We start from the raw sequence: 142,309 nt of genomic DNA, 5'->3' as shown, positions 1-142,309 counted from the left end.
TTTCGGGACTGTTTCGATTTTCGTTTGTATCATTCACTTTGTTATTTTGTATTTTTTAGTGTTCAGTTTTAATAAATTAAAATGGACACTTACCACACTGCGATCCTTCTTACTCCTCGTCTGAAGAGGAGGAAAGCCGTTACAACCATTTTCTTGTTTTTTAAATTGACGGATAGTCAGCGGCATACTAAAACACTGACATAATAACAAATTAAGCATTTGTGTTTAGTGAGTCCACCAAATCAGAGGCAGGGGATGAGCGGGGATGTTCTCTTGATAAGTGCTTGAATTGCAACAATTTCATGCCATGCTATGCAGTCAAAATGTAACGAGTATTTGTGAGTAGCGCTCCTGTATCTCTCACAGAACTAGAATGAGATTCACTATGACCTCTCTCCCTCTGTCTGCTCTGATAGACATGACCCTGCAACTCTCATCACTCCAGGGTTGCACTTCTTTATAGAGGTGCATTTATTTCTTTATAGAATCATCTCCGCGCGAAGGGTTCTGGAGGAGCTGCAGCACCCCTGATAAATTGAAATACATTTGCCAAAGTTATAGAATAACTGCTGTCTGTTCAGAAAGAAATGAAATAATTCAGAGTAGCCTACTACACCGCGAGAAGGCCTATAATTTAGCCACAGAGGATCAATAGCTTATTTTTTTTAAATTAGCTTAGCTCTCGATTGTGTGTAGCCCAATAACAAGGCATAGCCTACTGTCGGGACCTCGCGCAAATCTGTCAGGGAACAGCATGCAGACAAAACAGGCCTTTCGCAATATTTCAAATACAATCGCGGGAAAACACAGGTTGGAAACCAAATGGCTCCTGCTGGAAAGAGAAGACTCTAATCTGTCTGCTGTGGGCTAACAAAATATTTGATCAACTCCGAAATATTGTTTTACAAAGTACAGGTACAACTCTCCTTCCGTGGCCTCCAACTGCTCTTAAATGCAAGTAAAACTAAATGCACGCTCTTCAACCGGTCGCTGCCCTACCTGCCTGCCCGTCCAGCATCACTACTCTGGAAGGTTCTGACTTAGAATATGTGGACAACTACAAATACCTAGGTGTCTGGTTAGACTGTAAACTCTCCTTCCAGACTCACATTAAGCATCTCCAATCCAAAATGAAATCTTGAATCGGTATCCTATTTTGCAACAAAGCATCCTTCACTCATGCTGCCAAACATACCCTCGTAAAACTGACCATCCTAACGATCCTCGACTTCGGCGATGTCATTTACAAAATAGCCTCCAACACTCTACTCAACAAATTGGATGCAGTCTATCACAGTGCCATCTGTTTTGTCACCAAAGCCCCATATACTACCCACCACTGCGACCTGTACGCTCTCGTTGGCTGGCCCTCGCTTCATACTTGTCGCCAAACCCACTGGCTCCAGGTCATCTACAAGTCTTTGCTAGGTAAAGCTCTGCCTTATCTCAGCTCCCTGGTCACCATAGCAGCACCCACCTGTAGCACGCACTCCAGCAGGTATATCTCACTGGTCACCCCCAAAGCCAATTCCTCCTTTGGCAGCCTTTCCTTACAGTTCTCTGCTGCCAATGACTGGAACGAACTGCAAAAATCACTGAAGCTGGAGACTCATATCTCCCTTACTAGCTTTAAGCACCAGCTGTCAGAGCAGCTCACAGATCACTGCACCTGTACATAGCCCATCTGTAAGTAGCCCATCCAACTACCTCATCCCCATACTGTATTTATTTATTTATCTTGCTCCTTTGCACCCCAGTATCTCTACTTGCACATTCATCTTCTGCACATCTATCACTCCAGTGTTTAGTTACTATATTGTAATTACTTTGCCACCATGGCCTATTTATTGCCTTACCTCCCTTATCTTTCCATCTTTTTGAGAACTTGTTCTCAACTAGCCTACCTGGGTAAATAAAGGTGAAATACATTTTTTTTTTTTAAACCAATGTAAAACAATAGCGAGATATAGGCTCTTCATCGCCATTATCTGCGAGTGAGCTGCACATCATTGGGTGAGTCAGTGAAACTGGCAAGTATGTTTAGGACTTTAATTTCCTCCTCATATTGTAGCCTACAATATGTCTCCACACACCTAGGCCTACTAATGATGGATTCAAGAATCTCAGTTTGATCTGAGATTCTCAGTTTGTCTGTGTCAAAGGAGCATGTCATTTCGATCATTTGTGCGGTATTAAAAAATATTCTGCCAAAGTCTCGTCATGTAAAACAATGATGAATTGGATTAAATGCGTTTATAATATGGCAGCATTTACCTTAGGCTACTAAAATGTTCCCCATGTGTGCAACTTCTGTAAGTGCCTCTAGTTTACTGCTCAATGCCACTACTCAAATGCGATGATAGGCATGCAACATTTTATTATAAAGGTGGTTTTTTCCCTCATGCGTTCCGGTACCTCAGAGCTTCCGAGGTCACCACCCTCTCTTGCTCACTTTTTGTTCCGGCACCTCCCAATTGACAAATTAAGCACTGGGCCTGTCACACATGAAACACATGCAGCCTGGGGGCCACTTTGTACCCTGCCATCTGGTTGAATGTGAGCCAAGACTTGTACTCCCAACAAGGGTATGTGTAACAGAAGTGAATTCACATGTAATGCTGTTGAGGCAGTCACTATACTGTGACAATCAGCTACTGTAAATAGAGGCATATAACTAAACAAAGCCTAAACAAACACTATATCCTGTTTAAACCCCCACCAGACAAGACATGATTACATTAAATCTGTTGAGGTCATGAGAGGCTGAAACTAGCAACATCCAGAGGACAGAACTTCACTCCCTACTCTCACCGATCGTTAAATTAGTTGCCTAAAGGAAGGCTGGCAACACTCATAATCAATGGTGATAGCAGCAGGCTACCCAGGCCTGCTCTTGAAAAAGAAAAACACAATGACTGATAGTGTTTTTGCCTGGAGCGACTGATAAGGACAGATTGTGCCATTCAAAATGTACATGTTCAGACACCACCCAAATGAATGCCTGTTCTATTGTATTGTGTGTATGATCTAATTCAAAGAACCTTGCAGAGAAACAGCAGTTCTTCCAGGACCTTTGGACTTGTTGTTTTGCATTTTTGTGTAGTATATGTCAGGCCTATTTCTGCTTATATCTTCTCTATTATATAGGCCCAGGCCATAATATTTCCTATTTAGTCTACTCTCCTTCATCAACCTCCTACATTAATCTGGGCTTGTCCCTTGATGTCATTGTGATGATGACGTCAGTGTGATGGAGACTGAATTCTACTCAGAACCAAATATAGGCTCTGCGCCATCTGGGCCTACTGTTCGCTTTTAGAGGTGATCTTCCTATTCCTTTCCTAGTTTGATCTTCATTATGATATGTCTGACTATCGAGTGACGCATGAGGTTTTGTGAATTAGCTTTGCGCCATCTGGTGGTGAATGCAAACTCATTCCTCTGCCTTCCAGATCCAGGCAGTAGTTTTCCACTAAGACACAAATTGAGCCTTTTGTTAGATTCTCAAGATTCAAGCTTATCTTCTAGATTGAAGACACAAAATGTCCTTGGCTAGCAAATATTGATCACTGGGTGTCTAAATAGACAGATAGACCCAGATAATTTTTTTCTTCTCCCTTTTATTTAATCGGATTGTTGTGCCAAGATATCACATTAAAAAAGCTGATTATAAGACACAAATAAACCTGCTGATGGATGTGGTTTGGCTGCTGCCAATGTTGGCCTCATGAATAATCATCACTTTTCCAGCATATAACCCACACAGGTTTGTTCCGGGCTACTGCAGCCATCTTGAGTTTTGTTCTGATGTAATATTTTGAATGCCACTGATGAGTCATGTTACAGCTCGTCAGCCTATTTTTGTTCAAGGAAAATTAAACTGGTTTGCTCTCCCACACAGTTGTCATCTAGCTCTTCTGCAAATGTGTAGTTGTTATATTGTTTCAAAGATGGGTGAGAGTCCTTGGTTGGTAGGCTACACAATCAAAGACGTGTGACACAATGTCCGAAATTAGTCAAATCCAACTTCAGCAATGCAGTATAAGAGAAGTAGACCCGGTAGAATGAACTAGTGAATTCCAGTTTCATCCGGTTTGTAAGGACTGTTCACATCTAGCTCTGTATTCATCCGAGCACCAAATGCTTTGACGTCAACTGTTGTTATTTGAAAATGTCGAATGACTGACTCTCTTCCAACTGCAGCGTCTGTGACCAACGAAATGAGTAGACTTTATAATAAAGAATGGCAACATTTACAGTACTGTATTATGGTTGGCAAGTTTGAAACTGAATATATAGATAGGTTGGTTCATGGATGAGGTGAAAGCAAAGTGCACATTTTGATGGGCTCCCATAGTTACTTTTTCCCGAACCCCTTTTTTCATGACCATAAATCAAAATGAGTAGGTTTGTAAGCTTATGTTTCACGGTGAAGTAACAAAGTGTAAGTAGAAGTACGTAGTAATTTCATAAAGGCTCGACAAAGTTGGACCTATTTCGTAGAATCACTAGGTCGGAGGTATTCGCATTGTGACGTTGGCCGCATCACAACTAGACTATAAATTCAGTCAGCAAACTCCTTCTTAACACGCGTTGATGCGATCTCGTCGTGTTTGTTTTGCGGTCAGGTCGTTGTGATTTTATTTAAATTTTCTGAATCGCTTATTGGGCTTCTTTTATTTGAGAAGTGCCTAATGATAGCGTTAATTGAGTAGTACAGGTTTAATAGCAGCAGTGTAGTGTGAAAATAGGTGAAGTTGACCAGATAATGTAGGTATGTTACTGTAGCTAACCGTAGCTGTTTGGTTGTCATTCGACGCCTAGATTTGTTGCTATCTATATCTATCGCATTCTAGCGACAGATCGTACATAGTTGTGTATTTAATTAAAAACAAGGTGACGTTAAGTCATAGCAACTCGCTAGCTAAGGACATTTTTGAATTCTGACGTGTCAGTTGACAAAAGTCAAGACGATGGCCACGAGATTAACGTTACGCGGCAGGGTCTTGTTTTTAGCAGCGGCGGTTACGTAATATACCTCAGAAGTATGCTTATTTCAGCTGAACTGGCATCTCGGTATTAATTCTAAGCTAAGTAACATCGAAAATGTCAACAAAAAAATGTTTGCCAAACAAAAGAAGCGTCTTGTGGCGCACTTGTAGGCCCGATTCAAAATGGCGATTAGGGAGAAATGGATGTCCTGGGGATTCAGTGCTGAAAACAGCTGGTGCAGTTATCTGAAGTCCAAGTTACTGTTTTTTTCGAAGATCAGAAAATAATCAGGTTGTATAAGAAGCGTTATCGAAAGAACCAAGTTACAATTCAATAACCGTATGAAAGATGAACGACGTTCCTATTTATGAGGCAGTATAGTTACGTCAATGCGTCTATTTTATCTTTTTCCTAAAATGAACAATACGTTACAAGAAAATAACCATATGAAGCCTTCTGAATACGAAGCTAAATATTCAAGTTACTAGACAATCTTGTGAAGAATTGAGACGTCATAAGAATAGCCAGCGAAATATTTGAATACTTGGAAGTAGGGCGGTGGTCTCAGGCAGTTAGCTAACTAAGTGGTGTTGCAAGTTGATCACGTCGGCAATATTTTTTTTTTATACCGAATAAGAATCAGCAATAGAAGTTGGGTGAATATCAGATGCATTTCCACGGTTTTGTTATTTTAAGCCTAAAATTAATAAGTGTAGCTGCTGATAGTTGATTACATAGAAGGACAATCGTGTTTTTTTTTTTATTATTAATGAGGGAAGCAAGTTTCAAGACTAATACCTTGTGAAAAGTTAGGATGCCTTTGAGAATAGCCAACAACAAATTGAAGAATGGAAGTTGGGTGATGGTCCCATTTATCAGACGTGTTTTAGCAACTTCAAGACGTTTTTGTTTTTACTTGACCTGAAGAACAAGTTCTGATAATTGTCTATTGTCAGAAAAAAAATCTGTGTAGGTAACATGTGAAAGAAAAAAGCTACTAAACTTGAATGATATGAAACGTGAAGCCTTATTCATTTGAATAGCAAGCGAAGTATTGGAAGAGAATTTGGCCTGACGGTGCCTGTATCAGTCATTTGACTGACTTCAAGAATTTAAAATATTTTAATCCTAAAACGACGAAAAGATGTTCTGCTGATTAAGGATCCAAGTGAAGTGGTCGCCTTAAGTGCACGTGCTGTAATTCATGGAATCGCAGGCTCAAATGTGACCTTGCGTTGTCACGCCTCAGATTTTAATAACTTTTTCAAAACACAATTGGCTCTAGTGAAGAAAAGAAGGCTATTTTTTCCTGAGGAGAATGGACTGAGTTTGAGTTGTGGGGGGAAGGACTTAGCTAGTAAGCAGTTTGTGAGGAAGGACTATTTCAGGATCAGAGGGAGGAACCAGGCCATGGGCAAACTGGGAGGACCAGCGGGGGAGCCAGGCAAGACCCAGGGGGATCGAGGGAGGAGCAGATGGGAGCCATTCGTGGGACTCAGCCGGGTGTTCATCGGAGGGAGGGAGCGAGCCAGATGGCAGGGTAGCGAGCCTTGCAGTGAGCCAAGAGCGGAGCAGTCCTGGGTCGACTGTTCCCAGCAGCAATGAGGCAGACGCGTTAAAGAGCAAACGCGTAAAAGGGTCAACTAGCTTCGCCAGTCACAGGAAAAGTGTTTGGTTTGTATGATGGGCAGTGGTAACATTTAACTAGGCCAATAGTATTTATTTAAAAGTCACTTTAAATCTGTCAAGAACAGTTGCTCGCGAAGTTTTGTTTCTTCCTCTTTCAGGTAATGGTGTGGTAAAGCGTTTATTTTCCTGGTCACAGCCCTTTCCTGTGTGCAGAGTGTCTGCTGTGATGAGTCCCCCTTGGCCTTCTTGGTAGAGTGGGCTGGTGAGAGGAGGACCGTCTTAAAAGGATTTCACCCTCCTGCAGCACAGATGTAGTGCCCCCCGGGGCGGAGGAGTTTCTCCTGTCATTGAGTTCAATAGGTCTACCCCCCAAGATGTGGTCTACATGGGAGTGTGTTGAGTGGGAGGTCTTCTGTACGTCCGTACCACAACGCCCCTTTGGTGCTGAGCAGCTACATCTGCTGGTTAAAGTGAGCAGTGAGTTTAAATGCATGATCTGATCACGTGCGGAGTAACTATTCCCCTAGCTAAATATTGATATCAAATTTACATTTGCCTTCGTATTGGTAACTAAGGGATTATCCCTGAATTTGTATTTAGTCTGGTGTTATTGGTCCAACTGTAGTGCCTTTGTGGATGGGGGGGGGGACGTTTTCCGAGTTCTTCTTTTCACAGGCTCGGCCCTTAAAGCAAAGCTGACCGTCCAAGGGAGTCCCTCTTTAGTACTACCCACCACATTAATCAAAGAGTTGGGGACGTCACGTAAATGATAGTTCTAAGGATGGATCAAGTGACACCGGCATTAAAGTGATGTAGGAAGGTATTTTGTGCTAGTTTTCTGTAGTGAGTTGCTCACATTTGAATATGTACTACCATACTTATGTTAAGTGTTTTTCTTCCAATGCATTTTAACTGGGCAGACATCATTTGGGTTGTGGGGGGTGTTAATCCAAATTTCTTCCTAGAATTCTTTCACACAGCTTCGTGTAAAGCAGCATTTAAAGATCCAAATGGCTAGCATTGAGGTTTGGGGAGCAAGGAATCAACCGGGTGGTCCACATCTTTCGGGTGTCCGTTTTGCCTTGTGGTGTAGAGATTCCTCGGTGTCTACAAGGGTGTAGCAAGTGGCGGGCCACGTTTTGGGAAGTCGACTCGTATTCTCCCAGGGAGTGTGGTAATGGTCACCTTTAGATTGACACATTTTATGTCATGGAGTATAAAGTTGCATTTGGGGTTTCTGGGGTCAGGGGACTGCTTAATTGTGACTTTTCCAGATTATTATGTGACCCAACCTTTCAATGAAAGAACAACTAGAGCTCCACGTCTACCCCCGTGTGTCTAAAGGAGAAACGGTGACGCAGAGGCCAGTGGTATTTTAAAGTTTTTTTTGTGTGGAAAGTTAATGATTTGGTATTTCTCCAAATTTTGATATTTTCTTTGTATATTAGCAACTGTTAATACAATTTGATACTGTAATTGTGGTGTCTTGGTTGGTTACTGTTTGGGTTTGTCTGTGGGTGGGAATGGTGGAAGGCTTGTTTTCCCTTCTGCATTTTTCAGTGTGCTGTGTCCTGCGTTTTCAATACTCAAGACCAACAGGAACACCCCTAACTCATTGTATGTAAAGGTTTTCTATCGCTTCAAAACGCCTCGCAAGGTCTCAAGTAAGGTCACTTACAAATGTGTTCACATTTCCCTTTTTAATATTTCATTAATAACATTTGGCAACGCATAAATTGCACTCCCTTTGCAAATTAGTTAATGTTTTGTATTGCAACAGAGCTATCTGTAAAGGATTCATAATTGGTAATAAATGCATAGCTTATTGTGATTGAAGACATTTTTGTTATGCATTTGTTCTTTGGGGGTATCTTGTCTGGGGGGCTTTTCTTGTGCTTTTTCAGGTATGTCTTAGCTTGGTGCTTTTAGAGCACGGAAGTAACCTGGGCTTGATGGCAGCTCTTACATGGTGGAAAGTGAAGGTTTCAGATAAGTTCAATCCAGCTCATATCTGTGTCTGAACATGGGTAAAGTCAAGATATGGAACATGGCTGTCTGAATGGGCCTTATTCTGGCCTCAGTTGATTATTCTTGAATAGAGAAGCATCTACCTAGCAATGCAACAGCTCAGCACTACTTGTGGTATGTAGAAGTTGCACTGCTGTGCTTTCCCTATGGGTGCAAATCTCTTCTGTTCCAACAGGAAGATTTGGTGGAAACCCTTAATTTTATGTAAACTATAAAGCATACTTTGGGTATGGGTAACATGTGGGCTCTGGTGAGGGTGGGTATAGGGGTGTTGGTTGTTTGCTTTTGATCTTGCAGAATTGCAAAAACCCTACCGGAGAATGCCATCTACCAGTGACGTGACCACAGGAATCGCACCGTCCTTTGACCTCGTCTCAACACAGGCAGGACAGTTTGAGCACGTTTGTTACATTCAAGACAATTTCTAGCTTTACCTATTAGATCACCTCAGCTACCAGCTCTTGTGCAACTGTTCAAGGACACAGGCAGTCTTGTATCACAGTAGATTTTCAACTGTATAGCATTTGGTTTAATGATTTTGCAGCAGTCTCGCAACTGTGTGACAGCTTTCCCAAATGAAGGTAGCTGAGGAACACTGCGCAACTGTGCAGCTGTAATTTGGACTGAGTGCAGCGCAAATGTGTTGCTTTTGGATTGGTATTTGTTGGGCTTGGGAGGGGAATTATGCGATTTTTCTCTACAGAAATCAGTGAGCCTGGCGCAAGCACATGTGATGTCTTCTAACCTGGAACATGTAGGAAGGTGTTTACCTCTTTCACTATTCATTTAATAAGACCCTTGTCATATTTTAGTTTGATTCAATGGACATCTTGAACTGGATTTCTGTTAATTTCCATTAATGACCATATTCAAGCAATGCTTTTAGCTGCATATACCTCACTCCCTTTGGCCCAGAGCCCTACAGCTTTGCATCTTTAACTAAGTTAAGAAACGTCATGTAGGTGTTGTGAGTACTGTGGTGGGAGAATGTTTGTGTCGACACCTCTTCGTTTCAGATCATTCTCTCGTTTCACTGTCCACTACGATTGTGCCTCCTGCATCTATCAGCCGCCGGGAACTGTCAGCAAATGAGTGTGCCCCCTGAATGAAGTACCTACCATCTCTCCCTCTATTGGCTTGAGCTTAAAGTCCTCCCCGCCCGACGTTCTTCATCGTCTCCTCTCCCTCTCTGCTCTGTTTGTTCCTTTCCTTTCCCCCTTTTGGTTTCTCAGGTGACTAATTTCTCAATCTGAAGTAAATGGTCTTGAATTGGCATCTGTGATCCGCCCCGTAATGGAACACTGAGAACCAAGTCACTTTCAGATGAAGAGCCACAAGCTTGTCTTGCTGCTAATTGAGCATCTCTTCAGTTTCTTGTTTACTAAGTTAAGTCATTTTGGTTCCCATTTGACTTTGAACACACCATGGCTATGTGTAATTCAACCCTTTGTCTGCATGCACAACAGCTCTACATAACATTACGATCATTAAAAAATGCATAACCTAAATGTTCCATGTAGCTATTGCGTAAAATGGGCACATTCCAGTAGTTTGGGTGGACGCAAGGAGGGTGGGGGGCAACACTGTTTCTGTCTTCCTTTCAGATATCTCTTGAGTCAACTTCTGTTTCTACGGCGCACTGGGACAGCTGCAGAGTCACAGGAAGTCGGTCTGTCTTGGTTTGATCCCGTTCTAGGAAGTTGAGTGTCAGTGTGGAAAAACTGTCTGGGTGCGGTTTGTACTGTTTCGGTCAGTCACAGTAAATGACTAAGGATTTCAATTTCAGAGAAAATCTGGTTCTGCGTTGAGGGGGGGGGGGGGTTGTGGTAATTGTCTCTTTTCTTATTACAGCTTCAAATTTAAGCGCTTGATCCTCGCAAGTTTGACTAACTTCTGAATCCGGACCAGTGTCAGTAATCTAGTTTAATGTATCATGGCTGAAACGTAATGTTGTGGAATATTTATGGCATTTAGTGTACCGATGCAGTGTCTTTTTGGGATGGGGGGGGGCGACCTTTTATTTTCCTCTAGTTTCAGGCAGGCAACGAAGCTAAAGTCCTCTGGTTCGTGTAGAGCAGCAGGTAGTAAGGGTTTTTCTTTTCCTGGGAGAACAAACCATTTGGTTTTTGTTCCTCCAGGTTTTGCTTTTTGTCCTTACACAACAAAAAAAGCAAAAGACTCCGGTGGTGGCACTCCTGATATTCCTCAGGATGGGGTTCAATTCCCTGCGAAGTCTTTGCTTTTTCAACCTGCTGAGTCAGGGAATAGTTAATAAACAGGGGAACCTAGGAACTTTTATACGTTTTAGCGAGATTACGATTTAAATTAAAATATTGAATGAAGTCTGTTATAGATGGGCTAGCTGACGTCACAATGTGCATGCTTCAATGGGGCCGAAGTTGTGATTCTGGATGGCCAGGTGCTACTAACAATGACAAACTGCCATGTCTGAATCATAAGTGACTTGTTCTTGATACCACATCTTGTTTTGACTGATGTAATGTCAATGCTAATATGAACAATTTGCTTGTTAACCCTCTAACAAATGTATTGTTTTCAATTAACATTGGAGACTAAATATATCTGACATGTCAACAATCTAAGCCAACCTAGTCTGGTTTGTTATGTTGCTGAACAACCAACCTGTCTTGAGGCTGTTAATAGGGTCTGAAAATCCTGTCAGTCATGGAATTTAAAAAATTATGTTTTCCAGTCCTGGGAAAGGATCAAATCCCTGAAGTTGTGGAAATTCATTCATAATTCATAACTTAGTGTAATTTAGGCTTTTGTTTTTAAATAATCAACTTATCGGCCAGGATCAGAATGCCACTGACTTGTCAGTGTTTGCGCGCATTACCTGCACGTGTGCAAGACGAGTGGGCTGTTGCTCAAGGAGAGGAAGACTGTCGGACATTGCAGTAACAGGTAGGCCTAGCCTGAAATATGATAGGGGTCAGGTTAATGACTAATTACGTAGCCAATTCAGAACATATATTGTAGTTAACTGTTTAGCTATTATCATGTATTAATGTTTGCGTCATGTCTGAAACTGTTCCATTGACACTCAAATAAGGCCATATGAAGTTAAAGAACTTTTTAAATGAATCACTTAAACAATTTGAATTAATGATTCACTTTGCCATTGTATTAGTTGAGGTTTGGTTCAATTGCAGTGATGTGAATAAAAAATATTAACTTTGTAGATACTTCAGTTTATTTGGTCATTTTGTGTATGGGACTCAATAGCCTGCAAAGTAAGCACTTCTAAGATAACTATGACTGGACTAGGAAAGGTACATTTCCTGACTTTGCTTTAGCTGCATAGTTAAGGCCAAAGGGTGTGGTATATGGCCAAAATACCACAGCACTATGTAATGCAACACCGTTAGCTGTGGTATATTGGCCATATACCACAACCCCTGTGCCTTATTGCTATTATAAACTGTAATAAGAAATAGAATTGAATGTTATAACTGGGTGACAGCAATTCTATTTTAAACTATACCAATCAGTGTTCAGGGCTTGAACCACCCAGTCCATAAATATTTATCTTTGAATTACATTTTTTCGAAAGGCAACTTTTGGTTGCAATGTTATACATCAAGGGTGGTCAACTAGGGCTGTGGCGGTAATGATATTTTGTCAGCCGGTTAATGTCATGCAAAAGACTACCGGTCTGATGGTAACTGACCGTTAACACGTTTAGCATCTCCAGGCCTCCACACATGCGAGCTTTTGGAACATCTACATTTTATAAAAGTCGATTTAAATCAATTTAATATGCACATCACAATAAATCCATTTCTTTTATGCAGGTCTAAAGAAACCTGAACAAAATATGAGTTGGCCTACTGTATGTTATCTGGCCATGCCACAGGCTGTAATTTTAACTAGGCGAGTCGGATAAGAACAAATTCTTATTTACTTTGGGTAGGCTTGTTCATTTAACAGACAATATATTCTGATGTCCTATACTATTTTATTATAATGACCAAAAATATACATGCAAAAATGTAAAAGATTTATTGAGTTAGAGTTCATAACAAAATCAGTCAATTGAAATAAGTTAATTAGGCCCTAATCTATGGATTTCACATGACTGGGAATACAGATATGCATCTGTTAGTCACAGATACCTTAAAGGTAGGGGCATGGATCAGAATCAGGCAGGGTCTGTTGTGACCTCCATTTGCCTCAGGCACAGGTCCTTCGCATCGAGTTGATCAGACTGATTGTGGAATGTTGTCTTTTAAAGGCAGTGCGAAGTTTCTGGATATTAGCGGGAACTGGTACACGCTGTCGTACACGTCAAACCAGATCATCCCAAACATGCTCAATGAGTGACATGTCTGAGTATGCAGGCCATGAAGAACTGGTACATTTTCAGCTTCCAGCAATTGTGACACGGGCCTGTATTATCATGTGATGGCGGTGGATGAGTGGCATGACAGTGGGCCTCATCACGGTATCATTGTTCATTCAACTTACCATCGCTAAAATGCAATTTTTGTCTGAAGCTTATGCTTGCCCATACCATAACCACACTGCCACCATGGGGCACTTTGTTCACAACGTTGGCATTAGCAAACCGCTCGCCCAAATGACACCATACACACTTTTTTTTCACCTTTATTTAACCAGGTAGGCTAAAGTTCTCATTTGCAACTGCGACCGTGCCAAGATAAAGCAAAGCAGTTCGACACACAACACAGTTACACATGGAATAAACAAACATACAGTAGAAAAAGTATATAGCATGTGCCAGGGAGGTAAGGCAATAAATAGGCCATGGTGGCGAAGTAATTACAATTTTGCAATTAAACACTGGAATGGAAATGTGCAAGTAGAGATACTGGGGTGCAAAGGAGCAAGATAAATACAGTATGGGGATGAGGTAGTTGGATGGGCTATGTACGGGTGCAGTGATCTGTGAGCTGCTCTGACAGCTTGTGCTTAAAGCTAGTGAGGGAGATATGAGTCTCCAGCTTCAGAGATTTTTGCAGTTCGTTCCAGTCATTGGCAGCAGAGAACTGGAAGGAAAGGCGGCCAAAGGAAGAATTGGCTTTGGGGGTGACCAGTGAAATAAACCTGCTGGAGCGCATGCTACGGGTAGGTGTTGCTATGGTGACCAGTGAGCTGAGATAAGGCGGGGCTTTACCTAGCAAAGACTTATAGATGACCTAGAGCCAGTGGGTTTGGCGACGAATATGAAGCGAGCGTACAGGTCGCAGTGGTGTGTAGTATATGGGGCTTTGGTGACAAAACGGATGGCACGGGTGGCACGGATGGCACTGTGGATGGCACTGATGGCACGGATGGCACTGTGGATGCACTCACTCTGGATGAGAGCATCTGTTTAATTTACTAAAATGCCAAATGTAAACCGACAGGGCAATAGGTTCCATGACCATGTAGAAGAGGCAGAGGATTTATTTACCAGCATTTTACTCCCTCTATGTTTAATATAAAACACATACATTAATTATTAATTTCGGTTGCGTATCCTGACATGAAGTTTGTTCTATAGAAAGTATTTTACTCTAGCCACAAAATGAAGGCCTGCCGAAACCCCCCGCCCACCTCCCCCCTTCTATCTTGGGACTGCAAGGCCTGGCACACTTCAGAATCATTTTGGCAGCTCATGTTGACCAGTAGTGTGTGCCACAGAAAGCAAAATTAGAGTATAAAGAAACATAATTTATTTTAGAAACATTTTGTAATGTTTAAGAAAAGAATGATAATACATAAATATTATCACACAATAACAAAAAAACATCACAGAAAGTTAAGTTTGTTAACAAACATTAAATAAGAAATACACATTTTGATCTTTGCATAATAAGATATAAAATGACAAATGAAATATAAAAAGACAAATAACAAACAAATATTGGAAAGCTGCAACAGCTCCACTGAACATTTAGTCCACTTTTTATGGAAAGTTTTCCAGGTGATACTGTCGCCTGGAACTCAAGCCTAACCTAGTCCTGACAGGCAGCTCAGACATAATCCTCCAATGGTGGGATGGTTTTCATACAGGTGGAACCATTGTGGGCAGCGGTCACAACCAATCTGAAATTTATGATGAAAAAGGTTAATATATTTAAAACAAATACATTTTTTTGAATTACAATTATTTAATTATCAGACAACAGATGATACTACCTCAAATATTACTGCTTATACCAATTCGTACTCCTAAAAATGTGCCTTTAGAAGTGAACAGGCAATTACCCAGTTAGTGTCTTCCTCTTTGTTGTCCACCTCCCCACAGAAGTGGCACAGTTGGCTCAGGTCATCTAGCAAAACATAATGTCAAGTAGTCTATACATCTTTACATGTATTTTTCTGAACAAACAGGGAACAAAGGAATAGTATACGTTTCTTGTAACATAATTATTTAAATACATGTGTTAAGCAGCCATCTAGTCAGACGTTGGATCAGAGATAACTTTGAAAGATCCATAAAAAAATTTTTTTTATCTACAATACTACGTGAATACTAGTGAATACTACGGGATCCCAGGTGATGCCGCGCCAGTATATGCTGGTTGGTGAACATGTCCCCAGCCTCATCTGATACGTCCTATTATTGGGGTGAAATGTCTGGCTTTTAGAGCAGAATCAAGGGAAGTCTATGTGCCTCAGTTGTGGACTAATGGACCATAAGAGAAAGCAGACACCAAATCCTAGCCATGGTTTACCGAATGTCCATTTGACTATTTTTGACAACTCACCAGCTTTCCTGCGATTTATATCTTCAAGATGTATTTTTAACAAGCAGAAGTGTTTTTCATCTGTATTCTGTGCTTTAGTGATTGTGGATCCCGTTACATTTGTTCAAAATAAGGAAAAATGTCAATTGAATTTACCTTTGCATTCCTTTAGATTAATTAGGTAAATGGTTTAAAGAGGCACACACTGGATGGTTTAGGAGGGTTGAAAATGGAGCTTGCGGGCCTCTATAAGGACTTGGTGGAGACCTTGTGTTATGAAAATCACTTTTGTTGATGTTTGTAAATGCACTCAGTCATGGTACATCGATGGGTGTTTAACTTATGCTTTGAAGATTGTTTTAAGTAAATGTTCCCCTCTGTCACAGAAATAATCTATTTGCTGATTATACATATTAATACTTTTGGTGATCTGAGGTATTATGTGTTATCTTTTTTATTTTCTGTTTGAAAGGCATCACATCTATGTTCATCAATAGAAATGTTTTTGACCAATGCTATTTAAAAGAAAATTATATTTGTATGTTTTAAAGAAAAACACTGACTCTGACTGCAATAAAGCATAGCCATGCACTACTCTCAAGTGAAATTCTGTTATGATATAATTACTAGCCTATAAAACAGGATACAGACCGAAGTTATTTCCATAATGCAAGTTTATTAACCAAATGTATCTGTTCAAACTCAGAGGTTATGAATCAGATGTATCAGCATTCACCATCATATGGGGCATTAATGTTTTTATTTTTTATTTTTTTCACCTTTATTCAATTTAACCAATTAGGCCAGTTGAGAACAAGTTCTCATTTACAACTGGGACCTGGCCGAAATAAAGCAAAGCAGTGCGACAAAAACAACAAAAAACAACAAAAATAAGTTAATAACCAGGAGAGAAATTTAAATTGGCCCTTTCTTTCTGATCTTTGCTAACTTTAATACCAAGATATGTGATAACATCTTTTACAGGGATATTACATATTGAGTTTGTCACATCTTTTAAACTCAAATAATTCACATTTCCTAATTTAAGAGATAAACCATGTGAGATACATGTGAGATGGCATTAAGACACTCAATAGCTTTCCTGACTTCAATAATCTTTTTTAAAAATGGTGGTGTCATCAGCCAATTGTGAAATTTGATCACTTTATCTTGTATCTGAATAGCCCTAAAGCTATCCTTATTGATATGAAGTGTGACCAATAAAAATAAGAAAGGAGAAATTGGGCATCCTTGTTTAATTATGCGTCTAATATTTATTCTCTGTGAGGTTCCATGGGATAATTGAACAGAGCTATTACTATTATTATAAAGTGTCTTAATTACACTTTACACTACAAATTACACTACAAATAAAATAAAGCGATCTTCTAATAATGTGCTCACTGTAGTCTATCAAGTCCAATACTAGTCGGATATTATTACATGTCTGCCCTTCATAAAACCAGACTGGGTCCTCTGGGTGTAAACTCTGTGGATTTGTTATGTAGAAGTGCTCCTGAGTAGAATGTACCCCCGCTTTACTTTGAATTGTTTTTAAATAAACAAATAAATCACATATCTCATAGAAATACTTTACATTATTATTTTATAACTAGTATCAAATATATCAATAATTGTGCACATTTTCCATCATTTTCACCCTAATTATTCATGATTGGCTGAGAGAAATGTATGATATAACGATTGTGGGGGCTGTTTTGTTAGACTTTATACATCATAGCCTGCTGCTGGATAAACGTATGTGTTATTATGGCTTTACACCCCCTGCTATATTGTGGATAAAGACTTACTTGTCTAACAGAACACAGAGGGTGTTCTTTAATGGAAGCCTCTTCAACATAATCCAGGTAGAATCAGGAATTCCCCAGGGCAGCTGTCTAGGCCCCCCTTTTCAATCTTTACTAATGACATGCCACTGGCTTTGAGTAAACCGAGTGTGTCAATGTATTGGGATAACTCAACACTATACACATCAGCTACTACAGCGTGTGAAATAACTGCACCACTTAACAGTTGAGTTGCGGTTAGTTTCAGAATGGTTGGCAAGGAATACTTTTGTTTTGTCGCACCTGGACTACTGTTCAGTTGTGTGGTCAGGTGCCACAAAGAGGGACTTAGGAAAATTACAATTGGCTCAGAACAGGGCAGCACGGCTGGCCCTTAAATGTACACGGAGAGCTAACATTAATAATATGCATATCAATCTCTCATGCCTCAAAGTGGAGGAGAGATTGACTTCATCACTACTTGTTTTTGTAAGTGTTGACAAGCTGAATGAACCGAGCTGTCTGGTGGCATGTCTTGTGCATACCCCACAAGACATGCCACTAGAGGTCTCTTCACAGTCCCAAAGTCCAGAACAGACCATGGGAGGCGCACAGTACTACATAGAGCCATGACTACATGGAACTCTATTCCACATCAGATAACTGATGCAAGCAGTAGAATCAGATTGGGGAAAAAAGGATAAAATACACCTTATAGAACAGCGGGGACTGTGAAGAGACACACACGCATACGCACACACGCTAGCACACGCACTCTACACACACGTACATTGTAATATTGTTGTATGGTTGTATTATACATTTTGTATTGTAGATACTCCGCTCTCTCCACTGGCTTCCAGTTGAAGCTCGCATCCGCTACAAGACCATGGTGCTTGCCTACGGAGCTGTGAGGGGAACGGCACCTCCGTACCTTCAGGCTCTGATCAGGCCCTACACCCAAACAAGGGCACTGCGTTCATCCACCTCTGGCCTGCTCGCCTCCCTACCTCTGAGGAAGTACAGCTCCCGCTCAGCCCAGTCAAAACTGTTCGCTGCTCTGGCACCCCAATGGTGGAACAAACTCCCCCACGACGCCAGGTCAGCGGAATCAATCACCACCTTCCGGAGACACCTGAAACCCCACTTTAAGGAATACCTAGGATAGGATAAAGTAATCCTTCTAACCCCCCCCCCCCCCCCCCCACCCTTAGAGTTAGATGCACTATTGTAAAGTGGTTGTTCCACTGGACATCATAAGGTGAATGCACCAACTTGTAAGTCGCTCTGGATAAGAGCGTCTGCTAAATGACTTAAATGTAAATGTAAATGTACAATTATATTCAATTAGAAATTGAACATACCAGTGTTTTGGAGGAGCGTGACTGCTATTTCTTCTCTCACGATGTTAACATCTTTGTCCGTATTTGAAAAGACAATCGACTCCTTCAGGACACATTCAGCTAACTGGGGGAAAAATTTGATGGGCATTTCAGTTTCCCCCAACAAAATTGTGTTACACTTAAGATTCTAATTCGCAAGTATACAACGACACAGCTATAATATAATTTGACAGTTCTGTTTTGCCTTTTAGTATGTGTTCTTTCAGTAGGTTAATTGTACATTACTTGTGCTCTCATACTTACTTTCAAGGCAAAGACCCCACAAGAAGTAACATCTTGTTGGCATGGGTGAGGAAGGGTACCACACGCCCATCTGGAGATATTACACCTCTTCTTTCTCAGGAATGAACATATATGTTAATAAAAGTACAGCATTTTGAAACATTTTATTGATTACAATATAGAGATTAATAACAGAGGGGATTCTGAGAATGCAGGGATTCCAGCAGGATGTGAGTTGAAGTAGTCAAATCTGGAGCTGCCAAGGGCTGGAATGTAAATGACGATCATCTCGGATTATCTATTATCTGCGAAAAGGCAGGCCTTCCCTCGGGATGAAGAGCATCTCCGTTTATGTGCTGTCATCCAGATGGAAATGTCACCTGTGTATCTGATGTAGGAAAAGAGATAAGTTGAGTGTCCTGTGAATATGTTTATGTACTGTACGTATATTTATTTATTTATTTACATTTATATTATTATTATCATTATTGTGGTCAAGGGATGGGGGAGGCTGATGGTGGAGGTGTCCCATTGAGGGCGAAGGGACCTATTGGGGAGGGGATTCTTCATGGAGGTGTAACAGTATAGTATAGTATTCCGTCCCTCTCCTCACCCCTACCTGGGCTTGAACCAGGGACCCTCTGCACACATCAACAACAGTCACCCATCCGCCACAAAAGCCTCCGGTTCTTGCAGAGCAAGGGGAACAACTACTTCAGGTCTCAGAGCGAGTGACGTCACCGATTGAAACGCTATTAGCGCGCACCACCGCTAACTAGCTAGCCATTTCACATCGGTTACAGAGGCACATTCAGTCATATTATTATACATTTTTCCCCCCTATTATTATAACAGTTCACTGTGATTATGGATATGCACTCATGTTGACTTATATATTTGAACTTTCTTTTTTCACATAGAGTACACATTTTTTATTTATTATCCTTATTATTGTAATGCCTCGAACCCTCGACCTTCTAGCCCGAAGTCCAGCGCGCTATCGACTGTGCCCCAAAATCGTGCTTGAGCGGCAGAGTCGATATCAGCGCTTATAAACCCAGTGTCGGTACATTATTATTTTATCATTACTACTGTGCTTCCAAGCGCATACTTCACCATTTTCGACACCTCAAATGGGTTTGCCACATTTTTTTATTTTTTTGTAACTAGGCAAGTCAGTTAAAAACCTGTCTAGGACTGGGGTTCCGCTAGCGGAACTCCCCCCCACATTCCACTGAAAAGGCAGCGCGGGAAATTCAAAGATATTTTTTTGAAATATTTAACTTTCACACATTAACAAGTCCAATACAGCAAATGAAAGATAAACATCTTGTGAATCCAGCCAACATGTCTGATTTTTTAAATGTTTTACAGCGAAAACACCACGTATATTTATATTAGCTCACCACCAAATCCAAAAAAGCACAGACATTTCTTTCACAGCACAGGTAGCTTTCACAAAACCCACAAATATAGATAAAATTAATCACTAACCTTTGAACATCTTCATCAGATGAGTCATATAACATCATGTTACACAATACATTTATGTTTTGTTCGATAATGTGCATATATATATATTTAAAAAATCTCAGTTTACATTGGCGCGTTACGTGCAGTAATGTTTTGATTCCAAAACATCTGGTGATTTTGCAGAAATACTCATAATAAACATTGATAAAAGATGCAAGTGTTATTCACATAATTAAAGATAAACTTATCCTCTATGCAACCGCTGTGTCAGATTTCAAAATAAACTTTACGGAAAAAGATTAATCTGAGAACGGCGCTCAGAGCACAATCCAGCCAAAGAAATAGTCGCCATTTTGGCGTCAACAAAAGCTACAAAAACACTATAAATATGGACTTACCTTCGAATAACTTCATCAAAAGGCACTCCCAGGATTCCCAGATCGACAATAAATGACTGAAAAGTTCCATAAAGCCCATCATTTAGCCACTTGTTGTTAGCATGTTCAGCCCAGGAATCCATTTTCATGACGCATGAGCAATCCCTCCAGACAAAAACTCAAAACGTTCCGTTACAGGTCGTAGAAACAGGTCAAATGATGTTTGCAATCCATATTTAGTATGTGTTTTACATTAATCATCAATAAGGATCCAACCGGAGAATTTCATTGTCTGATGAAAGAGCATTGGAACGAGAGCACTCTCTCTCGTGAGCGCGCGAAAAGAGACTGAAATATTCTGACGACCACTCAGTAAAACAGCTCCTATGAGCCCCTCCTTTATAGTAGAATCATATAACTAAAATCTAAAGACGGTGACATCTAGTGGAAGCCCTGGGAAGTGTTTGGTCATTCATATCTAGAAGGGGTATCATTTGACACTGTTTTGAAAATCGAGTTCTCATTTCCTGTTTTGACCTCTTCTCAGGTTTTTGTCTGCCAAATGAGTTATGTTATACTTACAGAAATAATTCAAACAGTTTTAGAAACTTCAGAGTGTTTTCTATACAATAGTAATAATAATATGCATGTAGTACCTTCTGGGGCAGAGTAGGAGGAAATTTCGTTTGGGCACGCAATTTGTTCAAAGTGGAAACACCGCCCCCTATCCCGATGAAGTTTTTAAGAACAAATTCTTATTTAGAATGACGGCCTAACCCGAATGACGCTGGGACCATTGTTCACCGCCCAGTGGGCCTCAAAAGAACCCGGACAACAGAAGTGTTGTGTTTTGAGTTTCGGAGCAGAACAACCTTCAAAGGGATAATCTCAGGGGTGAAGACGGATGTTCAGGTTGAATACCTGAAGAGAATTCCTGGTGTGATTGGTGACTGGCGTATGACCCGCTGGGTGAATGGAGAAAAATAAGAAAGTCTGGCGGTCCTGTTGTTTTATGATAAAGAGCAAATACCTGTGAAGCTTGTTTATGTAACATACGCCGTAAGAGCTTTCGTCCCCAAACCACTGTAGTGTAAGAATTGTGTGTGCAGATGAACAGAGTATACTGGAGACAGGTGTGTAGAAGGACGACGGCTTCACAATTGTAATGGGGATCATGATCCTGAGTTCCTGGAGTGCCCTGTAAGGGTAAATTGAAGTGACACAAATTGGAGCGGTCAATCGAATCCCCTATGCGGGGGCGATTAAAATAATTGGTTAAACAAGTAATCTTAGTGAAGAGATGGTAGTGGATACACCACAGCCTGTGGTAAATGTTAGCTGCCAAACAAAAGATACCCTGTGTTTTAAATTTTTTGATTTTGTTGAATTCATTTCCACAGTTAGAAACTGTACAGCACAAGTCTCAAATAAGTCGAAAAAACTAGACATTATTGTGGCTGCAGTTGAAAGGTTTCTGGGACTGAAGGATTTTACATCGAAATACTTCCAAGGGGTACTGACGCCGGAAGACACGCCATCCCAGGTTTCCCTTGAGACTGTAGGGATCAGATCTGTTTATTTACACATTAAATTGTGTGATCGCCAAAATACCATAGAAGAAGAAGTCAACATTTGAATCACCCACTGCCTACACTCGCCAGTCTGGCACTCTGCTCCCCCCCCCCCCCCCAAGTGGTGGAATCAACGACAGGGAAGGATCTGATCTATCCGGAGTAGCTAGCCTGCTAGCAGGCTGCGGTTCGCCATAGCTACGTAGTTGTTTGCTTGATGTAGGAGCGATGTGGTCCTTTTTCGCTCGGGATCCAGTCAAAGACTTTAATTATGAAATTTTACCGGACACTCAAGACACGTCCGGAATATGGACACTGCATCGAGGCAAGCGAAAGGTAAATACAATAGTGGGGGCAGACATATATTTGACAGATGTCTTGTTAGCTTGCTAGCTAGCTGATACAAGGCAAGGCCTCGCTAGCTAGCTATGACTGAGTTCAAGGCAGGACACCATTCCTTTTTATGGGATGAAATTGAATGTTAAATTGCCATACATGATTATCACGATGTATGTCTAATATATAGATGGTGTTGTCCGGATATTTATCGCCTAGTTAAAACAGCACAGTTAGCGAACGTTACTTGTAGGCTAGCATAGTTAATGTTAGCTATGTTTTGTTTATGCAGGGACACGTATTATCGCCACGTCAATCTCTGCTACAGTTATTAGCTAGCTAACGTTAGCTATCTAGCCACTGGTGTCACCTATAACGAGCTAGTTAACGTTACATGCTCATGCAAAATGTATTTCGACAAACTGTCATGACAAATAACGATGTCGTTAGCACACTGTCATTCTTGTTCTGCCTGGTAACTTAGCTAGTTAGCTAACTACTAACGTTATCGGCTAATTTGTCAAAGGTTCCGCTTAGCATTGTTTTTTCCTTTTACTTATTGTTCAATGCCATGCAGATGCAATGGTGGAACCTTTGACGTACTTGTGTAGCTAGTTGACTGAGACAAATTGTATGGTGACATGACAACAACCCTTATTGCAAGGTTCAGGATCGAACAACACCACTCCTGTGATTGAGGTCTGGCCTCACCAGGGAGACTGTAACTTAATCTCCCTTAAATCACAATAACATCACCGCTAAACCTCGATAACATCTCTTCTCATACTAATGATGGATCATGACATTGTCACATTTTGACATCTCCTTAGACGGGTGGGGAACCACTATCGGTGTTTGTGTACGAGGTGTCAACAGGGACAGAGGAACAGACCCAGCTAGCCAAGGCAGCGTTCAAACGTATGAAGACCCTCCGACATCCCAACATCCTGGCCTATGTAGATGGATTGGAGGTGTGTGTCTGTGTGTTTCACACCAAATGCAAATAACATCACAATTTAGTTGATATTTAAAAGACCAACAACAGTATTGTACAACAATCATTCTGTCACCATTTTCTCAGTCTTCTGTATTTGTTTTTCTTGTAATTGTTTTTCATGCAGAGTGTGGTGAGTATCAAGGACTGAATCAGTTAGTTCCCCTGTCTCTCTTCTAGAGAGAAACAGTAGCTAGTGTGCTAGTCGTTAGTGTACTAACTGTATAATAGAACCATACTTAAAAGACTAATGCACATTTTAACAATGTCATTGTGAATGCATTAATGTTGTCTCTTTCTGGTGCCTTGCAGACAGAGAAGAGCCTGTACCTGGTCACAGAGCAGGTCACCCCCCTGGCAGCCCACCTGAAGGCCCAGTCAGAGAGGGGGGGCTCTGGGGAGCTGGAGGTGTCCTGGGGCCTGCATCAGACTGTGGTCAGTACACTGGAGGGGAGATGAGTGCTCTGATTTCCTGATGTGTTTTTTTATGTTGAGTGCTGCTTGTCCTTTATCAATCCTCTTCCACCTCTACTCCATTATCCTCCTTCCTTCCTCTCTATCAATCTCTTACTCAATGGAAAGATGACTCCATCTTGTCTAAGAAGGCACTTGTATATTAATCACACAGTACTGAATGTTCTCTAAACACCAGCCCGAAAGGCTCGTAGGAAGTCACATTAACTGCTACAGAGTTAAACAGGTTCACAGATACACCAGAATGGCGTCTAACTTTAACCATACAACACGGTCAGACATTTGATGCTGGCAGTTAAACAGGTCAAAGGTAGAGCATCAGTACTCAGTTACAACAGATGATTCTGGACTAACTTTCCTCAAACGAATGTATCTGTCTGAGTCTTCCCACACTTAAAATCATGTTTATTACATATCAATCTATACCAAATCAAATTCAGGCAAATAATTAGTCCATTGTTATGGGGAATTATTTGATTATCTCTCACACACTCTATTTCCCCCCTGTAGAAAGCCCTTAGTTTCCTGGTGAATGACTGCCACCTCCTCCACAACAACCTGGGTATCTGGGCTGTGTTTGTGGACCGAGCTGGAGAATGGAAGCTTGGCGGTCTGGACCACATGACCCCAGAGAACGGGGACGCCTCCACATCACTACCCTCCGCCAAAGCTGTTCACCCTGACATGGACAAATACGACGCCCCTGAATCACCAAACAGTGGAGAGAAATGGTGAGGCGGACAGAGAATAAGTTAAGAATGAAAGACTGATTTCATGAAAAATTGTCTTCCTGGGATCTCACATACAAAGGTTTTAGTTCAATGCTTGATGTAGTCTGAAGATACTTCATATTTGTATTGTCTGAGTCCATCTCTCTGTCCTCAAGGGCTGGGGATGTGTGGCGGCTGGGCTGTCTGATCTGGGAAGTGTTCAATGGTCCACTTCCCCGAGCCTCCTCTCTACGCTCCCTCGGAAAGGTACCCTCCTCCCCCACCCTTTACCTTCTAACATTTTACCAGAGCATCACACATTTTAAGAAAATCCTAGTGATTCTAATGTCCTCCTGTCAAAAAAAATCAAAGGTCATGAATTAATTGGAAGTGATGTGAAATGTTGTCCCTCAGATCCCTAAAGCATTGGTGCCACACTACTGTGAGCTGGTGGGGGCCAATGCCAGGGCCCGGCCTAACCCAGCCCGCTTCCTGCAAAACTGCAGAGCTCCTGGAGGATTCCTTAGCAACAGCTTCGTTGAGAGCAACCTTTTCCTAGAGGAGATCCAGGTGTGATTCCTGACCCCCATCCCAATATTCTTTATTTCTTTTATTTTTTCTTTTACCTTTTATTTAACTAAGCAAGTCAGTTAATTAATAAATTCTTATTTTCAATGACGGCCTAGGAACAGTGGGTTAACTGCCTGTTCAGGGGCAGAATGACAGATTTGTACCTTGTCAGTACGGGGATTTGAACTTGCAACCTTTCGGTTACTAGTCCAACTAGTCCAATATAGAAAAAGCTTTACACATTAAAGATGACACAGCTCTCATTGAAATGTGTTGACTTACCAATAAGATAGATTTCACTGAATAAAATGTTTTATCTATTCAATCTGATCCAGATCAAAGACCCAGCAGAGAAGCAGCAGTTCTTTCAGGACCTGAGTGAGAACCTGGACTCATTCCCAGAGGACTTCTGTAAGCACAAAGTGCTGCCACAGCTACTCACTGCCTTTGAGTTTGGCAATGCCGGTGCTGTCGTCCTCACACCTCTGTTTAAGGTATGTGTGCTGTGGAGGCAGAGAGGAGGGATTCAGATAGGAGAATAGATCACCGGCCTGGCATTTAATTGCTCCTCTCTTTTATGCAGAAGTGGGAAAACTATGTCATATCTATATAAAGCATAATCATTAAACGGCTTTTAAAGGCATTTCTTCATGAGGAAACATGCTTTTGGCAACTAATCATCTCCCACCCTCAAATCAATCAAATGTATTTTGTAAAGCCTTTTTTTACATCAGTAGTTGACACAACAGATACCCATCCAACCAGGCAGAATATAACCCCACCCACTTATCCAAAGCGCAGACCCCCACACCACCAAGGGGATATCAACAGACCACTAACCCACTTCAGGATCCCGAGAGGGCAGAAAGTCATTCCTTTTTCCATGTCTCTTTCTTTCTGTCTCTGTCAGGTGGGGAAGTTCCTGTCTGCAGAGGAGTACCAGCAGAAGATCATTCCTGTCATTGTGAAGATGTTCTCTTCTACAGACCGGGCCATGAGGATACGACTGCTTCAGCAGGTACAGTGTACCACACATCAGAGTACAGAGGCAGCCATTACACCAGAATGAGTGTTTGCTGCAGAACCCTTGTTTTATTCCTCTTTCCAACCCCGTCCTCATCTCTCTTTCCTTCAGATGGAGCAGTTTGTTCAGTATCTAAACGATGCAGCGGTGAACTCACAGATCTTCCCTCATGTCGTTCACGGTTTCACAGACACAAACCCAGCCATCAGAGAACAAACTGTCAAGGTATAACTGGCTCACCAACTCTGTCAGACTTATCCTCACAAGACCAGGTGGCTTCACTTCTTTATTCAAGTGTAACTGAAAGTGTACCTTCCCTGTGGATAATGGTGTTCTCAAAGGTCTGTTCTTGTTGTTAAATGGTTTTGATGCCTCTTTCTTTTCTCTCCTCCCAGTCCATGCTGCTGCTGGCCCCCAAGCTGAATGAGAGTAATCTGAATCAGGAGCTGATGAGGCACTTTGCACGGCTGCAGGCGAGAGATGAGCAGGGACCAATCCGCTGCAACACCACCGTGTGCCTGGGAAAGATCGCCCCCTACCTCAACGCTGGGGTAACTCACCTGCTTTCTCTCTCTCTCTCTCTCTCTCTCCATAGATCTATAGATAGAATGGGTTGTATTTACAATGGTGTTTGTTCTTCACTGGTTGTCCTTTTCTTGTGGCAACAAATCTTGCTGCTGTGATGGCACACTATGGTATTTCACCCAATAGATATGATTTATCGAAATTTGATTTGTTTTAAAATGTGTGGGTCTGTGTAATCTGAGGGAAATATGTATCTAATATGGTCATACATTTGGCAGGAGGTTAGGAAGTGCAGCTCAGTTTCCACATAGCCTGTCTTCTCTTGAGAGCCAGGTCTGCCTACAAGGCTATGCTCACGGAATCTAGTCTGTACATAGTCAAAGCTGTCCTTCATTAAGTTCCGGTCAGTCACAGTGGTCAGGTATTCTGCCACTGTGTACTATCTGTTTAGGGCCAAATAGGATTCTAGTTTGCTCTGATTTTTGTGTCAAGGAATAATTTCTTTGTTATGATTTGGTTGGTTCTAATTGTGTTGCTGTCCTGGGGCTCTGTGGGGTCTGTTTGTGAACAGAGCCCCAGGACTAGGGCTGTTGCGGTGACCGTATTACCGCCACACAGGCAGTCACGAGTCATGAAGGCAGTCAAATTCCACGTGACCGTTTAGTCACGGTAATTAGACTTCTCCAAGCTCTGATGCTGCTGATGGTCATTGGTAGCCTACCAAACTTGCTAACTGCCTGGTATTCAGCACTCTATTGTCCCTCTAGATTTTCGACTACATTTGCATTGATGTCAGAGTGATTAATCAAACACTTCATGAGAGCTCATGTTGTTTTGATCACGCGGGCTGGGATATGTTCCGGTCAGCCTCAGAGAACAACATCGATCTATTCGCAGACTCGGTGAGTGAGTTTATAAAGAAGTGCATTGGAGATTGTGACTATTAAAACCTACCCTAACCAGAAACCGTGGATGGATGGCAGCATTCGCACAAAACTGAAAGTGCGAACCATCGCATTTAACCATGGAAAGAGGACTGGGAATATGGCTGAATATAAACAGTGTAGTTATTCCCTCCACAAGGCAATCAAACAAGCTAAATGCCGGTACAGGGACAAAGTGGAGTCGCATTTCAACGGCTCAGACACGAGACGTATGTGGCAGGGTCTACAGGAAATCACAGACTACAAAAAGAAAACCAGCCACGTCATGGACACCGACGTCACGCTTCCAGACAAACTTAACACCTTCTTTGGCCACTTTGATGATAACACAGTGCCACTGTCGCGGCCCGCTAATAAGGACTGCGCTCCTTCTCCGTGGCCGACGTGAGTAAAACCTTTAAACGTGTTAACCCTCGCAAGGCTGCTGGCCCAGGTGGCATCCCTAGCCACGTCCTCAGAGCATGCGCAGACCAGATGGCTGGTGTGTATACGGACATATTCAATCGCTCCCTATCCCAGTCTGCTGTCCTCACATGCTTCAAGATGTCCACCATTGTTCCTGTACCCAAGAAGGCAAAGATAACTGAACTAAATGACTACCGCCCTGTAGCACTCACTTCTGTCATCATGAAGTGCTTTGAGACTAGTCAAGGATCATATCACCTCCACCTTACCGGCCACCCTAGACCCACTTCAGTTTGCATACCGCCCCAACAGGTCCACAGACAATGCAATCGCCATCACACTGCACACTGCCCTATCCCATCTGGATGAGGAATACCTATGTAAGAATGCTGTTCATTGACTACAGCTCAGCATTCAACACCATAGTGCCCTCCAAGCTTATCATCAAGCTGGAGGCCCTGGGTCTCAACCCCACCCTGTGCAATTGGGTCCTGGACTTTCTGACGGGCCTCCCCCAGGTGGTGAAGGTAGGAAACAACATCTCCACTTCGCTGACCCTCAACACTGGGCCCCCACAAGGGTGCATGCTCAGCCCCCTCTTGTACTCCCAGTTCACTCATGACTACTTGGCCACGCACGCCTCCAACTCAATCATCAAGTTTGCAGATGACACAACAGTAGTGGGCTTGATTACCAACAACGACAAGACGGCCTACAGGGAGGAGGTGAGGGCACTCGGAGTGTGGTGTCAGGAAAACAACCTCCACTCAACGTCAACAAAACAAAGGAGATGATCATGGACTTCAGGAAACAGCAGAGCGAGAACCCTCCTATCCACATCGATGAGACAGCAGTGGAGAAGGTGGAAAGTTTTAAGTTCCTCGGCGTACACATCACAGTTAAACTGAAATGGTCCACCTACACAGACAGTGTGGTGAAGAAGGCGCAACAGAGCCTCTTCAACCTCAGGAGGCTGAATACATTTGCCTTGTCACCCAAAACCCTGACTAACTTTTACAGATGCACAATCGAGAGCATCCTGTCAGGCTGTATCACCGCCTGGTTTGGCAACTGCACCGCCCTCAACCGCAAGGCTCTCCAGAGGGTGGTGCGGTCTGCACAATGCATCACCGGACGCAAACTACCTGCTCTCCATGACACCTACATCACCCGATGTCACAGGAATGCTAAAAAGATCAAGGACAACAACCACCCGAGCCACTGCCTGTTCACACCACTACCATCCATAAGGCGAGGTCAGTACAGGTGCATCAAAGCTGGGGCCGAGAGACTGAAAAACAGCTTCTATCTCAAGGCCATCAGACTGTTAAATAGCCATCACTAGCACAGAGAGGCTGCTGCCTGCATTGAGACCCAATCACTGGCCACTTTAATAAATGGATCACTAGTCACTTTAAACAATGCCACTTTAATAATGTTTACATATCTTAGATTACTCATATCATATGTATATACTGTATTTTATACCATCTATTGCACTTTGCCTATGCCGTTCGGCCATCGCTCATCCATATAATTATATGTACATATTCTCATTCACCACTTTTTAGATTTGTGTGTATTAGGTAGTTGTTGGGAAATTGTTAGATTACTTGTTAGATATTACTGCACTGTCGGAACTAGAAGCACAATCATTTCGCTACACTCGCATTAACATCTGCTAATATATATGTGGCCAACAAAATGTGATTTGATTTGTTGCGCAACATTTCAATAGGCTATGCAATTGCGTGAGAAAACGAGAGTGATGGCCTCTAGTAACAAGAGGATCAGCTTTCTATAGGCTAGGCCTACTATATTTATTCATCAGCTTTCCTAATATTAAGCACATAGGCTATACTCCTGTTGTAAATATAACCAACCAGGCTGGCATGAAAATAAACCACGGGAAAAGCGTCCTCCATTCGCTATTTAAATGCATAAATGACATGTATTTTTTCAGCTGCCCCTGTTGTGCAGGATAATGATCCATTCAAATCCAAGTTAATTTCACACACATATTATTTAGTGTATGTAAAGACAAGATTAAATCAAGAATATATAGCCTATCACTTGTGAATTATATATCACTTGTGAATGATGCCCAGCATAAGAAACCAAGCCTTTTTTTGCGACTTTTTCGAAACGTAGTCGCACACCTCGTGTAGCCTAGCCCATAGGCCAATATGTTTGTATCACAACTAAAGTGGCCAAATAACTTCTTAAAATTAAGAACATTAATCCGCTTTACAAGGGGTGTAGAGCCTAACATAAGCAGCTCGTGAGTTTCAAGTTTGGGGAAGATGGATTTTCACCATAAAAATGCACCTTTATAATAAAAGCATTACATGCATAATCACATTTGAAAGTCACTGTTGATCATGGTGTTTTCCGCTAATTGAACATTTGCACTTATAGACTACTACCATATGTGCATTGCTGCTCTTATAATGTGAAGAAATATTAGAATAGTTTCAACATTTTAAGATTAACATTCAGATCTGTTGCGTCAGCCACATTGCGTAAACATAATTTTTTTATGCTAGTGGTTGTAATAATTTTGGATCTATCGCATCCCACAACTGTCCCAGACTGTTTGGAATATTTATTTATCGCTCAGAATAGAATAGGTCGACCTTTGTACTATGGAGGATAGTAGATTGACATAGGCTAGTGCTTTTGCTGTTAAACTGTTCGTTAGGTCTACTCATCTGTTGGCTGACGAAAAGTAAATGTGGACAGTTCTTCCAAAATCTTCAATATGCACCTTGTAATTCGATAAGGACATGCACAGTTGTGTTCCTGATGTGTCTGTCTTCACTTGTAGCCTGTGAGAAAGACCCAACCACGTGATGGAGCGCTCAGGGAGAAGGGCACTACGGCCACTGGCCACAAAAGGCCAGGATTTTTATTTAGGGTGCATTGTTTTAGAGTGCATGTCAGAGCAAAAACCAAGCCATGAGGTCGTAGGAATTGTCCGTAGAGCTCCGAGACAGGATTGTGTCGAGGCACAGATCTGGGGAAGGATACCAAAACATTTCTGTAGCATTGAAGGTCCCCGAGAACACAGTGGCCTCCATCATTCTTAAATGGAAGAAGTTTAGAACCACCAAGACTCTTCCTAGATCAGTCTCAAAGTGAGAAATCAGGGGAGAAGGGCCTTGGTCAGGGAGGTGACTGAGAACCCAATGGTCACTCTGACAGAGCTCTAGAGTTCCTCTGTGGAGATGGTTGCCCTTCTGGAAGGTTCTCCCATCTCAGCAGCACTCCACCAATCAGGCCTTTATGGTAGAGTGGCCAGACTGAAGCCACTCTTCAGTAAAAGGCACATGACATCCCACTTGGAGTTTGCCAGATTCTCTGGTCTGATGAAACCCAGATTGAACTCTTTGGCCTGAATGCCAAGCGTCACGTCTGGAGGAATCCAGGCACCGCTCACCACTTGGCCAATACCTTCTCTACGGTGAAGGCAGCATCATGCTGTGGGGATGTCTTTCAGCAGAAGGGACTGGGCAGCTAGTCAGGATCAAGGGAAAGATGTATGGAGCAAAGTACAGAGATACTTTATAAAAACGTGCACAGGACCTCAGACTGGGGCAAAGGTTCACCTTCCAACAGGACAATGACCGTAAGCACACAGCCAAGACAATGCAGGAGTGGCTTTGGGACAAGTCTCGGAATGTCCTTGAGTGGCCCAGCCAGAGCCCGGACTTGAACTTGATTGAACATTTCTGGAGAGAACTGAAAATAGCTCTGCAGGAAGAGGAAGAGTCACTCCCTATCCAGCCTGACAGAGCTTTAGAGGATCTGCATAGAAGAATAGGAGAAACTCCCCAAACACAGGTATCCCAAGATTGTAGCATCATACCCAAGAAGACGCGAGGCTGTAATCGGTGCTAAAGGTGCCTCAACAAAGTACTGAGTAAAGGGTCAGAATACTTATGTAAATGTATTTTTTAATACATTTGCAAACATTTCTAAAAACCTGTTTTTGCTTTGTCATTATGGAGTATTGTGTGTAGATTGAGGGGGAAAAAATATTTAATCAATTTTAGAATAAATCTGTAAAGTAACAATGCGGTAAAAGTCAAGGTGTCTGAATACTTTCCAAATGCACTGTGTGGAAGGTTTGGGAATCGCTTCCTTTTAGATGGTTGTAGAATTTCTGGATTTGGATAATTAGTGGGTATCTGCCTAGTTCTGTTCTGCGTGCATTATTTGGTGTTTTACGTTGTACACAGATGTTTTTGCAGAGTTCTGCATGCAGAGTCTCAATTGGTGTTTGTCCCCGTTTTGTGGTTGGTGAGCAGACCCCAGACCTCACAACCATAAATGGCAATGGTAACTAATTCATGTATTTTTAGCCAGATCTTAATTGGGATGTTGAATTTGATGTTCCTTTTGATGGCGGAGAAGGCCCCTCATGCCTTGTCTCTCAGATTGTTCACAGCTTAGTGGAAGTTATCTGTGGTGCTGATATTAAGGCCGAGGTAGATAGTGTTTTGTGTGCTCTAGCGCAACTGTGTCTAGATGGAATTTGACCTTTTTTGGAACACCATTATTTTTGTCTTACTGAGATTTACTGTCAGGGCCTAGGTCTGACACAATCTGTGCAGAAGATCTAGGTGCTGCTGTAGGCCCTCCTTGGTTGGGGACAGAAGCACCAGATCATCAGCAAATAAGACATTTGACATTAAATAAATAAAAATATCAAACTTTATTTGTCACATGCGCCAAATACAAGTGTAGACCTTACTGTGAAATGCTTACAAGCCCTTAACCAACAGTGCAGTTCAAGAACGAGTTAAGAAAATATTTACCAAATAAACTAAAGTAACACAATATCAAGGCTATATACAAGGTGTACCGAGTCAATGAGCGGGGGTACAGGTTAGAGGTCATTTGTACATGTAGGTAGGGGTGAAGTGACTATGCATAGATAGTAATAAATAGTGAGTAGCAGCAGTGTACAAAACAAATGGAGGGGGAGGGTGGTGGTGTCAATGTAAATAGTCCGGTGGCCATTTGAGTCATTGTTCAGCAGTCTTATGGCTTGGGGGTAGAAGCTGTTAAAACTTCTTATGGCTGCATCCCGCTAACGGGATCGATATGACAACAGCCAGTGAAAGTGCAGGGCGCCAAATTCAAACAACAGAAATGTCATAATTAAAATTCCTCAAACATACATGTGTTTTATATCATTTTAAAGGTAATCTTGTTGTTAATCCCACAAGTGTCTGATTTCAAATATGCTTTTCAGCGGAAGCACCACAAACGATTATGTTAGGTCACCACCAAACCACAATAAGCACAGCCATTTTTCCAGCGAAATATAGCAGTCACAAAAAGCAGAAATAGAGATAAAATGAATCACTAACCTTTGATGATCTTCATCAAATGACACTCATAGGACTTCATGTTCCACAATACATGCATGTTTTGTTTGATAAAGTTCATATTTATATAAAAAAATCTGAGTTTACATTGGCGCGTTACATTCACTAGTTCCAAAAACATCAAGTGATTTTGCATAGCCACATCGTTTCAACAGAAATACTCATCATAAATGTAGATGATAATACAAGTTATACACATGGAATTATAGATATACCTCTCCTTAATGCAACCGCTGTGTCAGATTTCAAAAACACTTTACGGAAAAAGCAAATCATGCAATAATCTGAGACGGCGCTCAGAACAATAGCCAAATTAGCCGCCATGTTGGAGTCAACAGAAACCAGAAAATACATGATAAATGTTTCCTTACCTTTGAGGAACTTCATCAGAATGCAGTCCTAGGAATCCCAGGTCCACAATAAATGCTTGATTTGTTCAATAATGTCCGTTATTTATGTCCAATTAGCTCCTTTGGTTAGCGCGTTTGGTAAACAATTCCAAAGTCACAAAGCGCGTCCACTATAACGTGACGAAATGTCCAAAAGTTCCATAACAGTCAGTAGAAACATGTCAAACGATGTACTGAATCAATCTTTAGAATGTTGTTAACATACATCTTGAATAACGTTCCAACCGGAGAATTAGATTGACTTCAGTTGAGCGATGGAACGGAGCTGCCTATCACGTGAACGCGCATGGTCAAAGCATGGTCAGCTGTGGTGACTAATTCCTGTCTCCTTCGGCCCCCCTTCACATTAGAGTCATCAGACAAAGTTCTATTGACTGTTGACATCTAGTGGAAGCCGTAGGAAGTGAAAACTCATCAATATCTCGCTGTAATTTCAATGAGAGTTTGGTTGAAAATCTGTCACCTCAGAAAAAATCCAAACAGGAAGTGGAACTTCTCAGGTTATTGCCTGCCATATGAGTTCTGTTATACTCACAGACATAATTCAAACAGTTTTAGAAATTTCAGAGTTTTCTATCCAATACTACTAATAATATGCAAATATTAGCAACTATGACTGAGGAGCAGGCCGTTTACTCTGGGCACCTCTGTGCACCTTTCATCCAAGCTACTCAATACTGCTCTGCAGCCATAAGAAGTTAAGGAGCCTTTTGGTCCTAAATTTGGCGCTCCAGCACCCCTTGCCGTGCAGTAGGAGAGAAAACAATCTGACTTGGGTGACTGGAGTCTCTGGACAATTTTTTGGGCTTTCCTCTGACCACCTAGTATATAGGTCCTGGATGGCATGAAGCTTGGCCCCAGTGATGTACTGGGCCGTATGCACTACCTTTTGTAGCGCCTTTCGGTTAGATGCCGAGCAATTGCCATACCAGGCAGAGATGCAACCGGTCAGGATGCTCTCGATGTTGCAGTTGTAGAACCGTTTGAGGATCTGGGGACCCATGCCAAATCTTTTCAGTCTCTTGAGGGGGTAAAGGTGGTGTCGTGCCCTCTTCTCGACTGTCTTGGTGTGTTTGGACCATGATAGTTCGTTGGTGATGTGGATTCAGATTCTAGAAGTGTGAGGGTGGGGGCTGTAGACTGTTCTAGTGCCCCCGCCAATTAGTTGATATATACAGTTGAAGTCGGAAGTTTACATACATTTATGTTGGAGTCATTAAAACTCGTTTTTCAACCACTCCACAAATGTCATGTTAACAAACTATAGTTTTGGCAGGTCGTTTAGGACATCTACTTTGTGCATGACAAGTCATTTTTACAACAATTGTTTACAGACGGATTATTTCACTTATAATTCACTGTATCACAATTCCAGTGCGTCAGAACTTTATATACACTAAGTTGACTGTGCCTTTAAACAGCTTGGAAAATTCCAGAAAATTATGACATGGCTTTAGAAGCTTCTGATAGGCTAATTGACATAATTTGAATCAATTGGAGGTGTACCTGTGGATGTATTTCAAGGCCTACCTTCAAACTCAGCCGAGACCTCAGAAAAGAAAATTGTAGACCTCCACAAGTCTGGTTCATCCTTGGGAGCAATTTCCAAATGCCTGAAGGTGCCACATTCATCTGTACAAACAATAGTATGCAAGTATAAACACCATGGGACCACGTAGCCGTCATACCGCTCAGGAAGGAGATGCGTTCTGTCTCCTAGAGATGAACGTACTTTGATGCGAAAAGTGCAAATCAATCCCAGAATAACAGCGAAGGACTTTGTGAAGATGCTGGAGGAAACCAGTACAAAAGTATTTATATCCACAGTAAAACGTGTCCTATATTGACATAACCTGAAAGGCCGCTCAGCAAGGAAGAAGCCACTGCTCCAAAACCGCCATTAAAAAAGCCAGCCTACGGTTTGCAACTACACATAGGGACAAAGATCGTACTTTTTGGAGAAATGTCCTCTGGTCTGATGAAACAAAAATAGACCTGTTTGGCCATAATGACCATCGTTATGTTTGGAGGAAAAAAGGGGAGGCTTGCAAGCCAAAGACCACCATCCCAACCGTGAAGCACGGGGGTGGCAGCATCATGTTGTGGGGGTGCTGGTGCACTTCACAAAATAGATGGCATCATGAAGTAGGAAAATTATGTGGATATATTGAAGCAACATCTCAGACATCAGTCAGGAAGTTAAAGCTTGGTCGCAAATGGGTCTTCTAAATGGACATTGACCCCAAGCATACTTCCAAAGTTGTGGCGGTGAATGCACCAACTTGTAAGTCGCTCTGGATAAGAGCGTCTGCTAAATGACTTAAATGTAATGTAAATGTGGCAAAACGGCTTAAGGACAACAAAGTCAAGGTAATGGAGTGGGCATCACAACGTCCTGACTTCAATCCTATAGAACATTTGTGGGCAGAACTTAAAAAGCGTGTGCGAGCAAGGAGGCCTACAAACCTGACTCAGTTACACCAGCTCTGTCAGGAGGATTGGGACAAAATTCACCCAACTTATTGTGGGAAGCTTGTGGAAGGCTACCAGGAACGTTTGACCCAAGTTAAACAATTTAAAGGCAATGCTACCAAATACTAATTGAGTGTATGTTAACCTCTGACCCACTGGGAATGTGATGAAAGAAATAAAAGCTGAAATAAAACATTCTCTCTACTATTTGTCTGACATTTCACATTCTTAAAATAGTGATGATCCTAACTGACCTAAGACAGGGAATTTTTACTAGGATTAAATGTCAGGAATTGTGAAACTGAGTTTAAATGTATTTGGCTAAGGTGTATGTAAACGTACGACTTCAACTGTACAGTATGTTGAAGACAGTGGGGTTCAAGCTCACTCCCTGTCTCAACCCACGGCCCTGTGGAAATAAATGTTAGTTTTTTTGCCAATTTTAACTGCACACTTGTTATGTACATGTTTTTTATAAAGTCTTTTGTTTTTCCCCCAACACTGCTTTCCATCAATTTGTATAGCAGACCCTCATGCCAGAGTCAAGCTTTTTTTATATTCAAAAAAGCATGAGAAGGGGTGTCAGTGGGCTGACTGTGAACACTCTGAGAGACTCTGTGTTGAGGTCAGTGATAAAGTCATCTACACTACTACTTCCAAGAGATGAGCTATAGGTGTACCTACCATAGAAGTCCCCTTGAAGCCTACCATTGACTATGTACAGACCCAGCGTGCGACAGAGCTCCAGGAGTTGTGACCCATATTTGTCATAGTTGTGTCTAGGGGGGCATATCAGGGAGGGAATGCTGTCACCTCCAGGTAGGTGTTTGTCCCCCTGTGTGCTGAGAGTGTTGTGTTCTGGCATGTAGTTCGCCACAGACCAGTACATGTCCCTGAGCCTGGAAATTGTTGATCTCCCCTCTAGGATGGCGAAGCTGTCATCGTTAAAGTACATGGATACTGTAGGGGGGATATAGGTAGCACACACGAGGACATTTTTCTCTGTTGAGATCATTTCCTTATTAATTTGTTCCTGTTTTGAATAATTGAATAGAGTGGGATAGGTCTGCTCTACCAAATTAGCATACCCCTTGAGTCTCTTCCCTGTTTCACACCTGGTAGTTTGGTGGATGGGACTACCAGCTCTCTATAACCTAGAGGGCAACGCGTGAGTCCGTCTCCTCTATACCATGTTTCTTGTGGGATGACAATGTCTGTATTTCCAATTTACTTGAAGTCTAGGTTCTTGCTCTTTAGTCCAAAGGCAGATGACCTCAGGCCTTGTATATTCCAGCATGAGATAGTAAAAGCTTGCTCTCTCTCTCCCTCTCCCCCTTTCTCTTCCCGTCTCCACCTTTCTCGCTCTCACTCTCCCCCCTCGTTCGTGCTCTTATTCATACCTCTCTCCTTTCCTCCACAGACACGGCAACGAGTGTTGATCTCGGCGTTCTCTCGGGCCACTAAGGACCCCTTTCCCGCCTCTCGGGCGGCCGGGGTTCTGGGCTTTGCAGCGACCCACAACTACTACAGTGTGACAGAGAGTGCAGCACGGGTACTACCAACACTCTGTACCCTCACTGTTGACCCTGACAAGAACGTTAGAGATCAGGTGAGAAGCACTACAAACACCTTACACATTGAAATAACTGCACTAGTACATTTAGCTTGCATTAGGTTTAGAAATATTTCACCCTGGAGCTTCCGGTGACGCAACTTAGGAAATGGCTGCCTAGTTTTTCGTACTGCACATCGGTTGGGTAATTCCCCCCCCCAAATTCAAGTATTTACTCTGAGCATTATAATAACTTACGCAAAATGGAAAAGGGGAAAATAGGAAAAGGTCGCGGAGCTACAACAACAAGACAGCAGAAGATATAATCGTTGATGAACCCGAAATGGCTAATGCTAGCGCAAATAAGATAGCAGCAGCAAAAGAACCCTCATTTCGTGAGGTGATGAAGGAGAAATTGCGCGAGGCGCTCACAGGCTTACGAGACGACCTTCGAGAAGATGTAAGAAAATAACTAAATGAGTTCAGGAAGGACATTAACCAGAAACTGGAAGAAAACAAATTAGAACTTCACAGCATATCTACAAGAATGGGGGACGCAGAACAGCGCATTGGAGAAACGGACACATGGAACTTCGCAGTCAAGGAAATACTTGAACAGTCACTGAAAAGCCAACACGCACTACAGGCAAAAGTGACAGAACTCGAAGGTTTCTCACGTCGAAACAACATTAGACTTTATAACGTAGTAGAGGGCGCAGAAAAAGACTCTGTGCCCAACTTGGTGGAGGGTCTATTCAAGGACATACTTGAAGACAGCACTGACCTGGTAATGGAGAGAGCACACCGAGCTCTGGCCTCAAACCCCCCAGCGGCGCCCCACCAAGATCCATAGTAGTACGGTTCCTAAAATTCTCAGTCAAAGAGAAAGTCTTACATGCTACCTGGAAAAAGCCTGTTAACTTCCAAGGCCAACGAGTGTTCTTTGATCATGACTACGCGGGAGAGATACTGAAAAGAAGGAAAGAATACACCCCCATTAAGAAAGCACTTAAAGAGAAGGGTATTTGCTTCCAAACACCATACCCGGCAAAAATGCAGGTATTTCTGAAAAATGGCCCGGTTACATACGAGCATGCAGACGAGGCGGCTGAGGACCTGAAGTCAAGGGGCTTCCCAGTGGAGTATACCGCCAGGAGAAAGGCGACATCACTAGCGGAAAGACTCGAGCAGGCTCTCCCATGGATCGTTGTCGACAAGCAGGGTCATGGAGAAAGAGGGAAAGCATCTCGGCGAGAGGACGTTCACATCCGAGAGAGACTCAGGCATTTCCAACGGGAAGATGTAAGACACTGAATCGGATTGAACATAATTAATAGTTACCGCAGCTGTTAAGACTTTGGGTTGTTACGGTTGACATTGCAATAGATAAAATATCTCCCCTATTTTCCCCCAATGCTGAACAAGGGTGAGTAGCCAAAAGCATGTCTTCTTTATGAATACATTAAGTAGCGTCACGTTAATAACATATATATATTAGCTAAGGATTAATGACACATTGACAACGGGGCGACAGAAGGGCATATCAAGGGGAGGTCATGCGTGATATGCACGCATGACCGATTATAGTTTTAACTTGTAATTAACCAATGTGTATAAGCGACGAAATAGGCGGCCTTATTATTTTCGGTTCCACCAGGTCTTGTTTGTGACTACGTCACGCATTTTCATATCTGAGCGAGGGGCCCATCCTGCGGACAGGCTCATCCCCTCAAACCCCAGAGGCAAGAGACAGTCCTCTGACATGGGAGTCCAAATACCAAAGTATTTTCCCACTTTGGTTTACTTTATTATCGTTCTTGATTTTTCATTCATTTTTAGGTTCATGATAAGCAGGCAGATATGGTGCACAGGTTTTTATTTATATCGATGCATCATCGGGAATTGAAGGTCATAAGTCTCAATGTAAACGGACTGGGGAGTGCCATCAAGAGAAGTAAGGTAATAGCAAAGATGAAACGGGAGAGAGGTGACATACTATTCTGGCAGGAAACTCACTTATCCACACCTGAACACGAGAAACTCAAGAAAATGGGATATAGGAACACTTTTTTTTTTTCTTACAAAATGGGTAGAAGGGGAGTTGCAATCTTGATCCCAAATTCAGTTAATTTTGAGTTTGTCAGAAATAAAAGACAAGGAGGGTAGATTTATACTTGTTAAATGTAAACTGGATAACAAGGAAGTTACATTAAATAATGTATACGCACCCCCAGGGATTGAGATGGTCTTCTACGGGAAGGTGTTTGATTTAATTGCCACAGAAACCACTGGCACTCTTATCTGTGGAGGGGATTTTAACACAATTCTAAACTCAAAACTGGACAGCACAAATCAAAATAGGAAAATGAGCCTAGTTGCCAAAAAGATCAATAGGATACTGCAGGGTCTAGGACTGCTCGATGTATGGCGTGACACCCACAAGACCGATAAGGAATATACTTTTTACTCAGCCCGCCACACTGAATACTCCAGGTTAGACTACTTTTTTATGTACAGTGCAGATAGACACAGGCTTAAGGATTGTAGGATCGGGCAGAGCGACTTATCAGATCATAATGGAGTTTACCTCACTCTACACCTTGATAGCAAACCAAGAAATACTATATGGAGACTTAATACAAGCATGCTGAATGATCCAGCATTCAAGGAATCAATAAAGACAGAATTGAACATCTATCTGGAGAATAATGATAATGGGGAAGTATCTCCTGTTATATTGTGGGATGCAGCTAAGGTGGTTATTAGAGGAAAGATCATAGCCACATCATCTCTCAAGAAAAAGATTAAAGCACAGAAACTGCTGAAATTACAGGAAACCCTAAGACACTTAGAACGATCTCATAGTCAATACAAAGACCCTCTTATATTACGAGAGATTCAAAAGGTAAAACAGGAAATTGACCAGATTTATAGAGAAGAAGTAGAGAAAAAGCTTAGGTTCCTGAAACAACAACGATATTATGAAGCAGGCTCAAAAGCAACCAAATTACTAGCATGGAGACTCAGGAAACAACAAGCACAGAATACCATTTTCAAAATAACATGCAAATTAGATGAAATACAGAATGCATTTGAATCATATTACACAAATCTGTACAAGCAACCAGAGAAGGCAGATGCACAGACAATAGAGCACTTTTTGAACTCACTTGATCTCCCCTCAATTGGGACAGAGCAAAACGATAGACTAACTTTAGAAATATCCACCGAAGAAATTAATAAAGCAATATCTCAACAAAAAGTCAAGTCTCCAGGCACTGATGGCTTCCCTTCAGAATGGTTCAAGACCTTCAGAGAACAATTAGCACTTCTACTTAAGGCCTGTTTTAACTGGACTCTGAGGGAGGGGGGTCTCCCACCGTCATGGAGAGAGGCCATCATATCTGTAATCCCAAAAGAAGGTAAAGATAAGAAAGAATGCAGTTCATATAGACCTATCGCAATTCTTAACACCGATTATAAACTATATGCATCAATAATAGCCAAAAGAATGGAGAACATAATCCCAGAATTGATTGATGGAGATCAAACTGGTTTCATACAAAATAGGCAGACACAGGACAATATAAGGAGAACACTACATGTCATGGACCACATTACTCAGAATAAGACAAGTGCAATATTAATCAGTCTAGATGCAGAAAAAGCATTTGATTCAGTCGGATGGGATTACCTATTCCAAGTTATGGAAAGATTTGGTTTCAACAAAGAAGTGATACAGTGCATCAAAACACTGTATTCATGTCCGACCGCTAGAATAAAGATAAATGGACATTTGACACGAACGATAAAATTAGAGCGAGGGGCAAGACAAGGCTGTAATCTTTCACCCACGCTATTCTTGTACCTCGAACCATTAGCACAGGCAATAAGACAGGACTCAACCTTAGAGGGAATAACAATAAGACAGTGAACATAAGATATGCATGTATGCTGATGACGTTCTGTTATTCCTTAAAGACCCAGGCTCAAGTGTACCTAGATTGATGGATGTTCTACAAACATTTGGAACATATTCAGGGTATGTGCTTAACGTACACAAGACCCAAGCCCTAGTATATAATGATACCCCACAGGAAGAGCTGAAGAGTAGGTATAACTTCACCTGGACCTCTTCATCCATTAAATATCTTGGAGTATATCTACCAAAAGATACACCCAAACTTTATTGCATGAATCACGATCACATCAACAGGTGATAGACAGGTGGAATTCACTTCCCTTAGATCTTAGTAGTAGAATTGAAACAATCAAAATGAACATCCTGCCGAGGTTACTGTATTTGTTCCAATCACTGCCCATAGAAATCCCACCTAAACAGTTTAGGGAATGGGATAAACGGATATCAAGGTTTATCTGGAACAGTAAGAGACCAGATATACAACATTACAATTACCAAAAAACTGTGGGGGTATGGCCTTACCAAACCTAAACGATTATTATGTGTCAGCCCAATTGAGACCTCTGGTTTGTTGGTGCAATTCAGAATACGAATCCAAATGGAAAGACATCGAGACTACTTTGACAGAGATACCCATACAGTCAGTTTTGGGAAAAAAGGACATGGTAAAAGAAATATACAATAGACAAAATCAGTGGATTAATTTCTCTCTGAAGACATGGTTTAGGGTAGTTAAGCAAAATAATTTAGACAGAGAGATCAAACTGCTGAGTTGGCCCGCATACGACCCCAGCTTCATCCCTGCAACTCAGGACAGCAGATTTAAACAATGGACGCAGAAAGGCATCACATCATTCAGTACAATTATAAGGAATGGGAACCTAGATAACTTCCAAGACTTAAGTAAAAAACATGGCTTGGATAAACAAGATTTTTACAGAAACCTACAAGTCCGACACTATTTCTTAAGGGAGATAAAAGTGACTGACCCTCGAGCACCTCCAAAATTAATCCAAGTATTCACTAACGCACACAACTTGGGGAGTAACAAAAAAACGATATAAAATCTCTACTTGGGTATTCAATCCTCAAAGAAACATTCTACAAACTATATTAAAAATAAATGGGAGGAGGAACTTAACATTGAAATAACTGATGAAACATGGTTGAACATATTAGAGACTCAACAAAGCTCCACCAACTCAAGATCATGGAGAGAATCCTGTTGGAAGAATGTTATACGTTTCCTCATAACACCTAAACTGAAATCAAAACAGACTGGCTCACTACACCCTTGTTGGAGAGAATGCGGTCTATTGAGGGCGGACCACTCTCATATCTTTTGGTCCTGCCCCGCAATCAACTTACTGGGGAGAAATAAGATCTAACATTGGAAAAATAATGGGATTTGACATAGAACAAACATTCATTTCTTTGTACTTGGGTGAAATACCAAAAGACCCTCCCACAGTGACACAATGGATAGACATTGTAGAAGAAATACACCACATGGAGCGTATGACCTTTGCTTTAAGAACTCAACAGGAGAGAGGTCAAGAAAGACCTCAAGAAAATGGTTTTCGTACTTGGAAAAGGTCTAATTCAAAGATGCCAATGTAACTGATATGATGATGAAGGTATGAAGTTCACTGTAACTGCCAGATCTTTTTTGTTGTTCTTTTATTTTACTTTATTTGTACTTTCTTTGTGTTCCTACAATAAAAACAAAGTATAAAAAATATATATATATTTCACCCTGAACACTCCATCTGCATATGAAAATCTATGTTTACCTACTCTCTCATTTCACATTGCAACATTCCATCTGTAAGAAGGTTCCATCCAACCTTTTTATGCGCGTGAAGTATAAAAAATGCCACGACGGGCAGTAAACTTTCCAAATGTCGAAAAAACAAAATACGCTAGACAAGGTGGGATCTTTTTGTGTCTGTAAAATGTATTATGCGAGAAATGGCGGTGGAAACGCTTTTATGCGCAAATATTGATATAATAACCAACATATGGAAGTAAACTTTGAGTCATGTGATGACCTGTGGTGTGGTTCTCCCACTACAACTGGAGAAAGCATGCAGTTTGTTAGGCTACAGATGAAATAAATAATGATGAACTTCACAGGGTGGTGACAGTACAAGGTGATGAGCTTGATGTTCCTTTCCAATAAATATCCAGGGTCTTATTCTGGTGACATGATCGATGCTTGGCTTCCATTTGACAAGCCAAAAATTATTTTGCTCCTTTGTCCATAATAATGTCATCATGTAGGCTATACATGCACTGTGTCTGCAAGCTGTTTGCTAGAGCGCAGTGCCAACACCAGAGTGGGTATATTTAGCTATATAGCGCAACATTTCTGGTGACGAAACCATCAGTGGAGTTGATTGCGATGGAAATCCATTTTAACTTTGTATTTTTATGTGAATTAAACGCAAAAGTTATTTTTATGTGCGCTACGTCATCACACAGACTTTTGATCACAAGTAAATTTGATGGTGAGAAAATGCGCATAATTGTATTTAATGCCTTTATTTATTTTTAAATTTATTGATTTAATTAAAATGTTTTGTTATTTTTGTATTTATATATATATATATATTCGCATGAAAATTTGTTGCCAATTGGATAGAAACCTAGCTTGTGAAACACATGTTTTTTTTCTGTCCCTCAGGCATTTAAAGCCATAAAGAGTTTCTTGACGAAGCTGGAGACTGTTTCTGAAGATCCAACCAAGCTGGCTGAAATAGGTCTGTACACAATCGCAAACCTCCAGGTCGCCAAAGACAACAAAGCCTCAAGCACTGATCTCACATTAAAGGGATAGTACGGGATTTTGGCAATGAAGTCCTTTATCTGCTTCCCCAGAGTCCGATGATCTCGTGGATAAAAATGTTTCTGTGTCCAGTATGAAGGAAGTTAGAGGTAGTTTTGTGAGCCCAATGCTAACTAGCGTTAGCTGTACCCAAAGACTTCCAGTCATTGCGCTAAACTCGGTATCATTTGCTCGCAAAACTACACTATATAAATATATAACACACACACACACACACACACAAAAGTATGTGGACACCCCTTCAAATTAGTGGATTTGACTATTTCAGCTACACCTGTTGCTGACAGGTGTTTTAAAATCGAGCACACAGCCATGCGATCTCCATAGACAAACATTGGCAGTAGAATGGCCTTATTGAAGAGCTCAGTGACTTCAACGTGGCACCATCATAGGATGCCACCTTTCCTACAAGTCAGTTCGTCAAATTTCTGCCCTGCTAGAGCTGCCCGATCAACTGTAAGTGCTGTTATTGTGAAGTGGAAACGTCTAGGAGCTTCATGAAATTGGTTTCAAATGGCTGAGCAGCCGCACACAAGCTTAAGATCACCATGCGCAATGCCAAGCGGCGACTGGAGTGGTGTAAAGCTCGCCGTCATTGGACTCTGGAGCAGTGGAAGCGCATTCTCTGGAGTGATGAATCACGCTTCACCATCTGGCAGTCCGATGGATGAGTCTGGGTTTGGCGGATGCCAGGAGAACGCTACCTAGTGCCAACTGTAAAGTTTGGTGGAGGAGGAATAATGGTCTGGGGCTGTTTTTCATGGTTCGGGCTAGAACCCTTAGTTCCAGTGAAGTGAATTCTTGGCGCCACAGCATACAACATTCTAGACAATTTTCTGCTTCCAACTGGGTGGCAAGTTTGGGGAAGGTCCTTTCATGTTTCAGAATGACAATGCCCCCATGCACAAAGGGAGGTCCATACAGAAATGGTTTGTCGAGATCGGTGTGGAAGAAATTGACTGCCTTGATCTCAACCCCATCGAACACCTTTGGGATGAATTGGAACGCTGACTACGAGCCAGGCCTAATCGCCCAACATCAGTGCCCGACCTCACTAATGCTCTTGTGGCTGATAGCAAGTCCCCGCAGCAATGTTCCAACATCTAGTGGAAAGCCTTCCCAGAAGAGTGGAGGCTGTTATAGTAGGGGGATCAACTCCATATTAATGCCCATGATTTTGGAATGAGATGTTTGACGAGCAGCTGTCCACACTCTTGGTCATGTGGTATACCTGTAACTTCCTTCATTGCCAAAATCACAAACTATCCCTTATAAGGAATCTTTTTGCAGCCTTTGAGTGTCTAATATTACTTATCTCCTTCTCAACCTAGAAAAGGATGTGATGTCATCAGCCCAGCCGGCTGGGGCAGCGGCCAGTTGGGCAGGCTGGGCAGTGACGGGGGTGTCCTCTCTGACCTCCAAGCTCATCCGGACCGGCCCGGGGGCAGAGGGGGGCAGCCCGGCCGAGAACACCCCTGTTGGTGGTGGTACTGCATCTCCTTGCGCCGGGAGCCCTGTGATAGATGAAGTACCCGGGGGTAAGGAACTGACTTATTTGCAGGATTACTCAGATCTTAAATATGTTTCTGTTTGATTTGGCATGGGTCCCCAGATCCTCAATGTTATACAGCTGCACCATCGAGAGCATCCTGACTGGTTGCATCACTTCCTGATATGGCAACTGCTCAGCATCCGACCGTAAGGCGCTACAGAGAGTAGTGCCTACAGCCCAGTACATCAAGCTTCCTGCCATCCAGGACCTATATACTAGGCGGGGTCAGAGGAAGGACCAAAGAATTGTCAGACTCCAGTCACCTAAGTCGTAGACTGTTCTCTCTGCTACTGCACGGCAAGCGGTACCGGAGCGCCAAGTTTAGGTCCAAAAGGCTTCTTAACAACTTCAATCCCCAAGCCATAAGACTGTTAATCAAATGGCCACCCAGACTATTTGCATTGACCCCCCCCCCCCCCTCCCTTGTTTTTACACTGCTGCTACTCGCTGTTTATTATCTATGCGTAGTCGATTTACCGCTACCTACATGTACAAATTACCTCGCCTAACCTGTACCCCCGCACATTGACCCGGTACCCCCTGTATATAGTTATTGTTGTTTTATTCTAACTTTTTTAAATGTATTTTACTTTAGTTTATATTAGTAAATATTTTCTTAACTGCATTGTTGGTTAAGGGCTTGTAAGTAATTTCACAGTTGTATTGTGACAAATAAAATTTGATTCGATTTTTGGTCATTCTATACACAAGGGTGGCATCCCCCATAGAAACATAGCTGTATCCATCAGTTAATGGCATCCTCTATTTACATCCACCTTTCACCTCACCGTTCTACTCATTCCTCCAGGCTCTGAAGTTAAACCACCGCCGGCCTCCATGACTCTACCCATTGCTTCTGGCCTTGCTACCCAATCAGACTCTCCTAAGGTGACCGAAAAGAACGAGGAGCCAATCGGAGACCGGTGGGATGACGAGGACTGGGGAAGTTTGGAGGTAATTGGCATGGAATGGTTTTGGGGTGGGATTCGACAGTTTGGGACGTCAACTGTCACGGAACATGGGAAACAGTGATGTTTGTATTGGAGAGGCATGTTCTATTTTATCAGTTAACTCATTCAACTACTCTCGCTCTCTCTCCCCCCGCAGGACCCAGAGAAGGTACAGGCAGCAGACCCAGATGACTGGAACTCTTCTGATTGGTCAGGAATGTCTTCTGTCAAAAAGAAGGCCAGTGTAAGAGGAGTACGTATCTGGTTTTCAGGGAGGCAGAATGTTTGAATAGAGTCAAAGATAATGGCACATTGCATAGTCATGCTATTTCTGTAAAGTAACTAACACTCACACTTGTCTTATCTTACTAGCTCTGGCTTTGATGATATATACTTAATTGAGGAAAAATGTACTTACTATGACAGAGATGTGGTTGTCTCACCTAGCTGTCTTCTCTCTGGATAAGAGCATCTGCTAAATGACTAATTTGTAAATACATTCCTGTCTGCAATTTCTTGAAAGTTCCAACCTACTGAACAATGGTCCATGATTTAAAACCGTGTGCATGCTGAAACTTCATGGGGAATATTCATTCATTGCTGTCTCCGATTCCATCCAGGTGGGTCTAGCAACTTCTGATGCAGTGAAAAAGCAGAGCTCTGATTGGAGCAGCTCGGGCTGGGATGCCGACGACAGCTGGTCCAATGAGAAGGAGGCTGACGGCCAGGGTCAGAGTTCACCAGGAGAGGAGGCGTGGGGCAATGACTGGGAGGAGGAGGGAACGACTGCTCCGGCCACTAAGAGTGCTGCTCTGCCGGAGGGGGTTCGGTTAGCCAGCGAGTATGACTGGGACAGTAAGGGAGCCACGCAGACGGACTTCCTTGCCAACGTGTCTCAGAGAGCAATGCCCACCCCCATTGCTACGGTGAGGAGAGGGGGGGGCTTTATAAATAAACATTTGACAGGAGTAGGCTTTGTGTTTTGAAGAACTGACAAACAGGCTTGTCAAAGTGGAGGTAAAAGTTGATGTTGAGTGGGGAACATTTGAGGTGGAAATGGAAGGACAATGCATGTTTTAATGTGCGCTGTGCATGTGTTTTCTGGTTCATGCTAGGCTGGTGATGGCTGGAATGCAGAGCCTGCTGGAGACTGGGGAGCCGAGGAGAGCTGGGAGTCTGTGGACGGAAGTCAAGGTGAGTCTCAACCTGCTCTAACTTCTCTATACTCCATCTCTCTCAATGATCTGAAACCAGGGAGTCCTTTTAATGAGATGCTGTTCATGTTATAAGGCTCAAGTCAAATGATAACAGCTGTCTGTCTTTTTGTTTCCTAAGCAGGCCTAAGCAAGGCAGAGCTGGCCAAGAAGAAACGTGAGGAGAGGAGGAAAGAACTGGAGGCCAAACGGGCAGAACGCAAGGCAGCGAAGGGTCCTCTCAAACTGGGTGCTCGGAAACTGGACTGACTGGAAGGAAGAGGAGGGCTGGCGGAAGACAGGAAGCGACGCAGAGAGTGCTATGATGACTTTCCCCTGACTCCCACAGAGAGGGTGGAATGTATGGAAGGTTCAACATTCCATAATGAAAAAAAGATTGAAGAAGAGACACTGTGAACTTGACGACTGTGCAAGCTGCTCATTGGCTGAGGGGATCAGAGCACCAGAGGCTGAGACATGTCTCATCCAGACTATTACGGGGTTTAAACATTGCATTCACATTACAACGCAAATATTGTTTTTATATAAAAACAAAGATGTAAAGAAATGTACATAGTTGATGCATTTGTCTGAAAATGTTTTTTTATTATTATATTGACATAAAATGTGTATATGCTGAATGTTCACATATACGCATAAATGGGTTATGAATGTTTTAGATAAGCTGTCAGTCACACTGCAGAATTAAGACTGATAGTCTGCATGCATGGGTCTGTATATGAGTGACCCACCAGACGGCATACGGTACTTCCCTGAAGGGTAATGCTGGGACACGTTCAGCAGGGCACAACGTTGTGGAACAGTCTGATAGAAATATGTTATGTAGAACAAACATTCCTCTCACATAGAATAAGGGATCATGTCAAGTCTATTCATGATATTTCTATATTTGTTTGCCAACTGAACGTGTCTCTGTTGATTAAAGGTACCTCACTGTACGCAGATGAATAATATACACCTGGCCTACATCCCCTCGGAGCCAATCAGTTATCATTAGTGGTGGTGGGTTGACTGACTTGAATCCTTCATATTCAGCATGGATGGTGTTAACATGCAATTTTACCTGTAGCTTCCTCCTCCTATATATTTATGGAGTCACTTAGCTATTTAAAATCAAATCATATAGTGCAAGATAATTCTGCCCATCAACTATCTTGTCAGATTGGTAGTGTTGGGTGGGTCAAGGGAAAGAGAAGGTTCTGTTTGATGGCAGCATTGTTTACTGGGGTTAGGTGGTCAGATGAACTGTGCTCTGTGATTTTTAAATATGTTGTGGGTGGCGAGGGAGGTAAGTCCAGTGAAATCAGATGCGTTGTTTTATAGAGATGGAATCTTGTGTATAATGAACAATTCCCAAAATAAAACCATGACAAAAAAAGTGTTATGCGAAAGGGTGTGAACTGTTTTACAAATATATATTCAGAACAATTCCTACTTCTGCCAACATCCAAATCCACTGGAAGATTCCTTGTGGAGCAACAAAGGTGTTTCTGTTTACTAAGAGAAGTATGTTAATCAGACCACAAACCTAGAGACCAAATAATGTTTATTAAAAATGTACAAACTTACAGAGCATGTCAAGACCAGATCAACTAATCTAAAATGACGAGGTTCAGTTTATTCATTATCAATATATTTCAACTTAATTCATGTGCAAACAAGTTTATGGATCAAACACCGGTTAAGATGAAATATTTTCAATCCAACATCTAGAAATTGCTAGTATACTCATGAATAAAGATTTTGTTCATAATGCTGTCAGTCATTTCAAGGCGATATAAGGAGCATTAGATGTATCCAGTGGCGGGGCAAACTCCCCCAAAATATTTTAGATGCATGCCAGCAAAGCCACAACACTAAACACTATAACTGTGACAAACTGTTAAAGCCGACATAAAGCTGTCCCAACAGCAGAGCTTTCTGTTCAGCACCATGGAGTGAATCCTTACCACCGCTACACCTGGTTATCAGTGGAGCCTTGTCTGGCAGCAAAACAGTTCATTCAGCCTCATTTACTGCCTTTAAAAAAACATTGCTGATATGGCTGACTTGCTTGAACAAATGTGGTTTCTACTGACAATTGAGATGTACAAACTATGGCAGAAGGGGACGACGAGCGGATAAGAGGCAATCTGTTATTTCTATTAAGATATTAATGAGCGAGCTAGGATGGACATAGTCAGCATAACTATTTGTTCTGCACTTTTGAAATGTACAGCGACAGAATTTAGAACATGGGCCGTTCTTACATTATTCTCCCTGTACAAGTCAGAACCGTAGGATAAATAAAGTGGGCATATAAGCAGAAAATGAAAGCTCTTACAATATTCAATGATTATATTTCTCTAAAACAGGTTATAGGCTACATGTACACCTCCAAGTCAGAACAGTAGGCTAAGTTATGAGGGGGAAAGGGACCAAATTATTAAGGTGAGGCACATGGGCTACTAACAGCTTACTACACAACATACACTTAGTATTACTTTCTTAGCTACCGTATACATATCTCACTGGCATATTTCATAATTTATGCAGCAGCATACAATACATTTTTGGACTCACCTTGTTGTGCTGTGCTCACTTGAACAGGAAGGTGGCACGGCGGTCCTTGTGGAAAATTTTGTCATCAAAGTCTGGCATTCTCTGGATTTATGGTGCTTTCAAGACAACTGGGAACTGGGGAAAATAACAAGGTTGAATCATGACTTCAGTGGTCTTCAGGTCAGAGCTCTAGAAAGAAGCCAGAGTTCCTGACTTGGAATTACAAGTTGGATGACCGTTAAAAACGTATTTTCCCAGTCAGAGCTAGTTTTTTTCAGAGTTCCCAGTTCTCTTGAACTGACTGAAGTCTGAGATATCCCAGTTCTGAGTTTCCAGTTGTTTTGAACGTGGCAGAAGTCATGCTGGATTGAGAGCATGGCCAATGTACTACAAATTTTCTGGCCCATGGTGTTGAATGTTTATTATTTTAAGCTTGGAAAAGAGACCCTTAAACCTCGATTTGGACCACACACCCACTCCACTGTATAGCAGGCTAGTGATTGCTTTGCAACGCTTGCAGTTAGCCACTGATTCCTTCCAAACCACTCATTGTTGAATTTGTGATTTCCAACTTTTTGTGTAATGTTTATGCCCAATGGCCAATGAGCACCGATACGTTTTATCTATAATTTCTCTTCATATGACAAGGTTTGAAAAGGATTTGCCAGTAGATTGTCGACTTGATTCATGATGATGACTGCTAGCTAAGAATTTTAAAGTATGATGTTGTCATGATCAGTCCAATCAAAGCTACGGTAGATATAACGTGATTTGCCATAATTTTTATCTGTGGCCAATGACCTTGAGCCTTCTTGGATGGGCACTTCTAATGTAACTCTATGGCAGCACCCAAGGGGTTTGAATTTTCAAGCTCTAGCCGTAGATTTTGCAGTGACGTAGTGTCCCCATGAGTGACAGAACACTGAGACAATCACGGCACAACTAGAGAACATTACCAACCCCTACGCTCCGTATTTTCCGCTGGCTGCCCCACCACCACAGAAAGCACTGAGCTAGGCTGAACCACCTCCGTTTTATTAACTCAATGATTTAAAAAAAAAATAATTTTACAATGTTTGCAAACTGATATGTGACACGTTTTAATGCCAAAATAACATGCAAAACAGGCACACATTTTTTAAATATATTTTTATTTTTTATTAGCTAAACAGGTGGGGGTCAAGACAGCCCACTGGACGTATCCACTCCGACCCTAACCAGGAGTAGTTCTGTGAGTCCTAAAGACAATTGACTTCATGATAGAAATATCAGAATTTCCGTGGAATACCATTTTATCCCATTATAAACAGATCTCAGTCTACATAAATATGTTGAAACTTTAGTAGGGAAACTTAGTAGCTTATAAGTAACTGACAATTTTTTTGTTAAATCAGCTAGCAGCCTGCAAGGCTATGACACCTCCAAGGCTTTAAACCTCGGAATTATAACAAGACACTGTTCCTCGTTTCCTTTGTGCTTTCAAATCACGTCTGTGTAATTGTAAAAGTACAAAAAAAAGATGTAGGGAAATACTCAATCCTCCCTTCTGAAAACAACAGAATTATTTAAGTGACGAGGGCAGTAGTACTGTAGTTGAATAATTAATCTCTATCAGGCTTATTGGTGATTGGCTGCTCAGGAAGCTATCATACAGTGCTCACTTATATTCTCCTCCTTTATTCTTTTTGCTTCCACCTCCAAAGATGGCCGCCGCGACACCTGCAACAGCAAGGACTCCGAAGCCCACCATTGCGGCCATTCCCACTGTTTCCACAGCTTGCCGAACCTGGCAGAAAAAAACATTAATTTGAATGAATGACTGACTCAGAAATAGTCATAGCTACTTTGAATGTATAACAACAAGTAATCCAGTTACTCAAGTAATCCAGTTACTCTACACTCTCTTGACACACATTCATAGCTTGAGAATGTCATTATGGCTCACAAGATAACTCTATGCTGAGCACAGTACACCTATTGATGAGCACCAGTCCATTGTACCTACCTGTCGAGACTCAGCCTTCCCATATCTCAGCTCTGTGACAAAGTGCTCACAGTTCCCCTTGAAGACACAGAAGGGCAGCTCCCGGTCCACATAGGCCTGGGCTTCCTTCAGTATCTCACAGATGGGTCTGACCTATAATAATATAATGCATGACATTTAGCAGATTATTTTATGCAAAGCAATTTATGCCATTTAGCAGACGTTTTCATCTTAAGCGAACTTACACTAGTGCATGCATACATTTTCATTTGGGTGGCCCCAGCGGGAATCAAAACACTATTCTGGCATTGCAAGCACCATGCTCTATCAACTGAGCCACATAGGATCACACAGGCTGGCACCTTATTCCCAGCGGTGGAAAAAGTACTCAATTGTCATACGTGAGTAAAAGTAAAGATACCTTAATAGAAAATGACTCAAGTAAAATTGAAAGTCACCCAGTAAAATACTACTTGAGTAAAAGTCTAAAAGTATTTGGTTTTAAATATACTTAAGTATCAAAAGTAAATGGAACTTCTAAAATGTACTTAAGTATCAAAAGTAAAAGTATAAACCATTTCAAATTCCTTCTATTAAATAAACCAGACAGAATCATTTTCTTTTATTTATTTATTGGCAGAGAGCCAAGGGCACACTCCAACACTCAGACATCATTTACAAATGAAGCATTTGTGTTTAGTGAGTCCGCCAGATCAGAGGCAGTAGGGATGACCAGGGATGTTCTCTTGATAAGTGTGTGAACTGGACCATTTTTCTGTAAAAATGTAACGAGTACTTTTGGGTGTCAGGGAAAATGTATGGAGTAAAAAGTACATATTTTTTTAGGAACGTAGTGAAGTAAAAGTAAAAGTTGGCAAAAATATAAATAGTAAAGTACAGATACCCCCCAAAATACTTAAGTAGTACTCTAAAGTATTTTTACTTAAGTACTTTACACCACTGCTTATTCCCTACATATTCCCTACATATTCCCTGCACTATGTTTGACCAGGGCCCCATGGGGTGCTATTTTGGGTCGCAACAATACTGTACTTACTGGTACTGACCTGGTAATCCTGATCCAGCTGGTTGTTGATGCACCACTGATCATGCCCCACCACGTCCCAGATCTCTTCCTTCTTCACCTTAGCCTTGTCACTAAGCACAGACATCAGGCTGTTGGAACTGGCTCCAGAGACCTCGGCTGGGGAGCAAAGAGACATGGGAGAAGGAGAGGGAAAAGTTCCAAGGGAGGGGGTGCACAGACAAAACATGTCATAAAACATATCATCAGTACCAAAGACGAGTTTAAAGTTGATTTTTGTCACATTAGTTTTTATCAGAAAGTATTCACTCCCCTTGACATTTTCCACATTTTTGTTGCGTTACAGCCTGAATTTAAAATGGAAGAAATTTAGATTTTGTGTCACTGGCCTACACACAATAACCCATAATGCCAAAGCAGAATGACGCTTTTCGAAATTTTTACAAATGAATTAAAAATGAAAATCTGAAATATCTTCAGTCAATAAGTATTCAACCCCTTTGTTATGACAAGCCTAAATAAGTTCAGGGGTAATAATTTGCTTAACAAGTCACATAATACGTTTATTTTCTTCACCTTTCAGCAGAACAATATTCTAAAACACAGGGCCAAATAAACACTGGAGTTGCTTACCAAGGCGACTATGAATGTTCCTGAGTGGCCTAGTAGCAGTTTTGACTTAAATCGTCTTGAAAATCTATGGAAAGACTTGAAAATAGCTTTCTAGCAATAATCAACAACCAACTTGACAGAGCTTGAAGATTATTTTTAAGAATAATGAGCAAATATTGTACAATCCAAGTGTACAATATCGCTTAGAGACTTACCCAGAAAGACTCACAGCTGTAAACGCTGCCAAATGTGTTTCTAACATTGACTCAGGGGATTGAATACTTATCTGCTTCTACACCTGCATTGCTTGCCGTTTGGGGTTTTAGGCTGGGTTTCTGTACAGCACTTTGAGATATCAGTTGATGTAAAAAGGGCTATATAAATACATTTGATTTGATCAAATCAAGAAACAGTGCATTCAGAAAGTATTCAGACCCCTTGACTTTTTCCACATTTTGTTACGTTACAGACTTATTCTAAAATTACAAAATGTCCACATCAATCTACGCACAATACCTGAAAATAGCAAAGCAAAAACAGGTTTTTAGAATTGCTAGCAAATGTATAAAAATAAAAACTGAAATACCTTATTTACATAAGTATTCAGACCCTTTGCTATGACACTCGAAATTGAGCTCAGGTGCATCCTGCTTCCATTGATCATCCTTGAGATGTTTCAACAACTTGATTGGAGCCCACCTGTGGTAAATTCAATTGATTGGGAATGATTTAGAAAGGCACACACCTCTCTATATAAGGTCCCACAGTTGACAGTGCTTGTCATAGAAAAAACCAAGTCATGAGGTCGAAGGAATTGTCAGTAGAGCTCCGAGACAGGATTATGTTGAGGCACAGAGCTTGGGAAGGGTACCAACAAATTTCTGCAGCATTGAAGGTCCCCAAGAACATAGCGGCCTCCATCATTCTTAAATGGAAGAAGTTTAGAACCACCAAGACTCTTCCTAGAGCTGGCCGCCCAGCCAAACTGAGCAATCGGGGGAGAAGGGACTTGGTTAGGGAGGTGACCAAGAACCCGATGGTCACTCTGAGAGAGCTCCAGAGTTCCTCTGTGGAGATGGGAGAATCTCCCAGAAGGACAACCATCTCTGCAGCACTCCACCAATCAGGCCTTTATGGTAAAGTGGCCAGACGGAAGCCACTCCTCAGTAAAAGGCACATGACAGCCCGCTAGGACTCAAAACATGAGAAACAAGATTCTTTGGTCTCATTAAACCAAGATTGAACTCTTTGGCCTGAACGCCAAGCATCACGTCTGGAGGAAACCTGGCACCATCCCTACGGTGAAGCATGGTGGTGGCAGGGGACTGGGAGACTAGTCAGAATTGAAGGAAAGATGAACGGAGCAGAGTACAAGCATCTAGCATCATACCCAAGAAGACTCAAGGCTGTAATCGCTGCCAAAGGTGCTTCAACAAAGTACTGCGTAAACGGTCTGAATACTTATGTAAATGTGATATTTCAGTTTTGTATTTTTTATCAATTTTCAAACATTTATAAAAACCTGTTTTTGCTTTGTCATTATGGGGTATTGTATGTAGATTGATGAGGGGAAAAACAATTTACTCAGTTTTGGAATAAGGCTGTAACGTAACAAAATGTGGAAAAAGTCAAGGGGTCTGAAAACTTTCCGAATGCACAGTATATTAGTGTTTTATTTTCCATTATTTAAATTCGTTTTAATTCCACTTTGATATTAGAGTATTTTGTGTAGATCCTTGAAAGGAAATGATAATTAAATCCATTTTAATCCTACTTTGTAACCACAAAATGTGGAAAAAGTACTTTCTGAAGCCATTGTCTGTACTCTATATCTACAGTGCCTTGCAAAAGTATTCTTGCCCCCTTGGCATTTTTCCTATTTTGCTTCATTACAACCTGTAATTTAAATATATTTTTATTTGGATTTCATGTAATGGACATAGACAAAATAGTCCAAATTGTGAAGTGAAATGTAAAAAATAACTTGTTTAAAAAAAAATCTGAAAAATAAAAAACGGAAAAGTGGTGCGTGCATATGTATTCGCACCCTTTGCTATGAAGCCTCTAAATAAGATCTGGTGCAACCAATTACCTTCAGAAGTCACATAATTAGTTAAATAAAGTCCACCTGTGTGCAATCTAAGTGTCACATGATCTGTCACATGATCTCAGTATATATACACCTGTTCTGAAAGGTCCAAGAGTCTGCAACACCATCAGATGGGGCCACAGTGTCTCCTGACCCCTCCTGTCTCAGCCTCCAGTATTTATGCTGCAGTAGTTTATGTGTCGGGGGGCTAGGGTCAGTCTGTTATATCTGGAGTACTTCTCCTGTCTTATCCGGTGTCCTGTGTGAATTTAAGTATGCTCTCTCTAATTCTCTCTTTCTTTCTTTCTCTCTCTCGGAGGACCTGAGCCCTAGGACCATGCCTCAGGACTACCTGGCATGATGACTCCTTGCTGTCCCCAGTCCACCTGGCCGTGCTGCTGCTCCAGTTTCAACTGTTCTGCCTGTGGCTATGGAACCCTGACCTGTTCACCGGACGTGCTACCTGTCCCAGACCTGCTGTTTTCAACTCTCTAGAGACAGCAGGAGTGGTAGAGATACTCTTAATGATCGGCTATGAAAAGCCAACTGACATTTACTCCTGAGGTGCTGACTTACTGCACCCTCGACAACTACTGTGATTATTATTATTTGACCATGCTGGTCATTTATGAACATTTGAACATCTTGGCCATCTTCTGTTATAATCTCCACCCGGCACAGCTAGAAGAGGACTGGCCACCCCTCATAGCCTGGTTCCTCTCTAGGTTTCTTCCTAGGTTTTGGCCTTTCTAGGGAGTTTTTCCTAGCCATCGTGCTTCTACACCTGCATTGCTTGCTGTTTGGGGTTTTAGGCTGGGTTTCTCTACAGCACTTTGAGATATCAGCTGATGTAAGAAGGGCTATATAAATACATTTGATTTGATTTGATTTAAGCAAGGGGCACCACCAAGCAAGCGGCACTATGAAGACCAAGGAGCTCTATAAACAGGTCAGGGACAAAGTTGTGGAGAAGTACAGATCAGGGTTGGGTTATAAAAAAATATCAGAAACTTTGAACATCCCACGGAGCACCATTAAATCCATTATTAAAAAATTGAAAGAATATGGCACCATAACAAACCTGCCAAGAGAGGGCCGCCCACCAAAACTCACATACCAGGCAAGGAGGGCATTAATCAGAGAGACAACAAAGACACCAAAGATAACCCTGAAGGAGCTGCAAAGCTCCACAGCGGAGATTGGAGTATCTGTCCATAGGACCACTTTAAGCCGTACACTCCACAGAGCTGGGCTTTACGGAAGAGTGGCCAGAAAAAAGCCATTGCTTAAAGAAAAAAATAGGCAAACACATTTGGTGTTCGCCAAAAGGCATGTGGGATACTCCCCAAACATATGGAAGAAGGTACTCTGGTAAGATGAGACTAAAATTGAGCTTTTTGGCCATCAAGGAAAACGCTTTGTCTGGCACAAACCCAACACCTCTCATCACCCCGAGAACACCGATGTTTTTCATCGGCAAAAGTATTGACTTTAGGGGGGTGAATAGTTATGCACGCTCAAGTTCATTTTTTTTTGTCTTATTTCTAGTTTGTTTCAAAATAAAAAATATTTTGCATCTTCAAAGTGGTAGGCATGTTGTTTAAATCAAATGATACAAACCCTCCAAAAATATATTTTAATTCCAGGTTGTAAGGCAACAAAATAGAAACAATTCCAAGGGGGGTGAATACTTTCGCAAGCCACTGTATGTAGGCTACTGTATATAAATTGTTGAGTGCACTATATCTTCTAAAATAAAGATTTGATCACATTCAATAGTATAACTCACAGGGTGGGGCCAGGTGAATGACAAAACCATCACCAACGTACAAAGTCCAGTGCTGGTAGTTCCCTCTGAATATCTCTATCAGGTCCCCTGGCTCTGGCTTCTCATCGTACTGTCAAGGGAGAAATAATAAGTATGATTTAGCAAATCTGTGTATTGCCACATACAGGGGTGTTGTTGCTAGACACCCTCTTGTTGAAGTATAAAGTAATCCTTCTCACTCCCCCCCCCCTTAAAAGATTTAGATGCACTATTGTAAAGTGGCCGTTCCACTGGATGTCATAAGGTGAATGCACCAATTTGTAAGTCGCTCTGGATAAGAGCGTCTGCTAAATGACTTAAATGTAAATGTAAATGTAAGTATGCAACCGCCAACCAACTGCCAAGTATGCCGTTCTGAAAGGGAAAGTGCTCAGATCTGGGAACAAAACTAAGTTCTTCGTCGTGCAAACACTATTTTGTACAAACAAAATGCAAATATTTTCATAAAAACAGACTACACAGAGACAGTGGACACAATCAACATTTGTATTGGACTTTACTTACCAATGTTGGAGCCATGGTTACCGTTATTTCCTTTCCACAGCTTTGATTTCCCTTCTGCTTGTAAATAACTTTACGTTTCCTATTTCCTGAGCTTTTATCTCAACCCTGTAAAGTCAGAACAAAATCTATGGGTTATATTTAGGGGGCCTGTTTTCCTAAGACATTAGCTAACAAAATATTAGGCAATCTATTGGCTAATAAACTAGATACTGATCTAATTTCACTATGTTCTGGTGTCTATAAAAAATCAGTGGAGTGTATTCATGGATGCCAAGGGGAGCCAGGCTACACCAAAAAAGAAGGGGGAAAAAAGAAAATATATAATTTTTCAATGACATTTGTCTCTCTGTTTCAGAATTTTTCTTCAATTCCCAAGAGGCTGAATGTATCTCTGGAGCAAGATAGCTGCCAAAAGGTTAAACGTACGTATCGTTAGGATCGTAAGAAAATCCATATGTAAATTGTTAGGATCCTAAGAAAAGCCATATGTGAAACAGAAAACGTAACCGTTAAATTAGATCTGTAAACGTACAAACCCTATGTTACGACTATGAATGAACATTTACACGTTCAATTCTTACTTTACGTCTCCCTTTACTCGGTTACAGATATTTTTTATACGCACAAACTTTTGTCAGGAATGTGACATCTGCAAAGGACATGAACCGAATGTAACTAGTCAAAGATAGCTAGTCAATCAAGCAACTCTAGCCAAGACGTTATAGTTGATTTGCTGCTTCCGGTTTCATTTCCAGAATAAAAGTCTAGAGCTTGTTTTAGAACAGCATTCGATAAGGACGTTATAACAGTAGATGACGTAATACAGGCTTGGGCCTTCAGCAAATGACTTGTGTGAGAATTGTATTATAAAGACACAGAAGACCCTTGTCTAGAATAACCGCCTGAGCTGCAAAATAGAAAGTAAATATGATTTAGGCTAGGCCTATTCCACTATCTAAATATGCCATACTGTTGTGTGTTATTTAACAGTCATATAATTGCATCATTTATTTTTTATAGCCGCGTGGGGGCTACTGAGGTGATCATGTACACTTTTTCCAGTATTTGGGAGCACGGACTGTAGGCCTTATACAAGGCATTTTGACTGTTGTATTTGCGAATTCCACTCTGTATGTAGGCTTATAGCCATTTGCATTGCACAACCCCATCACGCAGAGGCTATATCCATATCAATAAATTAGATTAAAGAAATATTGATTAAGTCTTGGCTATAACCTGTCCTGAGCTAAATAGCCAAGGGGTCCCAAATGGTCAAGACTATGAATAGCCTATTCTTATTGCCAGATTGGTTTTCCCTATCCTATTAGCCACTGCATGTGCTTCTTCAACTATTTAGTTTCAAATGTATTTACAGGCTATATTTAGAGGCCTGTGAGCTGGGGTCTCTTTTTAAGGGGAGGCCTATAATAAAAACAGTAATAAAATACAAATAGAGTTCTACAATTATTCTGCAAGACACCAGTACCCAAAATGATAGCCTAAATTGCAATGCCTACAAGTTTGTGGATAGGCCTAAATTAAACATTGAATTATTAGTAATATAGAATGGAGACTTTTAACTTGAAAACATGCAGGATACCTCTTTCCGGTTTCCCTGACTTCCGTTTTTTTATACTGTGTTATGCTTGTTCACATAGTACTCCTCACAAGTTTTTATTGTTGGTGAGATGAAATTGCCAAAACTCGGAAAGGTATTATTGTACATCAGAATTGCAACACAAGATTTTTTCAAGAACAAAAGTTTTGTCCGTAATCATAACATGGTGTTTATATGTTCACAGATGAAATTTCACATTTACGTTTCATGTTTCACACATGGCTTTTCTTACGACCCTAACAATTTACGTATGGATTTTCTTACGATCCTAACGATTCATACGTTCAACCTTTTGGCAGCTATCTGGCTCCATATGTATCTCACCGGAGAAAGCATGTGAGCGACCAAAACAGTGCCCCTCTGTCTCTTTATGTGTAGGCCATCTATCTGATGCTGTCTGGTCCAAATGAGTATGACATTGTTGCCACCCATAGCATTGAATGGAATGCAAGGGAAGCATGCGTGCATTTGGCTTACCTTGATAAAAAAGTATAAAAAATTAGCCAATCAGCGTTGAGCTAAACTGAGCGAGCTCAACTGTGAATGTTCTTGGCGCACCAAAAGAAAGTGTCAAGGGAAGCCAGCTTGGATTTTGGTGTCACTCCTATCAAATCGCATTGAGCGCATACGTCATTGACAGAAACAACTTGAATTGTTGCATCGTGTTGTGTTGTTGTCCTCCGGTGGCTAGCTAGCTAGCTAAAATTGTCCCTTTCCTAAATTAGCCATGGATGGCGATAGGGATTTGGACATGTGGTTTTACTTAATTCTCCTTACTGGCCAATGATTGTAACGGCGACTCTGATTCAACCATTAATTCATACATTGTTGTGCCCCTGGCCTGAAAGGATGGAAGTTCAATATGTAGCTAGATGTTGAAGGGTAATGTTAACGAGCTAACGTTGCCCATGAATGGAGGTTAGACTAGCAAACAACCATTTTAGCAAGGTAGCCTAGGACAACAAGAAATAAAACCGTGTACTGTATGACAGAGTGATAGACCGTTTTGTCAACATGAAAGAGAGGAGGATGGCATTGGAGTTTCTCTACAAGTAGGGTGTCAACATATTTTTCTACTTGCACAAACGCACACATAGAAATCAGAACCATGGACAGCCGCATCTTAAATATATATATATAGAGAGAGCGAACAGACACAGAGAGCATGGGCTCCTGAGTTCTTCTGCAAAAAAGATAGAATTTAGAGTTGGATAAATGTAAATAAACTTGAATTTTTTCACTAGGACATCAAAACAACAAAACCTTCATTCCAAATCACAATTCCATACCTAAAACCTTAATTTTGAACAAAATTACCTGAATGGACTATTACTACCAAGGATTATCAAGAAGAAAAAAAACTTCTAACAAACCAAAACCTGCATAAGAAACACAGCGGAACATGGAAATACCATCCAACAGAAAACTAGGTGAGTAATGTTCAGTCTGAACTTACTTCTGAAGCCAAAAATTAAAAGACAATCGCTAGGTAATTTTGTTATATAAAGCTTAATAAATAAGGCTACGAAGCTACCAAGCTGCTAGGAAAGAAACTGACTGAAATTCGCACAGAAGTGTGGAGTGAGAGGTGTGGAGACTCTTGAGCCTAACAATGGCAGGAGAGTTTCACAGCACCACCCCCCCGCCCCATTGGTGCAGAGGTAATTAAAATACAGTACCCCCTGGATTTATCTCTATTTTTAACTGTAAATTACATCAATAAGAAACAATATTGTTGCTTTGATCACATCAGAAGATATCCTCCTCAGAATCTCCAAAATACAACAGCCACAGAACAACTTTACTTGGACGTCTTAAAGGACCATTCCCCGTCACTCACACTGTTGGGGCGAGTGACTGAGTCTAGCCCCAAGTCGTTATATTTTTCTCTGGTGCTTTATGCTATTTGCCTCATGACTCCTGCGTGCTTTGTTGACTATGAACTTCTTGTTTACCCAACCGTGGGACAGACTATGTTTGTTCCCAAACTCGGGACTCTGACTCTCTATTGGTTACACAGACTCTTGGACTCCCATCCTATTCTAACCACCTCTCGCCAGCTTTGTATTCATGTTACCTGATGAAATTGCTTTACAATATGATCTTGTGCATGTATACCCTGGCCCATTTACTGTTGCTAACCCCAATTCTGGTTTCTGCTCTGATATCGGCTTCACGGATTTCTGCTCTCGTAAAAGCCTGGGTTTTCTGCATGTTAACACTAGAAGGTTATTACATAAAATGGATCAATTGAAAGTTTGGGGTCACAGCTCCAATCCAGATGTGTTGGTTATTACTGAGACGTGGTTAAGAAAGAGGGTTTTGAACACTGGTGTTAACCTTTCTGGTTATAACCTTTTTCGGCAAGACAGATCTTCCAAAGATGGGGGAGTGGCAATCTTTACCAAGGCCACCTTCAGTGCTCGGTTGTCTCCACCAAGTCTGTCCCCAAACAATTCGATTTGCTGGTTTTACGCATTAAACTTTCAAATAACTCTTTGTTGACTGTTGCTGGGTGTTATCGGCCACCATGATCCCCTCTGTCGAAGACACCTGTACCATCTTTTTTGATATTTTCAGTGGTATCGTTAACAAATACGCACCCATAAAGAAAAGGATAATTAAAAATATGTTCAGTCCCTGGTTCGACCGTGATCTGTCAGAGTTACTCCACCTCAAGAATTCTATTTGGCAAATCACTCGGCACACGCATACTCAGGCTGACTGGCTCTCGTTCAGGCAAATTGGAAATAAGTGCTCTCAGGCGATCAAGAAGGCCAAAGTGAGTTACTTTAAGGAGCAGTTCTCTCTCTGTGGGTCTAACTGCAAAAAGTTCTGGAAAACGTTTAAAGACCTGGAGAATAAACCCTCCTCCTCACAGCTGCCCATGTCCCTTAATGTTGATGATGTGGTTGTTACTGACAAGGAGCACATGGCTGAGCTCTTTAATCATCACTTCATTAAGTCAGGATTCCTATTTGACTCTGCCATGACTCCTTGAACCATTCAACATTTCATCACATCCCACCCCTTCTAATGTGACTATCCCTGATGCTGCTCCATCTTTTTCCCCTGCCCCGCTACAAAGTTTCTCCCTGCAGGCGGTCACTGAGTCCGAGGTGCTAGAGGAGCTCCTTAAACTTGACCCCCAAAAAACATCTGGGCCAGATGGTTTAGACACTTTCTTCTTTAAGGTTGCTGCCCCTATCATCGCAAAGCCTGTCTCTCCTCTCTGGGGAGGTTCCCAGTGCTTGTAAGGCAGCCACCGGGCATCCTTTATTTAAAGGGGGAGACCAAGCTGATCCTAACTGTTATAGGCCTATTTCTATTTTGCCCTGTTTATCAAAAGTGTTGGAAAAACTTGTCAAAAATCCACTGACTGGCTTTCTTGACGTCTATAGTATTCTCTCGGGTACACAATCTGGTTTCCGCTTAGGTTCTGGATGTGTCACTGCAACCTTAAAGGTCCTCAATGATGTCACCATTGCCCTTGATTCTAAGCAATGTTGTGCTCCTATTTTTATTGACTTGGCCAAAGCATTTGATACGCTAGACCATTCCATTCTTGTGGGCCGGCTAAGGAGTATTGGTGACTCTGAGGGGTCTTTGGCCTGGTTTGCTAACTACCTCTCTCAAAGAGTGCAGTGTATAAAGTCAGAACATCTGCTGTCTCAGCCACTGTCTGTCACCAAGGGAGTACCACCAAGGCTCAATCCTAGGTCCCACGCTCTTCTCAATTTACATCAACAACATAGCTCAAGCAGTAGGAAGCTCTCTCATCCATTTATATGCAGATGATACAGTCTTATACTCAGCTGGCCCCTCCCCGGATTTTGTGTTAAACGCTCTGCAACAAAGCTTTCTTAGTATCCAACATGCTTTCTCTGTCTTTAACCTTGTTCTGAACAACTCTAAAACAAAGATCATGTGGTTTGGTAGCAAGAATGCCCCTCTCCCCACCGGTGTGATTGCTACCTCTGAGGGTTTAGAGCTTAAGGTAGTCACCTCATACAAGTACTTGGGAGTATGGCTAGATGGTACACTGTCCTTCTCTCAGCACATATCAAAGCTGCAGGCTAAGGTTAAATCTAGACTTGGTTTCCTCTATCGTAATCGCTCCTCTTTCACCCCAGTTGCCAAACTAACCCTGATTCAGATGACCATCCTACCCATGTTAGACTACGGAGACGTGATTTATAGATCGGCAGGTAAGAGTGCTCTCGAGCGGCTAGATGTTCTTTACCATTCGGCAATCAGATTTGCCACCAATGCTCCTTATAGGACACATCACTGCACTCTATACTACTCTGTAAACTGGCCATCTCTGTATACCCGTCTCAAGGCCCACTGGTTGATGCTTATTTATAAAACCCTCTTAGGCCTCAGTCCCCCCTATCTGAGATACCTACTGCAGTCCTCATCCTCCAACATACAACACCCGTTCTGCCAGTCACATTCTGATAAACAGTTCCCAAAGCACACAGATCCCTGGGTCGCTCCTCTTTTCAGTTCTCTGCAGCTAAGGACTGGAACGAGCTGCAAAAAACACTCAAACTGGACCGTTTTATCTACATCTGTTCATTCAAAGACTCAATCATGGACACTCTTACTGACAGTTGTGGCTGCTTTGAGTGATGTATTGCTGTCTCTACCTTCTTGCTCTTTGTGGTGTTGTCTGTGCCCAATAATGTTTGTACCATTGTTTGTGCTGTGTCATGACTCTCCTTTGAGGATCCAAAGATCAGGTTACAGTGGATCAGCGTCTACAGAGCCCTCTCACCCGCAGAGGGGGGAAGGGATTGATGTGGGGGGTTTTATGTCACCTCACGTCGATCATAAATTGTAGGCAGCAGACGACTCCTTTTGGTCTCTAGTATGGGTGAATGGAATGTCTCTTTGTTACAGAAGATTTTGCCACAAACATAATATCCAACAAGGAACACTGGGACAATATATTTCAACATCTGAATGTTGGGAATGATGAAAGATGGAATTTGGAAAATAAATGTCTATTTTGTGATGTCATTAAAAATGGTATAAACACGTTATAACAAAAAATGTGTAACTTGAGGAGCTTTTACACTGTGTATATCAGGTTTACATCCTTTACGTGGTGTAGAAAATATCAAGGATGAAGAGAATGTTTTTGTGATGATAGGATTGTGATTTTAGTTCTCTAATAAGAACATAGTAATTATAATACTTTGCCTCTTAACTAGCCATGCCTCAGGGAGCCCAGTGAGCATGTCATCATGATGAAAATGTCCCTTTTACCCAGAGGGTGTAAAAGATTGAGTTAAGAATTAACATACCAGACTAAACGGACCATAAGCTGCAGCTAGGTCACGACCAATGAAAATCAACATGAGGTTGAAGAAGACGAAGTAGCCTCTAACAGTCAATGTTACGGTTGAGTAGCTGTATCTAAGAAAGGGAATTTGAGTATGAACATCTGGTTACTCTTTTCAAATCATCGCCGACTACACTGCTTTCATCACCACTCGGGATCATCGACACGGCTGATTAGCCGTCTTCAGAAGACCACTCTTCCAGAACAAGTGCAAGTAAACAGACAACTAAGAAGGACATTGTGACCTGTTGTGGACAATCAGAGCCTTACACCTGAGAACGAAGGAGAAGGCCCATCCGAAGGAGAAGGCCCAATCGAACCCTTTTCACGAAGGCCTGGGTCCAACAGAGATACACGACAAAGACCTTCAACACGTAAATACATGCATTACTTCTTACCCAAAGAGGCAGCAGTTCAGGGCAAGGTATTAGGGTTACTGTGAGCGTAGTTCCCCAAAGTATCCAAGTGTTGTCTCTCTTTCTCTCTCTCTTTAACTCTCTATCTTTTGTAACAACTGTCATATTGTGTTAGTCCGCCAGGTACCTGTTGTCATCATATTAAGTTTCTAATCAATAACCTATACTGTGTGTGTGTGTGTCTGTGTGTATCCTGTGTTATCATTTAGTTTGTTAGTAAATAAATAATGAAATACATTTGTGTGGTACAAAATTATCAGTAAGACTCAGGTTTGTGCAGATTCAAGAAGTCTGCGATGTTCAGAATGAGACTGATATGAGGTAATGATTAATAAGTGACTGTTATCGATATATATATCCTTTAGGTAATTCGGGAGATGGTAACTCGTTAAACAATTTCTCCCGTGGTGCCCCAAAGTCCTAATGAGTTAATTGTTAGATGATTAATTTAATCTGGTAACAATTAAACATAGTAGGTAATTATTCGATAAATAACAGTCATCACATTAATGAGAGTCACATCACAACATCTGCTACCATGTTGTGCTGCTGCCATGTTGTGTTGCTACCATGTTGTTGTCATGTTGTGTTGCTACCATGCTGTGTTTTTATGTGTTGCTGCCATGCTGTTGTTGGCTTAGGTCTCTCTTTATGTAGTGTTGTGGTGTCTCTCATGTCGTGATGTGTGTTTTGTCCTATATTTTTTATTTATTTTGTATTTTGAATCCCAGCCCCCATCCCCGCAGGAGGCCTTTTGCCTTTTTGTAGGCTGTCATTGCAAATAAGAATTTGTTCTTAACTGACTTGCCTAGTTAAATAAAGGTTAAATAAATAAAAAACGTATTATTTAGCTTACGTTGATTGGACTAAATTGTTTTTGGTATCTTTTAGTTGTCACTGTATTAGACTAAGCAGAGGTGATTTGATGATGTTGAAATTGAAATGGTGTTGGAATAGTGGAGGCAACTCCTGTTTTCTTTGCAATTTGTGGTAAATATCTGTGGTTCTAAATCAATAGTTGTTTAGTGGTCCAAAAATGTCGGAAACAATAACTTGCTTGAGGTCATGTAACTGTCTATTACATGCAATATGCTATGTGGACTAAACCGAACAGAGGTTGCTATCCGGTTTTGTGATAAAACAAAGGTTTGGGTGAATTTATTCTGCAACTGTCTTATTGTCTCGGGCTTTAGGCCTAAATATCACTGTGGCAACATATTACTTAACAGGTTATAGAGAAAACAACACAATTATCACAACACATAGGTTGTAAAATTGCTTTTTTTCTGGCTTCCTCAGTGATTTTACCCACGCACCGCTACTGTAAAAAACATTAATTATGCAAGGAAATAGCTAGCTACTGTAGCTACGTTACTGTAACTGACCACAAACGGCACACAACATAGACTATGTTTGCATGCTGTCAAGACTTTCGATCCCATTTAGCTGGCTAGATATTTGTAATTCTCACAAGTACTTTAGTCCAGATAATCACTAAATACTTGTACCTTCTTATAACTTACAGTAAGTTCGGTGTCGTGGCTACGATGTTGATTGCTTTACATCGAACACAGAAATAACCTTAGACGTCAACGATCAGCTGACTCGAAAAAAAGCAAACAAATCCGAGGGCGTATCTCTGGCAGTGTGCGTGCTGACGTAGTTTCCAAGTACAGTGTCAGGCCAGTAGATGGCAATAAATTACCCCTCGAAAGACAACGATAGAATAAGAAAATAAAGACTTCCGGTTTTGGAGCGCACTTGTAACAAGCTACGAATAATCAACTCTACACGTCAAATATGATGATATAAGGGGAGAGTTCTTCATGTTCTATTTTCAGTTTGGGAAGTTGAACGATGTGTGCCGTGTTTGACGGGACTTCCCTGACAGTCACCATGCAGACCTCTCTCACTCACACACCGCAGAATGCATTTAGGTGAGTTGCTTAGCATAGCTAGCATGCTAGCCAGTAGTTGTAGCTATGTGGCTGCTTCCCTACTGTACCAACAAGTTCTAAGGCTGTTATTGTGCTATGGTTAGATGCAGTGGTCAGCATTTTTCAAGCATATTTATGAAATATTATAGTCAGAGAAAATACAATTGATACCAATTGTTTTTAGACAGAAACGTAACTTTTGTCGTGTGTGTAGCCCCCAGGAACTGTCCCAGGAGATAAAATCCTTCATCAGTGGCGTGGACCAGACCCAGGGTCGTAAACTCAGCGTCCGCGAGCATGCCCGCTGTGCCGTGCGTCTACTACGGTCTGTGCCTGCCTGTCGCGGGGCGGTCCTCGAGCACCTAAGGGGTGTGTACAACGAGCACGTCTCAGCCTTTCTTCACAATCTAGAGACGAACGGCGATGGCGACGGGGACTCCAATCTGGAGGATGTCATCACGGAGGTCCATGGCGTCCTGGCGGAGTTCATTAAGCTCAACCCCCGAGCCTGGGCTCCCCTTGTCTCAACCTGGGCTGTAGACCTGCTGGGGCAGCTGAGCTCCAAGCATGCTGGCCGCAGGGCAGCTCCCCACTCCTCCAGCCTCAACGAGCTGCTGCAGCTGTGGATGTCCTGTGCGGCTACACGCTCCCTCATGGAGGCCTATACCCAGTGCCTGGCGGCCATGATAGCCTGGTGTCCTGACCAATGTGTGGATGCTCTCCTGGACACCTCCGTGCAGCACTCCCCCCACTTCGACTGGGTGGTGGCCCACATTGGATCCTCCTTCCCGGGCACCATCATCAGCCGTGTCCTGGCCTGTGGCCTTAAAGACTTCTGCTCCCACGGGACGGCTGACAAGTGTCAGGGAGACAAGAGCAGCCGAGTGCCTAAGATCGGCTCTGTGGTAGGGATCCTGGGCCACCTGGCGGCGCGGCACTCTGACAGCATCCGGCGGGAGCTGCTGAGGATGTTCCAGGAGAGCCTCAGTCCCCCGACTATACCCCCCAGCTCTGGGTCCACCTCCTTGGAGCACTCAGCCCAGCTCCGCAGAGCCACAGTGCCCTTCCTTCTCCAGCTGGCGGCGCTGTCTCCTTCTCTTCTGGGTGCCGTATCTACAGAGCTGGTGGAGTCTCTACGGCCTCCAGTCTTGCTCCAGCTCCAGGCTGTTCTACAGGGCCTTCCCAGGGACGAGCTTGACAACATGCTGGGGCTGGCTGTCCACCTCATCGCCCAGAGCCCTGCTGGAGGGGCACGCATCCTCCACTTCCTAGCTGACACGGCCACCCCCGCCTCTGTCATCATCTCCGGCCCCACGTCTTCCCCTCAGGAGGGGGTCCGGGAGGCCTGCGACCTCCTCCTCCAGATGCTCCTGCTGCACCTCCACAAGCTGGTCTACACCCGCTCAGAGGGGGACGACGGCTACTACAGCCGCCCCCACTCTCCCTCCTCCCAGGCGCCCCGTGTGGTCCCCTTCCTGGAGGAGCTGCAGTCCCACGTGGGAGAGCTCTGTGCTGAGATGCTGAGACTGGAGAGGAAGCGTCATCTCTGGCTGCACCAGCTGCTGTGTCTGCTGTGTCTGCTGTCTGTATACGGGGGCCCTAGCGTGGCCACAGAGGCCCTCTGTCAGCTGCTCACCCTGGCCCGGAACCCAGACCAGCTGGCCCTGGCCTGGCAGCTCCACACCCCACTGTCCGCCTGCCTGCCGGGCCTCATCCCTGCCGCAGTGACCCGCTGCGTGGCCCAGATCCATACACACACCCTGGGACCCAGGCAGCTCTGCCAGCTCCTTCTCAACCTGGGCTCTGCCATGCAGAGTGTACAGGAGGAGGAGAGGAGGGGTCCAGGAGGAGGCATGGGAGGAGGAGGTGCTAGTCCTCAGTCCTCCATGGCAGTGCAGGTTGGAGCAGCGGTCTCAGGACACCTCCATGACTTCTGTCCTCTGCTCCTCCACGGTGACCCGGCGGTATCCCACGCTGCCGTGCGGCTCCTGTCCCGCAGCCCCCTCCCCCGTGCTGCCCTGCCTTCCCACCTGTTGCTTGTTTGTCGGGCTGCTGTCACACACTTCTTTCTGGCGCTGCGGAGGAGAGGAGAGACAGGGAAGGGGAGAGACGAAGGCCAGGGAGGAGAGGCGGTGAACTGTTCGGTGCTCCTCCTGTCCCGTCTGGTAGGTTACTCCCCTCTAACCCTCAAATGTGTCCTGCAGCATCTGGTGGAGGGAGCTCTACATAAAGGAAACGCTGACCTGTTCGGAGGGCAGAGTGAGGACATTGGAGGGGACACCCCCATCTCGCCGTCCCTGGCCCCTGACCGGGTGGGCTCCCTGCTGGACATCAACTGCAGGTTCGGCACCACGGTCAACTTCTCTGGCAGTGTGTGGTCTGTGTTCCATGCTGGGGTGATAGGGAAGGGTCTGAAGCAGCGCAGTGCTACGCCTCACCCCGACGCCGCCAGTGTCATACAGAATGTCCAGACTCTGCTGGCTGTCACCGTCCAGTGCTGCAGCGCACCATCCGGGAATGGCGGCAACGGTGGAGGCACCCGACACCAGCCCTCCGTTCCAGACGAGCCGCCGCCCATCAACGCTGAGGCAGCCAAAATGATGGCAGTGACGCTGGTGGAGTATATCTGCCCCGATGTGGCCAACGGGGAACTGTCATGGCCGCCAGAGGAACATGCACGCACAACTGTAGAACGTGACATACACATCCGCCGCTGCTTCGAGGCCCACCCTGTCCTCTTCCCTTTACTCCATGTTGTGGCTGCCGGGCGTCCTGCTCTCTGTTACTGTTCTGCGGTGCTCCGGGGCCTGCTGGCCACTCTGCTAGCCCACTGGGAGGCTTCGAGGGAGTCTTTGGCGATGGACTCCCCGTGGCACCTCCAGGCCTCCTGCATGCTGGTGTCCTGTATGGGTGAGGGCCAGCTGCTGCCCCCTGTGCTGGGCAACGTCCACGAGGCTTTCCCCTACCTGACGCCGTTCGAAGTGAGGCTTCTCCTCCTGGCTGTGTGGGAATATGTAAGGGGTAACGGCCCCATGCCACAGAAGTTTGTCTTCAGTGCCGAGAAGGGCCTGTTCTGCCGGGATTTCTCGCGGGACGGAGACGTGGCGAGATACGTAGCACCCATTCACAGTGTCCTGCATAAGAACATTGACCGGCTGGGGCATCTATGCTGGCGTTTCCAGCTCTGAACAAGGGCAGGAGAGAACTGATAGAGGGATGCAGAGAAAAGGTGCAAGAAGTGGGACGGTTGGGATCGTTTGTGAAAGATGAGGATAGGGGTGGTTGGTGATGTTGCTTTGCTGTTTTCTTGTTTGTTGCTCTAACTTGAATCTAGATCTGTATGCGCTCTGAAGCATAGTTGAGCATGTTATATCTACTGTTTATCTTTCTCCTGTTTTGTATCATTTTATAGATTAAGTAGAATTTTGTATGTAGCTGTTACTGTAGGGGATAAAAACATGTAGTATACCATAAATAAAATAGCAGAAAAAGGAGTGATCATAATTTTGTTGTTTCAAATATCTGGCCTTTGAACTTGACTGTCTACATTTCGAGTTACAGCAGTTCTAAATTTCAATTCAACTTATTTTTTCACGAATTCAAACAGAAGTACAACTTTGTAATGAGAAGGTACATCAATGATAATGTAATCATTTTACATCAACAGCCTGCAGGTATATGATGAATCACACAAATATTCCTTAAATGTCTTTACATGCAGCACAATTTATGTTTGAACCAGATCTCCTAATAAATGTGCAAGAGTGCAGCAAAGCTGACTGTTATTTTGTCAACCTAGAGGGGAATTCTATCAACACTACACCTTTGACACTTAATGGGCAATTTTCAATTCATTAATTGGATTTTAATCTGAATTGACTCCAAATGTGCATGCCATTCTAAACAGAGCCGTACATATCTATGAAAGATCATTGTCTCTGACTTCTATATGCTCTGTGCAAATGTTCACAATGTAGTTTTATATTGGTAGAGCCTGAAGGAAAAATAAGCAAGTGTAGTGCAACCATAGTACAAAATAATCACAGAGAATTGCTCCAGAACTGACCACCTCAAGCTGACGTGTCCTTGTCTGAGAGGATAAAGAAATACAAGGAGGGGATAAACAGGGTGAATAATTCCGGGAAGACTCATAAATACAAAATAACAGTTTCGAATCTAATTGCCGATGAAAATTGAATATATAATCAATAAATACTGAAAATAATCCACCAATATCGAATTTCGTCCTACATATTTAAAGACTACAAAAAAATATTGTTACTCCACGATATTTGTTTGAGTGAAACGGGGGTGGGCCAAGGTTGAAACTAAACCAAGATGGCCGCCTTCGTAGTAAGGTAAGACAAAGCATTTCGGCGGTTAAATTATACATTTAACTAGTGGTTTCGAAAAATATTTCGCATGCACAGTGATTCGCTTGCTATATCCAAGAGTAGACAGGTCGAGTTATATTTTTACTGTCTCTAGCTAGCAGCAGTCATATCAAGAAGCTCGAGCCTTTAATTGAAATAGCGGCCTGACAGCGCTCTATAAGCAGCTAACGTTAACCTTTCAGGATGATGATCTATCTAGCTAGATAATGATGGACATACATTGGTAACTATTTCGACCGGTGAAATATCATATGTGCGTATCTCTGTCTTGTGTGTCCTACATCTTGTATTACAACGGGGATGTAGGTAGCTAGCAACCGGTGTTGGCTAACTAGCCAGATTTGACAGGACCAAATCGACGTTAGCAGTTAACGTTAGTTAGCCAGCTGAATAGCTCTTCCAGCATTTTAGGACGCAGCGAGCGCAAATGACAAGGAGCCAGATAATAGTTTGCCAAAGATGGCCTTTCTATAACCCATGCATACTAGCTAATTAACATATATAGCTAACTAGCTATAACGTTAGTGATTCATCAAACAGTTAGACGAGGTTAATCAACAACAGGATATGATACCCGGAAGCAGCAACTTCGGGTCCTTGAGTACAGCATATATTTTTGTTGTATCCCCAGACAAAAACACTTGATTCAACTTGTCTGAATCACTTCAAAGGTAACGCGTACCTCACATGTGGGGTACAGCATTCATGTTGTGAAGGGTGTGATTGCTATGATGATTTCCTCCTTTTAATGTGATTGTAGTCTAATAGGGTGCACCAGTTGACCAGTAGAATCAGGTCTGCTTGTCTTGGAGCACAACAGACATGTGCTGTTGGGAGTACTCCAGGATCTCAGTTGGAAAATGTTTGACTTGTTGTCAGCGTTATCTATCACTGTAATATTACAGAGCTGAATGTATGTAGTATTTCTCCACATAACATTTACTTCCAATTTTCTGTTTCTCTCATCAGCCCTCTCAAGATGGGGCCTCTGTTAGTGTTGTGGCTGGCTGTCTGCCTCAGTGGGACCTGGGCAGTGGACCGGGGGAACTTCAAAACCTGTGACCAGAGTGCGTTCTGCAAGTGAGTTCTAGATGATACGCAGCTACACCACTTAGCACCTTCATAGAGATTGTACACAGTCAATGAGAGTAGACTGTCAGTCTAAGTAACTGATGGTACCGTGTAAGTCCTCAACAAGTCTACCCCCATTCTCTTCCACACTTATGGTCCAGTGTTCACAATATGTACTTCTACATTCACACAACACAAACCCTAATAAACATGTTTTAACTCTGTGTGTTTGTGCACTCAGGCGTCAGCGAGCATTGAAGCCTGGCCAGTCCCCATACAGAGCCCTGCTGGAGACCCTGGAGCTCACCAACACCAAACTCACACTGCAGCTCATCAATGACAACAACAAGGTTTGTTAGACACACACACAGACTTTAATTCACAGATGATGTAATATGTTATTGTACATCCATCCATACATGTATTAACAGGTGTGCTGAAACCCCTTTGGGTCCTGGTCTCGTCTTTTTTAACACCCCCCCTTCAGGTGCGTCTGCTGCTTGAGCTCTATCGTCTCCAGGGCAACATGACCAGGGTGAAGATAAATGAATTAAAGCCACTGAAGCCTCGTTTTGAGGTCCCCGATGTGCTCATCAATGACCCTCCCACAGAGCCGTAAGTCTCATAGGGAGCCATCTGGAGTAGTGGATGGGTGACATTGAGCCATGTGGATGGGGATAATTAAAGAATTAGTTAGGACAGAGCCCAGCAATGGGGTTAAAAGATAATGTAGTTAGTGGAGGAAGCAGGAAACCACTACCTGAGGGCATGCAGTAGATAAATTGCCTCGCTCTCAGCAAGTGGTGTATATCGGTTGATAATGTTATAACCTCCAGCACCAAGAGAGAATACATCTGTGTGAATGGACAGTGGAGACGAGATGGCACAGAATAATTTATTTGTTGGGTGTTGTCTGTTTCTTCCATCAATTTACCTATTTCACACATCTCGTTCTCCCTCTCCTTCCTCAGCTTGTCTCTCCTGTCTCGGGATGAGAACGGGGTGGTTCTGTCTTTGGGGGCAGACTCTCAGCGGCTGATCGTCAGCGCTAAGCCGTTCCGATTGGACATCATGGAGGGGCGGGAGGTTCTTCTGTCACTTAACTCCCGTGGCCTGCTGGCCTTCGAGCACCTCCGGATCCGCAAGGATACGTGAGTCACACCCACATCCCACACACCCCTTATTATACATGTTTATTTGTTTTCTTGCTTTTTCACTGCTTGCTATTGTGTTCTCCATTTCATAATTATTTTCCTGCATTCTGTCCCGTTCTTCTCTTCTACCTCTCAGCATCTCCTATAAGATAAAAACCAAAGTTAATAGCATGTGGGAAAACATCAAGTGGGTATTCTCTAGGTAAATTCCTTCACCTTTGTAGGTTTGTATTTGTCTGCTGGCAATGTAGGAGTATGGAATTGAGTTGTAGTTTAGACATCCAAGAAGTTTAGACATCCAAAAATGACATGCTCAAGGATGTGGTGACTTGGGCTGGTAGCATTTTCTGAAATATTTTCCTGTCTAGGCATGAAGGCCAGTTCTAGGCTCACTACCATTTGGTCTGCTCTTTACCTGTCTTCAGAGGAGATGCTCACACGCCTTTTTCCTCCCACATTTCCACAGTTCTCTTGACTTCAAGATACAGCCATTTCACCACACTGTTGACCCAACAGTCATGTGATATGTAGAGGCGGCCTAGTCTAATCCCATAGCACTGAGTAGACCACGATGTCTCCCCTCTCAAGGCTCGTTTGTTCCGGTCATTGTGTGCTTTCACAGGGGTAGTATGTGTTCGCTGAGAAAGTCTGTGTACGGCAGGGTACCGGTAGTCACTTGGGGTTAGTCCCTTGGTGTTTACCTCAAAATAACCACAAGGTAGGGAATTGTTCTCCTCTTGTTCCCCTTTGTCATTAGAGTGAAATCTTAAAAGGTTAAAAGTAGGTTGACACTAACACTATTTTGATTCTAGTGAGAAGGCTGTGTGGGGTCATGATTTTCCTTCTGTTCTCTTTTCCATGTGTGCCTCTTGTACCGTTTGGGATTTTTATTTACTCAGTTGTCAGCAAGTTGTGTCTGTTTCTCTCTCTCCCACAGTAAGGTTGACCCAGAAGGAACTGAGAATAAAGAAGAAACTGAGGCTGCCAACGAACCGGCAGAAGGAGAGGAGGTAACACTGTAACGAAGGTTTCCCCCAGGCTTTTGATTAGGATCAGTAAACTGAACAAAAGATGCAGTTAAAGGGTTTTTTAACATTGCTTTCTGTTGTAACATTACTGCCCCTGGGCTGAAATCAACACCTTTCTGTTGTAACATTACTGCCCCTGGGCTGAAATCAACACCTTTCTGTTGTAACATTACTGCCCCTGGGCTGAAATCAACACCTTTCTGTTGTAACATTACTGCCCCTGGGCTGAAATCAACACCTTTCTGTTGTAACATTACTGCCCCTGGGCTGAAATCAACACCTTTCTGTTGTAACATTACTGCCCCTGGGCTGAAATCAACACCTTTCTGTTGTAACATTACTGCCCCTGGGCTGAAATCATCCCCTTTCTGTTGTAACATTACTGCCCCTGGGCTGAAATCAACACCTTTCTGTTGTAACATTACTGCCCCTGGGCTGAAATCAACCCCTTTCTGTTGTAACATTACTGCCCCTGGGCTGAAATCAACACCTTTCTGTTGTAACATTACTGCCCCTGGGCTGAAATCAACTCCTTTCTGTTGTAACATTACTGCCCCTGGGCTGAAATCAACTCCTTTCTGTTGTAACATTACTGCCCCTGGGCTGAAATCAACACCTTTCTGTTGTAACATTACTGCCCCTGGGCTGAAATCATCCCCTTTCTGTTGTAACATTACTGCCCCTGGGCTGAAATCAACACCTTTCTGTTGTAACATTACTGCCCCTGGGCTGAAATCAACTCCTTTCTGTTGTAACATTACTGCCCCTGGGCTGAAATCAACACCTTTCTGTTGTAACATTACTGCCCCTGGGCTGAAATCAACTCCTTTCTGTTGTAACATTACTGCCCCTGGGCTGAAATCAACCCCTTTCTGTTGTAACATTACTGCCCCTGGGCTGAAATCAACCCCTTTCTGTTGTAACATTACTGCCCCTGGGCTGAAATCAACCCCTTTCTGTTGTAACATTACTGCCCCTGGGCTGAAATCAACACCTTTCTGTTGTAACATTACTGCCCCTGGGCTGAAATCAACACCTTTCTGTTGTAACATTACTGCCCCTGGGCTGAAATCAACACCTTTCTGTTGTAACATTACTGCCCCTGGGCTGAAATCAACACCTTTCTGTTGTAACATTACTGCCCCTGGGCTGAAATCAACTCCTTTCTGTTGTAACATTACTGCCCCTGGGCTGAAATCAACTCCTTTCTGTTGTAACATTACTGCCCCTGGGCTGAAATCAACTCCTTTCTGTTGTAACATTACTGCCCCTGGGCTGAAATCAACTCCTTTGTTGTAACATTACTGCCCCTGGGCTGAAATCAACTCCTTTCTGTTGTAACATTACTGCCCCTGGGCTGAAATCAACTCCTTTCTGTTGTAACATTACTGCCCCTGGGCTGAAATCAACTCCTTTCTGTTGTAACATTACTGCCCCTGGGCTGAAATCAACCCCTTTCTGTTGTAACATTACTGCCCCTGGGCTGAAATCAACTCCTTTCTGTTGTAACATTACTGCCCCTGGGCTGAAATCAACTCCTTTCTGTTGTAACATTACTGCCACTGGGCTGAAATCAACCCCTTTCTGTTGTAACATTACTGCCCCTGGGCTGAAATCAACACCTTTCTGTTGTAACTAGAGATGAAATGGTATGAGAATTTCATATCACGATTATAGTGACCAAAATTATCACGGTTATCAGTATTATCGTGGTATTAAAACGTGCTGGACATGAAAGTACTGATACACACACACACTGAAATCATTTCACCAAGTTTTATATTGAAAACCAACAAACAACGAATTAGCAGCACTATGCACTTTTTTGTGTGCATAAACATTAAAATAATATCATTAACATTAAAGATGGCGCCATGAGAGGTAAAAGTTTCCCTAGTGCAGGTTTAAATGAACACAACCTAAAGGAAGAAAATCAAATGTGCATATAAAAGCAACACAAGTAAAGCAATGTGCATGTAAGAATAATACAACCATATGTAAACACATCCAACGTGTAGGTGTTGACATTAAAATAACAACACAAAATATGTAAACAAATCAAATGAACAGCACTGATTGTATGTCCTCTCCATAAAGAAACAAGGTGCTGCTGGCCTAACATCCTGCATGTATGCGTCATTGTTCACTTGAGATTGAAATGTAAAAATGTCAGCATATTTACTTTGTCTGGTTTAAGTAGTGATCTGCGAGGAGAGACGATGTGCCCGCTGGCACTGAACACTGATGGCACACTGGTTGCTGGGATGTACAAAAGCTTCCTGGCAAGGTGAGGCAGCTCTGATACATGGCCCCTCCACACCAGTGGATCCTCTTCTGCTGGAATGGGTGGGGCCCCTCCACCACACCAGTGGATCCTCTTCTGCTGGAATGGGTGGGGCCCCTCCACCACACCAGTGGATCCTCTTCTTTCACTCTGTCTTCTGGGGTGGTCGGAATCTGACCCTCTTCACCTCTCTGCTGCCTTGAAGTAATCTTTCTCAGCAACCCAGCCAGGCCTTTCCCCTCTGATGCCGCTGTGGGGGTGTTGGTGGTGCTTTGTGGTTCTTCCCTGACTTGTGCAGCTGCCAGCTTCAAGGCCTCCTGGACACAGCTGTCAGTGTCAACTTGTGCAGCCTCAGGCTCATCTAAAAAGCTCCCTTTGAAGCAGGGGGTCAATGAAACAAGCCATGTGCATGACTCTTTGCTTAATGTGTATCTGTTGTTAAGGTCTTCTCTCATTACCCTTTTCATCTCCTTGGTCAGGGATGGATCCATATCCTTTTCCACCAGAACATCACGGGTGATTTTTTTTATTTTTTTTATTTCACCTTTATTTAACCAGGTAGGCTAGTTGAGAACAAGTTCTCATTTGCAACTGCGACCTGGCCAAGATAAAGCATAGCAGTGTGAACAGACAACAGAGTTACACATGGAGTAAACAATAAACAAGTCAATAACATGGTAGAAAAAAAGAGAATCTATATACAATGTGTGCAAAAGGCATGAGGTAGGCAATAAATCGAATAATTACAATTTAGCAGATTAACACTGGAGTGATAAATCATCAGATGATCATGTGCAAGAAGAGATACTGGTACTGGTGTGCAAAAGAGCAGAAAAGTAAATAAATAAAAGCAGTATGGGGGGTGAGGTAGGTAAATTGGGTGGGTAGTTTACAGATGGACTATGTACAGCTGCAGCGATCGGTTAGCTGCTCGGATAGCAGATTTTTAAAGTTGTTGAGGGAGATAAAAGTCTCCAACTTCAGAGATTTTTGCAATTCGTTCCAGTCGCAGGCAGCAGAGAACTGGAAGGAAAGGCGTCCAAATGAGGTTTTAGCTTTAGGGATGATCAGTGAGATACACCTGCTGGAGCGCGTGCTGCGGGTGGGTGTAGCCATCGTGACCAGTGAACTGAGATAAGGCGGCACTTTACCTAGCATAGCCTTGTAGATGACCTGGAGCCAGTGGGTCTGACGACGAACATGTAGCGAGGGCCAGCCGACTAGGGCATACAGGTCGCAGTGGTGGGTCGTATAAGGTGCTTTAGTGTGGCACTGTGATAAACTGCATCCAGTTTGCTGAGTAGAGTGTTGGAAGCTATTTTGTAGATGACATCGCCGAAGTCGAGGATCGGCAGGATAGTCAGTTTTACTAGGGTAAGTTTGGCGGCGTGAGTGAAGGAGGCTTTGTTGCGGAATAGAAAGCCGATTCTTGATTTGATTTTGGATTGGAGATGTTTGATATGAGTCTGGAAGGAGAGTTTGCAGTCTAGCCAGACACCTAGGTACTTATAGATGTCCACATATTCTAGGTCGGAACCGTCCAGGGTGGTGATGCTAGTCGGGCGTGCGGGTGCAGGCAGCGAACGGTTGAAAAGCATGCATTTGGTTTTACTAGCGTTTAAGAGCAGTTGGAGGCCACGGAAGGAGTGTTGTATGGCATTGAAGCTCGTTTGGAGGTTAGATAGCACAGTGTCCAAGGAAGGGCCGGAAGTATATAGAATGGTGTCGTCTGCGTAGAGGTGGATCAGGGAATCGCCCGCAGCAAGAGCAACATCATTGATGTATACAGAGAAAAGAGTCGGCCCGAGAATTGAACCCTGTGGTACCCCCATAGAGACTGCCAGAGGACCGGACAACATGCCCTCCGATTTGACACACTGAACTCTGTCTGCAAAGTAGTTGGTGAACCAGGCAAGGCAGTCATTAGAAAAACCGAGGCTACTGAGTCTGCCGATAAGAATATGGTGATTGACAGAGTCGAAAGCCTTGGCCAGGTCGATGAAGACGGCTGCACAGTAATGTCTATTATCGATGGCGGTTATGATGTCGTTTAGTACCTTGAGCGTGGCTGAGGTGCACCCGTGACCGGCTCGGAAACCGGATTGCACAGCGGAGAAGGTACGGTGGGATTCGAGATGGTCAGTGATCTGTTTGTTGACTTGGCTTTCGAAGACCTTAGATAGGCAGGGCAGGATGGATATAGGTCTGTAACAGTTTGGGTCCAGGGTGTCTCCCCCTTTGAAGAGGGGGATGACCGCGGCAGCTTTCCAATCCTTGGGGATCTCAGATGATACGAAGGAGAGGTTGAACAGGCTGGTAATAGGGGGTGCGACAATGGCGGCGGACAGTTTCAGAAATAGGGGGTCCAGATTGTCAAGCCCAGCTGATTTGTATGGGTCCAGGTTTTCCAGCTCTTTCAGAACATCTGCTATCTGGATTTGGGTAAAGGAGAAGCTGGGGAGGCTTGGGCGAGTAGCAGCGGGGGGGGGGGCGGGGCTGTTGGCCAAGGTTGGAGTCGCCAGGAAGAAGGCATGGCCAGCCATTGAGAAATGCTTGTTGAAGTCTTCGATTATCACGGATTTATCGGTGGTGACCGTGTTACCTAGCCTCAGTGCAGTGGGCAGCTGGGAGGAGGTGCTCTTGTTCTCCATGGACTTTACAGTATCCCAGAACTTTTTGGAGTTAGAGCTACAGGATGCGAATTTCTGCTTGAAAAAGCTGGCCTTTGCTTTCCTGACTTGACTGCGTGTATTGGTTCCTGACTTCCCTGAACAGTTGCATATCGCGGGGGCTCTTCGATGCTATTGCAGTTCGCCACAGGATGTTTTTGTGCTGGTCGAGGGCAGTCAGGTCTGGAGTGAACCAAGGGCTATATCTGTTCTTGGTTCTGCATTTTTTGAACGGAGCATGCTTGTCTAATATGGTGAGGAAGTAACATTTAAAGAATGACCAGGCATCCTCAACTGACGGGATGAGGTCAATATCCTTCCAGGGTACCCGGGCCAGGTCGATTAGAAAGGCCTGCTCGCAGAAGTGTTTTAGGGAGCGTTTGACAGTGATGAGGGGTGGTCGTTTAACCGCAGACCCGTGGCGGATACAGGCAATGAGGCAGTGATCGCTGAGATCTTGATTGAAGACAGCAGAGGTGTATTTGGAGGGCAGGTTGGTCAGGATAATGTCTATTAGGGTGCCCATGTTTACGGATTTAGGGTTGTACCTGGTGGGTTCCTTGATGATTTGTGTGAGATTGAGGGCATCAAGCTTGGATTGTAGGACTGCCGGGGTGTTAAGCATATCCCAGTTTAGGTCACCTAACAGAACAAACTCTGAAGCGATCAATTCACAGATGGTGTCCAGGGCACAGCTGGGAGCTGAGGGGGGTCGGTAGCAGGCGGCAACAGTGAGAGACTTATTTCTGGAGAGATTAATTTTTAAAATTAGAAGTTCGAACTGTTTGGGCATAGACCTGGAAAGTATGACAGAACTTTGCAGGCTATCTCTGCAGTAGATTGCAACTCCTCCCCCTTTGGCAGTTCTATCTTGACGGAAAGTGTTATAGTTGGGTATGGAAATCTCAGAATTTTTGGTGGCCTTCCTAAGCCAGGATTCGGACACGGCAAGGACATCAGGATTGGCAGAGTGTGCTAAAGCGGTGAGTAAGGCAAACTTAGGGAGGAGGCTTCTGATGTTGACATGCATGAGGCCAAGGCTTTTTCGATCGCAGAAGTCAACAAATGAGGGTGACTGGGGACATGCAGGGCCTGGGTTTACCTCCACATCACCCGAGGAACAGAGGAGTAGTAGGATGAGGGTGCGGCTAAAGGCTATCAAAACTGGTCGCCTAGAGCGTTGGGGACAAAGAATAAAAGGAGCAGATTTATGGGCGTGGTAGAATAGATTCTGGGCATAATGTGCAGACAGGGGTATGGAGGGGCGCGGGTACAGCGGAGTCAAGCCCAGGCACTGGGTGATGATAAGAGAGGTTGTATCTCTGGACATGCTGGTCTCAATGGGTGAGGTCACCGCATGTGTGGGGGGTGGGACAAAGGGGGTATCAGAGGTACGGAGAGTGGAACTACAGGGTCCATTGCAAACCAAAACAATGACAATGAAAACTAGCCTGAACAACAGTATGCAAGGCATATTGATATTTGAGAGAGACATACAATAAGGCATAAAGTGATTGCAGGTCTTGATTGGGAGAGCTAGCTAAAACAACAGGTAAGATAACAGCAGCAATAACAGGGTGCTAGTCTGACACAGCAACAACAGGTAAAAATGGCGATGACTAGGCAGAGAGGGTCGGATTAACTACACACAGATCCTGAGTTAAAGCACAGAGCCGACAGATAAGACACAAATAAACAGAATGGAGTACCGTGAATTAATGGACAGTCAAGCATGCATCAGCTATGTAGCCAAGTGATCATAGTGTCCAGGGGGCAGCCGTAGATGGAGCAGAGGAGGCCTCCACTAAGCAAGCACGCGGCGTGTAAAGTTAGTAGCCCGAGGGGTGGTCTGCTCAGACGGAGCGGGTCTGCTCAGACGTGGTTGTGTCGACAGAGAATCCAAGCCAGATGGCGATGGCGAAAGAGAGGTTGTGAATTGTAGAATAGTGTTTGCTAACTGGTGCTAGCTTCGTGGCAGTGGCACTAGCTCTTCAGCTAGCCGGCAGATGGGCCTAGCTCGAGGCTAGCTCAAGGCTAACTGGTGCTTGCTTCGGGACAGAGGTGTTAGCCAGTAGTAGCCACTCGGTTGCAGCTAGCTAGCTGTGATAATACGGTGTAATTGTCCAGAGCTTGCGTCAGGAATCCGGTGATGTGGTAGAGAAAAAGCAGTCCTATATGCTCTGGGTTGATATCGCGCTTGCAGACTGGCAGGTATCGGCCCGGTATTGAAGCTGGCTGTGTCCGAGTTAAGGGCGAAGACCGCGGCAGTGGCTAACTGACTACTAGCTAGTAGCTAGTTATCTGGCTAGCTTCTGATTGTGGTTACGGTTCTAAAGTATATAAAAAATAGCAGGTCCGTACCACATTGGGTGAGGCGGAATGTATATTCAGTTCCTAGATGGAAAGTGAAATTAAAATAAATACGAAATGTATACGAAAAATACGAATACTATTTACACGGGACAAGACAGGACAAAGACACATCCGACTGCTACGCCATCTTGGATTCAATGTGATGTGGTCCAGGACAGGCTTGATGGCAGGTGTCACTCATGTCTCTGAGGCAAGTGCATCTGTAAACTTGCTCAGAGGTTGAAGGAGCTGGCACAGTTGCTCCCATGACACTTATGTCGGCATCCTTGGGCATCAGGTGCCATGTTCCTCTTTCTCCAGCTAGTGACGCACAGACTGGCTGCGGAAAAGCTCAAGCATCTTGTGTGTAGATCCCCATCGGGTCACCACATCATGGATCAGGGCCTTCTGTGGCATGTTGAGGGCAGCTTGCTTTTCTCTCAGTTCTCTCCTTCCAGCTCTGTGAGAAGCCTTGGACCAGATGACGGCAGGCCATGACTGTTGTCAACTCTCTGAATTTTCAGAGCCTTTGAGATGGCCAGGTTCAAATTATGGCCAAAGCACCCAAGCCACAGATCTGTGAACTCTTCAAAAGTCTTGGTCATGTTTGTTGTGTTGTCGGTGGTTATGCAGACCAGGTCTTTCTTGTTGATCCCCCACTCGTACAGCATATTCTCAAACTCTGTGAGCTGAGTGATCTTCTGGGAAGAACTGTATTTCCAGGCAGTTTTGATTCCAGTTGCCAGTCTGGGATGAGGTAATGGATAGTGAAGCTGATGTATGGTTGACCACCCCGGATTTCACTGGTCCAGAGGTCAGTAGTTGCAGCAAACCATGTGCCCTGAGCCAAACTTTTTCCAACATCAGCTTTAACCTGGTTGTACAGGTTTGGGATTTCAGTCTTGGAAAAGAATGTTCGTGATGGCATGTTGTAGTGGGGCACGGCAACCTTCATCAGCCTCAGAAAGGCTGGTCCCGTGTGGCTCAGTTGGTAGAGCATGGCGCTTGCAACGCCAGGGTTGTGGGTTCATTCCCCACGGGGGGACCAGGATGAATATGTATGAACTTTCCAATTTGTAAGTCGCTCTGGGTAAGAGCGTCTGCTAAATGACGTAAATGTAAATGTAAAGCCAGGCCTCTCAACAATTTGAAATTGCATCATGTCCTTTGCAATATGAAAGGGCTGTGGTGGGGTCTTGAGCATGTTTTGATGTGGGTGCATAAGCTGCCTGCCTTTTTAAATGCTTGCTCAGTGTCTGTGTCACAACTGTAGATGAGGGACCAGTAGCATCACTGGGTTTGCCTGCTGCATGCCCACTCTGTAAACAAAGGAATAGCAAATGTATTATTATTGGTGTTACATTATTATTATTCACACAGTCTATCTTCTGTGTTGCATTTGAGTATATGCAATGACCTCATCCACAATGTACATAAACACATGAGTCTTAAGAAGACAATCCTAGTTATTGCAATGAGCCCAACAAATGACACAAATACAGGAGTCTTGTACAGGAGTATAGTGTTTCTCCTTTTGGAACACTTTTACAACCAAGTCGATGACTGACGGATTTTAATTGAACAAAATGTTGGTTGGGTGATTAAACTGCATAACGTGTTATCGTGTGCAATGGGCGAATAGTCTGCAGATGTAACGGATGTGAAATGGCTAGCTAGTTAGCGGGTACGCGCTACTAGCGTTTCAATCAGTTACGTCACTTGCTCTGAAACCTAGAAGTAGTGTTGCCCCTTGCTCTGCAAGGGCCGCGGCTTTTGTGGAGCGATGGGTAACGACGCTTCGTGGGTGTCAGTTGTTGTGTGCAGAGGGTCCCTGATTCGCGCCCGAGGTCGGGGCGAGAGGACGTACTAAAGTTATACTGTTACACAGACACACGGCGCATACAGCAGCAGAACAACGTGTAGTATTTTTATAAGAGTAGGTAACTGACATTTTCAGTTTACATTATTGACAAGCTATTAGCAAGACAAACCATGACATTTTCCCCCATTCCGAAGTCCCTACATCATGCATTGAGCTAGAAGTTAACTTACTCTGCATTCGCTATAAAGTAGTGGGTGGTGGTTACGAAGATGACTCAAGAGATTTGAATTGTTGCCCCCTTATGTGCATTTTTTGGTTGTTGCATATTCTGCAGACAGGGTGACCATCTTCGATTAAGTTTCCCTCCGCACTCTTGTAAAACCCAAAATACGACCACACTTCAGATTGGGTCCTCTTAGATGGCAGAAAAATCTCCCGAGCGCTGTCACTGCCTTCCGCCATGTTTTTACACAAAACAAAACCCACGTTGCATGCTGCGCCAGACTGTTGCTAACTTTGGTTGATGTTGAACAGCGTTTACTGTGAGTTTTTCAAACCGTGGTAATCAAACACGGTTTTAATGATTATTTAAAATTTGAAATGGTAATACTAACCATCGGTAAATTTTACCATGGTTTATCGTGAAGCCGGTAACCATTTCATCCCTAGTTGTAACATTACTGCCACTGGGCCGAAATCAAACCCCTTGTTGCTGTTCCCATTCTCTCTCGCACCACAATGCTCCTCTGCAATTATTTCCATCTGTCTCTACCTTTGTTCTTTTGTTCCTTCCTACCTAGAAGGCGAAGGAGGATGAGAAAGTGGAAGATGGAATGTGGGAGGAGACATTCAAATCGCACACAGACAGCAAACCCAATGGTATGTATACTTTTCTGTGGACCCGTAATTTCAATTGACTGGTGGAAGAGGCGGCTTGCAGTTGAATACTTGGTATTCTGATGCTGAGTACTCACTGCTCATCTCCTGGAGATATTATTTTATGATTGATTGAGTTTTATGACTTGCTTTAGGCACAGTGACCAGTCAGTGTTGATTTTGTTTTTTTGAGTGTATCTTGATTGGCTGTTCTCTCTTAGGCCCTTCCTCCATCAGTCTAGACTTCTCTCTGCCAGGGGTGGAGAACGTCTATGGCATCCCAGAACACGCAGACAGCCTCAAACTCAAAGCCACTGAGTAAGTGACTGACATAGGCCATGACATTGGTTAATCCGCCATCGATAAAAGACAGTACTGTGCAGCCGTATTCATCGACCTGGCCTAGGTTTTTGACTCTGTCAATCACCACATTCTTATCGGCAGACTCAACAGCCTTGGTTTCTCAAATGACTGCCTCGCCTGGTTCACCAACTACTTCTTAGAGTTCAGTGTGTCAAATCGGAGGGCCTGTTGTCCGGACCTCTGGCAGTATCTATGGGGGTTACATCGGGGTTCAATCCTCGAGCTGCCTCTTTTCTCTGTATACATCAATGATGTCGCTCTTGCTGCTGGTGATTCTCTGATCCACCTCTACACAGACGACACCATAATGTATACATCTGGTTCTTCTTTGGACACTGTGTTAACTAACCTCCAGATGAGCTTCAATGCCATACAACACTCCTCCCGTGGCCTCCAACTGCTCTTAAATGCAAGTAAAACTAAATGCATGCTCTTCAACCGATCACTGCCCACCCGTCTAGCATCACTACTTTGGAAGGTTCTGACTTAGAATATGTGGACAACTACAAATACCTAGGTGTCTGGTTAGACTGTAAACTCTCCTTCCAGACTCACATTAAGCATCTCCAATCCAAAATTAAATCTTGAATCGGTATCCTATTTCGCAACAAAGCATCCTTCACTCATGCTGCCAAACATACCCTCGTAAAACTGACCATCCTACCGATCCTTGACTTCGGCGATGTCATTTACAAGATAGCCTCCAACACTCTACTCAGAAAGACTGCATCCAGTTATCACAGTGCCATCCGTTTTGTCACTATAGCCGTATATATTACCCACCGCTGTGACCTGTATGCTCTCATTGGCTGGCCCTCGCTTCATATTCGTCGCCAAACCCACTGGCTCCAGGTCATCTAAGTCTTTGCTAGGTAAAGCCCAGCCTTATCTCAGCTCACTGGTCACCATAGCAGCACCCACCCGTAGCATTCACTGGTCACCCCCAAAGCCAATTCATCCTTTGGCCGCCTTCCAGTTCTCTGCTGCCAATGACTGGAACGAATTGCAAAAATCACTGAAGCTGGAGACTCACATCTCCCTCACTAACTTTAAGCATCAGCTGTCAGAGCAGCTTACAGATCATTGCACCTGTACATAGCCCATCTGTAAATAGCCCACCCAACTCCCTCATCCCCATATTGTTATTGTTTTTTTGCTCCTTTGCACACCAGTATCTCTACTTGCACATTCATCTTCTGCACATCTATCACTCCAGTGTTTAATTGCTAAATTGTAATTAGTTTGCCACTATGGCCTATTTATTGCCTTATCTCCCTTATCTTACCTCATTTGCACAAACTATATATAGACTTTTCTATTGTGTTATTGACTGTACGTTTTGTTTATTCCATGTGTAACTCTGTTGTGTCGCACTGCTTTGCTTTATCTTGGCCAAGTCGCAGTTGTAAATGAGAACTTGTTCTCAACTGGCCTACCTGGTTAATAAAGGTGAAATAAAAAATTGAGACTGTAGTTAACTAAGACCTACTGCATGTTTTCAGATGGTTATCTAGTGTATGTGTTTTCTAACGGTGCAGGACATCCTTATATGCATTTGATTTTATATTTTTCAACATTGTGGGTTGAAGATTTTTAAATAACACGAAATGACCGACTATATGACAATAATATATATATATGCGTTTTCCAGTGGAGGGGATCCATACCGGTTGTTTAACCTAGACGTGTTCCAGTATGAGGTGTTCAACCCTATGGCCCTGTACGGTGCCATCCCCGTCATGCTGTCTCACAGTGCACAGCGCACCATGGGCATCTTCTGGCTCAACGCTGCTGAGACCTGGGTGGACATCAGCTCCAACACCGCCGGCAAGGTAAGACCGACACGCACACACACACACACACACACACAGTCAGTCAATCCTCTTTCTCCAGGTTCTGAGTGAGACAAACACATCTGAGCCACCCTGTGAATAGACTTTGAAGGGTACAGTCAGAGAGAACACACACCCTCTTACCCCTACGCTGGTTCTCTCTGGTTATGCAGACAGTGTTTGGCCAGATGCTGGACTACGTTCAGGGCTCCAGTGAGACGCCACAGACAGACGTGCGTTGGATCTCAGAGAGCGGCATCATCGACGTCTTCATCATGCTGGGACCCACTCCCACTGATGTCTTCTCCCAGTACGCCTCACTCACAGGTCAGACTCCCACTACCGAAACCCAGTTCATATTCCCAGTCCAGTCTATTTCCACTTCCCTCATCACCCTCACACACCTAGTCTCTCTAGGCAGACTGTTTGCTTCCGGCAATGTATCAACGCTCCAGCTAAAAGTTCTGGCATCAATTGGAACCGAGAGGACCAGTCGGAAATGGGACTCGTCACCAGTAACGTCGCTGCCGTATCCGCTTGTTGCCCTAGCAATTTTTTTTTTCTCAGGAATTGTTACTATATATATATATATATATATATATATATATGGACTTCTTAACTTGCCACTGGCCCATCTAGTGGAAACCACTCAACTCTGCCTTCAGGAGAAGATTCATCCCAATAAACGTCAACCAACATCTTAGGAGGCCACTCCCCAGAATATTTTTCTCCCATTTCAAATGTCAGAGAACCTGACATCCTCCCCAGGCCTTGTGCTTTTGCATATAGGTACCCAGGCCTCCCCTCCCCTGTCTGCGCTGGCCTGCCACCAGGGTCCCTCATAATACAACTGTCTGTATATGACCACCCAGCTCTCTCCCCCCACCAGGTACCCAGGCCTTCCCTCCCCTGTCTGCGCTGGCCTACCACCAGTGCCGCTGGAACTACAACGACCAGGAGGATGTGGCGGCGGTGGATCAGGGCTTCGACGACCACGACATCCCCTACGACTTTATCTGGCTGGACATAGAGCACACGGACGGCAAGCGCTACTTCACCTGGGACCATCACAAGTTCCCCCAGCCCAAAGACATGCTGCAGGGTCTGTTAGACAAGAGACGCAAGGTGAGCACATTCATGTGTTACAGCTGTCTGGCCAGGGCTCCTTTGTAGTAGACGTTTCTGGGTTCTGTCGACTGGATGAATGGAGAAAGTAAAAGGTTCTTAGACACATTGACAAGTCATCTCGTTTCATTTTTGCTATTTTCCTTCTCCCTCATGTTCTCCCTGTACGATTTAGATGGTGACCATTGTGGACCCCCACATCAAGGTGGACAGCAGCTACAAGATCCACAATGAGATCCGCTCCAAAGGCTTCTACGTCAAAAGCAAAGATGGCGGAGACTATGAGGGCTGGTGTTGGCCTGGTAAGAGATGGCGAAATTGGTCTGACCCACAATCAAAGGAAGGAAATGAATTGCAGCTACACATTGCGTAAAAACACATTGCAATTACTCAACATCTCTCTCTAATCTTTCTTCTTTCTATTGTAGGTAATTCTGGTTACCCAGACTTTACCAACCCTGAGATGAGAGCTTGGTGGGCCAGTATGTTTGCCTACGATCAGTATGAGGTAAGTCCCTTCTGCCCGGGTTTGACCCATGTGTCGTTCTTTTGATGAAATATCTCTTCCCCCATCTCTGATCTCAGGGTTCCATGGAGAACATGTATACATGGAACGATATGAACGAGCCGTCAGTGTTTAATGGACCAGAGGTCACCATGCATAAAGACGCCCTGCATGGGAACTGGGAGAACCGTGACCTCCACAACCTCTACGGATTATACGTGGTGAGTGTTTGACCGTGTTGTATGTGCACATCTTCACTCTAGTAGAACTTGGACTTGCAATGGTAGACTTTTTCTTGAATAATAGAGTCGCACATTATATATCTATCCCAGTAATTTATTGGGTAAACCACCGTCTCGGCATCATTTTGCCTTCTTCAGGGTGATGTCATGAATGCTTGAATCAGGTTATGTAGACAAAATATGCAATTAGTGCAACCAATGACAATAGAGAGGGGTGTGTCATAATTATTAGGTTGATTAGAATGAATTGAGTGAAACTGTTAAAAGACAATAGGTTACAGCATATAGAATATATTAGGCTGTTATCATATGGAAACATAATTAGATATTTTACATAATATTAGCATCAACATACATTGTTTAATTTAATTTCACATATATGAAATGTTTTCCAATGTAATTTTTGTTCCATGTTATCATTTGGTTCAACCATAATGCATAATAAGCATCACCAACAGGGGGAACATATTGAGTGTACGCTGATAAGCTGTAGAAAGAATAAATTTTAAGCAATAAGGCCCGAGGGGATGTGGTATATGGCCAATATACCACGGCTAAAAGCTATTAATTTGCGCAACGCAGAGTTTCTGGAGACAGCCCTTAGCCGTGGTATATTAGCCGTGGTATATTGGCCATATATCACAAATCCCTTGCTATTATAAACTGGTATCCAATGTAATCAGACCAGTAAAAATAACTGTTTTATCATAACCGTGGTATACGGTCTGATATACCACGGCTGTCAGCCGATCAGCATTCAGGGTTCAAACCACCCAATTTATTAGACTTGTTCATAAAGAAGAGAGAATAATTGTTCATGAGAAGGGCCTGAGATCAAAGTCAATATTAAGACCACTAGGGGTCAATGTTTTTAGACAGGATATCCAGTAAGCCTCCCTCTGTAGTAGTAGGAGCTCCATGTTACCTCTACTTTTTCTTGAAGAAATTACTGTTAATGTTTCTACCGAGCTTTGCTGCTTGAACTTGCAGTAACCACCTCTTCTCTTTCCCTCAGCAAAGGGCCACAGCAGAGGGTCTGATTGAGCGCTCAGGGGGAGTGGAGAGACCTTTTGTCCTGACCAGAGCCTTCTTCGCTGGCTCCCAGCGCTACGGTGCTGTGTGGACAGGTGATAACGCTGCTGAGTGGGACCATCTGAAGATCTCCATCCCCATGTGTCTCAGTCTGGGCTTGGTTGGTGTCTCTTTCTGTGGAGGTGAGTCTGACTCAGTCTTAGCTAATACCACTAGTTTCCTCTCCACTAAAAGCCACAGCTAAGCAATTAATACATTCAAATGTTATTTTGGCGTTATCTGCTTTTTTACATGACTTGTTTACATTACATTATTAAGGTTCATTGCCTGTTTGTTTACACCTCAACACATTGAACATTGTTATCTCTGTACCACTCCTCATCCTCCTCTCTCTCCCTCTCCTAGCTGATGTGGGTGGCTTCTTCAAGTCTCCCAGTACTGAGCTCCTGGTGCGTTGGTACCAGACGGGGGCTTACCAGCCCTTCTTCCGGGCCCATGCCCATCTGGACACCCCCCGCAGAGAGCCCTGGCTGTTTGGCCCCGAGAACACTGCTCTGATCAGGGAGGCTGTCCGCCAGCGCTACGCCCTCCTGCCTTACTGGTACCAGTTGTTCTACCACGCCCACCACTCTGGCCAGCCCGTCATGAGACCCCTGTGGGTGGAGTATCCTCAGGATACGGCCACGTTCTCCATGGATGACCAGTTCCTGCTTGGTGAGTAAGATCATGTTATTCCCTAGTATAGCTCAGTGTCAATAGATATTCCTGTCTTTGCGTACCTTTTATGGCTGATATCATGACTGAGTCACGTTCCTTCTATCCTGCTGTTTCAGGGAGAGATCTGCTGGTGCACCCCGTGACTGAGGAGGGGGCTAGGGGTGTTACTGCCTACCTGCCTGGAAAAGGAGAGGTGAGTCTCTCTCAGGAACTGTCATAACGTTATGTCACTATTATAACAGTCTTATGTAGGTTATATGTCAGCCATCTAATTGAAACCCTCTCCTAGCTGCTCTGTTCTGTGTCCTTCAGGTCTGGTTTGACGTCCACACGTTCCAGAAACACAACGGAGCTCAGAACCTCTACATCCCTGTCACCATCAGCTCTGTAAGAAACTCTACAACACATTCACTAACAACCAGTCAGTCACGCCCAGTGGGCTACATGCTTAGTTAAACAGTCACATACAGTTAAGACCATATCCTGAAAGTTCTGTTGAGAGAACTGGGTAAGATTGGAAAGACACTCCCTGACTGACTCGCTCTCCTTACCAGATTCCGGTATTCCAGCGCGGTGGTTCCATTATTCCCAGGAAGGCCCGGGTTCGAAGGTCATCATCATGCATGGAACACGACCCCTACACCTTATTCGTTGCTCTCAGCCCCAAGGTAACACAAACACACACTTTGTCACTTATACTGTTGCCCCCATTTGGATGGGTTCAGGATTTGACCTTTAAACATTTTCAAATGTTATGTCTGTTAGCGATTTGCCCAGGGTGAGCTCTACATAGACGACGGCCACACCTTCAACTTTGACAAACAGAAGCAGTTCATCCACAGGAGATTTTCCTTTGCCAATAATGCCCTGTCCTCCAGGTCTGTCAAATAATTTCTCTCACATATTATGTTTATTTTCATTGTTAGTCTCCTTGATTTTTGTCTATGTTGAATGTAACTCTGAATTCTCTCTCCCTGCAGGAACCTGGCCCCTGGCTCTCAGTTCACCACTTTTTCCTGGGTTGAGAAGATTGTCATATTGGGGGCCAGTAAGCCCAGCAAGGCCACTCTGAAGACTCCTGGTGAGTTTTTCCAGTGTCTTATTCATATTATGGGTTAGTGTACCAAGTTAAGATGCCAGTACGTCATTGTGTTTGAATGTTTCCTGTTTTCACACCCTAGTAGGCAATTATGAGATGGAAACAGTTGGCCAAAAACTGTCATTCTTTCTGGATATTGATTACTGTGTGTAAAATGGCAGGTCTGTCTCAAATGACTGTTATTGATCTATTCTGATGTCTTTTCTCTGTAGATGGCAAGGAGAGTCTGCTGGAGTTTGAGTTTGATGCCTCCATGTCGGTGTTAACCCTTCGCAAACCGGGTGTCAACGCAGGGCTGGACTGGACTGTGGTGCTTCAGTAACAATGGAGAAGTGGGAGGACGACGACGACTGAACCGGGCTGAACGAGAGATGGAGGGACTTAGTGGACACGGGTTGCAATTGTAACGCACCAAGCAATATATTTGACGAAACTGCTTTAATGTGGTACACAGACTGGACAGGGGATAGAGGACTATCCAAACACACAATATTTCATACCAAGCTTGCATACCAACACTGCCTGTAGATCTTAACCCGTGTCTCTTCCATGTCCATCTTGCGTTCAGTCAAACTGACAGTTGGTCAACTTACTGAAGGGTGGCTAGGTAGATTTATTGTTAGTTGCATTTTAGGGAAATTCTTCACAGTTCAAATCATGATGTTGTAGTGAATGTTTGGAAGTACTCAAAGACATTCAAGTCTGATGGATGATTATTTTAGGTTTTCTGTCAAGTATGCTTTAGATGTAAGAGATCATTGAATAAGTTTGCTGACAACAAAATTAAGACACTCATTCAGAGGCTGTAGTGTAGTTAGTATGTGTTAATAATTCCATATCTGGCCATGTCTTATGACTTTAAATTCTTATTTCTTCTTATTTCATGTTTTCATTCCATTACCCCCTGTAATTACTGAAGAGCAATCAACAGGAAAGCCAAACCGCTCCCTTTACTTTCAACTCGTGCCACATTCTATTCAGGTTTTATTAGAAACTCCACCAAGCAACAATGCAGCACTGATCCAAGACTATCTGTAAATGTTGTGGCATTTCTCTTCTTATTGCCATAAGGTGTATTGAGTCTTACCTCTGATATCCCTAATTTAAGGTTACTCATTCCTTCTTAGTTTATCCCCAAATTAGTTTCTGGTAAGATTGTGTGCACTTACATCAGTCATTACTATGGCATGTTTTTATGTACTGGTGGTAAAAGACAAACACATGGTCAGTAACAACTTAATGGAAGGGGATTTGGCTTTTTAAGTTTGCTCATATTGGAATTATTCAGGGGTTAGGACCACTGACTTTGTGGAAACTCATCCTAATAACATGTTTCTGTTCTGACTTGTTCAATTTGTTTACTTGATTATCAAATGCACTTGAAGAGAGGAAGGTGAGAGCTTTTTGTCCAGATTGAACTCAAAGCAGTTGGGGTCAGGCATTGGGGTTAGATTGTGCGTTGGGGTTCATGGTCCAGTGTCTTCAGAGTGGCTCAAGCTCTTAATATTTTTCATAAAATGTGTCAATATATTTAATGTGACTAAGAAAATAAATAATGATATATTTAGTTAGTTTACAAAGATGCAGTTAACTCTGGAGACAAGGGACCAGTCCTCATTGATAATAGCATCTCTTTATGGGGTTGTTGCGTTCCCTACTGTCCTTGGCGATAAAGCATTTTAGAATAGTTTTTCTTGATTTCTTTTGTGGTTTAGAATTAAAATCTTACTGCAACATTCTCAGTAAGTGTGTTCTTAGGTGTTGGAACCAGGAAGGAAGGAGGCCAGTTGTATGTGATAAGATGGCAGACCAAGTGTGAGAGAGCATTGTTGTTTTTAATCATATGAATTCATGCAGCTTACGTAGATACGACTGATAATAAAGTAACTACATTCCCAATACAATGTCTTGATTTATTGTACATAAGAAATATATTTTGTAAACCTAAAGCTTTTCAATACAATTGTGTCTCTGCAGAATATGAATTTGGACTACAATAATACCGGACGTTTTTAAGAAAGGCTGGTTTATATTATTCCTATGAATACTTTCTGTGAAAAATGTCAACTGACCCTAAACCAACGCTCGGTGGCAATTTTATTCGGTCAATTCTATTCGGGATCCTAGGAACATACCTACTACCCTAAACTGTAACCCAGAGATGCAACATCGCGAGACTTCCGAAAACACTTGCAAAATAGACCAAACAGACCATGCCAGGGTTTGAGTATCAATGAGAGAAGTGAAACATTCTTCCTTATTAAGATAATTTTCTCGAAATCTAAAAACACAACATAGATTCGAGCCAATTAAGTAGTTGAACGTGACATGTTATCATTTCCGTCAAAAACAACTTTATATCGAAGGAGTTTTGATTTGACGGCCTGCACATGTGCAGTTCGACGGGAGACGACCGATTACTTGTTTCACCACAGGTGGCCGGTGGCACCTACATTAGGGAGGACGGGCTCATAGTACTGGCTGGAACGGAATAAATTGAATTGTATCGAACACATTAAACACACAGTTTCCATGTGTTTGATACCATTCCAAGCCATTATTAAGAGCCGATCACCCTTCAGCAGCCTTGTGGTAGACGTCATGAGCTTTGCTAGCCAACGTCGCAATGACATCGCCTACAAGTGTGATCGGGGATTTCTATTGAATAAGCAGTTTGAGCCTATATTCATACTGTACGGTTTGTGCCGTAACTTTAACACCTACTCTAACCTTAACCTATTTTAAATGTCAACTGTAATGGGGGGGGTATGGCCGTCCCAAGGACCCCGGATAGCACTGACCAATGTTACCACAGCCACAAAGTCAAAATGGGCTATATCGTCAACGTTCATGAAAACAAACATATTTTTCGTCTAAATGTAAAGTTATGGTTAGTCATTAGGTTAGCAGAGTGGTTAAGGTTAGGGTTAAAATCAACATTTTAAAGAAGATAAATAGGGTTTGGGTTAGAAATAGACTTTGTGGCTGTGGTAACTAGTGACTACCTCTTGCAGAAGGTACTTGTCGCATAGGAGTGACGTAATTCTGTCATTTTCAAACATGGCGGCCGAAGGCTCGGATTTAGAAGACCTGAGCAGCAACGGGCTAATGGAGGGTCCTTCGGGTTGTAAAAACATTAAATAATACAAATATATTGATGAAGCTATTCGATAGTGATGTAGAGATCATATGAATAGTCATTTGTAAGTTCACAGGTCAGCTAGCAGTCGCAACGACGCATGTGAAACGATGGCTAGCTTTCTAAACTAGCCGACATGGCTAACATGAATTTCTGTTGCGCAAACTGGCGAAACAGAAATGGTCTTTCCCCTAGCTAGTACCAGAGTAAATCAACCAGCTAGTACCTGCTAGCCCGAGTATTTTGTTATGGTATATTAATCTAATCTAACGACTGTAGAAGCAGACATAAATCGCTGTTACCCTGCAGAATTTCAGAAGTTTATGCCGTTTGTTGACATTGCCGACGTCATGATCTCTGTGTAGTATGTTGAAATCCTAATGAATGAATGGCTAAAAACACTATCAGTGACTGGAATTTCCTTTATAATGGCATTAATTTACATTTAGTCTGTAAATTACATCTGCTTATGCATTATCGAGCAGGCCAGCCATTTCTTTGTGTTATAGATAAAACCATTTTCTTCCCTGTGTAACTTTCTCAATTTCTCATTTGAAAGCTCCAGAAGCCACGGAGGCTGTACAACCTCCAACAGAGATGGAAGAGGTATCAGAGGAGAATGGTGGAGAAGAGGCTTCAGAAGCAGCAGCTGCGACAGCATACAACATGCCTCTGGTGGAGAATGAGGAGGAAGAGGACGGAGAGTTGCCGGCGGACTTTGACCGACTCTGGAAGCTGGCCCATGACAATCCACAGGATTTTTCTAGCTGGACTGACCTGCTGCAGTACAGTGAGCAAGAGGTGAGGAGAGCTGAGGGGACAGACAAGATTCCTATTGCCATTTTGACATAACCAAGATCTTCTGCATGAATAATAAATGCGTAGCTAACCATATCACTGTTGTTAAGGAATGCAGTGTTGAAGTTGAAACCAACACTTCACATCAATAATGATTTAAACTAAACTGACAACTAAACTCATTGTTACTTGGTGAATTTGCAGCTAACCCAGATTTCTAATGGTCCCCAGAGTCACATGACAGCATCACGTCGAGCGCTGGTTGCCTTTCTGGCGCGTTACCCCCTGTGCTACGGATATTGGAAGAAGTTTGCCGACTTGGAGCGACGTGCAGGCTACACCAACAAAGCTCAGGAGGTATGATGAAGAAGAGTGTTTGGTAAAAGTGACACGGATGTGTGTCTTGTAGTGCTAAGCGATTAGTGATTTTTTTTGGTTTGTTTTGGTTAGATTTTCTTTTTTAACAATCACTGTTTTCGATTTCTCTTTCAAATTTTTTTTTTAACATGAGGTGCATTATGAAATACCTATTTAATGGAAATTTGAAAGCCAAAAATAGCAAACATTCAATTGCCAAAACATTGAAAATATTCATTGTCTCTGTCAGGTCCATATAGAAAAAAAGGAAATTACTATGGGACTCCCAATCACAACCGGCCATGATTGGGAGTCCCATAGGGCGGCGCACAATTGGCCCAGCGTCTTCCGGGTTCGGATTATGCCGGGGTAGGTCGTAATTGTAAATAAGAATTTGTTCTTAACTAACTTGCCTAGTTAAATAAAACATTTGACTAATCTCTGCACAGGCAGTAGCATCCTGCCAGCCAACCATCTACCGTTATCTCTGTGCTCCCCATACTGAACTGTCGGTAGTCATCCTATTTAACTAGCCTGCCTAAGTATGCTGTCTGACAATTATTTTACTTGTTTTTCAAAGTAGATAAGCTATACTTTCACGAACTGTCTCTCTCTCTCTACTAAATGGAATTCCAGTAATTGAACCGATGTCAGTCAATTAGTTGTTTAATAACCAGCATCTGCTATGGTCTGCAGCATCTGCTATGTTTAATAGCCACTGACTAAACAAAGGGCACATACCGCAGTGCTACATTCTTTGAAAGTCTTTGGCACTAGGAAATTATGTAAGTGACATGATTGCTTCATAATGTTTTTGTGTTGTTCCAGGTGTGTGTTCAGGGTCTGAAGGCCATCCCTCTGAGCGTAGATCTGTGGATCCATTACATTAACCTGCTACTGGGCACGCTCAACATGAACCTGCCAGAGTCCTCTCAGTGCATTCGCAGGTATACACTCTTATACTCAGTGTCACAGTTATACACATTTGTTCACCTTATTTGCCAGCTTTACATTCAACTCTAGCCAGAACACCACCTTTTTCCATTCAGTACTTATTATTAACGTAATGTTCTAACAGCCCAAACTATTTTTTATATAAATCTGATTGACAGATTCTTGTCTCTTCTCCCCAGTGCATTTGAAGAGGCGGTGGCAGCGGCAGGAATAGACTTCCACTCTGACCGTCTGTGGGAGCTGTACATCGAGTGGGAGAAGGAGCAGGGAGACATGAAGGCTGCCACTGGAGTCTACGACAGAATCCTCAGAGTCCCCACTCAGCTGTACAGCAGCCACTATGAGAAGTGAGACTATACACATTCACAAAGAGTACACTTTCTCTACTAAGAGAAACAGTAGAGCTTCAAATCAGTCAAAACTATGAAATGTTAACATTTTATTAAATTCTAGATTTTGATAATTGTATGATTATCAAGCTCACTTCTTAATCGGGACCTCTTATTTGCTGACCTGGTGAATCTTATCCACTCTCTCCATCCCTCCTCTCTCTCACAGATTCAAGACTCATCTTAATGCTCATGCGCCCAAGGACGTCCTCTCAGCAGAGGAGTATGAGGGGTTGCTTGAGGAATCTAAACAGATCCACAAGACTGAGAAGGCTGAGTTGGCTGAGGGGGAAGATGAGTTACCACCTGGGGAAGAGAAGGAACCTACAGAGGTGGTTTACAAATGACAAATCCCTGCTAGTGTTGGAGGAGATTTAACATGGATGTCAGATGCTGCCAAAATAGCAGATAGTGGAGACATTTCAAGTTGTGGAGTGAGGTTACTGTGTAGGATCTAACTCTGTTAAACTAATTTAAAAGTCTGTCATTATAACTGTCATGTTATGATTCACCCAATCAGGAAGAGGTGATTCCGAAGATGCGAGAACTCCTATTGGCTCGCAGGGAGAAGGTGTACCAGGACCTTGAGGGAGAGGTCAGGAAGAGGTGGAACTTTGAGGAAGCTGTGAGTTACCCTGGACAGACACACACACACATATCCCTTCTATGTGCAACTCAGAAGTTACGATTGAAGTGTGATACTTTCATTGGTTGGAAACATTGACTTACCTTCTCTTCTGTTCCCATTCCTCCGTCCATTCCAGATCAAGCGTCCTTATTTCCACGTGAAGCCTCTGGACCGGACCCAGCTGAAAGCCTGGCACTCCTACCTGGACTGGGAGCTCACCCAGCTGGGAGGAGGAGGGGGGGGGGAGGAGGTGGAGACCGAACCAGACGCCATGGAGGGCCAGGAAGAGGAGCAAAAAGAGGGGTCAAAGAGCAGTGGGATCATTGCCGGGGGCGACCGGAGGGTACGGATCCTGTTTGAGCGCTGTCTGATTGCCTGCGCTCTCTACGAGGAGTTCTGGACCAAGGTAAGGAGGGGCTGCAGGGGTGTGTGTGTGTGTGGGTGCGCATGTGTGTGTGTCAGTAACATGTTTGTATGTCAGTGTAACTAATGTATACTGTATGCATATTTCTCAGTATGTTCAGTACCTGGAACCTCAGAGTCTGTACGAGGCACGGGGAGTGTTCAGGCGAGCCTGTGACATCCACCTGGCCCACAAACACACCATGCACCTGCAGTGGGCCACTTTTGAGGAGAGGCATGGTGAGAGAGGAAGAGACATGAAACACAGGATATCATTACCCAGTGTTGTAGCTCACTCACATCCTCCCCTCCTCCTCCTCCCAGGTGATCTAACAGAGGCACGGCGTGTTCTAGAATCTCTGGAAACCTCTATCCCAGGATTGGCCATGGTCCGGCTGCGCAGGGCGGGACTAGAGAGACGGGCGGGCCGGCTAGATGAATCAGAAGCTCTGCTCAGGGACGCGGTGGACCAAGCCAAAGAGACTCCTCACCTCCATGCATTCTACTCCATCAAACTGGCCCGGCTGTTGCTGAAGCTTTGCAAGAACCCCAGCAAGGCCCGGGGAGTCCTGCAGGAGGCGCTGGAGATTAGCCCAGTGAGAGAAGGGGGGGTTGAGGGAATAACAAAGCTGGAAGCTTTTAGTACAGAGGGGAAGAAGATCACTTGCTCTAACTTTTACATGAAACCTAAACCTCAGAGAAGATCTCACTTATGGTTTGATGCCAGATCTTTCTTGATGATCTCTTGACCAAGCAGTAGGCTATAACTCTCTGTCCCTCTCTTTCCTCCCTTACTCGCCACCTATCCTCTCTCCCTTTCCCAGGATAACGGTAAGCTGCACCTGAACCTGCTGGAGCTGGAGGTGTCTGGTGACCCCAGAGGGTCACCCGAGGGGGTGCAGCAGTGTGTGACTCGGGCGCTGGCCGCACCCCTCTCCCCACGGACCAAGATCCTCTTTTCCCAGAGGGGCCTGCAGTACGCTGAGGACTATGGGACTTCTGTGCAAAGGTCAGGGGTCACTGGATTGTTTGTTGTTTTTAGATACAATCAGGAACCCAGAGAAAAAGAAACATGTCAAGGCATTTTATTGAATGAATGAAACTGGGAGAAATGCAATTTACCATGTTTTAAATCTTACTGTTGCTGTCCTCTGGCCTGCAGTGTGCTAACAGTCTATGAAGAGCATCACTTTACCATGTTTTAAATCTTACTGTTGCTGTCCTCTGGCCTGCAGTGTGCTAACAGTCTATGAAGAGCATCACTTTACCATGTTTTAAATCTTACTGTTGCTGTCCTCTGGCCTGCAGTGTGCTAACAGTCTATGAAGAGCATCACTTTACCATGTTTTAAATCTTACTGTTGCTGTCCTTTGGCCTGCAGTGTGCTAACAGTCTATGAAGAGCATCACTTTACCATGTTTTAAATCTTACTGTTGCTGTCCTTTGGCCTGCAGTGTGCTAACAGTCTATGAAGAGCATCAATTTACCATGTTTTAAATCTTACTGTTGCTGTCCTTTGGCCTGCAGTGTGCTAACAGTCTATGAAGAGCATCACTTTACCATGTTTTAAATCTTACTGTTGCTGTCCTTTGGCCTGCAGTGTGCTAACAGTCTATGAAGAGCATCAGAAGCTGCTGAAAGAGCTTGGCAACAAGAAGAGAAGGGCTGAGAATGGGTGAGATTATAGCACATCTGTCAATATCATTACCAATAAAATAGTGTGATGTAGTGACTCAATATTGAGATTTGACAGTCAAACATGGAGAAGCAAATGTATAAACTGTTCATGGATTGGTTATTGACGTAGTTGTTGTATTGATTGATCTGCAGAGACAGCGAGGACCCAGAGAAGATGAGTAAAGGAGAAGACGGCTCCGCTGTGCCCGCTCCACCACCGGCCCCTCCCACAATGCCCCATGTTCCCATGACGACACCACCTCCACCCATGATGGGTGGGGACATGAGTGCGGCTCATGCAGGCTACGCAGGCTATGGAAGCTGGTATCAGGTATGACAGGGATTGTTACTGTACCATCTAGCCAGATATTAGACGAAAGCCCTCAAATTCAATCTGGACCTCGAAAACAGTTCCACTGTGTTTCTTTCATTTTCCCCCTTTAATCAGAGACTGATTTAGACCTGAGACACCAGGTGGGTGCGATTAATTATCAGGTAGAACAGAAAACCAGCAGTAGTTTGGACCTCATAGGGTAAGATTTGAATATCCCTGCACTCAAGTGTTGATTAATGTTTTTTCTCTCTTTCAGCAACCACAGTACGGGGGATACGGAGGCTACCAGCAACCCTGGAACTACAATCAGGGTTACTACCCTCCCAGCTAAGGGGGAAGAGAAATGCTGTGACACCATTGTTCAGTGAACTCACCACCACCTCAGTTTAAACTCCACGGATGAGTCCAAATGGCACCTTATTTCCTATGTAGTGCACTATCTTTGACCAGGGTCCAGGTCAAAAGTGGTGCACTTTGTAGGGAATAGGTTGCCATTAGGGATTTAACTCATATCTTTTATCAGGAACAGGGGTGTGACATCTACTACTTGTTTGGTCTTTGAAAATGTGCTCTTGTACATTGTTTTAATGATAAACTATTTTTGTATTCTCTTCTACATGCAGCCCCTTTCACTTTAAGCAAACCCGTCTCTCCACAGGTCCTGTATTATTTAAAGTCTTGCATCATTCCAGAAGTATAGGCTAGTCTTTTTTTCTAATGTACATAATGGTGTTTTATAGTGTGAAGTCGGAGCTCTTTTCATACGAGCAGGTTAAGATCAATCTATTGTCCCTCATTCAAAGCTTGTGGATCACCATTCAAGTTTCTGCCCAGTCGAGTCCTCCAGACAGAAGATAGGGAAGCCATGTTGTTGTATGCAGGTACCAGTGCCTCTGGTCAAGCAAGGCGTAATAAGTGGATGTACGCTGTGCTGTACCTAATGGACATTTCCAAAAATAACAGCATTGGTCATGTTTGGTAAAACTTTAGGAGTAGGAAACTGTTAAATGTTTGTCAAAATCCACTTGTAAACCACCACAACTTTTGCCTTTCACTCAGTTTTTGAAAATGTAACTTTTTAATCTTCACTTTTAACATTGCTCAATAAACCATTTCAGTGAAGCTTAATGTGAATTCGATGTATGTAGATTAAGTATCTGTTAAACTGATTTGGAGCCTTGGATTGTACAGCTTCATAAAAAATTACAGGTTATTCCTGTAAGTTTTGAGTTGTTGCATTTTCTGTGGAAAGTATGTTCAGTCCACCACATTACTCTCCAAGTAAGTTTTATTCAAGTTTGAGTGAGTATGAAATAACACCACTGTAAAATGATTTAACTTTGAAAAACTACAATGCAGTGGAAAGTGTCAGTGTCGGCCCCATGAGAATCAATACAGTCATCCATTTTGTGTTGCCATTAAAGATTCAGATTAAAGTTCAAAGTGTTTGTTGAAGGAGAATCAATCCATAGTTGACATCCTGGTCTCTGTCCTGTTGGGGGTGATAAATGATGTGTTGGCTCATAAAGCATCTTTTTACTTCAGGTCCTTATTTCTTTGCAACGACCAGCACAGCTGAAGGCACCAAACCTGAACAATGACACAACAGTTAAGACTGTATCAAATCAAATGTTATTGGTCGCTACACAAACTAGAACACACCTTCAATCTCATATTAGATTAATCTCTAACTGCAACACAGCATAGAAGAAAGCAATATCTCTAACTGCAACACAGCATAGAAGAAAGCAATATCTCTAACTGCAACACAGCATAGAAGAAAGCAATATCTCTAACTGCAACACAGCATAGAAGAAAGCAATATCTCTAACTGCAACACAGCATAGAAGAAAGCAATATCTCTAACTGCAACACAGCATAGAAGAAAGCAATATCTCTAACTGCAACACAGCATAGAAGAAAGCAATATGTCTTTGGCTGGTTTTGACCTCTCCTGTCCTTTCAGATTAGTGCGGATGAAGGAGAGGAAGCCACTTTAGACTATTGTGACTGTACAAGCCCAGTAAGAGGGGCATCGTCCTGTCTGCTCACCCAACTCCTGTAGGGGTTTCTCCATGTCCAGTTCTGTGTAAACGCGGCGTGGGTACGGGGACAGCAGCGTGAAGTCCTGGCCCTCGGGGGCGTCGCCATTCATCTGGATGTAGACACGCACCGCAGCCAGCGGCTCCTGGGCCTTGAACACGGAGGTCAGTGCCGAGCCATCAAGCATACGCACCTGCGAAAAGGAGGATTAATTAATAAACTTTATTGACTGTTGAGACACCAAACAACGGTTGTCTAAAGATTATTGTGCAAACAAACTCATAAAAAAGATCTGTTGTATTACAACTGTTGTGTCAAATGCGTTGTACATCAGTTGTGAGTATGAACAGAATGAGAACTAAGCCATAGACATCCATGGCCCCTTACCTGTATTCTGCACTCGTTATAGTCCTTCTTGGCGGGAGGCGGGCCCTGACTGGGCGGAGAGGAGGGAGGGCCCTCTGCTGAAGGGGAGGTTACAGCTCTACTAGAAGAACCACCTCCAAACTGGAGAAGAGAGGCGTAGAAGGGGTTAGTGCATTCAACTCTTTCTATGAAAGATATGGAGACGTTATTTAGCAACAGTTCAGCATACGGGTCAGATGCTGTAGGTGCAGTCAGTACCTTAAGTGCTCTCTCCTCTCTGTCACGTGCTATCTTGTCTCGCACCCGCTGCCTGAAAAAGAGAGCAGTCATTGGATTAAAAAAAATATGTATATATTTAACTAGGCAAGTCAGTTAAGAACAAATTCTTATTTACAATGACGGCCTACACCGGCCAAACCTGGATGACGCTGGGCCAATTGTGCGCCGCCCCATGGGACTCCCAAAACGGACGGATGTGATACAGCCTGGATTCGTACCAGGGACTGTAGTGATGCGTCTTGCACTGAGATGCAGTGCCTTAGACCGCTGCGCCACTCGGGAGCAAGAGAAGAGTTGTGGAGTGGGAATAGACCTCATTTGCACTAAGCCGTTTAGAAGAAGCAACTATTGGCGGGGGCTGAAAACATTACTAGCTATTTTTGTTTCCTAAATTCCTCTCAAAGCTCATTGGAGGAGGTTCGAGGGAGGGACCTTGGATCCTCTCCTCCAATGCGCTTTGAGACAACAGCCACTGGCCATGTCGAGAGCATCAAATCCATCCGTGATGTATTGTGGGTAAATTGTGACTGACTAAATGATCTACAAATAATAATACTTATAAACAAAGTATTTTGTAGATCAGTTAATTGGCAGTCGCCTGCAATGCTGGCTGAAATGACTAACAAGCCAATTGACTTCATGGCTTACTTGGCCATTTTGTCGTCGTTCTTCTCTCTCTGGCGCAGGTCGACCATTTTCTTCATCTCATCCTCCTGCAGTTTCTGTTTGACCTGCAGCAGCTCCTGGCCCTGCCTCCTCCTCTGCTTCTCTCTGTCCACCTCTTCCGCTCGCTCCCTCTCTCTCCGCTCCTCCTGCTTCACCCGCATCAGATCCTCTAGCCTGGTACACACACACAGGTTTCATTGTATGCCATCTCTTTGTATTTCCAACAGAAGGCCTACCCTTTTGCTGATCTTATTGAGTAACACCTTTTGACCAAACCCCAGTTTCTGACAGAATAAGATAAGTGTGTAAACAGAGGTAGAGGTGAATTATCTGACCTCTTTATCTGCTCACGTTTCTCCTCCTCTGTCATTGGTTGTTTGGCATCCCCGTCATGGATCATCTGGTCACCCCCATCTGTAGCTAAAAGGTAGAGTTAACATATCAGAGGTGAGGGACAAGAAGACAATGTAAACCAACAACCATGTTAAACAGTAATGGGAATCCATAGTTATAACTCGATCATAACAATATAAGTAACCATAATACAAAATGCTGTCATGACAATTGACCACTTACCAGGGTCTGCTCCCTCTGCTGTGGGCTGGGCTGCTGGACTGGGCAGTTGTGGGTCACTTCCTCCAAGCACGTTCCCCACAGGAGGTACATAGGGCTCGTCAATGTCTGGGTCACCCTCATGTTCCATCAACCTGTGGAAGAAGCATGATAGAGAGAGACATCATGAATCAGTTATCCAATGTGAATAACTTAACTGAGGACGAAAAAGCCTCAGAGACTAGCTCACCAATGCCCCTATCAGTTGACTTACCAGTCCATGGCCCGCTCTATGCCCTGGTTTCCTGTGTGTGCCACAGCCTTTTCCCTGCAAGCAGAAGAAAGATGGACAGGATCAGAATTGATCACATCATCTTATCATGATCTTTAGTTTGTAGAAGAATAGACACATTAATTCAGTTAGCTACTTACGCTCTGTTTCTGTCAAAGCCCATTTCCAGCAGGCTGTCCAATGTTGTTTGTTCTGCCATCTTGCTGAGAATATGAAAGTGAAGAAGCGTTTCACTTTGTACTCTGATACTGTAAGCAAGTAGCTGGGCATGTGAAGTAGATCCAAGGGCCACAAACATGTATCGTTATGTCTATATGGTTGAGATTCAGGTTTAACCACTTACATGCTACCTGTATAACTACTTTAGTTAGATGGGTTGTTACATAGGTCCAGAATGTGCTGGCTAGCTAGTTGTGTAACGTTAAGTTAGCTAACGTACTTGACTGGACTGGCTATGAAGATAACAAAGCAGCATCACCTAGGTAACGTCCCGCAGGAAACATTTTAGTATCTACAGACCATCACATGAAAATCATTTATAAACTAAATAAGATTTGTCCAGTAACTTTGCCGTATTATCTGTGTTCACATATAGCTGGCTATCCGGCTAACTAGCTGTAAACTGACGGTAGCTAGTATGATGGAAAAATGAGATGGCTAATTTCAGTTAGCCTCTCCTGCTAGCTTGTAACAAGAACACTGTTTGCAGAGTAAATTGATGATGGCCTGTAAAATATAGCTAGGGTGACTATTACATTGCACTTGTAAAAATATTGGCGCTCAACCATTTCATAAACGTTATTTTACTAAATAGCATTATTTGTTTGTGCAACATTAGCTAACGTTAGCAACTCACATTCAGAATCAGTCAACCCACAACACCGCTTTCTGACCGTACAGTCCACATGCAAGTACGGAGGCCCGAAAGGATTAAAAAATGACCACATTTTCCAAACATTCTCATTCACAGCTCATTGCTGCCATCTAGTGGACCTTTCACCTCCCTATCTAGTGGACCTTACGCCTTCCCTTTCTTGTGGACCTTACACCTTCCCTGACGTCCCCCTGAATTTAATTGCGCTGCTCTATCGATAACTGAGAAGAAACCGTTGGCTGGAGCGATGTGAATGGGGTAACCAGGTAACACTACACTAACAGGGTCTTTATAACATTTTCTGAACACTGTGTGATTTATACACACACATTATAGTTTCATTATGGGTAAGCTCCACTTTTGTTTGCCCCCTGTATTATATATAAAGTTATATCTGATTCCTGAGCATGCTTTTACTGATACTATTTGGGTTTAGGGTGTGTGTGTGTGTGTGTGTGTGTGTGTGTGTGTGTGTGTGTGTGTGTGTGTGTGTGTGTGTGTGTGTGTGTGTGTGTGTGTGTGTGTGTGTGTGTGTGTGTGTGTGTGTGTGTGTGTGTGTGTGTGTGTGTGTGTGTGTGTGTGTGTGTGTGTGTGTGTGCACCCGTGTGTGTAGGCTTTGTGTGTTTGCTAAGGTCTTACTGTATGACTGTATACCTGTAGGTATTCAAACAGGATGCAGAGTTTATGGGCAGGGCCTGTTACATATTTACTGTACATATAATTATTAATTTATCTCTCCCTCTCGCAGCCTTATAAGCAGCCCTCACTCACTTCCTTGACCAGTCCTTTACTGAACTTCAGTTCCTGAGGGTGAGTAGGTTCAGTTTGTTTTCAAATTCTTATGTTTAAATCTCAACCTGTCTACATTATGAGATGAAGAAATTTAGTAAAGTGCAATAGATCATTCCATCCATAGTCAGTTTTATTTAGGACACTGGTAGCCTTTCATCTTGTGGTTTTCTCTTCTTGTAACTGACAAGCACAGAGAAAGTCAGCTAATTTCCAAACTTGTTTCCGTACTTGATTTAACGGATTAAGTACTTGTAATTCTAAATGATTACATGATTATATTTTGTGATATGTGAATTCACTGATCAGACAAAGAAACTCAAATGAATGCAAAAATATAGAAAGAGAGCAACATGTAAGACAGAAAGGTGAACAAAGTTGAAGGAGGCAGTAAGGGTCCAAAGTCACTCTCTTGTGAATATTTTTTATTGTTTTAGTTTTGCAAAGCCGGAAGGGTGGGGGGTAAAGATCAGTGAGTCAAAGTCTAGAGAGATTCTGGGAAGAACAGCGAAAAAGAGAAGGCCTAATATTTTGGAACTAGAGAAGGTCTAGGATTTATACTATGTTTATCATAGTAAGTTCAATACTGTTTGATATCCTCTCAATTCAATAAATGTAATTGAAATTCAATCATGAATGCATAAAAAAGTATTTCATTGATTGAAGTTGAATAACTGAACCCCCTTTGCAGGACTCCCAGACTACCTATGTGCTGAACGATACCAACCCTTTGAGAACATTGCGCTGGCGGGCACAATCACCATGCCCTTTAGTCATACTCTATCATTCAGATAATCACCATGCCTTTTAGTCATACTCTATCATTCAGATAATCACTATGCCCTTTAGTCATACTCTATCATTCAGATAATCACCATGCCTTTTAGTCATACTCTATCATTCAGATAATCACCATGCCCTTTAGTCATACTCTATCATTCAGATAATCACCATGTCCTTTAGTCATACTCTATCATTCAGATAATCACCATGCCCTTTAGTCATACTCTATCATTCAGATAATCACCATGCCTTTTAGTCATACTCTATCATTCAGATAATCACCATGCCTTTTAGTCATACTCTATCATTCAGATAATCACCATGTCCTTTAGTCATACTCTATCATTCAGATAATCACCATGCCCTTTAGTCATACTCTATCATTCAGATAATCACCATGCCTTTTAGTCATACTCTATCATTCAGATAATCACCATGCCCTTTAGTCATACTCTATCATTCAGATAATCACCCATGTCCTTTAGTCATACTCTTTCATTCAGATAATCACCATGCCCTTTAGTCATACTCTATCATTCAGATAATCACCATGTCCTTTAGTCATGCACTTTCATTCAGATAATCACCATGCCCTTTAGTCATACTCTATCATTCAGATAATCACCATGCCCTTTAGTCATACTCTATCATTCAGATAATCACCATGCCTTTTAGTCATACTCTATCATTCAGATAATCAACATGCCCTTTAGTCATACTCTATCATTCAGATAATCACCATGCCCTTTAGTCATACTCTATCATTCAGATAATCACCATGCCTTTTAGTCATACTCTATCATTCAGATAATCAACATGCCCTTTAGTCATACTCTATCATTCAGATAATCACCATGCCCTTTAGTCATACTCTATCATTCAGATAATCAACATGCCCTTTAGTCATACTCTATCATGCAGATAATCACCATGATTTTATTGCCATAATAAGTGATACACAATCTGTATTGAAAATAAGCAATAAGCTAGATCAAAAGTAACAACATGAAGTATGTATCAATTTTGAAGCTCTGTGTTGTAATTCTCCTTGACCAACAGGAGGCAGTCTAATCTCACACTACATGACTCGACTCCTTGAGACTTGTGATACAGTACTTAAATGGTTTACTATTGAATAATGTGGGTTTATAGCTGTGTGATAAGGTTCAGTGTAGCTCCAGTGTCTGGTGCTCGCTGGCTGTAACAGCATCTCCATATGGAATAGCTCAGGGTTCCAGTGGAGCTGCTGTTATGGGCGGAGACACCTCTGGTCGTCACCCTGGATGCACGGTGTAGGCCTACATCTATGGTATGTGACGTTGTCTATGTACTTGTATGTACTTGAATAGCACTTTCAATTATCATGTATACATCAGGGCTGTTTGATTCTGGTCCTGAGGGCCGAAATGTCTCTACGTGGTCGTGAATTGCACTCACCTGGTGTCCCAGGTCTGAATTTGTCCTTTATTAGGGGAAAGGGGATACCTAGTTAGTTGCACAACTGAATACGCATTTAACCCAACCCCTCTGAATCAGAGAGGTGCGTGGGGCTGCCTTAATTGACGTCCACGTCATCTGCGCTCCTTCTTCATTAAAGAAAATCACATGTTATTGTTCACATACACATTTGTAGCATTAGAAGGAGAGGATGAAAAAAGGTGTTTTGGCCCTCCAGGACTGTCATCGAACAGCCCTGGTATACAATAAAATAAATGTCTATACATAAAATAAAGCTTGCTGTATATCTATGTGATATTTACTTGTTTTTGTATGTACTCTGTACATTTCACATCAGAGTGTTTATGTACAGTACCAGTCAAAAGTTTGGACACACCTACTCATTCAATGGTTTTTCTTTATTTTTACTATTTTCTACATTGTAGAATAATAGTTAAGACGTCAAACTATGAAATAACACATATGGAATCATGTAGTAACCAAAAAAGTGTTAGACAAATCAAAATATATTTAATATTTGAGATTCTTCAAAGTAGCCCCCCTTTTTTCCTTGATGACAGCTTTTCACACTTTTGGCATTCTCTCAACCAACTCGATGAGAATGGGGGCGTGCTCGGTCCTCCTTTTCCTGTAGTCCACAATCATCTCCTTAGTCTTAGTTACGTTGAGGGATAGGTTGTTATTCTGGCACCACCCGGCCAGGTCTCTGACCTCCTCTCTATAGGCTGTCTCGTCGTTGTCGGTGATCAGACCTACCACTGTTGTGTTGTCTGCAAACTTAATGATGGTGTTGGAGTCGTGCCTGGCCATGCAATTGTGGGTGAACAGGGAGTACAGGAGGGGACTGAGCACGCACCCCTGTGGAGCTCCAGTGTTGAGGATCAGCATGGCAGATGTGTTGCTACCTACCCTCACCACCTGGGGGCGGCACGTCAGGATGTCCAGGATCCAGTTGCAGAGGGAGGTGTTTAGTTCCAGGATCCTTAGAAATGTAGAAAATAGTAAAAAATAAAGACAAACCCTTGTATGAGTAGGTGTGTCCAAACTTTTGACTGGTATTGTAAGTAAAGTAAATTGTTTTCCATTGTAATGTGGATGTAACATTGCACCTTTCACAATAAAGTATCCTGTTCACTGTATCTGGTATTTGTACATCACAGCCTATCTGCAATGATGCTACCTAAACAATGGTCCAGCAATAAACACACACACACACACACACACATTATATGACATGACTCGACTCCTTGAGACTTGTGATACAGTACTTAAATGGTTTACTATTGAATATTGTGGGTTTATGGCTGTGTGATAAAGTGCAGTGTAGCTCCAGTGTCTGGTGCTCGCTGGCTGTAACAGCATCTCCATATGGAATAGCTCAGGGTTCCAGTGGAGCTGCTGTTATGGGCGGAGAGACACCTCTAGTCGTCACCCTGGATGCACGGTGTAGGCCTAAATCTACTGTATGTGATGTTGTCTATGTACTTGTATGTACTTGAATAGGCCTTTCAATTCTCATGTATTTGTATAGTGTTTCTTTTCACAATAAAGATACTGGTATTAATGGTAATTGTCTCTCCTTGTCACAGTATCTGGTCTTTAACACAGCCTACCACATATTTGGGCCAACAATGAACACGCACACACACACACACACAATCATACACACAGCAGATTTTTTCTTTGGCTATCAGATGGGCCACTATATAGCTGAGTCCATCTTTTAATGAATTGCAGAATAGTGAGGCCAAACCAGCAATGTGCAGCTGCTGTCACAAGACTGGGTGAGATGACGAGAAGTCAGGTATTTATTGGCTGTTACTTCATCCTGATTCCTCACCATCATCTGAATCAGTTTGAGCGATCATAGGCCTACGCACTTCATTATTTCGCTGGGACATTTATTTTGAAGTTCACATTCCACTTCCGCTAAGAAAAAAACATTCCGCTTCCTACACGCAAGTGTCAGCCAGCCAGTCAGCAGGTGAACGCGGCTTCAGAACACAAAAGGACAGGTAAAGTGATGTTTTCCCTCCTTTTAACGGATAGCGTGTGTTTATTATTCAACGTTTAAGATAAATTACGCTCTCAACACCTACAAAAGATAGCTGGCTAGATACATTCATTCTCAAGTTAATGTAGAGGGATTTGTGCTTGGCGGTTGATTGGCTACTAATAATAACTAGCTGGGGCGTGTTTGGCTGGTTAGGAAGGAGGGACGATCAACACTTCAAGACCTCGCCTACTTTAGCATCTCTAGCTAATGTTACTCTACTACTGTTGTATGTGATAGAGTTGCGCTAGCTACTTCGCCACCTCTCTCTGTTGTTTTCAGATCGAAAGCGACACTGTTGTGTCAAACCAGCTCCACAGCCCACCATGTTCCGCAGTAGGGACAAAAAAACGCCCGAACCGTTCCAGGATGTTTCGCAAGGGTTGAAAAAACTATATCGGACTAAACTCTTTCCCCTGGAGGACACCTACCAATTCCACGACTTTCACTCACCGTCGCTCGAAGATGCCGACTTCGACAACAAACCCATGGTTCTCTTGGTCGGTCAGTACTCGACCGGGAAAACCACCTTTATTCGGCACCTGATGGAGCAGGACTTTCCCGGTATGAGGATAGGGCCCGAGCCGACGACAGACTCATTCATAGCCGTGATGCACGGTGACCAGGACGGGATGATACCTGGAAACGCCTTGGTTGTCGACCCCAAAAAACCCTTCCGCAAACTCAACGCATTTGGTAATGCGTTCCTCAACAGGTAAATAAATACTCATGCCAAATTCCCAGGCCCTAGGGGAGCCTGTCAGGTGACACCCATGAATTAGGAATTTAATAGGATCTCTATGGTAACGCCTCTCTCAACATTCCATAATACCTCCCTCACAAGCCTCTGCATGTAGGGACTCTGAAACAAAACGATCTCTACTGTTCCTCCTGTCATTCCCCTTTATTTCCTCACCACAACATATTGTAGTATCTCTTCCATCCACCATGCATGTTGTTAACCCACCTGTAAAAGTCACCCTGCCAAGTTGAGACATCCCTTTCCCCTTGGCTATTTGAACAGTATAACAATACCTAGCCTAATCTAAACTATAGTCACGTCCTAGTCTGGCAACTGGCAGCATTGTTTAGCCTGTTTAGCCTGCAGCAGCACTGTAAGGTAAATGGAAAATAATGGATTGTGTTTTCAGTAGCCAGGCAAAAGTGTGTTATCTGTCTTCTCCTTAGATGCACACCCCAGGGCAGGCTACAGTTGCCACATCAGTAGTAACAGCTGGCCAACTCTCACCGAGGCTTCTGCCTGCTATGAGGCATTAGGAAATCCTAGTCAAATTGCAGTGCTGGTATGTTCTTTATGGTAGTGTGACAGCATAGGCAGTCAGCATCTGGGCTATGGCTACTCAGGACTCAGCTGGTCTTCTTGTGTGTTGAGTTACTCATTATCATGACACGTCAAAGTGATTCAGCAATCCAGACTGCTCTATGGCGCATTCTGACACCACAGTCAGTTGTTCAACGTGGCATTATGACAGCAATCAATTAGTCTGTCTGTTCTGTGGCTTCAAACACACAATCCTTCAAGGGTGTATTTATTGTAGTGTCCTTTGCTGAAGTAGACCTTCTCTCTAGAGGATATCTTCCCGCTGTGAGAGCTTGGCTGGCACCACAATACACAGCACTCAAACAGATGGTACGATAAACCTGGCCTGTTCTCTGACTACAGGTTTTAGAGGAAGTCATGTGCTCAACCTGGCAATAGGGGATTTCCTCAACCCCAGATTAGCTGTGGTGCCTCACACACCGCCATATGCTAGCTCAAGACACATGGGTCAACACTGATGCTGGATTAAACTCCTCCTCATCCCTGTTCTAGGGTACTACATTACCCAGGATGCATATGTACAATTGATTTTTGTTGACTCATAGCAGAGAAAGTCTATGAGGGTCAATTGATAATTAGCCTAGCTTAGAGGCTAATTGACGAGATGAACAAGGCATCACAAGGCCCATGAGACAGGCTGTTTCACAACAAGACTGATGACTTTTGTAACCGAGAGGGAGTAGTAAGAGTCAGCGGGATTGGTTTGGGGTTCCGTTTTACTGAACTCAGCCTGTTATTTCAGGACACTGACTGACTGCACATTACTGCATGCAGGCTTCCAGTAACATCTCAAAGGGAAATGTGTTGTAAAGTACGTAGGCCTACTTGTCTTGCACAGAAGTACACTCCACCATGTCCTCATTGCTCATACAATGAATGGCAATGCTGATAGTATTTCTTCACTTTGGGAAGTTGAAGGTCTGCCTGGTGGGGGCTCGGGGTGAGGAGGGGAACAGCGGGATGTGAGTTACTGTTTGAGTGTGTGATGGAGAGGGATTCTGCGGTTAGCCCAATTGTGTGGAAAATGTTAGATAAACGGGAAGGCTTGGACAGAGTGCCGCAGAATGTATGACATACGAAAAGCCGAAGTGGAAAAATGTACGTTTTTGTTATACTTGGCAAATATTCCTGTTGTAATATGATACTACTCTACCACAGGATCCCCCACCCCCCCATATTTCTTTGACTTGTTGTTTGGCGTTAAAGGTTATCTTTCTCCCTCTCTCCAGTTGTAGGATAGCTCTCCTGGGAAAATGTAAGTTAAGAGCTTAGTTCTAGTAGTCTTGTGACCTAATGCCTGTAGCATAATGTCCGGAATATTAGTTCCGAGGGAGCGCTGTCCGGAATATTAGTTCCGAGGGAGCGCTGTCCGGAATATTAGTTCCGAGGGAGCGCTGTCCGGAATATTAGTTCCGAGGGAGCGCTGTCCGGAATATTAGTTCCGAGGGAGCGCTGTCCGGAATATTAGTTCCGAGGGAACGCTGTCCGGAATATTAGTTCCGAGGGAGCGCTGTCCGGAATATTAGTTCCGAGGGAGCGCTGTCCGGAATATTAGTTCCGAGGGAGCGCTGTCCGGAATATTAGTTCCGAGGGAGCGCTGCCCGGAATATTAGTTCCGAGGGAGCGCTGTCCGGAATATTAGTTCCGAGGGAGCGCTGTCCGGAATATTAGTTCCGAGGGAGCGCTGTCCGGAATATTAGTTCCGAGGGAGCGCTGTCCGGAATATTAGTTCCGAGGGAGCGCTGTCCGGAATATTAGTTCCGAGGGAGCGCTGTCCGGAATATTAGTTCCGAGGGAGCGCTGTCCGGAATATTAGTTCCGAGGGAGCGCTGTCCGGAATATTAGTTCCGAGGGAGCGCTGTCCGGAATATTAGTTCCGAGGGAGCGCTGTCCGGAATATTAGTTCCGAGGGAGCGCTGTCCGGAATATTAGTTCCGAGGGAGCGCTGTCCGGAATATTAGTTCCGAGGGAGCGCTGTCCGGAATATTAGTTCCGAGGGAGCGCTGTCCGGAATATTAGTTCCGAGGGAGCGCTGTCCGGAATATTAGTTCCGAGGGAGCGCTGTCCGGAATATTAGTTCCGAGGGAGCGCTGTCCGGAATATTAGTTCCGAGGGAGCGCTGTCCGGAATATTAGTTCCGAGGGAGCGCTGTCCGGAATATTAGTTCCGAGGGAGCGCTGTCCGGAATATTAGTTCCGAGGGAGCGCTGTCCGGAATATTAGTTCCGAGGGAGCGCTGTCCGGAATATTAGTTCCGAGGGAGCGCTGTCCGGAATATTAGTTCCGAGGGAGCGGTGGGACAGCAGAGTTCTGGGTTGAGAAGAAATAGAAATGGTAAAGCGTAACAATCCCCTTCTTTGTTCCTGCTTGAGGAAAATGCAGTTTTCTGTTTGACCGACCTTGCCTTCTCTCTCCAGATACAAAAGATGTGATTATATCTGTGTATCATGGTTTGCTCCAGCTTTGTTGAAAAACCTTTATGTTTGGGGTGACTAATGCAAGATGACAACATCATGTGTTGTATGGGCTTGGACAGTGAGTCAAGGTTATTCTATGGACAATTGAAGAAACTAGGCAGCATTCAACTCTCACAGAAAACAGTTCTCTCCTTGTTTGAATTGAGCCTTGTTCCACTTCCAGTCAAACCATTCAGTTTCCATTTCCAGCTGTGACAGGTTGACTGACTGGAAGCATAGTTTGGGCCTACATTAATGCCTAGCTTAGTTTCAACGTCCTCACCTCTCTCTGTCTCTCCCTCTCTCTCCTTGCAGATTTATGTGTGCTCAGATGCCCAACCCAGTCCTGGAGAGCATCAGTATCATCGATACCCCTGGAATCTTGTCAGGAGAGAAACAGAGGATAAGCAGAGGTCAGCCATACACAATATAATATATCACCGTTATCTCAATAAATGTGTTAAGCCTGACAGTGTCAACCACTCAAAGCGGGTCAGAGGTAACACAGGCCAGTTAAAACTCACCTAAGAGGAGAGAATAGTATCAAATACTTATATTTTCTGTCAAGAGAAGTGCATCTAATCCAACTGTCTTGTATGACATTTGGGGTCCTAGGAAGGGAAGCTGACTAGAACTGAGATGACTGTGAATTTCCCCATAACCCCTATTTTGCACATTCTTCTGATATTGCTCAGCCAATATTTTCATTATTGGCTCATTCTGCTGATTTTAATATTTTGTAAAATCATCTTTTATTGGGTCAGTTTTTTTCCCCCTACAAGTGAAAGGTTGAGAGGGAGAGCTGGGCAGGGATCCTAAGAGGGGAGGGGGGAGACGTGATACTGGAATACCGCATTCCTACCTCAGACGGCTATAATTCCACACACAGGGCTGACTATTGTTCATCAGCAGTATGACAGTGCCGGGGACTGGGTTAGAAGCAACACTTGGCATTGTGCGGCGATAGTGGGGAAGGCCTGAACATGGGTAGACTGTAGAGAGTGGTGTAGTTGTCATTGTGGGGACACTTGGTAGACTGTCTTCCACACACTCTTTCCCCTGGTCCCCCCACCCCCACGACACGCACGCACAGTCTCCCCCTGCAATGCGTGTGCAGCAGAGCTGGTGCTGATTGTGTGGTCAGCCGCGTAGATGAGATTTTTAGACAGACTGACTGCATTCTTCTCCGATCAGATGACAGCGGCACTAATCAAAACCATCATTCTCGCTTTCTATTTCTTTCTTTTCTTTTTAAAGAGCCTCGGCTCGCTGTGCCAGAACTCCCCAGGCTTCTGTTCAGAAAAGCAAAAGCCCTCTCTGTTCCAATTGTTTTTTAGCCTCATCTGTTTCCTGTTGTTTTTTAAATAGGTTAAAGAGGATGGAACTGAATACGTTATTTATTTCCATATATCATTTTTATTTTTTGTTGTATTTTACCCCCATTTTTCCCCCTCCCAATTTCAATTACAATCTTGTCTCATCGCTGCATCAGCAACGTTTTGAAACACGTTGCATAGTGTCTATAGTTTCAGTATGTAATTGTCAATTATAGGATCATGCTCGTGTCCAACCCTCAGAATACACCACAATCCAAAACCCCAAACCCACTTTTCCTCTTTATTTTGTCTCTCCACCATCTCATCTTTCTCCTCAGTCTCATTTGGGGTTCCTCCTCAACATAATTCTTGCTGATAGACACAGTCCAGACATGTGTGTGTGAATCCACCATAACCCTCCTCCCGTTGCATTTCTCAAGGGTATGACTTTGCGGCGGTACTGGAGTGGTTCGCGGAACGCGTGGACCGCATCATCCTCCTGTTTGACGCCCACAAGCTGGACATCTCAGACGAGTTCTCTGAGGTGATCCGCGCCCTGAAGAACCACGAGGACAAGATGCGCGTGGTGCTGAACAAGGCTGACCAGATCAACACGCAGCAGCTGATGAGAGTCTACGGCGCCCTCATGTGGTCGCTGGGAAAGATCATTAACACCCCCGAGGTGAATTATTATTATTTTATTCATTTCGACAAATGTGCGTCCCAAATGGCACCCTATTCCCTATATAGTGCACTTATTTTAAACAGGGTCCACATAGGTCTCTCAAATGGCATTCTCTTCCCTATATAGTGCACTACTTTGCCATGGTCAAAATTAGCGCACTATTTTGGGAATAGGGTGCCATTTCAGATGCAGACAATTGAAAATGCATACAGAGTTGCCTTAGTCATCAGACTACAGCACAAACATTAAGGATGTGAAGTGTACCGTCAAGTTTACCGTGAAGTCGACCAACTTATTTCCATTGTGGTCCTGCTGGGGCCGTGCCTGGCTACCCAGACTCCTTGCTACGGCCAAATGCTACCCCACGTCCATGGATGTTAGTTTCTTCTCAATGAGTCTGGATCTGAGTACTTATCTATAGCTCTATATCACACACACACAGTACCAGTCAAAAGTTTGGACACACCTAGTCATTCAAGGGTTTTTCTTTATTTTTACTATTTTCTACATTTGTAGAAAATAGTGAAGACATCAAAACTATGAAATAACACATGGAATCATGTAGTAACCCAAAAAACTGTTAAACAAATCAAAATGTATTTTAGATTCTTCAAAGTAGCCACCCTTTACCTTGATGACAGCTTTGCACACTCTTGGTGTTCTCTCAACCAGCTTCATGAGGTAGTCACCAGGAAGGCTTTTCCAACAGTCTTGAAGGAGTTCCCACATATGCTGAGCACTTGTTGGCTGCTTTTCCTTCACTCTGTGGTCCAACTCATCCCAAACCATCTCAATTGGGTTGAGGTCAGGTGATTGTGGAGGCCAGGTCATCTGATGCAGCACTCCGTCACTCTTTTTCTTGGTCAAATAGCCCTTACAAAGCCTGGAGGTGTGTTTGGTCATTGTCCTGTTGAAAAACAAATGATAGTCCCACTGCAGAATGCTGTGGAAGCCATGCTGGTTAAGTGTGCCTTGAATTCTAAATAAATCACCCTCAGTGTCACTAGCAAAGCCCGCACACACCACCTCCTCCATGCTTCACGGTGGGAACCACACATGCGGAAATCATCCGTTCACCTACTCTGCGTCTCACAGAGACACGGTGGTTGGTACCTAAAATCTCAAATTTGGACTCATCAGACCAAAGGACAGATTTCCACCTGTCTCTAATGTCCATTGCTTGTATTTCTTGGCCCAAGCAAGTCTCTTCTTATTGGTGTCCTTTAGTAGTGGTTTCTTTTCAGCAATTTGACCATGAAGGCCTGATTTCACGCAGTCTCATCTCAACATTAACTGTTCAGAGGTCTGTTACTTGAACTCGGTGACACATTTATTTGGGCTGCAATTTCTGAGGCTGGTAACTCTAATGAACGTATCCTCAGCAGCAGAGGTAACTCTGGGTCTTCTTTTCCTGTGGCGGTCCTCATGAGAGCCAGTTTCATCATAGCGCTTGATGGTTTTTGCGACTGCACTTGAAGAAACTTTTGAAGTTCTTGAAATTTTACCGGATTGACTGACCTTCATGTCTTAAAGTAATGATGGACTGTCATTTCTCTTATTCGCTTATTTGAGCTGTTGCCATAATATGGACTTGGTCTTTTATCAAATAGGGCTATCTTCTGTATGCCACCCCTACCTTGTCACAACACAACTGATTGGCTCAAACGCATTAAGAAGGAAAGAAATTCCACAAATTAACTTTTAACAAGGCACACCTGTTAATTGAAATGCATTCCAGGTGACTACCTCATGAAGCTGGTTGAGAGAATGCCAAGAGTGTGCAAAGGGTGGCTACTTTGAAGAATCTCAAATATAAAATATATTTTGATTTAACACAATTTTTTGGTTACTACATTATTCCATATTTGTTATTTCATTGTTTTGATGTCTTCACTATTATTCTACAATGTAGAAAAACCCTTGAATGAGTAGGTGTGTCCAACTTTTGACTGGTACGGTATATATGTTTGATTTATTTAACTAGGCAAGTCAGTTAAGAACAAATTCTTATTTACAATGACGGCCTACCCCGGTCAAACCCTAACCCGGACGACGCTGGGCCAATTGTGCGCCACCCTATGGGACACCCGACCATGGCCAGTTGTGATGCAGCCTGGAATCAAACCAGGGTGTCTGTAGTGACACCTCTAGCACTGAGATGCAGTGTCTTAGACCGCTGAGCCACAAACACCACCACAGAACCAGGGTGTCTGTGGTGACGCCTCTAGCACTGAGATGCAGTGTCTTAGACCGCTGAGCCACAAACACCACCACAGAACCAGGGTGTCTGTGGTGACACCTCTAGCACTGAGATGCAGTGTCTTAGACCGCTGCACCACTCAGGAGCCCATATATTTATTTGTCTTTATTGATTTATGTGTATTGTGGTCCTTAGGTGGTCAGGGTGTACATCGGGTCGTTCTGGGCCCAGCCTCTCCTGATCCCTGACAACAGGAAGCTGTTTGAGGCTGAGGAACAGGACTTGTTCCAGGACATCCAGGGGCTGCCTCGGAACGCAGCGATACGGAAACTCAATGACCTCATCAAAAGGGCACGGCTGGCTAAGGTGAGGGGAGGGGTCCGGATGTTTGTAGGAAGGTATGGGGGAAAAGATAAGGAAGTGGAGGGCACTCAACCAACGGGAGTCGAGGTGCAACATTTATAAAAAATAATATTATTGAAAAGGTGCAGCACTCGCTCACCATTATTAACTCGTTGTTCTATTTAAGCTAAATTAAAAGAATGGGACTAGGAATAAGGGAATATCCAAGAGGGCACTTTAGCAGAGAGGAGCAGCGTTAAAGCTAGTAGTTAAAGCTAGTAGTTAAAGCTAGTAGTTTGTTGTGGGCCAACAGGTAGTTTCTCGGATGTTTGAACCCTTGTCCATGTCTACATCCTCAACTAGATGGTTTATTATGGCAGAATATAAGTCTGGTCAATAGCTTGTTTCTAAAGGTTGTGTGAACTTTGAACCTTTGTCCAGGTCCATGCCTATATCATCATCTCTCTGAAGAAGGAGATGCCCAGTGTGTTTGGAAAGGAGAACAAGAAGAAGGAACTGATCGCCAACCTGGGAGAGACGTACCTGAAGATCGAGAGGGAACATCAGATCTCCCCTGGAGACTTCCCTAAACTCAAGAAGATGCAGGTGAGATGGAGACCCTGAATCCATATCTAGTTTAGCCTTTGTTTCCTCAGAGAAATGTTGCTGGAATAGTTTCCGTACACACCAGAGGTTAATCAATGTGACTCTACAAACTGAAGTCTTATCCCGTTCTCTGTATTATGTTGTTGAAGTAATGAAGACCATCCAATGATGAACATATTATTTGTTAATTCTCAGACCTTTAACATAGTTTACATCTCCCCTCTCCCTCGTCTCTATAGGAGCTCCTGGCTGGCCACGACTTCTCTAAGTTCCCTACCATGAAGCCCAAGCTACTGGAGGCTGTGGAGGACATGTTGGCCAACGACATCGCTCGCCTCATGACCCTGGTCCGACAGGAGGAAGCCGCCATGCCCAGCCAGGCTGTCCACGGAGGTGCCTTTGAAGGTACCATGTCCGGCCCCTTCGGTCACGGCTACGGAGAGGGTGCCGAGGAAGGCATCGATGAGCTGGAGTGGGTGGTGGCCCGGGACAAACCTTCGTACGATGAGATTTTCTACACGCTGTCACCAATCAATGGTAAAGTGTCGGGCGCGGCAGCCAAGAAGGAGATGATGAAGTCCAAGCTGCCCAACACGGTCCTGGGCAAGATTTGGAAGCTGGCCGATGTGGATAAGGATGGTTACCTAGACGACGAGGAGTTTGCGTTGGCCAATCACCTGATCAGAGTGAAGCTGGAGGGACATGAGCTGCCGGGTAAGCTTCCGGAACACCTGGTGCCACCTTCTAAACGCCACCAGGAGATTGATATGGGAGAGTGATGTGGGGCTGGGAGGAAGGGGGGGAAACGCAATCTGATGAACCTGGGGAGGGCTTGGTTAGGGAGGGCTTGTTTTGCGTTGTGGGGGAAATGTTTCTGAATATTTGCAGAGGGAGGGTTGGAACTGATGAATGGACATTAATGCAACATAATGTGTTGATGCTGCGTGAGGAGATGGAAAACGTGTTAAAGACATTTAAAATATACTGTCCATATGTTGATCCAAAGAAACGTAATGAACTTGTTCTTTTTGGAGAAAAAAGATTATAACTTAGAATTGTTTTATCTATATTTTTGTATTTCGTGTCGGTTTACTATGAGATGTTTTCAAATGCTTCCGTTTTATTTTCTCCAATTAATAAAAATTTAATATTTATCTCAATTAAGTAGTGTATGTTGGAAACTCTTATTTTGAAATGTCTACCTGTATAGAATTGAATACATAAGTGCCCCCTGTAGGTGAGAACCGGTTACTGTCAGCTGAGCTGGACGCAAGCAAGTGAGGACAGGACTCCACTTATGTATCTGCTTGTCAAATATGTTTTGACCAAGGGTGGAGAGATACAGCTGTAGGCCTACTGATCAACTGACGATACTGACCGAGAAAGAAGGAACTGCGAGAAAGAAGGAAGTGATTGAGATTCTGGAACACATTCATGGTGAACATGTGGAGATCATTTAGAATGCTGGAAGCCCAGTTGAGAAAGTTCCAGAACTTTGACACATATAAAGAGAAACAAACAGAAATTTTGAGTTTAAACTATTGAAGCTTTCAAAAGCAGGTTTTAAACTACTAGACTGGTTTCACCTCAACCCAAGATATTGTTGGCATGTCTAGATGTGCCAGTTTAGCATAATTCAAATTCTCTTATTTCCATATCTTAGAGAGAGAGAGAAACCAAATGTTTACACTTCCACTCAACAAACTAAACTCAGCAAAAAAAAAGAAATGTCCTTTTTCAGGACACTGTCTTTCAAAGATAATTTGTAAAAATCCAAATAACTTCACAGATCTTTGTAAAGAGTTTGAACACTGTTTCCCATGCTTGAACCATAAACAATTAATGAACATGCACCTGTGGGATGGTCGTTAAGACACTATCAGCTTGCAGACAGTAGGCAATTAAGGTCACAGTTATGAAAACTTAGGACACTAAAGAGGCCTTTCTACTGACTGAAAAACACCAAAAGAAAGATGCCCAGGGTCCCTGCTCATCTGCGTGAACGAACGTGCCTTAGGCATGAGGACTGCAGATGTGGCCAGGGCAATAAATTGCAATGTCCGTACTGTGAGACACCTAAGACAGCAATACAGGGAGACGACGGACAGCTGATTGTCCTCGCAATGGCAGACCACGTGTAACAGCTGCACAGGATCGGTACATCCAAACATGGGCAACAACAACTGCCCGAGTTACACCAGGAACGCACAATCCCTCCATCAGTGCTCAGACTGTCCGTGAGAGGCTGGAATGAGGGCTTGTAGGCCTGTTGTAAGGCAGGTCCACACCAGACATCACCGGCAACAACGTCGCCAATGGGCACAAACCCACCGTCGCTGGACCAGACAGGACTGGCAGAAAGTGCTCTTCACTGACGAGTCGCGGTTTTGTCTCACCAGGGGTGATGGTCGGATTCGCGTTTATCGTCGAAGGAATAAGGCCTGTACTCTGGAGCGGGATCGATTTGGAGGTGGAGGGTCCGTCATGTTCTGGGGCGGTGTGTCACAGCGTCATCTGACTGAGCTTCTCAATGCGGTGTGTGACAGGGAAGACATCCTCCTCCCTCATGTGGTACCCTTCCTGCAGGCTCACCCTGACATGACCCTCCAGCATGACAATGCCACCAGCCATACTGCTCATTCTGTGTGTGATTTCCTGCAAGACAGGAATCAAATCAAATTTATTTATATAGCCTTTCTTACATCAGCTGATATATCAAAGTGCTGTACAGAAACCCAGCCTAAAACCCCAAACAGCAAGCAATGCAGGTGTAGAAGCACGGTGGCTAGGAAAAACTCCCTAGAAAGGCCAAAACCTAGGAAGAAACCTAGAGGAACCAGGCTATGAGGGGTGGCCAGTCCTCTTCTGGCTGTGCCGGGTGGAGATTATAACAGAACATGGCCAAGATGTTCAAATATTCAAAGATGACCAGCAGGGTCAAATAATAATAATCACAGTAGTTATCGAGGGTGCAACAAGTCAGCACCTCAGGAGTAAATGTCAGTTGGCTTTTCATAGCCGATCATTGAGAGTATCTCTACCGCTCCTGCTGTCTCTAGAGAGTTGAAAACAGCAGGTCTGGGACAGGTAGCACGTCCGGTGAACAGGTCAGGGTTCCATAGCCGCAGGCAGAACAGTTGAAACTGGAGCAGCAGCACGGCCAGGTGGACTGGGGACAGCAAAGAGTCATCATGCCAGGTAGTCCTGAGGCATGGTCCTAGGGCTCAGGTCCTCCGAGAGAGAGAAAGAAAGAAAGAGAGAATTAGAGAGAGCATACTTAAATTCACACAGGACACTGGATAAGACAGGAGAAATACTCCAAATATAACAGACTGACCCTAGCCCCCCGACACATAATCTACTGCAGCATAAATACTGGAGGCTAAAACAGGAGGGGTCAGGAGACACTGTGGCCCCATCCGATGATACCCCCGGACAGGGGGGGTACCCCCGGACAGAATGTCAGTGTTCTGACATGATACCCCCGGACAGAATGTCAGTGTTCTGCCATGGCCAGCGAAGAGCCCAGATCTCAATCCCATTGAGCACGTCTGGAACCTGTTTGATCGGAGGGTGAGGGCTAGGGCCATTCCCCCCAGAAATGTCCGGGAACATGCAGGTGCCTTGGTGGAAGAGTGGGGTAACATCTCACAGCAAGAACTGTCAAATCTGTTGCAGTCCATGTGGAGGAGATGCACTGCAGTACTTAATGCAGCTGGTGGCCACACCAAATACTGACTGTTATTTTGATTTTGACCCCCCCTTTGTTCAGGGACACATTATTCAATTTCTGTTAGTCACATGTCTGTGGAACTTGTTCAGTTTATGTCTCAGTTGTTCAATCTTGTTATGTTCATACAAATATTTACACATGTTAAGTTTGCTGAAAATAAACGCAGTTGACAGTGAGAGGACGTTTCTTTTTTTGCAGAGTTTATGTACTTGATTGATTGCACTTGACAATGTTTACTTTTTCACAACTCACATACCATTATGATGACAGCCCCCCAACCCCGCCTAGTTGTTTTGTCCCCAATGCCTTGTCTCTATGGTGATCATAGATCTTTCTCTTCATGCATGGCACTCAAATGACGTCTAGCTAATGGAGAATGGGCTAGGGACAGGAATGTGAGTTATGCAGAAGTACTCTGATCTGATGTCCTGTGTTAGTCTGTGCATGCATGTTTACTGTACAACAGGCTCATCTGCTGTCTGAATGCAGCGTGTGGGTAGTTTTACATCGGTAGAAGCAGCTGCGTCTTTACACCTTGAAGCTTGTTTTTGTGCTCTATTGCACCTCTTAATATTTGAACTTGATGCCCAGTACACACAAAGGTTATACCTACTACACAATGGTGACTGCACTTGATTTCTTCTATGTTTCCTTTGTGTCTCCATGACAGCTTGGAATTTGTCTGCATCTTTATCCCCTTTAGAACCTGATTTTGGGGGTTTATGTTATCTTTCGCTAGCATCAAACACACACGCCTTGTGTCAAACCCTCAGCTAGGGGCCCAGCATGAAACTCCGACTGTGTGATACTCTGTCATGCTCTGACCCTGTTCCACATGATCCTCACAACATACCTCTGGTGAGACAGGATTAGGTTTGAACTGGTTTACACTGTTTTCATTTTGATTGGGACTTGGACAATCTCTTGAGTTATTCCTACACACGATATATATGTTACTGTTCTACTGACTGACCTGTAAATGCTGTAGTTCCTCTTGTGAGTTATGGATATGGGTGAGATACTGTTTCAAAAGTTTCCATCAGTCCAGTGCTTGTGTGGCGGGTTTGTAATAGGCTACTGTATGTCTGTGTTGAAAGTATCTGTACAGCACACTTAAACTAGAACAATCTGTTAACAGCTCAAATGATCTTGCTTCCATACTTCAAAGTCTTCATAATATCAATAGTAGTATAAAGCTATCAGTATTCTAAAGTAAACCAACAGCACATTATGTAAGCCCTGTGACACGACACTAATTAGCCATTTCACACGTCTTCCTTAGCATCGCTCTGTGTTCTTCACACACTTGATTAAATAGAACAGATTGCACGCCATGCACAGTACAGCATGTCAAAAATAACCTTGCCACTCATAACATTGACTCCACCATGGCCTGAATGTACAGCCGAGAGAGACCCACCCAGTTGTCCGGTTTAAACCACTCTTCAAAAGCAGTATTTCAGTTTTAGAACACATTGTGCAAAGGGTGCTAGAATGGCCACGGTGGTGTGAAGTGAGTCGATGTGCATATCGTCCTCTTAACTCAACCCTTATCCTCCGACTGCCTCTCTTTCTCTTCTCCTGTCTCTCTTCCCCTGTCTTTTTCTATACCTGTCTCTCTCTACCCCTATTTGTAAAGCTGTCTCTCTCTCCATCTCTTTCTCTCTACCTCCGTCAGTCCATTTCTGGGCCACTGTCATTCTGTGCTTCTCTGAAAATACCTCGGCCCCATAGACTTAGATAGACATTGCAACATTGTATCTGTCCCATTATGCCGTCTGTGAGAGCATGGGCAGTGCCATTGAGGCCATCTCTCTACCTCCATCAGTCCATTTCTGTCACTCTGTCCTTCTCTGAAAATACCTCGGCCCCATAGACTTAGATAGACATCGCAACATTGTATCGGTTCCATTATGCAGTCTGTGAGAGCATGGGCAGTGCCATTGAGGCCATTGATGTTGCACATAATTTTGAAAGAAATACATTTTCTTCTTCTACTACTTCTATGAGTTGGCAAACCAACTGAAAGGGTGCACTGCCATCTATAGTGTGTTGTTAGAACAGGTATAAAGCCAAGGTTGGCGATTTACTGCCACCTGCAGTTATGGCATGTTTCCTCACCAGTATAATTCATTGGCTGATCCCTCCTGATGACCTGGATGGAATTATGTGATCCGTCTTTAACCCATATGAAATCCCACCCAGTTGACTACTTCAAAATGGTGGAATTCCTCAATGGCGCTGCCCATGCTAAAACAGGATTTTGGGCACTAGAGGCAGCCAGGGGGTTTTGTAACACAGTAATTGTGTGTGTGTGTGTGGGGGGGGGGGGGGTGAGTGTGTGAGTGAGTGAGTGAGAGATATGGTATGTCTGGGGCACGTGTCTAGTTCCAGTAACCATACGGGCGGCAGGTGGCCTAGTGGTTAGAGCATTGGGCCAGTAACCAATAAGGTTGCTGGGTCGAATCCCTGAGCTGACAACATAAAAATCTGTAGTTCTGAGCAGGGCAGTTAACCCACTGTTTCCCGGGTACCGAAGATGTCGATTAAGGCAGCCCCCCCACCTCTCTGATTCAGAAGGCACAAGACACATTTCAGTTGAAGGCATTCAGTTGTACAACAGACTAGCTATCCCTCTTTCCCACACATGACTAATATAACTCATGACTCTCTGAAGTTACTGAGATTCGGGTGATGCATGTGAAGTCATGACTTTGTGTCCTTGAACAAAAAAAGACATGCTGTTACATGATCACAAGGCTGTTAGGATGGGGAATAGTAAATTACAAGCTTGTTTGGCTAGCCAAAAATCAAACCATTGTATACACTAAAAGGACAGGGAGTTTATTTGGGAATTTCAATTAGATTGGATTTTACAGAACACAGATATACAACATGAACACATTTAATAATAACACATGTAACACTTTGTCAAACTTGTAACGTGTGTAATAACAGAGGAAGACAGAAAGGAATGATAATGTTTCATGAGGAAGACAGAAATGAATGATAATGTTTCATGAGGAAGACAGAAAGGAATGATAATGTTTCATGAGGAAGACAGAAATGAATGATAATGTTTCATGAGGAAGACAGAAAGGAATGATAATGTTTCATGAGGAAGACAGAAATGAATGATAATGTTTCATGAGGAAGACAGAAAGGAATGATGTTTCATGAAGAAGACGGAAAGGAATGATAATGTTTCATGAGGAAGACAGAAAGGAATGATAATGTTTTATGAGGAAGACAGAAAGGAATGATGTTTCATGAAGAAGACAGAAATGAATGATAATGTTTCATGAGGAAGACAGAAAGGAATGATGTTTCATTAGGAAGACAGAAAGGAATGATAATGTTTCATTAGGAAGACAGAAAGGAATGATAATGTTCTTTGAGGAAGACAGAAAGGAATGATAATGGTTCATGAGGAAGACAGAAAGGAATGATAATGTTTCATGAGGTAGACAGAAAGGAATGATAATGTTTTATGAGGAAGACAGAAAGGAATGATAATGTTCATGAGGAAGACAGAAAGGAATGATAATGTTTCATGAGGAAGACAGAAAGGAATGATAATGTTTCATGAGGAAGACAGAAAGGAATGATGTTTCATGAAGAAGACAGAAAGGAATGATAATGTATCATGAGGAAGACAGAAAGGAATGATGTTTCATGAGGAAGACAGAAAGGAATGATAATGTTTCATGAGGAAGACAGAAAGGAATGATAATGTTTCATGAGGAAGACAGAAAGGAATGATAATGTTTCATGAGGAAGACAGAAAGGAATGATGTTTCATGAGGAAGACAGAAAGGAATGATAATGTTTCATGAAGAAGACAGAAAGGAATGATAATGTTTCATGAGGAAGACAGAAAGGAATGATAATGTTTCATGAGGAAGACAGATTGGAATGATGTTTCATGAGGAAGACAGAAAGGAATGATAAGAAGGAGACGATGAGCGAGGACGCAAGGAGTATGTAAGTTTCAACATGTTTCTTTTGGAGGGACCCCAGAGCACCCAACAGACCTCAGGGGTTCCTGGAGGTGATACAATATCCCAACAGGAGGGAATTTCACTTGTGTCAGGGTGAGTACCCACAAGGTAGGACATCGCTCTTCAGCCTATTTCTCTCTGCTGTTATGCTAATGATCTCTATTGATATTTTGCTCAATTATTAGAGAGTTATTATAGAGGTTTCTTTCTATTTCTTAAATCTCATTGAATAAATCAATAAATCAAATAGAGTCCAATCTTCTCAGTACAACTCCGGCAGAGCAGGAAGTGGTCAGAAACTAACCAAGTGAAGGTGCAGGTACATTCATCAGGTAGAAGGGTGGGAGAACAGAACCCATAGTTTAATCTCAATTGATTGAAAATCCAACCTTTCCTCCCCTACACTGTCACTTCATCGTCAAAGACTTGACAGGTGAAAACAATATGGTGGAAGCTCATCATTGCCTGGACTGGCTTCACCTGGTGAGTTCTTCCAGATCAGTGCAGTGAAAGAGAGGAAGCAAGGTGAGGACAGATCTTTCAGACAGTGAAGAAGGAGCCCATAGTTTGGGCTCAGCGGGGATGGGTAGCATCCGCATCCCCTCTGGACATGTCCTGTGAGGTGTAGGTGATGAAGAGGAAGCCATCCGGGTCGCTGTACTGGGAGTGTAATGAACACGATGGGAGACAGAGAGCTGGTTTCAAGCGCAGGGCGCAGCATGTGTTTATTGTAAAGGACCACAGGAGGAGGCAGGTAGCATCGGTCCAGGGGCAGGCAGAAGGTCATACACAAGGCAACAGTACAGGCAGTGAAAAGGCTAGTAACGGGAGATCAGGCAATAGGTTGATAACAGGAAATCCAATAGGCTAAAGTACAGGCAGGCTAAAGTACAGGCAGGGAATAGGCAAAAGACGTCGTTAGTGAGGCAGGCAAAAACGATCATACACAGGAGGAGTAAATTACAGGAAAAACAGAGCTCCAAATAGAAGTGTATCACAAATCAAACATTACCTCACAGTGATGGGATGCAAAGAACTGAACTAAATAGTGTGTGATAATGACATACAGGTGTGTGAACAGGTGATCAGAACTCAGGTGATTGGGATCTGGAGAGTGAGCTGCGTTCAGGGGATCTACGTGTTTGAGACTGTGAGTTGGAAGCAGACGTTACAGGGAGTAGACCTCTCCCATACTGGACGACATGCAGGACATGCTCCTCTCTGACATCAACAGACACATAGCCTGGGTGGACTCCAAGTCAATCTTACTCCTGAGGAGAGGTAGAGAATAGAAAGGGCCTGTTTAATGCAGGCAGGGGCTTACCGCGGCGGACCCAAAAGGCAGAAAAATTTAGGAAAAATATACTGTATGTATTATATATGTAGTATATATTTTAGTTTTTTTCACTGAACCGACAACCACAGGAGGACTCAGGAGCACGCTATCAATGAGTATAGACAGCCTGCTGCCGCTCTGCTGCCTGCTCTGCCGCTCTGCTGCCTGCCGCTCTGCTGCCGCCTGCTGCCTGCCGCTCTGCTGCCGCTCTGCTGCCGCTCTGCTGCCTGCCGCTCTGCTGCCGCTCTGCTGCCTGCCGCTCTGCTGCCGCCTGCTGCCTGCCGCTCTGCTGCCTGCCACTCTGCTGCTGCCCTGCTGCCGCTCTGCTGCCTGCCACTCTGCTGCTGCCCTGCTGCCGCTCTGCTGCCACTCTGCTGCCTGCCGCTCTGCTGCCGCTCTGCTGCCTGCCGCTCTGCTGCCTGCCGCTCTGCTGCCTGCCGCTCTGCTGCCGCTCTGCTGCCTGCCGCTCTGCTGCCGCTCTGCCGCTCTGCTGCCGCTCTGCTGCCTGCCGCTCTGCCGCCGCCTGCTGCCTGCCGCTCTGCTGCCACTCTGCTGCCTGCCGCTCTGCTGCCTGCCGCTCTGCTGCCGCTCTGCTGCCTGCCGCTCTGCTGCTGCCTGCCGCTCTGCTGCCGCTCTGCTAATCATCAGATGGGGGGAGGAGAGGAGGTAGGGGGGGGGGGGGAACATGGGTAACTGCCTTGATTGGGTAACTGATTCATTTTTTAAATTAAACTGCATAATAAATAAATGTGATTGGTCAAGTATGTGAGTCAGGGGCTGGGCCCAAGCCCATACGGGGCCCAAGAGGCAAAACAAATACAAATTATGCTATTTGTTTTATTCTCATTTTTCTCATCCTCAACCACAGGAGCCCACTCTAAATGTTCACAATACACCAGAGTGCATCATTTAGCCACAGAGGATCAATAGTTTCTAAAAAATTGTTGTGAATTAAGTTTATAACGACCACATACAGGTATCTGCCAAAATTAAGGAAACATCAACATAAAGTGTCTTAAAGGGTGTTGCGCCCTGACCAGCTGCCAGTACAGCTTCAATGCGCCTCGGCATAGATTCTACAAGTGGACCTAAACCATGCCAGAAAAATGCACCCCACACGATAACACATACTTTCTATCCCTTGTTAACTCAAGTGTTTCCTTTATTTTGGCAGTTACCGGTATGCCTATAGTTGGGAAGGCCGCAGCTTGGGCAGCATGCTAGCTATAGGCTCCAGCTTGTTCCTTCATGATCATAGACAAATATTCCATAGAAGGATTTTATCACCTCTTAGCCTGGCAATATGACTGTTAAACTAGCAATGGATGCCAGTCCTGACTTGAATGGAAACTGCCATCTATGGTTTATATTTCTATGCTTTGTTGCGGCTGTCAGTTTGCCTTTTGCAGATTTAAAAATACAATTGCGGGAAAAACGTACAGTTTGGAAAGCAAATGCCTACTGCTGAAAAGAGTAGACTAATCTGTCTGTAGAACCAATAGAAAAATATTTCCTCAATAACTCCCAAATTGTATCTAACAGCAGCACTGTTTTTCAAAGTAGATCATCTTGAGATAGGCTATTGCCTTGACGAGCGCATCCGCCATCGCAGTGAGTAGCCTATAGCTTCCTCTTCATCATTAGGTGTGTCAGTGTGCCTCTGGAAATGTCATTTAGTAGCCCCTTGCAGCCTATGATTCACTATATAACCTATACTGTATATATATTGCCTCCTAGTATTGAACAATCTGCATGTCGCTTCATTTGCCTGAGCTACACACACACACACACACACACACACACACACACACACACACACACACACACACACACACACACACACACACACACACACACACACACACACACACACACACACACACACACTTATTTGACCCTTGTATTTTATATTACTGTACACCTACTGTGATATGAATATGGTATCAAAGCAAGTACTGTGTAATGACACATAGTACAATACTGTACAATGTACTGTATTATACTGAAAAAGGTAAATGCTACCATAACTGGAATGAATCAATTAATGGATGACTGAATGAAATTAGTAGAAGGAGGAGGTTTATATTTCACAGTATTTTACTGTAATTACAAGGGATTGGTGCAAGCAGGTTGGCTGCTAGGTAAAGTGTTTACAAACATTACATCATATTACTCAATATTTTGTGTTTTATATCATTGTCACTTCTAGAGACCATAGCTCTTTCCTGCAGTCAAATGACCTAGTGGCCTCAGGGATTCCTATTTTTCATAATTTCATAACTAATAAACATAGTTTAAAAAACCCTCAGAAAATCCAGTGTTTCTATGTCAAACGGTTTTGTTATATTTCATTCTTCTGTGATGTATAATATTGGGATGCAAACTCAAAATTGTAACATTTCAACTCTATCTCTCCCTTTGAATTGTATGCACCTTGAAAAGCCCAAGGGGTAACGTGGCGCTTTAGGGATTTGTTTATCTTGCTCTCTAGGTAGGAGAATGTTGCTCCACCTACACAATTAGAGAACAATCCCCTTTGAAATGCTCTCACCTTTGTTGTACAGTGAGAAAACATGAATTATAGAATTGATCTAGAGAGCAAAGAAGCTGCTGTAGACCCAAACCAAAACGGCTCTTGGAATGAACCACATTTGTATACCCGTAGGCAAAGATTGCTCTCTGCTGGTTGAAGGGTGACATAACAGAGTGGTTTTCAGCGGAGTAGACAGGGGGAGGTGCACCTGTCCGATCCAAAGGGACAGAACTTATCCCATACTGTAACCCAAATAGGTGATTGATGCAACTGTAATGTGAACCTTTCATTTCCGAAAACTCACAATAACAGGCCTAGTAAACGTATAGACTAAATATACTACACTCAACAAAAATATAAATGCAACATGCAACAATTTCAAATATTTTACTGAGTTGCAGTTCATAAAAGGAAATCAGTCAATTGAAATAAATTCATTAGGCCCTAATCTATGGATTTCACATGACTGGGAATAAAGATATGCATCTGTTGGTCACAGATACAGTGCATTCGGAAAGGATTCAAACACCTTGACTTTTTCCACTATTTGTTACTTTACAGCCTCATTCTAAAATGTATTAAAACAACATTTTCCCTCATCAATATACACACAATACCCCATAATGACAAAACAAAAACACGTTTGTAGAATGTATAAAAACACAACAGCTGAAATATCACATTTACATAAGCATTCATACCCTTTACTCAGTACTTTGTTGAAGCACCTTTGGCAGCGATTACAGCCTCGAGTCTTCTTGGGTATGACGCTACAAGCTTGGCACACCCTTTATTTGGGGAGTTTCTCCCATTCTTCTCTGCAGATCCTCTCAAGCTCGTTCAGTTTGGATGGGGAGCGTCGCTGCCCAGCTATTTTCAGGTCTCTCCAGAGATGTTCGATCGGGTTCAAGTTCGGGATCTGGCTGGGCCACTTAAGGATATTCAGAGACTTGTCCCGAAGCCACTCCTGCGTTGTCTTGGCTGTGTGCTTAGGGTCGTTGTCCGGGTGGAAGGGAACATTCGCCCCAGTCTGAGGTCCTGAGTGCTCTGGAGCAAGTTTTCATCAAGGATCTCTCTATACTTTGCTCCGTTCATCTTTCCCTCGATCCTGACTAGTATCCCAGTCCCTGCCACTGAAAACATCCCCACAGCATGATGCTGCCACCACCATGCTTGTTTCTCATGGCCTGAGAGTCTTTAGGTGTCTTTTGGCAAACTCCAAGCGGGCTGTCATGTGCTTTTTACTGGGGAGTGGCTTCCGTCTGGCCAGTCTACCATAAAGGCCTGATTGGTGGAGTGCCGCATAGATGGTTGTCCTTCTGGAAGGTTCTCCCATCTCCACAGAGGAACTCTAGAGCTCTGTCAGTGACCATCGGGTTCCTGGTCACCTCCCTGACCAAGGCCCTTGTCCCCCGATTGCTCAGATGGACTGTCAACTGTGGGACCTTATATAGACAGGTGTGTGCCTTTCCAAATCATGTCCAATCAATTGAATATACCACACAGGTGGACTCCAATCAAGTTGTAGACGCATCTCAGGGATGATCATTGGAAATAGGATGCACCTGTGCTCAATTTCGGTATTTTATTTTTAATAAAATTGCAAACATTTCTAAAAACCTGTTTTCAGTTTGTCATTATGGGGTATTGTGTGTAGATTGATGATTAAAAAATAAATAAATTTGATTTTAGAATAAGGCTGTAACGTAACAACATTTGGAAAAAGTCAAGGGGTCTGAATACTTTCCAAAGGCACTGTATAATAAAGATAACATGAGACATAAGAAAGGAAGCTATAGACAGGGTCAGTTCCAACACCACATGTAGGTGGGAGATTAGGAGAAAGTCACTGGTAGCAGGATAAATAATAAGAATAATAATAGTAAACAGTATGGCAGCAGCATAAGTGGTGGTGAGTGTGTGTGCCAGAGTGTCAGTGTAGGCGTGATATGCAGATATATGTAAACAGGGCTGAAAAGTGACTGGTAGCAGGACTATACACTGAGTATACAAAATATTAAGAACACCTGCTCTTTCCATGACATAGACTGACCAGGTGAAAGCTACGATCCCTTATTGATGTCACCTGTTAAGTCCACTTCAATCAGTGTAGATGAAGGGAAGGAGACAGGTTAAAGAAGGATTTTTAAGCCTTGAGACAATTGAGATGTGGATTTTGTGTGTGCCATTCAGAGGGTGAATGCCCAAGACCAAATATTTAAGTGCCTTTCAATGGGGTATGGTAGTAGGTGCCAGACGCAGCTGTGGAGATGTGCAGTGATTTGTATTTTTCACCCTAAACAGTTTCCCGTGTGTATCAAGAATGGTCCATCACCCAAAGGACATCCAGCCAACTTGACACAACTGTGGGAGTGGTTGGAGTAAACATGGGCTAGCATCCCTGTGGAATGCTTTCGACACCCTGTAGAGTCCATGCCCCATCGAATTGAGGCTGTTCTGAGTGCAAATGGGGTGTGCAAGTGCAACTCAATATTAGGAAGGTGTTCTTAATGTTTGGTATACTCAGTTTATAAATAGTTATGGTAATATACTAGTGGTAATATAATGAGGTAATACACTGTGGTAATATACTAGTGGTAATATACTGTGGTAATATACTAGTGGTAATATACTAGTGATAATATACTGTGGTAATATACTAGTGGTAATATACTAGTGGTAATATACTAGTGGCAATATAATAGTGGTAATATACTAGCTGTAATATACTAGCTGGTAAATACTAGTGGTAATATACTAGTGGAAATATACTAGCTGGTAAATACTAGTGGTAATATACTAGTGGAAATATACTAGTGGTAATATACTAGTGGTAATATACTAGTGATAATATACTGTGGTAATATACTAGTGGTAATATACTAGTGATAATATACTGTGGTAATATACTAGTGGTAATATACTAGTGGTAATATACTAGTGGTGTCACGTTCCTGACCTGTTTTCTTTTGTCTTGTATTTATTTAGTTGGTCAGGGCGTGAGTTGGGTGGGTTTGTCTATGTGTGATTTTCTATGTTGGGATGTTTGTGTTCGGCCGGGTATGATTCTCAATCAGAGGCAGCTGTCAATCGTTGTCCCTGATTGAGAATCATACTTAGGCAGCCTGGGTTTCACGTGTGTTTTGTGGGTGTTTGTTCCTGTGTCAGTGTTTGTGCCACACAGGACTGTTTCGGTTTTGTCACGTTTGTTGGTTGTTTTGTATTTTGAAGTGTTTTGTTGACTTTCAGTAAATAATGAACACTAACCACTCTGCGTTTTGGTCCGCTCCTTCTGTCAGCGAGGACAGTCGTTACAGAAACACCCACCACCAAAGGACCAAGCGGAGTGGAAAAGGGCAGCGACAGCAGCAGAGACAGACACAGGAATGGACATGGGAAGACGTCTTGGACGGCAAGGGTTGCTACACATGGGAGGAGATCCTGGCTGGAAAGGATCGCCTCCCATGGGAACAGCTGGAGGCAGCGAGGAGAGCAGAGGCAACCGGAGAGAGGAACCGGCGTATGAAGGTACGTGGCTAGCACGGAAGCCCAAGAGTCAGACCCAAAAATTTCTTGGGGGGGGGGGGGGGGGGTACACGCGGAGTGTGGCAAAGCCGGGTAGGATACCTGAGCCAACTCCCCGTGCTTACCGTGGAGTGAGAGGGCGTCGTACTGGTCAGACACCGTGTTATGCGGTAAAGCGCACGGTGTCCCCAGTACGCGTGCTTAGTCCAGTGCGGGCTATTCCACCTTGCCGCACTGGCCGGGCTAGGTTGGGCATCGAGCCGGGTGTCATGAAGCCGGCCCAACGCATCTGGCCTCCAGTGCGTCTCCTCGGGCCGGCGTACATGGCACCAGCCTTACAAATGGTGTCCCCGGTTCGCCAGCATAGCCCAGTGCGGGCTATTCCACCTCGCCGCACTGGCAGGGCTACGGGGGCCATTCAACCAGGTAAGGTTGGGTGGGCTCGGTGCTCAAGAGCACGTGTCCTCCTTCACGGTCCGGTTTTTCCGGTGCCACCTCCACGTACCAGTCCTCCGGTGGCAGCTCCCCGCACCAGGCTGTCTCTCCGTCTTCTCTCTCCAGTTGCTCCCACCTGTCCAGCGCTGTCAGAGCCTTCCTCCTCTCCAGCGCAGCCAGTGTCTGAGCTGCCTGCCTGCCCAGCGCTGTCTGAACTGTCTGCCTGCCCAGCACTGTCTGAACTGTCTGCCTGCCCAGCGCTGTCTGAACTGTCTGCCTGCCCAGCGCTGTCTGAGCTGCCTGCCTGCCCAGCGCTGTCTGAGCTGCCTGCCTGCCCAGCGCTGTCTGAGCTGCCTGCCTGCCCAGCGCTGTCTGAGCTGCCTGCCTGCCCAGCGCTGTCCGTCTGTACTGAGTCTTCAAAGCCGCCCGTCTGTACTGAGCCTTCAAAGCCGCCCGTCTGTCCTGAGCCTTCAGAGCCGTCTGCCAGACAGGAGCCGCTAGAGCCTTCCGCCAGACAGGAGCCGCTAGAGCCTTCCGCCAGACAGGAGCCGCTAGAGCCTTCCGCCAGACAGGAGCAGCCAGAGCCTTCCGCCAGACAGGAGCAGCCAGAGCCTTCCGCCAGACAGGAGCAGCCAGAGCCTTCCAGCCAGGACCAGCCAAAGCCGTCCAGCCAGGACCAGCCAGAGCCGTCCAGCCAGGACCAGCCAGAGCCGTCCAGCCAGGACCAGCCAGAGCCGTCCAGCCAGGACCAGCCAGAGCCAGCCAGCCAGGATCCGCCAGGGCCGCCAGCCAGCCAGGATCCGCCAGGGCCGCCAGCCAGCCAGGAGCTGCCAGAGCCAGCCAGCCAGGAGCCGCCAGAGCCAGCCAGCCAGGAGCCGCCAGAGCCAGCCAGCCAGGAGCCGCCAGAGCCAGCCAGCCAGGAGCCGCCAGAGCCAGCCAGCCAGGATCCGCCAGAGCCAGCCAGCCAGGATCCGCCAGAGCCAGCCAGCCAGGATCCGCCAGAGCCAGCCAGCCAGGATCCGCCAGAGCCAGCCAGCCAGGATCCGTCCCTCAGTCCGGTGCTGCCCCTCATTCCGGTGCTGCCCCTCATTTCGGTGTTGCCCCTCAGTCCGGTGCTGCCCCTCAGTCCGGTGCTGCCCCTTAGTCCGGTGCTGCCCCTTAGTCCGGTGCTGCCCCTTAGTATGGTGGTGCCCCTTAGTCCGGTGCTGCCCCTTAGTCCGGTGCTGCCCCTTAATCTAGTGGGGTTAATTTGGAGGAGGCTACGGAGGAGGGGATTGACTATGGTGGGGTGGGGACCACGACCAGCGCCAGAGCCGCCACCGTGGACAGACGCCCACCCAGACCCTCCCCTAGAGTTTATGCTGGTGCGCCCGGAGTTTTCACCTTAAGGGGGGGGTTATGTCACGTTCCTGACCTGTTTTCTTTTGTCTTGTATTTATTTAGTTGGTCAGGGCGTGAGTTGGGTGGGTTTGTCTATGTGTGATTTTCTATGTTGGGATGTTTGTGTTCGGCCGGGTATGATTCTCAATCAGAGGCAGCTGTCAATCGTTGTCCCTGATTGAGAATCATACTTAGGCAGCCTGGGTTTCACGTGTGTTTTGTGGGTGTTTGTTCCTGTGTCAGTGTTTGTGCCACACAGGACTGTTTCGGTTTTGTCACGTTTGTTGGTTGTTTTGTATTTTGAAGTGTTTTGTTGACTTTCAGTAAATAATGAACACTAACCACTCTGCGTTTTGGTCCTCTCCTTCTGTCAGCGAGGACAGCCGTTACAAGTGTCAATATAATAGTGGTAATATACTAGTGATAATATACTGCGGTAATATACTAGTGGTAATATACTAGTGGTAATATACTAGTGGTAATATACTAGTGATAATATACTGTGGTAATATACTAGTGGTAATATACTAGTGATAATATACTGTGGTAATATACTAGTGGTAATATATTAGTGGTAATATACTAGTGGCAATATAATAGTGGTAATATACTAGCTGTAATATACTAGCTGGTAAATACTAGTGGTAATATACTAGCTGTAATATACTAGTGGAAATATACTAGCGGTAATATACTAGTGGAAATATACTAGCTGGTAAATACTAGTGGTAATATACTAGTGGAAATATACTAGCTGGTAAATACTAGTGGTAATATACTAGTGGAAATATACTAGCGGTAATATACTAGTGGAAATATACTAGCTGGTAAATACTAGTGGTAATATACTAGTGGAAATATACTAGCTGGTAAATACTAGTGGTAATATACTAGTGGAAATATACTAGCGGTAATATACTAGTGGTAATATACTAGCTGTAATATACTAGTGGCAATATAATAGCTGTAATATACTAGTGTAAATATACTAGTGGTAATATACTAGTGGTAATATACTAGCTGTACTATATCAGCTGGTGAATACTAGTGGTAATATACTAGTGGAAATATACTAGCTGTAATATACTAGATGTAATATACTAGAGGTACTATTTTTTTATTTGAGTTATCCTTTTTTTTAACTAGGCAAGTCAGTTAAGAACAAATTCTTATTTACAATGACGGCCTACCCTGGCCAAACCGTAACCCGGACTACGATGGGCAGCCCTATGGGACTCCCAATAACGGCCAGTTGTGATACAGCCTGGAATTGAACCAGGGTATGTAGTGACGCCTCAAGCACTGAGATGCAGTGCCTTAGACCGCTGCGCCTCTCAGGAGCCCCACTATACTAGTGGTAATATACTAGTGGTACTATACTGTGGTACTATACTGCGGTAATATACTATGGTAATATACTAGCTGTACTATATCAGCTGGTAAATGCTAGTGGTAATATACTAGTGGTAATATACTGTGGTACTATACTGTGGTAATATACTGTGGTAATATACTAGTGGTGATTTACTGTGGTAATATACTAGCTGTTATATACTAGTGGTACTATACTAGTGGTAATATAATGTGCTAATATACTAGTATACTGTGGTAATGTACTAGTCGTAATATACAAGTGGTAATGTACAAGTGGTAATATATCTGCTGTAATAAACTGTGATAATATACTAGTGGTAATATACTAGTGGTAATATACAAGCGGTAATATACTTGTGGTAATATAATAGCTGTAAAATACTAGCAGTACCATACTAGTGGTAATATACTGAGGTAATATACAGTGGTAATATACAGGTGGTAATATACTAGTGGTAATATACTAACTGTAATATACTAGTGGTAATATACTAGTGGTAATATACTAACTGTAATATACTAGTGGTAATATACTAGTGGTAATATACTAGTGGTAATATACTAGTGGTAATATACTAGTGGTAATATACTAACTGTAATATACTAGTGGTAATATACTAGTGGTAATATACTAGTGGCAATATAATAGTGGTAATATACTAGTGGTAATATACTAACTGTAATATACTAGTGGTAATATACTGTGGTAATATACTAGTGGTAATATACTAGTGGTAATATACTAGTGGTAATATACTAACTGTAATATACTAGTGGTAATATACTAGTGGTAATATACTAGTGGCAATATAATAGTGGTAATATACTAGTGGTAATATACTAACTGTAATATACTAGTGGTAATATACTGTGGTAATATACTAGTGGTAATATACTAGTGTTGATATACTGTGGTAATATACTAGTGGTACTATACTAGTGGCAATATACTAGTGGTAATATACTAGCCGTAATATACTAGTGGTAATTATCTAGTTGTAATATACTAGTGGTAATATACTAGTGGTAATATACTAACTGTAATTATCTAGTGGTAATATACTAATTGTAATATACTAGTGGTAATTATCTAGTGGTAATATACTTGTGGTAATTTACAGTGTACATGTAAGCTGAAGTAATAGTGACCAGTAGCAAGATGAAATAGAAAGATACTAAAAGTAATGGCCATCAATAATCAATGAACAGCAGCGTAGCGGTAATCATAAATCTAATCAATAATAATTTTAGCAGAAGCGTAGTGGTAATAATAAATCCAATCAATAATCATTTTAGCAGCAGCGTAGGTGAGGGGGAGTAGTAGTTGTTAGCCTTTTAACAGTCTTATGGCAAGAGCATGGAGAACTTTCTCAGACACCGTCTGGCATGAAGGTCCTGGATGGCTGGGAGCTCACTTGCAGTGACGCTCTGGGCCGTCTGCACCACCCTCTGTAGGGCCTTACAGGTCAAGGGCGGTGCAGTTGCCATACCAGACGGTGATACAACCAGTCAGGATGCTCTCGATGGTGCAGCTGTAAAAGTTCCTAAGGATCTGAGGGGCCATGCCAAATCGTATCAGCCTTCTGAGGGAGAAGAGGCACTGCCATGCTTTCTTCATGACTGTGCTGGTGTGAGAGGGCCATGTTAAGTCCTCAGTGATGTGGACACTGAGGAAATTGAAACTCTTAACCCTCTCCACTGTAGCCCCTGTTTCTTGAAGTCCCCGATCAGATCCTTGGTCTTGACATTGGGGGAGAGGTTGTTGTCCCAGCACCACACTACCAGGTTTCTGACATCCTCCCTCTAGGCGGTCTCATCAGTCTGACCACCATCGTGTTGTCAGCAAAGTTGATGATGGTGTTGGGAGTCGTGCGTGCCCCCCCCCCCCCCCCCCCCCACACACACACATACACTTTTTTCTTTGTCGGTTACAGTTGGGTGATCATAATATGAAACCAATATCGAGGATTAAGATGGAATATGATTTGATAATCTCCTTAGTGTTATACATGTGAATCTTTAGTCAGCATGCTTCAATGTAGCCTATAATCTTATGGTTGAGATATAATTAAGTAGGCTCGGCAATTTTGCCAACAAATCATTGGTTGAGCTGGGCGGGAGGATACAATGTTGCTATTGTTGATTGTCAGAACATATGTTGCACTGACTTGTGCTGGACCATAGCCCTTTGTGATTGAGACCAAGCTCATGAGCTCACCAAGCTCTTCAAGCACCGCCGATTCAGCCGCTACAATGGCTGGCCGCAGCAGCTGCGTGAATTCGCTCTGGTCGGGCACCGAGCGGGTTCGGATTGGCGAGCGGCTGAAAGCGACCCTGGCCGGAATCCTAGAGCTGGACCTGCTCCGGGGACAACATCTAGACATGATCGATGCGGAACTAGACCTCAAAGACACCAGCAGCACCGGTACCACCGTGACTGTCATCACTGATAAACAGGAGGAAAACCTCGAGAGCGCAGCCTCCGATGACTCTGCGACATCCCGCAGGCAACAGGTCAGTGTGTATGTAGACCCAGATCTCTTGACAAGATTGGTTGTTATTAAATATGAATGCATGCTGATCTGCAAGTAAGGCATTCCCATCCCGTTCCATCAAACAGACTGCTGCGCTTCTCCACTGATTGAGCGATGGAGTCATAAGCACGGAGCTACATTGATTACACAAAGGTGTTTGATCCATCCGCCTCCACTGCTTCTAATTCCGTCTTGTATCAGTCAAGGTTAAGAAGACAAAGGGTGTTCTGGTTCTGTCCCCTTCTGGATCTAATATGATGAGTGTCAATGCCCACATCTATTTCACAGTCCAGTTTTCCCCAAGGACATCTCATATAAATTTATCTGTGTAAAGAATGTACACTGTGGTACACACCCTATAGATACAATCCTACTCCTAGGTCAGGTCATTCTGTAGATTTCTACAGAGTTCTATATTCTGTATAGAACAAACGTCTTCTTTGTAAGTAGGCTACTGTAGTATGGGAATAGTTGATATTTTTGTGTGAGATAAGATTATTTGATTGGGAAAGCCCCATAGTAAAACAACTTGGTGCAAGTGTAAGTTGTAGACCTATTGAATAAACGTATTGTTATTCACTTGAACTCTTTCACCATGGATGCAGCCTTCAGCTTTCATTGTACCATTTGGACATCTGTTGGGTCTAGTTGGTACAATACTAAGAATAGAATGCAGGAGGCCACAGAGCCCTAC

The 142,309-nt window shown here is 43.5% G+C and overlaps 8 protein-coding genes and 2 long non-coding RNA genes across 17 annotated transcripts in view; 7 read left to right on the top strand and 3 right to left on the bottom strand.

Moving 5' to 3' along the window:
• The first annotated feature begins 3,556 nt into the window (after positions 1-3,556).
• Positions 3,557-11,855, top strand: LOC139581611 (uncharacterized). Its single transcript, XR_011676254.1, has 2 exons — positions 3,557-9,411; positions 9,666-11,855. It is a non-coding gene; the product is annotated as an uncharacterized lncRNA (long non-coding RNA).
• A 2,567-nt stretch (positions 11,856-14,422) lies between these two features.
• On the bottom strand, positions 14,423-18,321 carry LOC139581598 (uncharacterized). Its single transcript, XR_011676252.1, has 3 exons — positions 18,163-18,321; positions 14,884-14,948; positions 14,423-14,721 (listed from the first exon to the last, which is right to left on the bottom strand). It is a non-coding gene; the product is annotated as an uncharacterized lncRNA (long non-coding RNA).
• A 3,985-nt stretch (positions 18,322-22,306) lies between these two features.
• On the top strand, positions 22,307-50,249 carry LOC139581596 (N-terminal kinase-like protein). Of its 4 annotated transcripts, none has more exons than XM_071411530.1 (18): positions 22,307-22,534; positions 23,365-23,505; positions 23,841-23,963; positions 24,513-24,733; positions 24,889-24,979; positions 25,127-25,282; positions 25,618-25,776; positions 26,193-26,300; positions 26,418-26,531; positions 26,702-26,857; positions 37,879-38,067; positions 44,619-44,694; positions 46,112-46,318; positions 47,141-47,286; positions 47,440-47,526; positions 47,903-48,208; positions 48,398-48,476; positions 48,621-50,249. In XM_071411530.1, exons 1-18 carry the CDS (start codon positions 22,427-22,429, stop codon positions 48,743-48,745), a joined length of 2,592 nt encoding a protein of 863 aa, XP_071267631.1. In that variant the 5' UTR covers positions 22,307-22,426; the 3' UTR covers positions 48,746-50,249. The 4 variants fall into 4 exon arrangements, with proteins under 4 accessions (XP_071267631.1, XP_071267630.1, XP_071267629.1 ...); XM_071411529.1 differs by having other exon boundaries at positions 48,618-50,249; XM_071411528.1 differs by having other exon boundaries at positions 47,440-47,535.
• Positions 50,250-52,171: 1,922 nt separating this feature from the next.
• On the bottom strand, positions 52,172-68,155 carry LOC139581597 (phospholipase A and acyltransferase 4-like). 2 transcript variants are annotated; one of them, XM_071411531.1, is made up of 6 exons: positions 68,007-68,155; positions 59,100-59,204; positions 58,557-58,665; positions 54,089-54,225; positions 53,043-53,174; positions 52,172-52,823 (listed from the first exon to the last, which is right to left on the bottom strand). In XM_071411531.1, exons 2-6 carry the CDS (start codon positions 59,112-59,114, stop codon positions 52,695-52,697), a joined length of 522 nt encoding a protein of 173 aa, XP_071267632.1. In that variant the 5' UTR covers positions 59,115-59,204; positions 68,007-68,155; the 3' UTR covers positions 52,172-52,694. The 2 variants fall into 2 exon arrangements, with proteins under 2 accessions (XP_071267632.1, XP_071267633.1); XM_071411532.1 differs by having other exon boundaries at positions 67,992-68,109.
• Positions 68,156-68,205: 50 nt separating this feature from the next.
• On the top strand, positions 68,206-72,194 carry LOC139581594 (integrator complex subunit 5-like). The gene is made up of 2 exons (XM_071411521.1): positions 68,206-68,420; positions 68,635-72,194. The coding sequence occupies exons 1-2, from the start codon at positions 68,341-68,343 to the stop codon at positions 71,606-71,608; spliced, it is 3,054 nt and encodes a 1,017-aa protein (XP_071267622.1). The 5' UTR covers positions 68,206-68,340; the 3' UTR covers positions 71,609-72,194.
• Positions 72,195-72,596: 402 nt separating this feature from the next.
• On the top strand, positions 72,597-94,884 carry LOC139581595 (neutral alpha-glucosidase AB-like). 3 transcript variants are annotated; one of them, XM_071411524.1, is made up of 22 exons: positions 72,597-72,778; positions 73,784-73,894; positions 74,127-74,235; positions 74,373-74,500; positions 74,857-75,036; positions 75,977-76,049; positions 85,995-86,073; positions 86,292-86,388; positions 88,085-88,265; positions 88,439-88,592; positions 89,155-89,390; positions 89,566-89,692; positions 89,819-89,898; positions 89,976-90,116; positions 91,153-91,351; positions 91,575-91,883; positions 92,003-92,079; positions 92,199-92,273; positions 92,441-92,554; positions 92,652-92,764; positions 92,867-92,967; positions 93,198-94,884. In XM_071411524.1, exons 1-22 carry the CDS (start codon positions 72,759-72,761, stop codon positions 93,305-93,307), a joined length of 2,814 nt encoding a protein of 937 aa, XP_071267625.1. In that variant the 5' UTR covers positions 72,597-72,758; the 3' UTR covers positions 93,308-94,884. The 3 variants fall into 3 exon arrangements, with proteins under 3 accessions (XP_071267625.1, XP_071267626.1, XP_071267627.1); XM_071411525.1 differs by lacking the exon at positions 72,597-72,778 and adding an exon at positions 72,903-73,037; XM_071411526.1 differs by lacking the exons at positions 72,597-72,778; positions 73,784-73,894; positions 74,127-74,235; ... (1 more) ...; positions 74,857-75,036; positions 75,977-76,049 and adding an exon at positions 78,332-78,354.
• A 1,145-nt stretch (positions 94,885-96,029) lies between these two features.
• Positions 96,030-103,106, top strand: LOC139581591 (pre-mRNA-processing factor 39-like). 2 transcript variants are annotated; one of them, XM_071411518.1, is made up of 14 exons: positions 96,030-96,109; positions 96,684-96,925; positions 97,154-97,279; positions 98,108-98,226; positions 98,413-98,580; positions 98,792-98,954; positions 99,143-99,247; positions 99,387-99,656; positions 99,766-99,892; positions 99,977-100,248; positions 100,477-100,661; positions 101,253-101,327; positions 101,483-101,660; positions 101,920-103,106. In XM_071411518.1, the coding sequence occupies exons 1-14, from the start codon at positions 96,046-96,048 to the stop codon at positions 101,992-101,994; spliced, it is 2,169 nt and encodes a 722-aa protein (XP_071267619.1). In that variant the 5' UTR covers positions 96,030-96,045; the 3' UTR covers positions 101,995-103,106. The 2 variants fall into 2 exon arrangements, with proteins under 2 accessions (XP_071267619.1, XP_071267620.1); XM_071411519.1 differs by lacking the exons at positions 101,253-101,327; positions 101,483-101,660; positions 101,920-103,106 and adding an exon at positions 100,815-100,872.
• On the bottom strand, positions 102,934-106,841 carry LOC139581593 (UBX domain-containing protein 1-like). Its single transcript, XM_071411520.1, has 10 exons — positions 106,718-106,841; positions 106,002-106,064; positions 105,844-105,897; positions 105,594-105,724; positions 105,353-105,437; positions 105,000-105,191; positions 104,331-104,382; positions 104,094-104,213; positions 103,716-103,899; positions 102,934-103,253 (listed from the first exon to the last, which is right to left on the bottom strand). The coding sequence occupies exons 2-10, from the start codon at positions 106,058-106,060 to the stop codon at positions 103,213-103,215; spliced, it is 918 nt and encodes a 305-aa protein (XP_071267621.1). The 5' UTR covers positions 106,061-106,064; positions 106,718-106,841; the 3' UTR covers positions 102,934-103,212.
• Positions 106,842-111,602: 4,761 nt separating this feature from the next.
• Positions 111,603-121,924, top strand: LOC139581590 (EH domain-containing protein 1-like). Its single transcript, XM_071411517.1, has 7 exons — positions 111,603-111,780; positions 112,101-112,533; positions 115,931-116,028; positions 117,372-117,613; positions 120,012-120,182; positions 120,600-120,764; positions 121,004-121,924. Exons 2-7 carry the CDS (start codon positions 112,145-112,147, stop codon positions 121,541-121,543), a joined length of 1,605 nt encoding a protein of 534 aa, XP_071267618.1. The 5' UTR covers positions 111,603-111,780; positions 112,101-112,144; the 3' UTR covers positions 121,544-121,924.
• A 19,095-nt stretch (positions 121,925-141,019) lies between these two features.
• The window catches only part of LOC139581589 (uncharacterized), a 9,802-nt gene continuing 8,512 nt past the window's right edge, over positions 141,020-142,309 (top strand). Inside the window, exon 1 of the mRNA XM_071411516.1 lies at positions 141,020-141,595. Within this exon, the coding sequence (XP_071267617.1) occupies positions 141,290-141,595 (306 nt within the window). The 5' untranslated portion in view covers positions 141,020-141,289. The remainder of the gene's footprint in view (positions 141,596-142,309) is intronic.

Source organism: Salvelinus alpinus, chromosome 7, assembly GCF_045679555.1.
Source record: "Salvelinus alpinus chromosome 7, SLU_Salpinus.1, whole genome shotgun sequence".
NCBI classification, from domain to species: domain Eukaryota; kingdom Metazoa; phylum Chordata; class Actinopteri; order Salmoniformes; family Salmonidae; genus Salvelinus; species Salvelinus alpinus.
This window is presented reverse-complemented; position numbering and strand designations above follow the sequence as displayed.

Excerpts from the sequence above, each read along its gene's own strand:
- LOC139581590 (XM_071411517.1), top strand. The coding sequence starts at position 112,145 with ATGTTCCGCAGTAGGGACAAAAAAACGCCCGAACCGTTCCAGGATGTT. Across the intron at positions 112,534-115,930 it reads GGTAATGCGTTCCTCAACAG|ATTTATGTGTGCTCAGATGC; the intron begins GTAAATAAATAC and ends CTCTCCTTGCAG. Across the intron at positions 117,614-120,011 it reads AGATCATTAACACCCCCGAG|GTGGTCAGGGTGTACATCGG; the intron begins GTGAATTATTAT and ends TGTGGTCCTTAG.
- LOC139581594 (XM_071411521.1), top strand. The coding sequence starts at position 68,341 with ATGTGTGCCGTGTTTGACGGGACTTCCCTGACAGTCACCATGCAGACC. Across the intron at positions 68,421-68,634 it reads ACACCGCAGAATGCATTTAG|CCCCCAGGAACTGTCCCAGG; the intron begins GTGAGTTGCTTA and ends TCGTGTGTGTAG.
- LOC139581596 (XM_071411527.1), top strand. The coding sequence starts at position 22,427 with ATGTGGTCCTTTTTCGCTCGGGATCCAGTCAAAGACTTTAATTATGAA. Across the intron at positions 26,301-26,417 it reads GGATACGACTGCTTCAGCAG|ATGGAGCAGTTTGTTCAGTA; the intron begins GTACAGTGTACC and ends TCTTTCCTTCAG. Across the intron at positions 26,532-26,701 it reads TCAGAGAACAAACTGTCAAG|TCCATGCTGCTGCTGGCCCC; the intron begins GTATAACTGGCT and ends CTCTCCTCCCAG.
- LOC139581591 (XM_071411518.1), top strand. The coding sequence starts at position 96,046 with ATGGCGGCCGAAGGCTCGGATTTAGAAGACCTGAGCAGCAACGGGCTA. Across the intron at positions 98,955-99,142 it reads AAGAGAAGGAACCTACAGAG|GAAGAGGTGATTCCGAAGAT; the intron begins GTGGTTTACAAA and ends TCACCCAATCAG. Across the intron at positions 99,248-99,386 it reads GGTGGAACTTTGAGGAAGCT|ATCAAGCGTCCTTATTTCCA; the intron begins GTGAGTTACCCT and ends CGTCCATTCCAG.
- LOC139581593 (XM_071411520.1), bottom strand. The coding sequence starts at position 106,060 with ATGGCAGAACAAACAACATTGGACAGCCTGCTGGAAATGGGCTTTGAC. Across the intron at positions 105,725-105,843 it reads ATAGAGCGGGCCATGGACTG|GTTGATGGAACATGAGGGTG; the intron begins GTAAGTCAACTG and ends CTTCTTCCACAG. Across the intron at positions 103,254-103,715 it reads GAAACCCCTACAGGAGTTGG|GTTTGGTGCCTTCAGCTGTG; the intron begins GTGAGCAGACAG and ends GTCATTGTTCAG.
- LOC139581595 (XM_071411524.1), top strand. The coding sequence starts at position 72,759 with ATGGCCGCCTTCGTAGTAAG. Across the intron at positions 72,779-73,783 it reads ATGGCCGCCTTCGTAGTAAG|CCCTCTCAAGATGGGGCCTC; the intron begins GTAAGACAAAGC and ends TTCTCTCATCAG. Across the intron at positions 88,266-88,438 it reads GCTCCAACACCGCCGGCAAG|ACAGTGTTTGGCCAGATGCT; the intron begins GTAAGACCGACA and ends CTGGTTATGCAG.
- LOC139581597 (XM_071411531.1), bottom strand. Across the intron at positions 54,226-58,556 it reads CATTCACCTGGCCCCACCCT|CCGAGGTCTCTGGAGCCAGT; the intron begins GTGAGTTATACT and ends TTTGCTCCCCAG. Across the intron at positions 52,824-53,042 it reads GGAAGGCTGAGTCTCGACAG|GTTCGGCAAGCTGTGGAAAC; the intron begins GTAGGTACAATG and ends TTTTTCTGCCAG.